The following is a 123,988-nucleotide window of genomic DNA, read 5'->3' as shown; positions in this document are numbered from 1 at the left end:
TTTCTTATCCCAGGAATAGACTACCTTAGCCGTATTTGGCACAACTTTTTTGGAATTTTGGGTGCTCAATGCTCTTCAACTTTTAACTTGTTTGGCTTTATAACATTTTTGATCTGAGCGTCACTGATGAGTCTTATGTAGACGAAACGCGCGTCTGGCGTATTAAATTATAATCCTGGTACCTTTGATAACTATTTACGTTCATTGAAATTATTTGAAATCTACCATATCAATTTTCACGGTTTAATTTTAGAAATTGGTAAATTTATTTTGCTGTACAAATTTGAGTCCTTACATCAACATGGCATGAATTTAACTTAAAATAGTTTTAAATCAATAAATGTGACATGCACATTCAGTTAACCCCTATAAGATGTGGAAAACGCCCGTGTATTACTGATGACTTGTGTATTGATTAAGTTTACAACCATTCCACATATCAAGTCAAACAAAGTGACTTTCTACCTTCGTTTATAACAAGAAGGAAATGAAGTTCGATAACCAATGTGACAACTAAACATTAAGACGAAAAAAGTGAACAATTACAGGTCACCGTACGGCCTTCATCGGAGAAAAAACTCATACTGTATAGTAAGCTATAAAAGGCACACAGTATGACAAAATGAGAAACAATTCAAACGAGAAAACGAACGACCTGATTTATACAATAGTAATGAACGAAAAACAGATATAGCAGCCAACAACAATCACTGTATTTCATGTTCCCTCGATTTTAGTTTGTAACCCGGATTTGTTTTCTCTCAATCGATTTATGACTTTTGAACACCGGTATACTACTGGACAGGCAGCTTTTTTTGGAGTAAGCATTCATTGTTGTCTTAACGCTTACAGTCAGTTGTTTCATACGTCAAAGATCCTTGCGAACATGGGATTACTTATAATATAAAAAGAACTAAAAGACTTGCAAGGAATCTTCGAAAAAAAAAAATTGCAGGCCGATGGTTTTCTCTTTTAATTATTATTTATTCTATAATGACGGAGCACTTTTTATAGATTACAATGCAGTAAGGGTTATGATCATTGATATTGTTTGTACAGTGCCATATATAGATGTTTACATCCTCGTCCTTTGGTCTCTGGTGCATAGTTATATTATTGGCAATCGTATCACAATTAAAAACCTTACTTGAAAGCAATAGTTGTAGCATATGTTAAAATGTAGGTACATCTCTTATTTAGCATGCCATGTTTTTATTACGATTGAAATTTAAACTAGCTTCAGAATTCTCAATGCTAGTTGCATCCTCACGTAACAAGAGTATCAATATTTGATACTCATTTTAGTGCGCATGCTACGTGATACTTGAATAACTGTGAAGACTTAAAGTGTGGGCAGTTAGATAGTTAAAACATTAAATAAAGTCGTATTCTTAAGGCTATCAACAAGACAGTCATTATTGTATTAGGTCATCAGACTCTCGTGATGAAGTTGCGACCTTTTTAGTGTTGGTATTGTTGTACAAACTACATAGGAAGCACCCGTTTTGATTTTATAGAAGCGGACAAGAAATAACATATGTAAGAAACCGTCTACTCCGCTTAATTCAATTGAAACTAGAAGAAAATTGCTGTACAGATATGTTCCTATTGTAGCGAGTGAGCTAGGTCTTTTCGCAAAATATAAACTAAGCAAGACTTTCAATAATTTGAGGTGTAATTATAATCTTTGCTAAGTCTCGGGATGTTCGAATTACTAAGGATTTTCTACCCCAGGTATAAATTACCTTAGATGTATTTAGCTAAGCATTTCGGAATTTTAGGTCCTCAATGTTTTTCAACTTCGTTTTTTAATTGGCCTTTTCCGTTTTTGATTTGAGCGTCACTAATGAGTATTTTGTAAACGAAACGTGCGTCTGATGTAAAAAAAATAACAAGTTTGGTAAATTTTATGAGTTTTTTTGTAAGCAAAGAGTGATAATAAATTTTAAAGAAACACACAAATTAAGTATATCTACTATACAAGCGAATATCACCAGCCCATTATTCAGCCTTCGTGTGCTGACGTTGAATATCATTAATGGTGTCATTTCCTGTAAATTTTATGTTCATAAGATGTTGAAATCATTCGGAATACTTTAAGATTTGTAAACCCTCTGGCATAGATATTCTTGGCAAGATTTGGCATAACTTTGTGAAATTTTGATTTCCAATGATCTTACATTTCGTAATAGATTAGATTTTCTAACTGTTTTGATTGACTACCACTGGTGAACCGTATTTAAACGGAAAGTGCGTCTGGCGTACTGATTATAAGCCTTGTATCCTTGATGATATAATATTTTACTTTTTGAAGTTCTTTCAATTTACTTTTTTCAATTGAATATTTTAATCGGGTTTTTTCTGCTTTTCCGGCGACCTCGATGATGACGACGTCGTCAACAATTGTTAAGTTTTTTCTGTTACGTTTGTTTCATAAGAACTACTTGTGATAGACCAAGGATAGTTTGTATGAAAAAAATTGAAAACAACACGTTTAATAATTTCATGCGTCCGAAGCGCTTTTCTGGATTTACCTTCATCAGGAACGCTCAATGCCAAACATTTGAAATCCGAGGGATGTATAAGTACCGAAACAGTTGAAGAGCTATATGACAAAAATACCTAAAACAAATAGCCAAATCCATCTAAAGTCAACTTTGCCTGAGGGAGTTTCTTTATAATTTCAAAATTTATGAAGTTTATGAAGTTGCATTACTGTCACTATATATCAGTTTGACGACTATTTTGAGGCCCTACCTCCTAGGCCATGGTCCAGTGACTTTGAATAAATTAGCAATTTTGAATGTAAACTTTTCTGCTTAAGTTAGTTTGATAGGAACTACTTGTGACAGATCAATGATATTTTGTATGAAGTTGCATTGCTATCAGTACATATCAGTTTGACGACTATTTTAAGGCCCTGACCCCTAGGCCATGGTTCAGCGACTTTCAATTGTTATGCAATTTTCAATTGTAAGTTTTCTTCTTAAGTTTGTTTGATAGGAACTACTTGTAATAGATCAATGATATTTTGTATAAAGTTGCATTACTATCAGTACATATCAGTTTGATTTTCCAATTGTTTTGAGTTGACTTAAACTGGTGAACCTTATATAAACTAAAAGTGCGTCTAGCGGTCTGATCATAAGCCTGGTATCCTTGATGATGTTTTTTTTTTAAAATTTTTCAATCAACTTTGAAAAATCCTAATCGGAGTTTTTGTTATTAATAAAACGCATGTTGGATATATCAGATTCATGAAAGAAATTAGCCAGTTCGTTTCAGATAGCTGACCTGTTGCGTAAAGACAAATAACTCAAATGAGATAATTTGCATCATTTTTATTTAAACTAAAAGTTCGAAGAAACCATAACAATGAGATCTTTATTGTTGCGTGCATATATACAGCTGTTAATTGTTTTTTTTTCTGATAGCTTTGTTTTCATAGGTAAATTTACAAGACTTAATTAACTAGTGTGGCCACAAGGGGGGATTATTTCATATAAATGTTATAACCATTATAATGTTTGCATTTGAAACAATGTATTGTGACAACTAATGTGCATATTGACAAATCAAGTAGATTTGTTGTCATTCAAAAGTGAGACACATTTGAGTAAGTGTGATAAAGTAGACATCGAGAATGGTACACTGTATTTTCAGGCTTTTTTTACTATTTGTTCATCATTATGGCAAAGTATAAAAGAATACAAAAGGCTTGTTTAAAGACCAATTTTTTCTATTTTTCTTAATAATCATCCGTTGACAATGGGTAGACTAACTGAAGTAGTTAGGGAATTAGGTAATAGGCGTCATAATTTTTTTCAAAAATTGTAAGGATCTGCTAACGTTTCTAAAGTAAATGAACTAACATAGAAATTTCCTGTACTACTTTTTCTAGTTTTTGTAATGGACACGGAAAATATTTCCCTGAGAAAAGGTTTCACATAAACATGCAAAACATAGATTTGTTTTATGTATTAATCAATGAATTAAGCTATGTGAATACATTCTGTAGTCATTATTCAAAACAAACTAATAACATTGATATTCTTTTTTCAAGGTCCTTGTGAATAGCTATTGATTACAAACAATCTACTGATATGAGTAAAACTTTGAAACTCTTAGTAAAAAAACCATGAAACAATAACAATCAAGGATTGGTTAACTCCTATATACCCTTTTCTCAATTAACAATTCATCCTATAACACCTTGGATTTTCTTCCACATGAAATCAACAATCTCATAGTCGTTTGTTTGATTGGCTACATCTTCCTTTACAGTTGCAAAAGCATCAGCAATTATCGTTAAGAAAATACTCATTAATCCCACATAAACTATAAAAATAAATAAAAAGAAAAATATAGGACCCAAAATCTTTTGTGATGCTTCCATTGCGGCGAAATCAAAACTTCCTAACGTGAATGCAAACATTGATTCTGCTGCGCTGATAAAACCAGCAAAGGCATATAATGTAGAACCAAAGAGAAGGAAGCCAAATATTGTGAACGCTAAGAAGTACATGATGAATGCAAAAGAAAATACTTTTAGATCTTTTGATGCCAAATTGACTGTATCTCCCAACATATTCATTTTCTTGTTAAACTGTAGAAGTTTAAGGAACTGTATGGTTGCAAGGAACACCACTATTCCCACCATATAACTGTAAAGTTCATCATACGCGGCGAGAGACTGGAAATTCACGTTGTCAGCTGTATAAAAAATAAGCAATATTAGGTACATTGTTTTTTATTTACAATGAGAAAATGTACCTTTTCTACAAGAGAAACCTTCACAAGTAACCAGATGTTATGATTTATTTTTTAACAAAAAACAATCGTCGACAACTGACGAGACCACAAGAAAAGTTTTGAAACGAGTTTTCGATAAAGTGCGCATGGGTTATTGTATCATTATATGATATTTATAATTTGACAACTAGGACTGTCTGCGTGTGTAAATTTCTTTTAAGAAAATATATTATGTTAGTATGCAAAATAAGTTCATCTTTCACATGGTTAAACGTGAGCACTTAAGTCGAGCGATTTTAACATTGAACAAATTATCAAGTTATAATATTGAACTTTAAGCAAGACTGTTAAGCACCTATTTTTAACAGAGAATGAAATAACAAATAAAAGTCCGATTTACTTCGTTCACAGAAAAAACAGTTCCAACAGTTATCAGAAAGAACGACTGAAAATTATACTAAATACGTTTTACAGTCACCATCATGCATTGGTTGACCGATACGATGCGTTTAAAATAGTTTGATATGTTAAAAGTTGAATGTTTATTGTTTACCGTTATACATACCTCGCTCTCTGTCTTTCAAAGCGTTCATTGCAACAGACGTCAAAATGTGCTTTAAAGCATACATCGCTATCACAGTAACACAAAACAGCATTAAAGCAAACTCTAATTTGTTCCAGAACGAATTGAAATATTTCTTTCTCTCCTTCTTTAGTTTCTTAACGAAGTGAACGAAGAAGTACAGAGTAAAACAGGCATATAAAACCTCAAATAGAATAACCACAACTCCCATTCCTCCGATGTAGCTAAGAAGTCTGAAAATCTATCAAAAAACAAAATTTTTTGTTCATTTTCATTGAGATGATATGATCATAATTAGAAATTAACTGTTTACAAAACTTTGAATTGTTCGACATACTAAGGATTTTCTGGTAAATTATCATTGCTGTATTTTGCAAAACCTTTCGGAATTTTGGGTCATCAACGCACTTCCAATTTGTACCGTAATTGAATTTTTCACTTTTTTATTCGAGCGTAACAAATGAGTGTTTTGTATACGAAACGCACGTTTGGGGTACAAAATTATAGGTCTAGTATCTTTGATTATCACTGGTAACATGAGATGCCATCTGATCATGTAAAAAATAGGTAAACTCAAAAAGAAATTGTAACATTTACCTGCATAAATATTCCGTGAAAATATCTTCTATGAATAAACAAAAAGAGAAGTACATGTGGATTTCAATTAATAGTCCGTAACATAGTTTTTCTTACTCTTAAAACGTAACTGTCTCCGGACATTTATTGTGGTAGAACTATAAATTTTCCTGATAAATTTTACCTTAAATTCCATTCTGGTTACTGCACCACCTGACTGCATAAATTCTACTAACATTATCATCGAACCAAATAAATTAAGATTAGGATTATACACTGTAAATTCTAGGAAAACTCCTCTTGTATACACGTCTAACCAAACATGTTTCCGTAAATGTGCAATAAGTTCGTTATTTCTTTCAACATTTCTTTCAAACATTGCAACATATCCACCACCTTTATACGTTGAAATTTCTCCAACATACGGCGCATTTGCTAACTCAAAAGAACTTCTGTAAACCCATGGTGTTTTCGACTCCTCTACTGCTGAGAGGTTACTTATATCAGGTTTCACCCAACCAGGAAGATAATCTTTGGCGTCATCATCAGTCCATCCGTACTCGTTTCTACAGTGGTGAATAAGACTATCTAAACGACGATTTACCGAACAAGTATCTGCAATAATACATTGAGTTAACAATGGAAATACACTTATTCCTGTAAACGTTTACAAATAAATACAACTATACGATATTTACCTCCAATTTCGAACAAGATGACATCCAGGTAAAAAAATAGAAAGTTCATGAATTCTATATTGAGCAAGACAAAGCGGACCAACAAGGGTAGTTTTAAATTCTTAAGCAAGACAATCACATCTTTTTTATTAAATGTGCTGCACTGACAAACATATTATCTTCCAATACCTACAAATTTCCATAATGCTTTATTGTAAATATTCCCGTACGTTTTACGAATTGATTGATTTGTAACAGCGTCTGAGTTTATATATGAGTCATATATTCCACATGTCTAGTATTGACAATCAATTGGACAATATTTTTGGTTTAATGAAAAAGCACTCCGGGGAAAATAATTTATATTTACAATCATACTTTTAACCATCATCTTCCATTGTTCCAATGACTTTTTAACATACTAAGTCAACTGTTTGTTTCATATATGTGCATATGAATGTAATCAGTATCGTCCATAGATTTGATTTCCAATAGTTAAAAAAAATTAAAATGTTGAAATGTAATTATGTTTTGTGTATCCGCAGCAACATTCTGCTTTAAATTTGCTCTAACATATTGGAGATGGGGGCACACAATGTCACATTTACCTATCAAAATATCAAAAAGAAATAAGTGCCTCCGCCTATTTTTTTTGTACAATTGCATCACAATATTCGTGCGAATAAAAAGTGGAAATACACATTGCAATAATTTCAAGACGAATGTCTGATATAGATTTGAAAATATGGAGAGTCAAACAAAAATAGTACAGAAAACATATAAAACAATCTTGATGTTCATATAAATCAATTTTGAAGGCTTTACTATTCTTCATTTATCTGAAAATTAATTTTATTGACCAAAAGTTTTCATCAAGTTTACCGGGTACAAAATGTGAAAAATCATGCCTATTTGTTAGATGATACCTTCACATCTTTCTATGGCATCATGTCCCACCAGGGACAAAGTGGATAGTATGTAGGAATGTAGGTCGGTATAGGTGGGTAGGTTCACTCGTTCCTTACTTTTGACTTTTTACTGAATACGACTACGGAAAAGACGTGACGGAAGAGTTATTCACCACAAGAGTTGATTACAATATTTGGCATTTGGTTACAGTATATAGATGCGAGGCAAGCACGAATACTAAATCAGTGGCAGACCTTAGATTTCAAAAAGAGAGAGAGAACATGACCCTTAGTAAAAATGCATATCATCCCTAATTTGCCTATCAAATAAAACTTCTATCTTGAATTCCATAATTTTTGAAATCTTAGTAAATAAAGTGAAGGGCTACTGAAATTATACAATAATTGCATCCAGTACTATATGTCCGACGTGAATTACTGCATTCAATTAAACAATTAATGTGGGAAGAAAAAATGTGATTTTCATTAAATCATAATACCGTTAAAGTACTTGACCAATATTTACCTGGCTTTATCCGAAGCTGTCTAAGTCGTGGGATACCAACTCTACGAGAAACCATATCTGCTGTACACCTCTTATCCCACCATCTTATTATTTCAGTACCATTGGCGTAATGCGAGGCATACATTGCTGGAATGAGCTTGGAATCCATCCATTTCCAATATCCTTCGGTTGTAGATATCTGTGATGAGTAATAATAAAAAGCAAAATATCAAGATTTTCCTATCGTATCAAACAGAAATTAAAATCAATTAATGCAAAACAACTTGTAAAAATTACAACAAACCTATCATCTGCCGGAAATACTAAGGACCAAAAAGCGAAACAATCATGCAACAAGTGATTCCATACCGGACTTCAAGGTAGATTAGTCTTGACGATAAAATGTAGGATAAGAACGTGAAAAAAAATCAACGTGTCTTCTATGGATTTATGTCGAATCTTTATCAGGTCCTTATAAGTATCGTACAAGAACATAACATTTAATGCCAATTAATGTTGCAATATCTAGCAAAATGGTAACAAATTGATGTAAAAAGTCTATATTGACTTATTGTAGTGTAGACTACCTAGAATTGGAGTGTAGTGTCAGGTGATAACTAACAGATGGCAGTGTGAAAGATAAATACACAAAGCCTCCCTGAAGGGATCAAGCTTAAAAAATAAAATGCTGTATTCAGATACATGTTTTTTTATGAAAATGATTAAAATTTCATGCTTAATTGTCTAAATATAGTTGACCTATTGCTTATAGTACTTGAAAAACAGACTAAAACACAAAAACTGAACAGAAAGAAATCGGCAAGATGTTATTATCTAAGTCGGGTGCAATATAAAATAACTGAATAATTACCGATGTAAATCCGTTATCGAAATAATTTCTAAGATTTGCAGCCATCTGGTAGGAAAATGAATCTCTCTGTTGGTAAGACAGGAAAAACAGAACGAGGACAAATAATAAATAGATGGCAATCTCTCTTAACAGTGTTTCCATCTTGATCTCCATCATTCGATTCTCTCTAGCTTTGTTTAACGATTCCATGTCTATTGGCTTACAGTCTTCATTCGCTAGTTTCCGTTTTGCCACAATTGCTGTAAAATAATTAACACTTTTCATTTAAATAATAAAATCAAGAGTTCAAAGTATTTTTAGAACTGAAAACAAGGTATGGCATTGATAAATTTGATATTGTTCAGTATAGATAGAGTTTGGTTAAAAACTATTTCGGTCAGTAAAATGAATAAATTAAATATAGTACCAATCATTAGGGGACATTTCAGGTAGAACAAAATAATGTAAAATATATTGGATTATATTTTCAACTATTTTCAATGTTATTTTTATAAGATGGAGACAAAAAAGGAAAATATCAATACCATCTAGTTCTTCGTGGTCTTTATGTAACATTTCTTCATCGTGCGCTGCGATAACATTGTTTATATCTTCTGAAGCACCGTCCTCTTCGTCAATGTCTGGTTTCTTCACTATACATGCTATGAAGGCAACTAAAACCATAACCTGCAATATAATAGTTATATAAAAGGTCACACGAAAACAATGTATTGAACGTGTGAGAATTTGTGTAGTCACATTGGTATGTTCAACTCTATTTCAGTATTGTCATAATCATCATCCTATTTCTTATCTTCTTTTTGTCTAAAAGAATGATACCATTGACATATCAAGTTGCAATTAAATTTGGTAGATGGATCATAATTTTGGCAAATTCATTTCTTAAAACAACAAACCAATAGTTTAACAAACACTTTTAAGTAGGACTCTTTTGCTAAATTGATCACCAATCTGATCTCAACTTGAAGTTTCATAACGTGCAACATTCCATATATCTAGTACAGTACCTTGATTGGTTGGACTACGATAACTGACTGAAAAAATGACATTACGAATGTAGTAAGCCATTCATTTGCCTTTTCTGGTCCCCATTCCATACTGTACAATATAGTGAAAAATCCTGGTACTATCATGCTCAACACAGTTACTGTAATCAAACCAAAACAATAGAATGATAGTTTATTCTGATTAATACATTCGATAAAAAAGTATTGACTATTCATGTAATCTAAAGTATGTTTGTGCTTCATGACATGTAAGATTTTTTTTCACAATTATAAATTAATATTTAAAAACAAGCTTTAGATTAAAGGTATAATACCTGGGAAAACATTTTTATGTGCTTTATTTGCTATTTACAAAGACAAACATAAGTACTTACTGAAAACAAACCCTTAGGCAACAAAGGAAAGCTATACTAGATTATTAAGTCGTATCAAATTTAATTTGCTCAAGGCATAATACCTTTAATGATTGGAGCACAATATCTGATTGAAAACATTACAGGTTGTTGTCAGCTTTTTCTGGTCTATATTCCATTTTGTTCCGGTGCACTTTCATTCATCCGGATTAAGGTGCTGTGTGTATTGCTCAAACTTCATATTTCATTGCAGTTTATGGCTGACTATGTTCGTTTTTTTTCGTTTTTATCATATTGTTTTTTAATGTGTTAAAATTGTGTTCTTGGTATCTTCTTATTTTTAAAGGATAAAACACCAGCACCGAACAAAAATCAACTTTGCTCTCAATTTTCATTTTGATAATATAAACTGTATTGCAATGTTTGAAATAAATAGGTACTTACATACATAAGCAATATAGATACACCAATGAGGAAATGTTCCTGGTTTCTTTTTCTTTTTGGCTTGTTTTTCCTCGGGCATTCCTACTATTTTTGGCATTGGTTTGTCTTCTTCTTCAGGGTCGATGTCCTGAGCACCGTATTTCGATCTTTGGTGAAAATTTGTTATATTTTCTATTGAATCTTTGAACTTTTGCCATTTACTCCTTTTTGGAGCATTACCCCAAATCTGCGAAGAATTAGTTACATTCTTCCACTTCCCGCGTTTTGGCATCTGTTGATTAATTTGCATTATGGCATTTTTCTTTGGTCGACAACGGCGGAAGAACGTGATTATAATTAAGTTAACAGGAAGAACTAACATGGTACTTGCAAAACTTACAAAAACCTGAAACATGATAAAATATAAACATGATAAATGTGAACAAATAACAACCCGTTCTACTTGAATTGTTATAAAAAAAAAATACACAGAATAAAAATCTTATAAAAATTTAAATGAAATTAACCTAACCCAGTAAATACTGTTTTGGAATGAGTAAGTGGGGTGTTTAGCTTTTACAGATAGTTATCATCATTTTTTCATTTATGTCATGGTCAGTTAAAGTTAATATATATTATTGAATATGTTGTGTTGACCTACTATAAAAAAACAAATAAACTCTTGTGTTTTAACTAAGGAGCATCCAAATGGGTGCTGGCACATTTTTCATTAAATATACAATAATTAACATAACATTTTTACGACAGTGCTTTCAAGATATTCCAATCTTATTATGAAAGGGGTTCATAAAGAAAATAATCATTTTAAATCTTGCCTGCTGTAGAGTAAAGGAAATTGGTCCAATTTGCATTGCATTTGTTTGAGTTGTGTTGTCTTCTGATTTGAACCACATGGCATTTGTTATCATGGTCATAAATAACAGAGACATACAGCAGGAAATACGATGAACGCGTGTGAAACTACTTCTTGTTGGTCGAGAAAAAATTGAAAACCATAGATGGTCACTAGTCAGTTTCTTTCTGATAGATGAGGAAAAGAGATGTTTGAATGCAGCTAAGTCCTCACGTCCAGCAACAGGTATTATCCTATCTACCATACCATCGTCTTCTTCTACAGCTAACCAACGACCACACAAAAAAAAGTATCTGCAAACACAATTGCTGACTTGGTCAATTGACTTTCATGGCGAAACAATGGTGAATAGCGGAATGCTTTTCCATTTCAAACATTTGCTGACATATCTTGTCTACTGTGGGTATAAATATATGTTAAAGGTTCTGAATGAAAGCATACGGTTATTTCTCGGAGTTGGTCTAAATGCGACAAAAATTGATTTTGCGTACATGACAATTGTTAAACTAACTCCTAAAGTTAATCGTAAAACAAATAGACCGGAAACCGGAAACAGTTAAAAATTGAAGAAAATAAAGAAAAATAATTCTCCTGTTAAAAGAGTTTTTAACACGCTAAATAAGTGTTTTGTATCCGAAGAAAATATGATTAAATGGATATGCTTGTATGTTAAGATAGAGTGAAATATCTCCGAGTTGAAGGAATGTGAGGTGTCTATGTTGGGATAATTTCCCGTGATTGTGTTAGTAACAAATTCAAAATTTTCCTACCGTTCCCCTGTTTGTATGTCTGAAACCTGAATTTGGTCCAGTTTCCAAGATCTCATCTTTCCTTTTCCACTATTGTCATGCCATATACGGAAATATGATAATGGACCTAAACAGCGTTCAACACTTAGAATGTAATTCAGTATACTCCCAGTTGGTAAAATCTGTGAATATGTGTCAAAGTTAATTGTTTGTTATGTTAAGTTTTATTTACATGTATCTACATACTTTTTAAACCATAATGTCGTATAATGAAAAAAGTTGTTATGATTCGTTATTTCTGAAAGGTTAACTTCGATCAAAAATATAAGAATGCTCAAATTATGTGAACGTCATTGTCAGATTTAAAAAAAGTGCTGTCTAAATTTAATCACATGAAGTTTATGAACATTCAATAGTACCTTTCTATGTCCATCATAAAGTCTTCTAGCTCCAGAGTCGTGAGTTTCTCCAGACATGACAAAACTAATCTTAGATGATGTACCAGCGTTCTTTTTCATTCCTGTTTGAACTGTTACCTGATAGTGATAACAGTCAGTTGGAAGGTTGTCCTCCAAAGGTGTCGCTCCCCACTGTAAAAATATCATTCATTCTTTACTGGTAACAGGATAAGATATATTGGCGTCTTATCTGTGGTAAACTGTAAAAACAGTTTCTTAAATTTGACTGATGTTTTCAGAATAAAAAAAATGACCAGAAACCATTACAAGACCATGAATGGAAATAAACATCAATTACTAACAAAAGAGTGTGGTGGAAATCATTGCTCCAGTTTGACTGGACCCTAAATTATAGGCTTAAAATTTGACCATTTTATGCAATTTTTAAATAATAATTGATCTTTTAAAAATACCGCGGTCCTCAGTTAATCCAAACTTGTAGAACTTAAAAAGAGTATATATATATATATATATATATATATATATATATAAAACTATGAACACTTTATTCACTATAAGATGTTTAATTTTGATATATTTAAAGAATAGGGGAATATGAACTTACTTTTAAAAGATCCTTTTTATCCATATGGTGTGCCCAAATAACACCAATAATATACAGACCAATTAGTGCAATAACTGTTGAGAATACGGCAGCGTTGCTGGTCAAATCAAATTTAGCCCAAACATTGCTGAAGTCAATTGTATTAGGTGGTACAGCAAAATCACCACCAAAAGATGTGAGATGAGTTGATAAACACTTCGTCTTCCAGATTGTTGTTTCATTAGAAACCTATAATAATTGAATATTTTCAAAAGTAAACTATTCCATTTTTGCAGTGTTCATTTATCAAAACGACTGATGGTAAATATAACCTGCTCAATACAAACTTACCTATAGGCAGAGTGTATTGCTAATGTTACGCATGTGCTACTAATTTGAGGTCTGAGAATTAGCTTTTCTTTAAATGGACACATTGTTACTCTTGTATGTTTTTTTTTTAATTTTAGTTCATTTATATGTTTCGGAGTTTGGTGTGACGTCCATTTTCTCTGAACTAGTACACATTTTTGTTTAGGGCCATCTGAAATCCGCCTCAGGGTGCATGATTTTCTCGCTGTGTTGAAGACCCATTGGTGGACTTGGGTTGTTTTCTGCTTTTTGGTCGGGTTGTTGTCTCTTTGACACATTCCCCGCTTCCATTCTAATTTTATTTATCAAACAAATGAAGGTTTAAAATCAAAGTTAAATGGAACTTTAAAAGAATTATGATTCAAACAGGTGAATATAATTTTTTTGTAGAAATACAGCATGTACAGTGCCATGGCATTCCGGATGACTAGACAAGATAACCATGAAATTGCTTTTCGTACATAGAATTAAGTTTTAATTATAAAAATTTAGTCATGCTCTACACATTTACCAATATGTTAGTATTGGGTATGGGAACCTTGCTTTTTAAAAGCACTGAAAATAGTATTGCTTTCCGTATAAAAATAAAGCTATAAAAAAAATCTTCAGAAAACACAGATTCAAAACTGTTTAAATTCTGGACGTTTTAGTTATTCTCTAAACACAGTTATATTGTTATATTCATATCAAAAATGGAGAGCAGAATTACAAATTTCTGAAAAAAAATAATTAAAATTTTTGAAAAGAAATAATAAACCTTACCAAAAGACCATCTCCTTTGTATGTTTGTTCTTCTTCACTCCAGAATTTACATCCGGATATCATCAACTGTGTAGAGTAGTTCAGACAAACTTTTGTCTCCTCAAAATTAACTGTTGTCTTTTCTAATTCAAATATAAGTAAAAGACGTTTTAATACTTTCGAAATAAAAATCACAATAGCAATGATATATACATAATGTTACAGTATAAATGTTTTATCTCAAAGTCAAGAATTAAATACAATCACAGATACTACGTACATTTAATTACTAGTACTTCGAACCCAATTTCCAGATATTACATTTAGTTATTTGAAACAGAATTTCACACACTACATGTATGTACGTGGAAATGATTTTTTCAGATTTTATTTCTTGACCGAATTTCTTTTCGGAATAATAAAAAAACAAATGCAAATAAAAAGTTTGGTCAGCCAAAAAGTGTTAAAACAGGTGCAGGCCCAAACCAACCTCGTAACCATCAAAAGTTACCTTTATTGAAAAAGATTGCACCTTTTATAGCAAAAAGTCAAATAACCAAAATATCGAACTCAAAGGAAAATTCATAACGGAAAGTCCCTTAACAAATGGCAAAATCAAAAGCTCAAACAAATCAAACGAATGGCAAACAACTATCGTATTCCTGACTTGGTATAGGCATTTCCTTATGCAGAAAAATGGTGGATTGGTTTCAACAAAATATAAACAAACAAGGCGGTAAGAAAGCTGCAGAAACAACATTATGATTCATGTAGCAGCTTTTTGATAGGAGAGAAGATCAACAAAAAACAAAGCATTTTGACTGCGCCTTTTAGATGTTATTGCAGATTATGTTCAATGCGTACTGAAATTTTTATCAAAAGTTTATATCACATTGGTGGAATGTTAAACCCTGAAAGTATCCCTTGCCCTAAAGCTTGTGCTTTGGTACTCGCAATTGAAATAAAAATTTGGTTTTATAATTTTTCAGTCTGCAACTAATGTAACTGCCTGAGTTGGCTTTTGAATTATTTCTTTTTTGTCATCCTCTATTTCTATGCTCTCAAATATCAACCTAACCAAACTTTTGGTCTCCACAATACATGACGAAGGTTATTCCAGAAAAGTGTCACACGCATTCAAATTTGTATTTTACATGGATATTCCGATAAATATATAATATAGAGGTCTTAAAATTCCAATATATATGAAATAACATTTATAGATCAACTTGAATAACACTTTGATTTAATATTGTTTTTGAAATAACATTAACGGTACCATTTATTCTACTCCAGATGCCCATTTTGACAATGAATGTCTCTTTAGTGATGCTCGAAGCAACAATATTTAAAAATTGAAAACTTATTGAAAAAATTAAGAGCTTATAAACCAAAAATGACAAAAGGTATAGACAAAGCTGGTCAAGGAATCAGAGCTTTGCACGAGGGAGATATATTCCTTTATCTCAAATAATTTCCAAAATTTTAAAACAGCAAATTTTCATACCACATTAATTATTCTATATTAATATAATGTATTGACATGTATCCATTAAAACACTATTAATCTGAATCAATGAGATTATTTTCAAATACACCTTTATCTAAATGATCTTGATAACAGCATAGTTGATGCAGAGGAGGAAATCAGCCGTTATCTCATATAATATGATTACAACAATAGGACAATGGATTTTTTCTGATTATAGGGCTTACTCCAGACAATTGTTTTAAAGCAATATGACATTAAATGTATATTTTCAGCCATAATACTAATATGGGCATTATTTTTTCTTGGTATCAATAAAAGTAACATACAAGACAGCAACCATGACAATCTTTTAGAGTTTAAAGAAAATCAAGCCTTACCATGTAACTTGATAGCAACTCTATATGTTCCATTCAGCTTAGTTAAATGTTGAGGTGGGAAGTAGGTATGCTGTAGGTATCTTCTCTTCTCAGGATACTTATCCGGGTCAATATGTTTAAAAGCATCCTTGTCATGGGGTATTATGGTAGTGTGGTCGTAGAAGGTTGCATTTGGATAGTCTTCATATTTCAAAAACACTTTAAACCGATCTCCTTCTCTATCAGGCCATATAGTAAAATGTATTGTTGAATCGTTGGTATCCACTTGAACTGGGTGATAGTTATATTCTGTTGGGTCTTCACCAGTTGTTTTCCGGGACAAACATAATATAAATTCCATTGGACAATCTATTTTATCTGGATTACCTGCAATTTGAAAAGGGATTAAGTATCATGTGAATGAAGAAAATGGTAATACTCGTAGCCAAAGTATACGCTAGTAAATTTTACAAATGTAAATGTATGTTGCAAAAGTAATGTTATGATTGTTTATTAATTTGGGGTTGTATATAATTAACAGTAACGCTTAGTAATACAGATAATTCATCACAATCTTAAAAGGTGGTAAATTTATTATTTGCAAAAAGGAACTATATTCAAGTCAACACTAACATATTATTAAATTTTAAACATGCTAATGATGTATCGACTTAAATAGAAATTCAAAAATGGAAACAGCATGTGATGATTTTAAAACTTATTTTCAAATATATAATTACCATCCATTTCTACTTCTATAGGTTTAGACGTGTTTTGTACCACAGCTTTCTGTCCAGTGCAGGGATTACTCAAATCTATAGAAACTACTCTGGTCTTCACATTGGAATCTGAGGTATTTCCAAATGTAAAAGGATTGTCTTTGTTTACAACAACCTTAAAAAATTATCATTTTCTGTTAACCTCTCTGAATAAAGTTAAATTATTAACCAAACCGCATTCGTATGGTCGCTCGTAATATTTTTGATTACGACTGTCTAATGAATGTTCATATATTTTTAAACGTCACACAATTACTGGTGAAGACAGGAATCTAAACACGTTGCAGTGTCAAGGTCAGATTTAATTTTTTCAGTATGGTATAATTATCAATGCTGGAAGGCATAACAGTGTTATTTCTACGTTTCCGCTTACTGAATCATTATTACGCCGGTTTTGTGACAGTGAAGGTGATTTCCAAGTTATAGGTATAGGTTTATTAGTATAATAGTTAGAATTATTAAGAATGATAATACTATTTTCAGTTCGACTTATCCATATCAAAATTATTTATTAACTGGTAAAATGCACATAAATCAAAAATATTTATCCTAAACTACATGTACAAATACAATTGTGTTTTACAAAGCGTACAATATCTGTAGGAATTACTTACAGTGGCACCCACAGCACAACCTCCTTCAGCTCCCATTTCACCGAACAAACTAGGGTCCATAGAAGCACCTCCAGAGTCAGTTCCCATTGCCTGCGCACCTGTCATAGAATAAGCACAATTAGAAGCAACTGAAATACGTCTACAACATTTGATAATTTTTTTCAATCTAAACCATCAACAATGAATGACTTATAGTCGTACATAAAATTTCTACTTCTAAATTTTAAATAAGTTTTTTTTGTGTAAACAATATTTTATTGTGAAAATAATAACATAGATATTGCAATAAGACAGTTTAACTGGGTTTTGGAAAACAAGTGAATTTTCATTTTTACAAATTCCTATCCTATGTAACTAAGTTTGTACATGTATGTCTAGTTGTCGTGAAGAAAATGTTTCTTTTAAACATACCTTCAGCATTAGGGTCTATATTCTGCATCTGTACAGCAACATTATCGGCCTCGATGGTCATACTCTGATCAACGTCCTCAACATCATCGTCGTCATCGTCGCCGCCAGGGTCGGTTCCGTTTGCAATAGCCTCTCTCCTTCTTCTCCTGCGTCGTGATGCTTCCATCTTTCCAAGCATTAAGTTAGAAACGTCCCCGATAGCATTCATACTAGCTGATGCCACGTCTTTATCCTGAATTAAAGAATAGCATTTTATTTTAATGAGACACACTACAGGTAGGAGTTTTGTTGTTTTTATTAGTATTTGTATCACATTATACATTTCTTCTTTTTTACTTTATTTTTATGAAGAACAACTTTCTTATGCAGTATTTGGTTACTTTTTTCAAAGTTTTGTTGAAGAGAAGCAAATCGGAAAATTGTGAGACAAACTGAATTTGATTAGAAATAGCAACAATGTAATTAAAAGTACTACCATTTCCGTTTACGATTAACGTTCAACGTAAGTTAACATTCACACAATTGAGCAGGTTAAAATAAATAACAATTGTGTAGAGAATGCGCAATTGTTATAACATTAAGTTATGGTATCAAACATTTGACAAAATTGAATTGTTAAAGTGAATACAAACTTATGATTTTAACCGATATCCGTGCGCTCAGTGGCCATGAACATTTAGGAATATCTTGTATTGAATGGAAAATTTTAAACAATTCATTTTTTCTACATTGGCTTTAATATTTAACCATTTTCTACACAAGAAAATGCCTGTATCTAGTCAGGAATGTGACAGTTGTTTTCCATTCCTTTGAGGTTTTTTTTTATTTTGCCATTTGATAAGTGACTTTCCGTTTGGAAATTTTCCAGTTCAGAATTTTTGTTATTTTACTTTTTATATGCAGGTTGTCCTATTCTAACATCGGACTCGGACTTCTTTTGAACTGAGTTTGACTGTGTGTTTGTTTATTCCTCATTGGCTAAAGGTGTAGGGGAGGATTGAGATCTCACAAACCAGGTTTTACCCACTACATTCTTGCGCATGTCCCAATTCAGGAACCTCGAGTCTTTGTTAGTACTGGTGGCTTTTTTTATCATGGTTCATTTGTATGTTTCGGAGTTTAGTGTGCGTCCATTTCGCTGAACTAGTATACATTTTTGTTTATGGGCCAGCTGGAGCCCGCCTCCGGGTGCGGATTTTCTCGATGCGTTCAAGACCCATTGGTGGCCTTTGGCTGTTTTCTGCTCTTTGGTCGGGTTTTTGTCTCTTTGACACATTCCCCATTTTCATTCTCTATTTTATTTGTAGTATATGACATGTGTATCTTTACCATACTTGTAACACTATGTTCAGTTGCGTATACATATCGCAATGCAAATTCCGTTTGTCACAGTGCAATTTAAGTTAAAAGTTTGAATTTGATATATTATGAACATACAAAGCTTTTAAAATGTAGATTTTTAAGCATATTTTTATCGATGCTTTATCGTTATATCTAATTTAAGAAGATATAATATATTAAATGGTACAGACATTAAATGGTGCAAACTCTTGCTACTTTTCATACAGTATATAACATTTTTAACATAAATTTACTGAATAACTTTTAAAAATGCTAGTACATTTAATCAATTAACTTTAGCATTTATGTAACTATAGGTATTATCAATCGTATGAGAGGCGTTTGTAACCTCTAAACACGAAGAGAAAAAAAGATGCAAGTCGGAAAAAATACCTAATTATTTGTAAGACCAAGTAGATTTACTTATATCAATATAAAAATAAGAAGATGTGGTATCCACCAAAGTTCAAATGAAGTGGATGTAAGCAATTATCTATATATCACTTCATTAATCATTCCTAAGAGACGTTATAAATAATTAAGTATTCTGTATTTCCATGACAACTTAAGAAGATAACTTGAACATGAAGAACTGAAGTAAGTGTACCGATGTTCAGCAGTAGTATCGCATAAGTCCAGGTATAGGTAATTTCCATGTTATATGTCGTAATCGCATGAATGTCAGTCGAGATGAGACGAGGTGCGTCGACAAGATATGTAATTTCTGCTTAGCAATGCAAGGAACAACAAAAAAACGCAAATGTGATTCATGAAGGAGATTGATGCGGACATGTGATTTAACACTAACATGGAGTTAAATTATGTAGTACTGTTAGTGTTACCAGGAAAATAATAGGATAAAAGGTTGATCAAAAACAAATACACAAATGTAAGGAAGATAATCGGACGTACAATGTCAAATAAAAATACAGTAAACCAATACATCCTAATTAAAAAATTCTCTAAAATCGAAAGATTTGTATTATAAAAAAACTTACAGCTTCGAGTTTCTCTCGAGCTAACCTCTGTATTTCCTTCATACAGTATTCATTAATGTATTCATCCACATCAAAAGGTTCCCATTCTATTGAATATTTAGCAAAAATCTTCTCATTATCCACTTCCAGAATAGACAATGGAAACCACATAATCTCTCCATACTTCCGAACAGCACCTCGGAATGCCTTAGGGAAATCATACAGACAGTCGTAAAAATATAGGAGTTCTTTTGAGGTTTTTAAGTCGTATCTTTTAAGGAAAGCATTATAACTATCAACTTCTTCTTCCTCTGGTTCTGTCGTTTCTTCGGTTGGAACTGATGTTTCGACTGTACAATGGTCAATCTATTATAAAAGTAAACAAAATATAAATTGTATTTACATGATAATGCATAGACACCATTATCTCACAAGCAAAGCACACTTGGCATTAGTTTTCTAAACAAACTAACCCTAATTCGAAGCCTTTAGGGATATAAGACATTTGTCTTTTTACTTTTGGATAAAGTATATATTTTTACTGATTTAATGGATATGGGAAATTTAATCATATTTACTGTATTAAATTTTAAAATTATGTGACTACAACCTACAAATAACTACAAAATTCATACTTATTCTAAGGCTATGGTTAATATTGATGTTTTCACTACTGCAACAATTAGGTGTGCAAAGAAGAACGTTAAAACGTGTTTTATGTAATTAAGAAAAATTTCAAATACCTTTTAGAATAAAACAAAACACATCAACTTTACCTTCACTGATAAGTCATTTTCAAGTTTAAGTTGTCTCTTTTTACGCTTTTCTGTCTTTTCTTTGTCTTCGGTTGATTCTTTAGGCAAAACGTTGCTTATACCTTTTAATCCCACTTATAAAACATCAGAACAGATGTCAGATTATTCATTTTTTTTTAAATACAATAAAGTTAAATGTATATAAACATATCATGTAATATGCTGTATAACTTGGTAACTAGGTTCTATTATATTTACTTTCATTCCAAGATTCCTCTATTTTCCAAGTATGTATAGACATTAATACTGTAATTTTGTACTATGTACAAGTGAACATTTCCTTATTGAATTTTGTAAAGGAACAAATTTAGCTTTCTCTTATTTTTTACGAATGTGTTCATTTGTAATATATCTCTATCTGAACACACAAGACGCTTTAAAATCGAATTTTCTGTTAGAGTTTTTTCTCCGTCACTATGCCGATAAAAATATACTAAAAAGGACAATTTGCTTCAAAATATAATAAAAAAAAAGCTCTTACCGCTTGCAACATCTGTAAGTGTTCCCATGGACTCATCAGCAAACTTAGATGACATACTGGAAGCAGTTTTGGCTATGGCATTACTTCCTTTTGACTAACGAAACAAGAAGTCTATCTTACTAAGTATTACAAAATTTAAATCAAATGATGTGCACTTTATATGATACTATCTATCCTTCATCTGACCAAAATTACATTATTGTACCATTTTTTATCAGTTCTAATATTTTAAACCAGTACTATAAAATATACTATAAAACATATCTTCTTTTCCTGCAATTTCTTGCCATAATCCGAAAAAGTTTCATGATTATTGTTAAATTGTTCCTTGTCTCTTTTTCCCTGATTTTTTTAAAGTATATACCATGTTCAATCATTAAACTGTATAACTGAGAAATTAATGCAAAGTTTAAATTATGAACGAATATAAAGGTAAACATACCCTCGTTTTCATACTGATATCACCGTCCGTTAGCCCGTTAACTGCCGAGGCTGCCATTTTAGCCTGACCCAGATTCTGAACTTTGTCTGATACTGCCTCAACATAATTTACTAAAGCTTCTTTCATCTTATAAAGAAAAACATACAATTGTTAAGTGAAAGTGAAATATGCCAATTGTAATTTGTTCTTCTAAAATTATCTTTCAAGTCCAATCAGACAATCTTGAGTCGGGATAACATTAACGGTAGTAATTATTACTGCACCAGATGCGCATTTGGACAGTAAACGTTTCTTTGGTGATTCTCGAGGAGGCCAGTGTATAGTTTAAAATCCAAAACCTATTACAATTGTTGAAGAGCTGATAATACCAAAATGGACCTGAAGTTAAGTCAAATCCGGACATTTTTTTTTCTAAATTGTTATTTGTAATCACAATCCCGTCCTCTTTTCCTCGAATGTGACCTGATGAATTAGACATATAACCGGATTTGTACTTACATGAGCAACACGACGGGAGCCACATATGGATATTGATCTGCTTACCCTTCGTGAGCACCTGAGATCACCCCTGTTTTTTGTGAGGTTCGCGTTGTTCAGTCATTAGCTTTCTATGTTGTGTTTTGTGTATTATTGTTTGTCTTTTCGTCGTGTCTCGTTTTTTGCCATGATATTGTCAATTTGTTTTCGACTTATGAGTTTGAATATCTCTTCGGTATTTTCTGTCTTTCTTTTATTTGTGAGTGACTTTTTACAAAGGCTTATATTGCTTTAAAATACGGTAAATCCAAATATAATTGCAAATCTTATTTAATGAACTCAATAACTGTATACAATTTGGAAATTACTGCGCGCATTTTTACTATGGCGGTTTATGATTAACCCACATTTTACTGCACTCGATGCGATCTGAATTGCATGTAAAACATCCCCATAGTAGTAGTGATTGTACTTTAATGTTTAATTCATTAAAATCTAAATGTCACTAACCTCAGTCATTTCTTCCTGGGCAGCCGTACTATTGTTCTGAAAGAGAAAACTTTGGTAAGTGACTTTATTTGCTTAATAAAAAAACTACTTCGTAAAAGAAGGAGTATTGAGAAAAATTAAAATCTTAGATTTTTGTATATTGTCTTTCAGATAAATTCAGTTTTGTTGAAGATGTCCTTCGACAGAGCGTTTTACAACTACAACAAAATGTAAAAATTGACAATATTGTTTCAAATGTGTCTTCACTAGCAATATGTGCAGTTGCAGAATAAAATTTTGATTTTATAGAAATATTTAAATTGTTGAAAAATGTTAGCCTTATATTATATAGACTATAATAATTCTAGAAGGTTTAATAGCTTGCTGATTTTTAACCGGTCAGTGAAACAAATACAGGTAGATTAGACTTAGTTGTAGTATTTTCATTGCCATCTCTCCACATAACGACTGAGTATCAAACAATATCGAAAAATATACTTACATCTCCCTCGATACCAGAAGACAAAATGTTCACCGCAGCAAGTACTCCAGCGACATCTTTCTTTGCCAGTAGCGCATCAAGTTCACTAAAAGCGTCTGTAGAATTTGAAACACGCAGTTCGATTGTCTTCATAGTTTTACTGGTTCTACCACTTTTAGTTACAAATAACACAAATGTTTTATATGGTGTGTCGGAGTTAAACATACGTGATGGCATATTAAACATTCCACCAGAAAGGGATATATCTAAAGTGGCGTTTATTGTGTTTGCTGGATCTAGGCACTCCGCATAATCATAAAACCTTGCTGGGTTCCTTGTTTTGCCTCCAAACAATGTATCTTCAATGACAAATAGCGATTTTTGTCTCATCATCTCCAGTTCATCATTATCTATAGTGGAATAAACACTCTCTGGCATACAGAACAGATCATACTCAAGACCTTTCCTGTAATTGGTCAGTAAATCTGGGTCACGTGATAGCCTAAAATCTATAGTCGTACTACCAAACGTTAGAAACCACATATCGTCATCGCCTGCAATGTAAGCAACTGGGTGTGACGGAATGACGACAAGATTTACAGTTTTGACTGTTGCTGCTCGAGGAAACCCTACTGTAGATACCGTAATGGTGATACGGTAGTGTCCAAACTCGAGAGACACTGCTGGAATTTGCCGTGTATTGTTTTTGGTTTGTGTGTCACAAATCTTATCAAAGGTCTTGTAATAACCATTAAGTAGCCTTGTCACCTTCCAAGAATAAGTGAACTCGTTGCTACATGAAGACATGGCATTGACACGAATGTCTATTTGTTCAGATCGCACGCGTTCGTATGGTTGACTTATATCAATGTTATCAAACGATACTGTTGGCGTGTCACAATTATCGATATCAGTATCATCTACAATTATTGTTGGACATAACGTTTTAACATCGTGTGCGAATTCATTTTGAATAGTTACTGTTACTTTATAACTTCCGGTTCGACGATACATGTGTTTCACGGTTATGCTTTCAAATGATAACCTATCCGCATACGACATTGGTAGCACTCCGTCTGATCGAGGGTCTATACTGGGCTCAACTGTCACCATTAGAATGTCATCAGTAGTAGTTATGCTATTATCCGGAACCGTCGTGTCGTTGTTCCCAAGATTTATGAAGATTTTGCTGTATACTCGACCTCCTTCTAATTCAATATCAGTGAAGGTAAAAGGAAAGCCGTCACCAAAGTCAACAATATATGTTCTATCGGAACCTGATGTACTTGTTAATGTTACTTCGGCGTACTCTGATGTACTAGCACGTGCATCTGTGTCTGTTTGTATGTCATTATACGTCATATTTTGTCCTACTTGTACTTTGGTACAGCCAGTTACATTGCTGATTTCATTAATAGCCGTGACACAAATTCTGTATATACCCCATTCAGCATACACATAGTTGTTTTGGTATGTTGAAAACATCTTTGTGAAGCTGAAATAACTATAAAATCTGACATTACCGTCACCATGGTCAATTCTAAATCTAGCCTTTTGTGGACCATTCATGTCCATGTTCAAACTGATGTTCAAAACGACAGGTTCTGTTCTGTCAATTATATTTTCTGTGTCTATTTGCATAGATACAATAGGAACCTCAACAGAAATAAGTTTAGAAATGGAGGTCTCGCTTATGTCGTTGGAGGTGCTAACAACAACATCGTAATATCCTATATTTGTGTAGCTGATGATGAACTCGACTGCCACCGTAAAATTAGATTCATAGACATAGAACATATCATCCAATGACAAACCAAAAGTACAGTTGACGAATGTATGATACCCGGACGGTATAAGAACGGTGATGTTTGTTGTCAGAGTCCAAGCATCGGCCTTTGTGTTTATTTCTATTTCTGCTTCAGTGAGCTTAGTCTGTATATTAAATATTCTTTTCTGAATTGACTCTGTCCCAACATCAAATGATACTAGATTTTCAAACGGGCGGTGAAGTGGAATAGTCAAATCTCCATCATCATTATAAAACGACAATGATTCTATTTCGTTTTGTAGGATTTCTAGATTGTTATTGTAATTCAATCCCGGGGAGTACTGTGTAGTAAAGTTGTGCCCAATTTCAAAGTAATTGAACAAAAGATCAAATCTCTTTGCTAGAAATATATCATTGGTTGATATTGCACCGTATACATTGACACAAGTAGTGGTAACATTGTAAAGTCCAAGCTGTGGAAACGTATATTCAATATTCTGGTGGGAAAGGAAGGTATTTGATGAACTAACTCTTTGTAGAGGTGAATTATCACCCAAATTAACCAAACAATCGGTAGAATAGTTACTAGCAAAAGAAACTTCAAATTTCGCTTTTCGATTGTCGGTATGGTGATAGCTTGTAATGTGTACCATCTGTGGAGGTGTACCTTCAACAATATCTTCTACTATAAAATAGGTAGACCCAGAGACAGAAATAGACCCTAAGCTGGCAGTTACAGTTATGGTATAATTGCCTTCTTTATACCAATAGTGATAAACAGTCCGTTCATATGTGGTGATTTTAACTCCGTCACCCATGTCTATAGTGAAAGCAACAAATTCTTGTAGATTAGATGTCATTTTAATCATGACGGTTTCTAACGGTTTGACGTATGTTCTGTCAGTCAAACGATTAACTGTCACGTTGATAGAATACGGATTATAGTTGGTCATTCCTGATGCAAAGTACACTTGCCATTGTTGACCATCACAAGCGTTGTTACCAAGTACACTATATGAGATATCAATCTCGGCACAAGAACATAAACTACCTTTTACCAGACATAATCCTGGTTTATCGAGTCTGGTACACATTCGTCGACATTGCTTGATAATACCGGTGGTATCGGTATCGTTCAATTCAGTTCGTTGTATATCATTGTGATTACGATAACAACCTAAAGGTCTGAGGTTCTGGTCTGGAAAACACAAAAGGTACACAAGCTACGAAAAAGGGGTAGTGACATTTTTTCATTATTACAATTCAATTTAAAAGTAAAGTTTCTTCTTGGTTGATACAAAGATGACATTCTACTCTAACACATGGCTCAGCGGGTAAAGAGCAATCAAATTAACATAATCATCAATTATTATAATTTAAAAGGCAGTAATTTGAACGAAATGTATTTCAATTTGAAATCAATAATTAAAACACAATTATAATAGACAAATTCAGTAAAAAATATCAAATAACACATAGCTGAGACGATGATGGATAAGATTGTTTCTCCTACAAACTGTTCGGATGACAATGATTTTTCTCGGTGTAACAATCTGATCCTTTCAGCTATGTGTTATATATATATACATACATATTTACAATTTTACGGTAAGCAACCGTTAAAGTATTATCGTTCGTTAATAAGTTATGTCATAAAATGTTTAAGTAAAGTTTACTATACAACGAAAGTAACTTTTATGAAGTCTCAGTTTATTTATTAAACTATTTCTTTCTAGAAAAGTATCACTTGCATAGTTATAAAAGATTTTAATAATCAATCAGAATTTTAAAATATGCTTGCTACTAGTCTCGGTCAGAGTTTGCAATTTTCCTTTAAATTACCCATCATTTGACAAGAGCCTCTGTGACACCTGGGAGTGAGCTTCTCTGCTCATTACGTTACTTTTTGATCAAGTAACGGGTTATGGGTATCGATTTGTGATCAGATTAAGGACATAAAAATTCAAAAAAAGTCTACGTTAGGAAACTCGAAAATCGGTTGGCTGTTTGTCGGTATTATGTTGTTTTTAATCACTAGAGGGTTATATATATATAGGTGTTAGAACATCAGTTCATTGACTCTAATTTAGGAGTAAAAGTAGCCCTACTGTGACAAAAAATAGTGCTTTTGATGACGACATCATTGTTTACTTTACTTGCAAAATTGGAACTTTTGGTGAAAGACAAATGTATTCAGACCATTTTGAGTCAAAATTTACTTGTCCATGATTTTTTTTTATTAAGAATTGAGGAACAATGCGCTCTATAGTATACTTATTTAAGATTTCCAGAAAAATCAGGTGTTATTTTTAGTAGTAATTGACTTCCGAACGGTCGTGTTTTACTACAAGACTTTAAACATTGGTTGAAAATTAAGCATATAGAAAGATGATACACTACCTATTCAGGATATGCCTGGTTTCTATGCAGTTAAACTTGAGGCGAAATATTTAGAAAGCTGTGAAAATTGAAAAATTTTGTTGATTATATAGGGGTTTTGAATTGGTGGTCTGACACCTACATAACGGTAGTTAATTTCACTTACCGACATTGTTTTGAATTACTTTATCGTGGAATTCTATTGACTTAATCACAAACAAATCGTCCTTCACTGGTTCTGAATGTCCATCCAGACCAACTGTGAATGTACTGAATGTGTCATAACTGTCACCATCTGTGTCTTCTTCTTCAAAATACTCATCTGTGTATTCTTGTTCGTCAATAAATACTTTCAGTCCAGACAATTCATTCCACGTGATCATAACATGAATAAAATAATTTGGTATAAGTCTAAAATTTACCCGCCATTTCTTGTTGTCCTTAGTAACACCAACCTCGTATTGGTCTCCAAGTATTTGATAAAGATAGAAACCTTCTGAAAAGAACGATTTCCCGCCATTTGATAGGATAACCAGTTCAGATGTGTCAACATTTCTTGGATTCATCTTCAGCCAAGCGTCCAAAGAAAATCCATTGTCGCATTTCTGTACGTTTCCAAGACACCAATGAGGAAAGTCTCCAACATGTGCATGCGAGCCTGACACCTCTATAATTTCAGGAATATTTAGATCATCGTGTTCTTCGTATTTAAATCTGAAAGCCAGTATATTTAACGACAGTCCTAAAATGACGAAGAAAAAGGTTATTTTTATTATTTTTGTATGAAATGTGTAAATTGTTTTTATATTTTTTAATAACGATGTGATTGCTAATTCAAAATTCGGAATCAGCAAACCTTAAAGTGTATACCCTGAAATTTGTCGTGGATAATTTTGAAATTGACAAAATAAGATACAGTCAAGTACTAGAAAAAATATCACATGAAGATTAAACAATTCATCGATTACTGTCAAGGCAAAGAACAGTAATAAAGGCACTGTTCTTTGGATATATATACTGGTTATTTCATAGTAATTCATGATATCTTTTGTCTAATATTTATCACCCGCATCCTTCAATTACTAATCATGACCGGACCTGATATTCGAGGTATATTCTCCTTTTTAAATATTTTCTTATCTTTAGATAATTTTAGCTAATAACTTTGTTAGATTGTTAGATGGCACCCAATAACTACCACTAGACTGCATATTCCCGGCTTGTGGCATGAACAAAAAGAATGTTGCGGGGTTAAGATCAATTCTATCAAATCTAGGACAGTCATGTTACAGCACAACTTTAGATGAAAACTATAAAAATCGGTTGAAAAGGGTTTGACTCGTAAAGTCGGTATTAAGCACCAAAAAAAAACAAAAAAAAAACAAGAACACACAGAATAACAGACTAAAATATTCAGCAGTACACACCAAACGGGTTTAGTGTAAAGGCATCATTAACATTCTGAGAAAAGCATAACATTGTGCAATGTTAGATATAAGCAACGACAGGATGTATGACACTAGATGCATAGCAGTATCTGTTACAAATAAGCTCATTGATTGGACCGATAAAGATAATATTTAAAAATCTTACTACGATATTGTGTTTTTAAAATTTGCTGTTACAAAATTTTGAAAATTAGTTTAGATTAAGAAATATATCTCCCTATGTAAAGCTCTGATTTCTTGCTCGGCATTGGATACATTTTTGTCTCGTTTAGTTTGTATCCTCTTCATTATACAAATAACTTTTGGATTTTATATATTATTACCTCGAGTATCATTGAAGAGACATTTATTGTCGAAATATACACCGTGTGCAGAAAAATTGCAATTGGTACCGTTAATGTAATTACTACCACTGGGTCGATACCTCTGCTGGTGAACTTTAAGTCCCCGAGGGTATCACCAACCCAGTAGCCGGTACTTCGGTACTGGCATGAAAATACGGATATTGTTTTATTAAAATTTGCTGTTACAAAATTATGAAAATTATTTAAGATTGAGGAATATATTACCCTCATGAAAGTTCTGATTTCTTGCCCGGCTTTGGTTATACTTTTTGTCCTTTTTGGTTTATACGCTCTGCATTTTAATAGTAAAGTTTGGATTTCCACAATCGTTTGAACACTAACATCACTGAAGAGACATATATTGTCGAAATGCGCATCTCGTGCAGAGAACTTGGTACCGTTGATGTTATTTCTAAAATTTTAAATTTATAGCCTTTGAGAAAAGGTTTATTAAAAGAGCTAATAAGTTAACATGTTTTGTATTTTGTGTTTTAATTAACGAGCTATATAAACAACATCCTCGTAAAAATAAGAATGTGATTTCTCGTTTGTAAGCATATTTCAATGGATGTTTTCATATCCAAGTAATACTCATTTAATTGATTAGTGTTCCGTATAACTAGGTGTTCAATCCTTCCAGTCTTATCCAGAAAATAGAAAGCCAATCACAGGAATTTGACGGTAAGAATATGTTTGTATTATACAGCACTTCCTTCAGACTAATAAAGTTTCAATTGCAATCGCATACGATTTTCACCAGTTTATCAGTTTGAAAAGATAAATTCAAAATAAAACACGGAAAAACGCTTTGACCAAATAGTATTGTGAAAGGACTAAACCTTTCAAGTAAATATCGAAATAATTTACTAATACGTTTATTACGTTAATTGAAATAAAAGAGTTCAATACGGACACGGGCATAGCGAACAAGTGGACAAATATACACAACGTAAGAAGGGAGGCCAAAGGAACATCACCGTCCAAAAAAAGTCATAGGCAACAAAAACCTTTGAGGTAAGTTTTGGTACACAATTTTCCATCTGAAACAGAAAAACAAAGAAAAGTCGATAATTCTGTTCATGTTAGATTTAATCATCTCATCCCTGTGGGAAATTTCTGTTGTACAATTAAAGAATTCTTGATTTTTCTAAAGCGAATATATTTTTCCTATTTCAACCTTAGTTGTCTATAGTGTTGTTACAAAGATATTAATAGTTCAAAGTTCAATTATTTGTGTGGATTTAATGAACTTACTTCAATTAAGTCTTTTGTCGGATTAATTGATAACTCCCGACATATGTTGTGTATGTTTTATTTATGAATATCAAAGGGTGTCGCTTAAGTCAACACCAAGCGCGTCGTGGCCTTATTTTTAGAGCTTTTAAGTTCGTCGTTAAGGTCGAAGGGTTAATGCAACCTGTGTATATACGTTTTTGGAATATTAAAGTAGGGTTATCAGACTTCTCCCTGTATTGTTATGAATCACAGTTTATGACCAAACTCAGTAAAATTTCGTCTAAATTACATTTAATTTATAAATTTAAAAAGATTTACCGTTTAACTTACCTTGGTGATATTTTAGCTTTAGACATGTTAAATAATAAATAATTTTCTAATTTAACTACGGAAACTTACCCAAGGAAACTTACTTTAAATAAATCTAATCAGACAACAGTAATTGTCCTTTTCTAGATTTTGATATTCCAGTTTCACATGGGAAACTATATACAAGAATTTACGACAAAAGAGACAATTTTTAGTTCCCTATTGCTAATTTTTCCTTTTTGGACGATGATGGTCCTTTCAAGGCCCCTTCTTACGGTGTGAATATTTCACAAATTGTTCCGCTGTGCCCGTGTCTCTAATCGTGTTTTAGATTTCAATGAACATAATTTATACATTACTGGTAAATTAATAAGATTTTGTTATAACAAATTAATTAAGACTTTTACTAAATTCTTCCATAGATACGAAGATTTGGTTAGGAATTTTGGCTATACCTGTAAAATTCGTATTAAAAACGGGGTACGTAGCACATCCTAAATGTTACGGTGCTTCTGTTCATAAAGCCCGCAAATTTAGATACGATCCGTTTTAACTTATTGATCCTTTGAATACACTTATTCTTAAAGGTTATCAATTCAACACCGAAATGAAATCTTTAAATGTTGTTTTATTATCACTAACATTGATTTTGTTTTTGATAGATAAAAACATTACTAAATATATATTGCGATATATGTACAGCGATGAGTACTCATGATCCTGTCGATACTATTTACTTATAATTTAGCATTGCACAAGGTCATGCGTTTCTTATACTGTTTATGTAATACACTAAATCCGTTTAGTCATGAGCCAGCAATTCGTTGATTAGTGTTGGTTCATATCTGTCATATTTGCTTCTCGTAAAATTGTACTGTATAAACTAGGCCGTTAGTTTTCTCGTTTGAATTGTTTCACATTTTTAATGTTGGGGCCTTTATAGCTAACTATACATACAATATGGGTTTCATCGTTTTTTTAAGGTCGTACGGTGACCTTTAATAGCTTTTGTCTACGTCATTTGAACTCTGGTGGATAGTTGTCTCATTGGCATACCACATCTCCTTATTTTTATATTGGGAATATTAAATTAGCAAGAGAGACGCTGTTTGCATATATTTTAGATTTTGTTGTGTCGATTGCTCTATCTAAATTGTACTGATACTTTTATATGTATTCCAAAACTCAAAAGTTTACCTAGCCGAAAACACCAGCAAAACAACATTGTTCAAAAGACCAGGTAGAAGGTTGTAAAGTTAACTTTACATATAAAGACATGTTTTCATAGAAATCATATTTAACTCCTCATTTCATTCTTATATGTCATTTTCAGTGTTAAAAATTGGTACTTTATAGAATAAGACAGCTTACATAAAATAAATACACATTATGTACAACATAAAAATATAAATTAAACTAAGAGTTACGTTAATCATATTGCAAAAACAAATCACATTTAAACTTTAGGTTCCAAAACCAAGGATCTGTGAGAGTACATTTCGCTCAACATTTTTTTTTACTTTAACTGTCCATATTTTTACTAATATAGGGATCAACCTGATAAAAATAATCACCAATCAGTATTTGCATTTTATCGTAGAACGATAACTCTTTGAAGTAGAGGCCCGGGAAAGTAGAACTTAGATATTCATTTATATCAGTAAAGTATTTATTTCTTATAGAAGAAAATCCATAACACTCAAGCAGGAAGTGGTCAACAGACTCGTCATATTGACATAAACACATTTAGCAAGTGGGACTCTCGCTAAGATTCATCCTATATAAGACTTGATTCACAGGTAAACAGTTTGTTCGTGTTAACAATTTTAGTCTTGCAGACTTAAAATCCAGCAAGTTCGACAGATAGGGCTGCCTTCCTTTTGCAAAATTAAATTTAGGGAAAACATCTAGACTGCTTTTATTATTCATTACTTGATTTTCCCTTCTACGAACAAAGTGAAACCTTCCAAGAAACTGTTTGAATATATTCGAGTTAACATTCGAGTTGTAAAAGTGATCTAGACCAACCATATTAAACAAATTGATCATATATTGTGGATAATCCAACCCATTTGAAGCTCTTCAAATACAATTCGACATAATTTACTTGTGTCTAGGCCTTGAATCCTAGCAAAATAAGACACCATTTGTCTATCAAGAAAATCGTTTATTGGCTCCCATCCCAAGTCAATAAAGGGTAGCTTTTGGGATATTCATCTCAGTATTAACAAGAATGTGTCCATAGTACATGGATGCCCTACTCGCAATATTATTTTCTATGTTCAGTGGACCGTGAAATTGGGGTCAAAACTCTAATTTGGCATTAAAATTAGAAAGATCATATCATAGGGAACATGTGTACTAAGTTTGAAGTTGATTGGACTTCAACTTCATCAAAAACTACCTTGACCAAAAACTTTAACCTGAAGCGGTGCAGACGGACGGACGGACGGACGGACGGACGGGCGGACGGACGGACGGACGCACAGACCGAAAAACATAAAGCCCCTCTACTATCGTAGGTGGGGCATATAAATCAGTTTAGCCGTTTTATATTATATACTGAATGCGACAAAATAGCAAATTTCTACAGCAATAGCTATTTTATGGCGCCGGCAATACAGTGAATTTGTTATTTTGCCGATTCTTTGTAAAGAGTTTAATATATACTTTTGAAAAGTACTACGTAAATGTGCATTGTCAACATTAAAGAATAAAATTATTACTAATATGGTTAAATAAGAAAACAGTAACAATATTTGAGATACTTGTAATCGTTTAAAAACATTTATTAGTCAGAGTGAAAATTAGCATTTGTGAACAATACAAATACAAATAATATTGAGCATCCATTTGTCGCAATGAAATCATCATCAAAATATGTAGTTGACAATACTTCTTAAATCAGTCACAGTCTAATGCTACACGAATGCATAAGAATAAAACCTCAGATTTTAAAACTGTATTTTATAAAAAAAAAATCAAAAATCTCATTGCACATAAATTTGATTGAATTGCATTTCTGTTAAAAAAAGCGCTTTTTACTAGCAAAATTGGCATTCTTTTACATAGAGCCGGCAAAATAACATATTTTCAATTTTGCCGGCGCCGGCAAAATAGCCACTGTCCAAAAATATTCACTTAAATCAATAAAAAAAATATAATAACCTACCAAGTAAATTGATGATCGTAAAACATTGTTTCATCTTCTTATTCCTTATATCAAATATCACAAAATAAAATTCATGCTGACCCTCAATAACCCAAAACAAAAAATGTATGTATTTCTCGATATCTTTTGTTAACCATTAATTAATTATTAAGCATATTGAGGTGAACTAAAAACAAAATTTAATTAAGGCCTCGTACACCTGTTGATCCCAAGGGTCTTCTAAAATTCACCTTTATAGGTATGAGTGTTTGATTTGACCTTCCTTACGTAGGACTAATAATTAATTATTCATGCATAATTGACTGATAACAAGTGTATATTGCATCTTAGGGGGTCAAATTCTTCATTAATTTATACCTTGATTAGTATCTATAGAAACGTAAATTGGAAATTATTGATTCTTTATTTACGTTAAAAAACAGTTTTAATAAGATGATTATTAGCATCTAGTTTCACCCCGATTTTAGTTCGTGATGTTGCGTAGTTTTCTGCGAAACGTTTTGTGAAGTATTGTATTTCTTTTATCATGTGTTGTCTGTCATCCAAAATCGACTCTCAGATTCTTGCATAAGGACAGGAATGGGACAACAGCCAAATGCCATAAAACCAAAAGACATCTAAAGTTCGTGTGTTTATTCGCTCTATATAGAATTAAATAAAAATGGAGTTAGAAAAAAGGTTTGCCAATTTTTTAAACGTTCAAACTTGGTTTACAATCATCTTCATTTGATCCAACTTCCTCAAGCAATGTTGACTTAAGCTTAATTTGGCTATTCTTTTTATGCTCCTTTTGTCATATAGCTCAATACCCTTATACACATATATGCATCATTTTAGCTAGATATACAACCAGGTTTAATCTAGTATTTTCTACATAAGGAAATGCCTGTACCAAGTCAGGAATATGACAGTTGTTTTCCATTCGTTTGATGTGTTGAGCTTTTGATTTTGCCATTTGATAAGGGACTTTCCGTTTTGAATTTTCCGTGAAGTTAGGTATTTTTGTTATTTTATTTTTCACTGGCTTTCAAATGTCAAGTTGTTTTTGAGCGTTCCTGGTAAAGGTTAATCCAGGAAAGAGTGCTGCGGACGAATCAAATTTTTAAAAGGTAGTTTTTTTTAAAGACAAAACATTTAGATCATATCTTGCAAAGTTATGCATTGTTTATTGATTCTTGTCTACCGTTACATGGCAAGCTGTATTTTGATATAAAGATGGACGTGTTCAAGTGCGCTAGAAAACTGGGTTCTATGCAGGCTTTCTTCATCAATCAATGTATCGTCCGTGCGTCAGTATAGCAGTCTCAGGCTCGAAGCGCTTTTCTGGATTTACTTTCATTAGGAACTATCAAACCCCAAAAATTTAAAACCGTGGATGATAACTTCTTAAACAAGAATAAGAATATGTATTGTTCCAATTGAGGGTCCTTGATGGGCAGCATGACATTTATACACACAAAACAATACACTATGATTTTGTAAGAAAAAAAAATTATATTGAAATGAAATATTAAATGTTCATCTAGACTAAGTTATGAAGCTACATATATTTCTTCGTCTTATATAAATCATGTATATTTTATTCCAGGCAGGACCAGAACCATAAAATCGTTTACCAGGCAGGACAAGAACCATCAAATCGTAAACACGTAAGGATCTTTATTATTAAAATGAGAGACAGAAAAAGAACAGCCAAATGAATGAAATGTCAACTTTTCCCGGCCACGTGAAGAAGTTGGCACCATTGTTTCTAACCAATTTATAAATTAAGCACTGATTACTCTCTTATAACACGATGATAAAAGACTCAGATTTTACAGAAAAAGCAAATGCTCAAAATTCAAGTCAGTGAAAAATGAAACTATGGTACGTTGCAAGTTTCACGTCACATCTGTGCAGTTTATCTTCTAGCTCACTGTGGTCATGAAGTTGATATTTGCCGCTGCCTCTCCGACAAGCACGCGACATTAAGGAGTAAAGAATGTTAAATGCATGTTAAAAATCCGTCTCAACGTGACCGGCAAAGCAAGGATTTTTAGAGTAGGATCCATGTTAATACATTGTACATTATATTCATGTTACATCAACACATTACCGCTCTGAATATGCATTGTCATATTTAATATAGCATCTGGAACATAATATTAGATACACTGATTAATATATCCCAAACTGTCTATCTAAGAACTGTCTATTAAATTGTATTGCATATTTTGACTTTTGAACCTGTCACTTATGTTGAAAATCGTAGGTTTACCTTAAATCTCTTATGATTTGTTGTTGGATTGCTGTCTCTTGACGTTTATCCCACATCTCCTTTTATTTACCAATGGAGTATTTAATATCAGAGACATATTGTATTATATGTCTCTGTTAGTATTCACCAATCGCGATTAAACCTAACCGGTGGACAACTTCATCTACTGGCTTAAATTCAAATGGAAGTACATGAGAAAATCCTGCAACAGCAGCACAGCTGAGGAACTGCATGGAGTTAAAAGAACGAATGAACTAAGACGCAAAAACTTTATGCCAGTGAAGTGTGAAATATAGATTAATGTGACTTTATTTGGTGATAAGTGGTTATTGCCCCTGTAGAATCATTCTTACATCATGTCCTGGTTGTAGACCTATCAGTTTCTACGGAAACAACTTGAAAGTAAATATTTACCTCATGTCAACCAAGCATAAAATGTAGACTTCCAGTAAATGGCTATTATGCACCAGAAAAAGTGTCTTTATTTTTACACCAAGATCTTTAAAGCCAAACCATTATCCACGACAAACAAGAGTGCACACTGAAATGGCTTGCTTGGCACACTGATCATGATTGAATTCCCAAAAAAGTATATTGAAAGTCTTTAAAATAAATGTTTTATACAGGTATCACATAAAGTAAACATTATCAATGATCCATGTACAACAGGTCAAGGTCAGATGAACCATGCAATGCAGTTGGACATGTACACCTCACAATCATCCCACATAGTAGTCTCAGCTTATAGTATCTGGGAAAAAGACCTAAAAAAAAAATTGACCAATGAACCATGAAAATTAGATCAGGTCAGATATAAACCAATAGGCAGACAAGTACACCTTACAATCATTCCATACACCAAATATAGTTGTCCTATTGATTTATAGTATCTGAGAAACAGGACTTACTACAAAAATGTGATGTTAATCAATAACCCTGAAAAATAGGTAAAGTACAGCTTACCCCTGTGGGACAGTCATGTACATCTTACAATCATTAAACACACCAAATATTGATGACCTACAACTTATAGTATCTGATCAAAGGACCTAATCAGGAAAACTTAAAATTGAACTGTGAGAATGAGGTCAAGGTCAGATAAACCCTGTGAGACGGACATGTCTCTGATGCATGATTTTTTATTATTGTTTTTGGCTTTTAATTAGCTGTCAGTAACCGCGAGTACTCTCAAATCGTACTTTCTTGTTTATTCGACCTGTTGATACTAATTGTAATGCCTTTTATTATTTAATGTTTACTTATTCAGGGTTATACCTGGTCTATATACCAGCTTTGATAAGTGTTTGGTATTACTATAAATTTTCACTTCTTCGTACTATGAACATCAAAATTATTTATTTTGTAAAAATATTTCCTTCTCTATTTTAACTGTACACGTAGTCTCTGATGCATGATTTTTTATTATTAATTGTTTTTGGCTTTTAACTAGCTGTCAGTAACTGTGAGTACTCTCAAATCGTGCTTTCTTGTTTATTTGACCTGTTGATACTAGTTGTAATGCTTTTTTGTTATTTAATGTTATTCAGGGTTATATCTGGTCTATATACCAGCTTTGATAAGTGTTTGGTATTACTATAAATTTTCACTTCGTACTATGAACATCAAAATTATTTATTTTGTAAAAATATTTCCTTTCTCTATTTGAACTGTACACATATACCTAACAACAAAATTATTTTCATTTACCTGTGTTTAAAGTAATTGCAAATGGCTGATATTTTTGTTAGAGCAAATTGTTTTTCTTAAATTGTTTAACATTTCATAGCGGTATTACATGTTACTTTTATTATTCTTCCCTTAGTTTATTTATTTTGTATTTACATTGTATCATAGGTCAAATTTATTTGTTCACTGGAGTCAATATGTCCTTTGATTGAGTTAAGCCATTTCAGTTGATATTTAATAGTGTGTCTTTCTATGTTGTGATATAACAATATTGTTTCAGAAAAAGGGTGAAGGTTTGGTACCATTAAAACGTTTAAACCCGCTGCAATTGTTTGCACCTGTCCTAAGTCAGGAATCTGATGTTCAATAGTTGTCGTTTGTTGATGTGGTTCATAAGTGTTTCTCGTTTTTTATATAGATTAGACCGTTGGTTTTCCCGTTTGAATGGTTTTACACTAGTAATTTTTTGGGGCCCTTTATAGCTTGCTGTTCGGTGTGAGCCAAGGCTCTGTGTTGAAGACCATACTTTGACCTATAATGGTTTACTTTTATAAATTTTGACTTGGATGGAGAATTGTCTCATTGGCACTCATACCACATCTAATATCTACTAACAACAAAATTATTTTCATTTACCTGTGTTTAATGTAATTGCAAATGGCTGATATTTTTGTTAAAGCATATTGTTTTTCTTAAATTGTTTAACATTTCACAGTGGTATAACATGTTACTTTAATTATTCTTCCCTTAGTTTATTTATTTTGTATTTACATTGTATCATAGATCAAATTTTTTTGTTCAGTGTATGTTCACTGGTGTTGATATGTCTTTTGATTGAGTTAAGCCATTCCAATTGATATTTTATAGTGTGTCTTTCTATGTTGTGATGTTACACTATTGTTTCAGATAAGGGCGAAGGTTTGGTACCATTAAAACGTTTAAACCCGCTGCAATTGTTTGCACCTGTCCTAAGTCGGGAATCTGATGTTCAGTAGTTGTCGTTTGTTGATGTGGTTCATAAGTGTTTCTCGTTTCTCGTTTATTATAAAGATTAGACCATTGGTTTTCCCGATTGAATGGTTTTACACTAGTAATTTTTGGGGCCCTTTATAGCTTGCCTTTCTGTGTGAGCCAAGACTCCGTGTTGAAGACCGTACTTTGACCTATAATGGTTTACTTTTATAAATTTTGTCTTGGATGGAGAGTTGTCTCATTGGCACTCATACCACATCTTCTTATATCTATGTACATCTTTCAATCATTCCATATACCAAATAGCTATTACATGTAGTATCTTAGAAACAAATATAATCAAGAAACTTAAACATTGATCATTAAACCATGAAAATGAGGTCAAGGTCAGATAAGCAATGTGAGACGGACATGTACATCTTTCAATCATTCTATACACCAAATATAGCTAACTTATTGTTTATAGATTCTGTGAAATGGACCTAATCATAAAACTTTAACCTGAATAACTGATCAATGCAATGAGGCCAAAGTCAGGTGAAACCTGATGGACATAAAAAAAACATTATAAATTCCATCTACAAAATATAGTTATCCTGTTACTCATTATATTAAGCAAGAAATTCATATAACAAAAAACAATTTTTTTTAAGCAGTTGCTGAACCATGAAAATGAGTTAAGGACACTGGGCAAATGCCAGACAGAAAATTATTAACATAAGATATCTGTTCACAAGATATGAAGCATCTAGGTCTTTTACTTTCTGAAATCTACAACTTTATACAATATATTATGCTTCTACTGCCTCGTAATTAGCATCCCTATGTCTCCCAATCTACAACTTTTGTGGCACCTGTGACAAAAATAAACTAGAAGATAACAACAGCCCCTCATGACAACTTACCTGGCATTTACTACAACAAATATTTACAATAAAAAGACAATTAACCTTTCAGGGGACAGAAGGATTTTCTAGTCCATGTGGCCATACAGTAACAATATTGGATGTTTTTTTTTAAAATTTAATTGATATGATAGTACATCTATAACAAACTAATATCACAGCAAATATAACACAGTACATATAAAATAACTATGTTATACAACACTTTGTCAAATATCTAACAAGTATTTAAATGTTATTTGTCATGCTGAATTGACTTGAGAATGCCAGGGCTTTTGAGAGGAATCGATAGTTTTTGACATTAATGTCAATTTAAAAGAATGTTAAACATTATTATTAGTTTTGGCATCATTTATATATAGACCATGTACATGAAATGATAGGGGCTAATTATGGGATACAATATTTAGAACAAAAAATATCTGTATTCTTTCTGGACCTCCGAAAATCCAACCCCTTTCTTTAAACCTAGCAAAATATAATCATCATACAGCAGAAAACATATATGAAGACTAACAATGTGTCACTGTATTTAAAAGCATGAACACAACTTGACTTAGACAAACAGTTGTTTCCCATATATAATTTATCCCAAAAATAAGTAAAATTTTCATCCAGCTGTATCTATGTTCACAAAATGGTTTACAAAATGGCCAACAACATAAAAATGTTGATGTAAAGTTTGTTTTAGCCAACTACATGTGTAATGTAGTTCCTAATTGAGTGCTTGGATATACCTGTATATAACCATATAGCTGTTTACGTTTTTCAGTACTTATACATCCTTGGCTTTCAAATATTTGGTTTGAGTGTTAATATGAAGGTAAATCCTGAAAAGCACTTCATACACATAAAATTGATCAAGTGTTATTTTCTATTTTTTTCACATACCTGAAATGGCCTACCGTACAAAAGAAAGATGAACCAACATGTAACTGTGGCATAGATTATAAGAACTTCATTGGGTATCAAAGTCAATACATGTAACCCAACTTTCAATTGTTCAATAAATAGAAAATATATAATATGGGGAGCCAAGTGGGGGTACAATGACAGTCTACATTTTCATAGTGACTTGATGAAATTCTTTCAATTATAATGCTAAGATATAAAATCTATTATTGTGAATCTAATTTCGAGTTAAAATTGTTAAATTTATACGAATATTATTGTTTTTGATTCCTAAAAATTAAATTAAAGCATTAACACTAAATTTTGGTACTTAGTATCTGAGAACAAGATTATAAACTTTACATGGCCTAATTATCCTAACTTTCTTATTCTTTAAAACAACAATATACTGAAACATAATTATCAGTGATACCACAACAACTAAAATTAAGAATAATAAATTAATGATACAGATACTGCTTTGTAGATATATCATAATTTAAAAATATTGTTTGAATGTAATAAATATCTGATTGTACTTAAACTGGTACCCCAGCTACTTAGTAGGTGAGGTTTATAAATAAATATGTATGATAAATTGTGTCTATAGGGCGCTTTTCTCTCTCTTACAACACAGATAGTCTCTGGAGCTAAATTTAGTTTTAATTTTTAGTAGTTTTTGTTGCTTTCTTCTTTCTGACAGCACTGATAATTTCTGTAGCTATGTTTGTATAACCTATACTGACACTGACAGCAGCAACATTCAGGATGCCCTACAATACAGAAAGGACACTTTATTGTTAAGACTAATAAAGAAATCTGTTCAATACAACCACAACAAAATCAGATATATAAATCTGGTTGCTGGTATTAAATTCTTTTTGAGAAGAAAATGAAACCTTTTCAAGAATCAGTTGGTGTTCACCTTGCCATTTAAATTTTTGCAAAATGAATTTGCCAAATAAACAATGAATGATTGGTTTTTCAAGGAGAAATTTAAAGTTCCCATTGAATGAACTCCACAGAGAACAATTACTATTGTATTTTTTCAATGGGAGATTTCATTTTGCCAAAAGTTAAATGGCCAGGTAAATACCAACTGATTCTGGGGAAAGGTTTTATTTCCTTCGCATAAAACTCTTCGTAAAGCAGTAGTGCATGGTGATCATTGTATCTGTTTACTAGTTTGTTTGATTGCTCTTTTTGGTTTGTTTTGTATTTTTTGGGGGGTTTACTTGTTTTTTGTTTGTTTGTGCATTCCTCCAGCCACACTTTTAATCTAAAACTACTCTCAAGTCAGAGTTCTGATTTTCTTGAAATCTCCAATATTTTGTGCAGATCTTGTTTTAATTTTGGATCGAATTGATTTTCGAGGTTTATAATTGCTAAGCATTTGAAGAAATCTAATTCTTTTTCTGTTTCAGTGAAAGATTCAGTTCATCTGTCTGAATGTCTATTTTCATTGATTTGTTTACCTACATATGTTCTAAATGATAGCCACCTTAAATTGCAAATTTGTAAATTCAACATAAATGACATGGTCTGGGCATGTATCTTTTTGTTTAACATTGGCTAACTGACCTGTTTAACAACTTTCTTGATATCTTCCATGTCCTGTAAAGCCACCAAGTATTCAATAACAGCATCCCACTCCTACAAATAATAACCAAATCAATGTCATAGAAATATCAGGTCATAATCATTAACAAATGCAAAACAGCAACCCAACAACACAGGTAAATCACTATTATAATCCTGAAAATTTACAGCTGTTTAACAAAATTTGGTTTAATTTCATTTCAAAATGCTAAACTGAATTTTTATGACAATATCCCTCTTATAAAAAGAGTAATTTATACAATCAAAAGTTAGTAAAATATGCTATTTTATATGAACTTTACCATTGTCTACTTACAACTTATAAACATCTTTAATATCTCTTGTGGCATATAAACATTACAATATTTGACAGATAGTAAAATATTATTTAACATATTTTTATTATTAAAGTACTATGCTCTTATTGGAGAAACAATACATGATAAATATCATAAGTAAGTCTTCAACTCGCAAGAAATAATTCTACAAGATCCTAAAGCATTTCCCTATACATGAAATTGCTCAGTTTTGACTTGTAAAAAGAGTTATTTGAGAGTCCTGTGAAAGTCCTGAGGGAGTCCTGAGGGAATCCTGAGAGAAACCTGTGAGAGTCCTGTGAGCACCCTGACAAGTGGGACATACATACAAGTATTAAGTTTTCAACTTTTAAAAGAACTTCAGTGAGAACCCAGAACATTTCAAATCAAATACTTTCATATCAGAAGAGTTCTTACAGTATCCTAACTAGTGGAGGAAACCATAGCAATTATTCCATTCTGAAAAGTGTTCAGTGAGAGCCCTGGCTAGTGGAAGATACATACCATAGCTAAGATTTCCACTTGTAAGAAGAGTTCTGTAAGAGCCCTAACTATTGGAGGATACATACCATAGCTAAGTTTTCCACTTGTAAGAAGAGTTCTGTCAGAGCTCTGGCTAGTGGAGGAACCAATGTCTTTGTATCAGTGCCATCTTTAGTTATACCATTATACAAATTCCACAGTGGTTTTAACAAACTCAGATCTATAGATAAACTCTCAGCTGATGATCTAAAGAACAAAATAGAATACAAATGATCAATATAAAACTTTGTTTAAAGGTAGCAATTCATTACATTTTTAATATCAAAAGCCTCTTGCATTAAAATATCAACTAGTCTTACTATAGTTTCAATAGCTTTATGAAAAGTATTATTAGTGATAATGATCAATTACCTAACTGCAAAATGGTAGTCCAAAAAATAAGTTCATGAAGTAGAAGAATAAGTAAAAGGGTCAATGGGCCAGAAAAGGAAGAATGTTTCATATACATTTACATGTTCTGTGGATTCTTATTATTCGTGGGATGTCAATTTTTATGGGTATAGGGTAAACCATGAATTTAAATGATAAACAAAGTACAAATTCATTATAGGTTTCTATGCAAATTTTGGAAAAAACACAAAACCAAATATTCACGAAAATGCATATTTTCCTCAATCCACGACATTAAATGAATCCACAGTGTGTATACAGGGAATTACCACTTAACTGTGATGTGAAATTTGTCAAAAGTTTAGGATGAACAAAAATGTGAGGCTGTTCAAGCAACTAGAACCAAACAAATATATTTATTTGGCCTGATATCAAAACATCTACAAAATACATTATAAACAAAGAGAATAAAACTAACCTATGTTGAGTGTGTACTATTTTCAGCATTAGTTGTATAGATTTAAGTCTGTTTTCTCCAGTCTGTTTGATGGCAACATATACCAAAGTATGCCACAATCTGCATAAAGGCAAGGCTCTAGAAATGACAAGGTAAACATTTATAAGCTTAGATTGATGTTGCAAAAACTTTTGATATACTTCATGCAACTATTCAATCATTTCATTGGATAAACTGCACTTGTAAAATTACCACAACTTTCTACCAGCGCCATCTATCCCATGCAATACGTGATAATTTTCAAGTTAACTCTGTTCTCCATAGCAACATTTGTTATCATAAAAAAACTAAGACAGGCTACAATCCAAAGTTTTCCAAAAAATAATCTACTTTTGTTTTTCCAACACATATTGCAACTTTCATTGATGTTATTTCTTTGCACTAGGTAATAAATCAGACCATCATTAGTTTCTTCTCTTCCTAAGTACATAGAAATGTGACCAACAAGAAAAATATATACTGATTATGAAGGAAATTTCAATGAAATACGATATCTTCAATTGTACTTCTTTTCATTAATGATAAGAATATATCGTGAGGGTACCCAAATTGCACTTATTTTGACAGTTTTTTCACACATGTTTCTTATAGATCTATAGAAAAGTTGCCATTCTGTGTTTATTTTGTAGATGTATCCTTATTTACTATATAGTTCCACAAATTTATTTTTTGAATCCATACTGAATCAGAGAAAAAAGGGTTTGAAATGACCTCCAAACGACCCAAGATTCTGTAATGAGGGGTACTAAAATTGCACCCATGCTTAAATTCACATCAGATTAGTAACTATTGAATAACTGAGGTTTTGTTTTATTTCTCCAGTTTTTTAGAATAATTTGTGACAATAGTTCATGCTTACTATTCATTTTGTAAGAAATAGATGCCTCAGCCATATTTTTAATTGTTCATTTTTAAAAGATGACTTTTTGTGGACGTTGCATGAGATGTTTCTGTAGATTTTACTTTTTTCGCTGGATACTTTATCTGTTGATATATAATGTGACTGTTTTGTTTATATTTAAATATATTTAGCTATGTTGAAAGATGTGCATAATGGCAATTATAAAATAACAAATTGATTAGTCTCTAAGAAAACTTATAAGATTTCTGCTGCTTATTTTTCAAAATAGGTGCAATTTGGGTACTGTGACGTTAGTAGCAAAAGACAGTACTTGGATTGAATTGCACAAAAGCTATGCAATAACATTAAAGGTACTAATTTAACTGCACCAGATATCCCTTTCGACAATTAATGTCTCTTCAGGGATGCTCCAGGCCAAAGTATTTGAAAAAGGTTTAAAAGGTATAGCAATTTTAACATATTTGCGCTTGCAAATTAAAACCCCAACAGTTTATGCAAATAAAATGATTAGGAAAGATAGTATATTCACAGAAAATTTTTAAATATATGTTACCGAAAGCTATCTTACATAAGATATTATTAAGTATTATATATCGTGTTTTAATTACTCACAAAGCCAACTTAGTTGATAGAACATTATTAAGAATAGCATATCCTGTTTCAAAACTGTCCCTGGTCAGTATAGAGCCAGCAGTCACAGAAAACTTGTATCCCCAGTTTGATGTCTCCGATGGTACTTTCTTTATAGAAAATTTGTACCATAACTTATCACCTTCAAAAGTAAAAGAAATTATCACATTTATGTTGTATCATGCAGTTATCAGTCTCCTACATAAGTCTATTACTTTAGTTTACAAGTTCTTTGCACAAATTATTGTGCTATTAAATCATACGGCAACTCATAATTCAAAATTTCTGAAACTAATCATGGTAAGCAGCTGACCAAATATGAAGTCATTCTGTTAAGAAGTATTGGAGAATTATGTCACGAAAATATTAAGTTCCTTCAATACATTGAAAATTTGAAGTATTGTGCAACAGGAAATAGGTGACTGACAGATCTGAAAAGTTATAAACATTGATAAGATACTATAATCCAATAAATGTAATGTAATTAAGGATTATTTTAGCATGTAACATGTTTATTTGTTCATTTGTATATGTTCATCTGGTAACATGTTTATTTCTCCGAATGTTGGAATCATTTGTATTTAGTTTTTGATAAATTTTAAAAAATCATGAGGCAACAATGGGGATTTTTTTTTTTTAAATTGAGGGCAAAATAACTTCTTGATGCTCCTTTAAGCGAAATAAAGAATCCTAGGTTATAAAATGGTGAAATAAAGAATCCTAAGGCTATAAAATGGTCTCGTCACCAGGGAGGGTGAATCATGTCACTGATAAGTCTTGTGTAGAGAAAGTGTGTGTTATAAGCCTGGTAACATTGATGAGTTGGATTTCTTTAAAATATAACAACTCTATATTTTCAATATATGTAATTTTCTTGTTTGCTTTGCAAGAACATTCGGTTAATTTAAGGAGAGAATAAATATAAATGACATAATCAAGTTCTAGAAAAAAACTCTTGCTAAAAGTATTCTCCACAATTTACCCTGAATCTTCAATGTTTTTCACATTATTCTGTACATACCTTGCAATTCAAAGTTAATAAAATTTGACACATCTCCTGTAAATGTCTTGGCATTTTGCTGCATGTCATCTGATGTTGAAAATGTCAATGTATCTTCATTCTGTCTTAAACAACATCTACAAAAAACACAATTAATCAAATCATTATTAAAGAAATTGAGCCAATCACCTTGACATTTTAGTTTGATACATCAGTTTTGATTAGATCAGGAGCACAACCTATTATACAACCAAACTTGACGTTTGTTAACTAATTTAATTGTAAAGGGTCAGTTCAACCATAGTTTCATCCTGACCGATTCAAACAGTTGATATTTTGTAAAACAACTCTTGATAAAGCGGAATGGACCAGTTGCAAGAAAAAATTATTTACAAATGTACATGGCACAAAATATTGGAAATTTTTTAATTTCATTTCAACCAAAGATTTATCATATATCCTCTGAAAAATAGTATTCCTTGCTTAAATATTGACCCTTATGTTCAGCTTAACCAGTATCATTCATGCATTGAATATAGGTTCTCAGTGCTTGAATGGTCCTACTTTTCTAACTAAAATGTGTGCAGCAACAAAATATGGGTAACTAACCTGTATTAAAAGAGGACAGATTTACATAAGATAAAATTAACCAGATTTCAAAGAATCAGTACTTGTATAGTTGTTACCATTAAAAGTTGCTTGACCTTTGAATTTCAGAACAAATCAAAGCTCACAGCAGCACTTTTCTAAAATTATCACAAAGAACAGAATAGGAGAAATTTCACTTACTTGCTATCAAAAGATATCTGTAATTTGGATGCTCCAGGGATTTGAACAGCTTCCTTCAAATCCTTCACACAATCTTTATTCTGTTTATAGTCATCAGTGTTTAAATGTTTTGTTAAGGATGACATTGTGATCTCCTCCATGAACTGAGCTGCTGTACAGGCTATAGGGATCAGGCTCTCTTTGTCACTGTACTTAATCACTTTCTGTACAACCTGTTAATCATAAACAGAACTGATGTACAATGGAAAACATAACTGTTACAGTACATTATGTAACATTAACAGTACCAACAGGTTAAACAAGTGAAACTGTGATCTACTGTTCACTGATGATACCACCGCTGCAACTGGGTAATTTTTATAGTGTAAAAACATGCAAGTGTTCGGCAAACAGGAAGTTGTTGAGTGATGAATCTGAAAACGCATCACACGGTATAGCTGACTTGTATAAACCCTGAAACCAAATTTCAGAAATCCTTATGATGTAGTTCCTGAGAAAGCTGCGACGAAAAATATTCATGGGACAGATGGACTGACTGATGAATGGACTGACAGATGGACGGATGGACGAATAGATGGATGGACTGATGGACGGATGGATGGATGGATGGAAGGACAGACAGACAGAGGTAAAACAGTATACCCCCACTTTTTTAAAGCGGGGTATAATAAATAGTATGACTGTTTGTAATATAGGTAACAAGACTCTCTTTATCAATTCATTTTTCACATTTCTGTGCAACCTGTACAAACAGGCAACCCAATGTACTGTACATTGTTTTTGTACCTATAAAAACAATCTGCATGTGTTATCAGATAATAAAATTTCAATGATACTTCAAATCAGTACTGTGGATTCATTTATTTCTGTAGATTGAGGAAGACTTTCATTTTAGTGGCTATTTGAATTTGTGGTTATGCTGAAGTCTGCATACAAGATAATAGAAAAAATTTATTTTTGGAAATTTTAATTTGAGATTCATCTATACCAATGAAATTGGCACCCCACGATAACGATGAATCCACAGTATTAGAATTACAACTTACAGTCTGGAATACATCTTTAGTCTCTGACCGATTGAGTAAATCCAGGATACATGGGATATCATGAACTTGTTTACATCCTAATAATTCAGCTGTAATGGCGGGAGCAGATTCTGGCCAGTGTGCTAAGAGTTTTCTCAGAACTTGTCTAGCATATAACACAGCCATAGCCATATTTACTTTATACAGGTACTCTCTAGAGCTAGATTTTCCTTGTTTTTCCAATTCCTTTTTAAGAAGTTCAGCACTCCTGCTACGTTTTTGTTTCTGTATGTCATCTTCCACATCATTATCTGGTGTGTTCATTAGCTTTGTGTCTTCAGAACTTGCTTCCTCTTTTGCCTTCTCTGGGATTCTACAACAAGTAAAATTAAAATACTGCTAATAAGTTGGTATATCATTTTTGATAATACAGGTATTTACCAAGAAGTCAGAATAGAATGGAATTCAGAAAAATTTTGGAAAAAATATAGGTGGCTCTCACAAACATCTGGATAGTTGACACCTATCTAATTATCTTCATCTGAAAAACAAGTGAAACTGCAAGCTACTGCTCACTGACGATACCCCCGCCCAAATATGGATAATTTTAATAGTGTAAAAATATGTAAGTGTTCGGTAAACAGGAAGTTGTTGAGTGATGAATCTGAAAACGCATCACACGGTATAGCTGACTTATATAAAGCCTGAAACCAAATTTCAGAAATCCTCATGATGTATTTCCTGAGAAAGATGCGCAAAAATTTTCATAGGACGGATGGACGGACTGATGGATCAGACAGACAGAGGTAAAACAGTATACCCCCACTTTTTAAAGTGAGGGTAAAAGCGGGGTATAAAAACAGTATACCCACCTTTTTTTAAAGCGGGGGTATAATTACGCTAATTGTGATATCTTATTTTTCACAATAAAGTAAGATTGTGCTGAAACTTAAAATAGCATTACATGCTGAAATCTTCTTCAATATTACATAAAATACACCAAAGTCTTGAAAAAATATAGATATGTCCGTGTATATAAATAAAAAGACATGAGGAGTATTCATGAGACAGGTACCCTTGACAAAAACAACCAAAAGACATTTACAGGGCAATATCAGTCTTCAACAATAGACATGTTTTGATGCATTATGTCAAGCTCTTAATTGTACCAAAATCTATACAAGTTGTGAATAAATATTCAAGAAACAATTAAAGGTTTGCCATTAACACCCAATTCTCCAAATAAGAAAAAACATTAAGATATGACATACATCACTATGTGCTTGTTTCTGAGCTGCAAGGAATTGACTTTTTGGCAGGAAAGGAATGCATCCTGATTTTTCATTGTAAATGTGCAGAAATAAAGAAAAGAATAAATGAATGAAATTCAAGAATTTGAAAATATTTTCTTACTAGTGTTTTAGAAATGTATGGTTTTAAAAAATATTGACAAATATAAGGGTAACTAGACAATTGTTTTGCTAATATGTCACTTAGGAAAAAAACAGAAGATACAAAGTATCTTCAGGGAAAAATTGTAAAAGTGAGCAGCACTTCAGAACTACATAAGTAGTAATTATATTTTAAAACTTAGAATAGATTGAATGGAATTGACCAGAACATTGGTTATAACACCTATACAGACATAATCAAAATTAAAAGTTTCTACTAAGCTAGTCAATACCTATACAACTAATTCTCTACTGTGTGGCATTTAATGTAAGAAATTTTGGGACTTATCTAATAGAAATTTTACTAGTGTTGAAACACATTTTTGACAGAACTATAATTTAAATTAAAAAACATAGGTATGCAGTACTTTAAATAACCTTTGTAAACTATTAAGTTTAAAATGTGTCACAAATTAAGGACATTAAATTCACTGACCATTTCCTTTATTTAAACATATACTTATTTATTCTAAAGCTATGGTTCAGTAATTCATAATTCATAATTCTATCAATACACGGAGGTTTAACTCTTATAATTATCAATACTTCATGTGAACAAAAAGTGAGGGGAACTAAATCATATCAGAATTTGACATTTTTCAAAGTTCCAAAATGGCTGTTGCAGAGTCCACACAAACAGCCCAGATTCCTGTAGGATGCCAGCTGTGTGAGGGAGGAGACAAAATCCAGTGGAAATGTTTGGACTGTTCATTGTTGTTGTGTAGTAAATGTAAAGACAAGGTCCATCTAAAGTTTAAAAATGCCAGCCACCATAAAATTGTTGACATTAAGGAAGTAGGTCAATCTGAAACAGAGACTTTAAGATTTGGCTTTCGAGATAATAAATGTGAGGAACACATAGGACAAGCTTGCTGCTTGTATTGTAAGACTTGTGACCAATTTATCTGTCTTAAATGCCTAACACAAGTTCATATAGGTCATGATGTGATTGAAGAGGAAGAATACAAAGCAGAAAAGAAAAGTGAGTTAGAAATACAGAAGGAGAGCGAAAACCAACTGAGAACATTATCCCTTTCAAAAGCTATTCCAAGAAAATTACTGGAAATTCCGTATGATGCTGGATCAGAAAACTCTGGCAAGATAGAACAACAGGAAAAAACTATCAAACCCTACATGCAATGTACTACAGATATAGAACATAAAGTGTCTACTGCAGCAGGTCCCAATAATTTGATGTGGATTAAAGACGGTTATGAAACTGTGAAACATGTGACAACTTCAGGAGAGGTCACTTCAGAATTTACTGTCCATACACGTAATATTACAGTTACTTCATCCAAAAGATAGACTTTTAGCTTCAGCTTAAAATCCAAAATTAACTGACCTACAACAAGAGGCTCTCAAGAGCCTGAATCCCTCACCTGTATTTCAGCGGAGAAGATTTTTAAATGTTAGCAAACTTGATGAACAAATTGTGTAAAATTGTCTTTAAAGGGCAATAACTCCTTAAGGGCTCAATTGACAATTATGGTCATATTTACTTTTTTGTAGATCTTACTTTGCTGAACATTATTGCTGCTTACAGTTTATACATATCTATAATAATATTCAAAATAATAACAAAAAACTGCAAAATTTTGTTAAAACTACCAATTCGGTGGCAGCAACCCAACAATTGGTTGTTCAATTCGTCTGAAAATTTCAGGGCCGATAGATCTTGACCAATTAAACAATTTTAAACCACGTCACATTTGCTCTAAAAGATTTAGTTTTTGAGATATAAGCCAATAAACAGCTGCGCCATGAGCGCATGATACGCCCATCGTCTTGTGTGTGAATTTTTATGCAATAAGCATAAATAGTTTCTGACATACGGCGTGACATGTGAAAACCCCTTTTTTTTTTACAAAAAACTCAATATCTCTAAAATAAAATTTTTAATCAAAACCAAAAAGTATACAGATCTTTAGATTAATATAACTAAGAAGTGTGTAAAATTTTAAGCAATAATCATAAATCGTTTTTGAGATACGGCGCGACATGTGAAAACCCCCCCTTTTAAAAAAAAAAAAATCAATATCTCAAAAATAAAATTTTGAATCAAAACCAAAAAGTATACAGATCTTTAGATTAATATAACTAAGAAGTGTGTAAAATTTAAAGCAATAATCATAAATCGTTTTTGAGATACAGCGCGACATGTGTAAAACCCCTCCCCCTTTTTTTACAAAATACTCAATAACTCAAAAATAAAAATTTGAATCATCACCAAAAAGTATACAGATCTTAAGGTTAATATAACTAAGAAGTGTGTAAAGTTTAAAGCAATAATCATAAACTGTTTTTGAGATACGGCGCGACATGTGAAAAACCCCTCCCCCTTTTTTAACAAAATACTCAATATCTCTAAAATAAAATTTTAAATCATCACCAAAAAGTATACAGATCTTAAGATCAATATAACTAAGAAGTGTGTAAAGTTTTAAGCAATAATCATAAATTGTTTTTGAGATACAGCGCGACATGTGAAAAAAAACACACACCTGTCTTAGTTACTAAGTCTCGTAACTCAAAAAGTTTTGATCTTATTTTCACCAAAAAGTATACAGATCGTTTGACCATCATAAATAACAACTATGTTAAGTTTCATGAAAGTTGGATAAGTCATTCTCAAGTTACGGTGCGACATGTTATGCCGGACAGACAGACAGACAGACAGACAGACGGACAGACGCCAGACATTTGTATACCATAATACGTCCCGTCAAAAATTTGACGGGCGTACAAAAACTGCATTTGACCCTGTTCTATTTTTAGCCATGGCAGCCATGTTTGTCGATGGATACAAACTTCGGATACAATTTATAAACAAGATACCCTAAGTAACATTCATTTAAAGTTTGAAGGTAATTGGCCCAGTAGTTTCAGAGGAGAAGATTTTTAAATGTTAGCAAACTTGATGAACAAATTGTGTAAAATTGTCTTTAAAGGGCAATAACTCCTTAAGGGCTCAATTGACAATTATGGTCATATTTACTTTTTTATAGATCTTACTTTGCTGAACATTATTGCTGCTTACAGTTTATATATATCTATAATAATATTCAAAATAATAACAAAAAACTGCAAAATTTTCTTAAAACTACCAATTCGGTGGCAACAACCCAACAATGGGTTGTTCGATTCGTCTGAAAATTTCAGAGCTGATAGATCTTGACCAATTGAACAATTTTACCCCATGTCAGATTTGCTCTAAAAGCTTTATTTTTTGAGATATAAGCCAAAAACTGCATTTGAACCCTATGTTCTATTTTTAGCCATGGCGGCCATGTTTGTCGATGGATCAAAACTTTGGATACAATTTATAAACTACATACCCTAAGGAACATTTAGTAAAAGTTTGAAGGTATTTGGCACAGTAGTTTCAGAGGAGAAGATTTTTGAAATAGTTTACGACAACAGACGACGGACGACGACTGACGCCAAGTGATGGCATAAGCTCACATGGGGCCCTTCGGGCCCCGGTGAGCTAAAAAATCAGGACAACTAATGGATTGTAAATACGATGAAGCACCTTTTTTACCATGTTGTATACACATCATCTGAGATCAGAAACTCCTAGTCGGAGCAAAGTTACCAGGACCTTCATTCTCTACCATTGAAAGGTGTGTAGTGAAAGTGATAAATATGAACAGAAATATTCTAAATGGATATGAACAAAAAATCAAGGCAGAGCATTGATTACATTTTCATTGGAATTAAAAGTCTCAGCCAGGCAGCTATCGCACTTGGCCACAGGTCCACCAACCAAGGCTTGTTAAATTTCTATCAGGCCTGTAAGAATCACTACTACAGACCAATAGAACCTATACAAAGATTTAAAAAAAGATTCGCATTGGGCCTGCTGCTGCAAAAGTTAATTGAGGAGACCAGTATCAGTAATGGTAAAATGTGTGTGGTAAACACATTGCATAATTCAGGAACAATCTGAAACATTTATTCTGATATATTAATATACCTTTTGTAATAAGGACTGTGCCTAAAAGTTCTATTTTGGATAATTTTTTATTTACTTGTCTTACATGGACATTCAGACTATACATCATGGATTGTCAGCTTATTGTTTAAATGATGTGATTTAGGGAAATGAACATATATTGTTCATAAACCATTATTTAGGAAGCTGATGTCTTTTTCAGTGACAGATCTGTTTTAAACAAGAAAGTAGCCTTGATTTGTAATTAATATTCAAAGTCAGAATAAAATTTGACATTATGAAAATATATTATAGGAGTGCAATACTTGGTGTTAAATAAAATTATTTTTTAAATCACCTATTTTTTTTCCAGTTGATTATCTATAAATTCTAGAGCTGTACATGGACATACATTTTTATTTTCACACATGAGTATGAACAAGGATTCTGTGGGTACTGCATATGTTATACAATGTACCCTACTGGCAGTAACATTGGATGAGTTTACACTTGTATGGGACAAGTATTCAATTGAGAAGGAGATCTGATGATTTTTTAATTCTTATTGGGAAGTGTCATTACTAATGTGGTTGAGAATTTCAATTTTATCAATAATTTATTCAGAATATTTAAGTTACAAGATATTGTAAACAAATGCCAGCCTAACCCAACAATTCTAAGGAATAGATTGTGTTTAAATAACTGATATTTTCAAGCAATTTTTTTATATCCTACATGTCCTAGCTGTAGGTTCTCAACTTCCAAAAATTAAAATTATCATCAAGATAAATATTTTCTCAATCTTCACCCAAAATAGTATGCACATAACTTGTGACACTGGAAATCAGTTTGGAATAGCATATTATACCTAAATCCAATTTTTGTTGAAATCCTAACACAAAACTAGTGTTTTCTTAAAAAAAAGGTTTTGCCGCAATTGGGCAGGAAACATGTGCTGCAGGAAAATAAATTTTATGAATTTTACAACATTTATTATTTTTAGTTGTCAAAAGGCTCTATTGGTTTGATGGGTCATTCAAAAACTCTAAAATAGAACTATAAATAGGAGACAACTGTAGTTCATACTGATTTTCAAAACTCATAAATCTGTTTGGAAAACATAAACCAAGGGAACAAATGAAACTGCGAGCTACTGCTCACTGATGATAACCTCAGCCCAAATATTTGACAGTAAACAAGGAAGTTATTGAGTGATTAATCTGAAAACGCATCACACGGTATAACTGACTTATATAAACACTGAAACCAAATTTCAGAAATCCTTGTAATGTAGTTCCTGAGAAAAATGTGACGAAAATTTTCAACTTGGACGTGTTGTGTAAAATGATGTAAGTGTTCGGTAAACAGGAAGTTGTTGAGTGATCAATCTGAAAACGCATCACACGGTATAGCCGACTTATATAAACCCTGAAACCAAATTTTAAAAATCCTTGTATTGTAGTTCCTGAGAAAAATGTGACGAAAAATTTTCACGGGACGGAAGGAAGGACTGACGGACTGACAGACTGACGGACTGAAGGATGGATGGACAGACATAGGTAAAACAGTATACCCCCAATTTTTTAAAGCGGGGGTATAAAAAGCCAGTGTATGAGCTCTAAACAGAATAAGACTGGTTATGTCAACAGGGTAAGTGTCTCCTGCTATGCATGCAGTAAAAAATTCCATAATAGGGAATAAGTTCACAACTATAAATTTTCAGATCATACAGCCATTTTGGTGTTTAAGGATCTAAGACCATGAAAACATTTCTTGTGAGTCGAGACACAGACACATCAAAGAATTTGTGCTGGAGACAGTTACCTTGCTAAAAGATTTTTGCGTTAGAATCACTCCTCAGTTAATGGAGTCAGTATGATGTAAACATGCACGTGTGTAACATATTAATTGAGATATGTTAACATAATACAAAAGGGCAACTGACAATAGGAAAACTGAAATTGTAACAAATGTCATAGATCCCAGTTTAAATGTGTGCTTCTGTGTCAATTTCAAGAAATAATTCTGATATCAAGCATACTTTTCACAATTGGAAGTCTCTTTAATGTCAAGTTCACAGAGATAAATTATATCCAAGCCCTCACTGAAATGTGAGTTATTGGATCAATTCATCAATACAAGGTCCAAATAATCAAAGAATGTCAAGTTTATCTTAGATACCGGAATCTGTGGGTTGGTCTACAGGTCACTGGAAAAGCTATGAACATTATAAGGACTAATTTTGCTGGGATTGGTTCAAAATGCTTCAGTGGCTTCAAATAGATCTTTTTTTATATGATTTTTAGCCATGGATGCCAAGTGATTGCAAAACAAAAATTGCCATTCCAGATTAAATGCCTAAAATATGTAAAGTGAATAAAAGATAGACTTACTTATTCTGGGACTGTATGACTTGGTGATAGTAGATGCCTGTATCTATCAGTTTCTCTGAGTCAGTAGGTATTACTGGTGGTTCTTGTGTCGATCCAGAGAGACGTCCTCCCCTAAAACATATAAAAAATTTGTATTTTTATTAATGTGTTTGTTGATCAATGTGATTGTTTATCACTGGACAAAAAGCAAAATTAATCAATGAAAATTTAAAGCAATGACTGGCACATATTCATTACTGGAGTTTTTGATCATGTAGACCCTCACCTTTCTGATGTTTTGAAATAAAATTTATAACATTTTGATAGTTTCAAACATTTATAAATCCCAACTTACCATTTGAGTGCCATCTTCATTATCTCATCTTTTGTCTGCAATGCTGAACTTTCCAGACTGAAAAAGAAAGATAACTTGACAATAATGTGACTAGGTAAGGAAAGTTTCAACCTTGAAGTTTTTAATATTCATTATTCAGAAACTGAAAGACAAATAAAAGAATTCTGTAATACTTACTTTTCTATGAGTGCTTTATAACACTCTGAAGTATTTTTATCATTCATATCATATATAGCTCTGAGTACATCTAGTGGAACCTTACAATCACCGTGGAAAAACTGAAATATATAAATAAAAATCGCTAAAAGAATAATTAAAGATATCAAAACTCCATCATTATAAAGCTCTAACTAAAATCTGAGAGATTTAATGATATCCATTTGATTTAAAACACTATTCCAACTATTTAATTGGCCTGCTTTGGCATTCATATTTCCTCAATATTACTAAAAAGGGTTAACTAAACTGTTTACTGATATTAAAGATGATTTATATATTTTCTATTTGTTTTCTTGATGAAAACCTACTAACACATGTACCAATCTGCCATTGTGGTATCGTATCCTATAAAAATTATTACAAATTTTTCAATGTGCTTTGTTTTCATGCTTATTGAAAAATACATCCTTTGGATATGACAACACTTTCCCCCACCTTAAGATGCCCATAGTTTTTATATCCTGCAAAAAAAACTATTAACCTTTAGTTGTCTATTGGTTTTTGTGCTGTTGGGTTCCTGTCTCATTGAAATATACCCCACATATCCTTTTATTCATATTTGTAGAACAAAAATCAGTACACAGCATATTTAATTGAAACTACGATTACTGTTTTTAACCCTAACCTTAAACATTCCCTTTGTATCATCATCTGCATCAGGAAATATACTATTGACATCATCATTTTCTGTGTCGTCTGCTACATTCTCATCATCATCAGACGATGAAGGAGAACACGATATCGAAGATGAAGATGTAGACAGAAGACTTTCTTTGTCATCTCCTGATTTTTTATCCTTGGATTTCAAAGGTTTTAATGAGACAATAGAGGGTGGTTCTGGGAATGAAGGGTGTCGTCCTTTCTTCCCACTTGAGTTCACTCCATCAGTATATAACATCAGGGACAGAACCTGAAAGTGTAAAACATAAATTATATATGTATGAAGGAAATCTTACAAACCTTCTTTAACTAAACTGCTACTCAAATGAAAGCATAATTTGTCAGCAACCAGCTTTGAAGGACTTTGTATCAAGATATATATAAAAACATATCCTCTAACCATGAAAATTGATGTTTGGTCCATTTAAAGAATACTGTGTTAGTGATACATATTTGGTAGTCTCTTTCAAATGAATTCTCAGCTTGTCCAGATTCTGACAGGTTTTTTAGAGCTTGACATATTGTATATACACAAGTCTATTATTAAAGAATGTATGAAGACCTCTAGATTCCTTTAAATGTAAATGAAAAGAAACATTGCAAAATTAATTCATAAAGCTCAATCTACATTTTTGGTCTTTTGACTGAAACAAATTCTCTTCAATTTCTTGTTTTAAAACCACTAAATGACCAATTTGCAGTTTTTGACTGATGCAAAATTTGGATGAGGCTTAATTGATTCCTCAGATTTCCAAATTTTGCATCTTTCTCAAAATGCCACTAGGAATATGATGTATGAATTATTCAATGATATCAAAATATTTTTGAGTAAACGAACACTTATTTGTAAAACTTTGAGGTAAATGTTTGAAGAATGCACAAAAAAATTTCTCTGAAAGTTTAAATGCTGGAATGTTCATTTATTATAATTAATGGTGATACTATAATTTACCTCCAAATCTTTAATGAGCCACTGCTGACTGAAATCTGTTCCTTTACTTGATAGATAAACCAAACACTGAATAAAACTGGCTTCAAATAGTTCTGTTGCATAATAAGTCTCTCCTAACTTCTTTAAGTTGTTGCTAAGAACTTTAAGACTTAGTGATAACACCCACACTGCCTCCACAGAAATATCTTCATCAGTCTTGATCTTGGCTGTTATACTCTTAACAGTTTGTATAAAAACGCTAAAGTGATCTGTATCCCAAACTTCTGTTACCATACTGAGGCAATCAATGAATTTATCATTTATCTGAAAGTAATCAAAAGGTTGAATCCTTTTTCATAAACATATATTCTTAGGATGGTTAAAATCTATTAAAACAATACTAACTTAAAAGTCCTAGTGTGCTGGAAAATCTTCAAAAAAATCATTTTGCAGAAGACAATTTTAATACATAACAATCCTCCATTATGTATTCAGCAGACAAAGTTGCCAGCTGTTTTACATGAGACATTATATAAATAACACATAGCTGAGAGGGTGATAGAGCAGATTGTTACCCCGAGAAAACATTGTCAACTGAGGCGAAGCCAAGGTTGACAATGTCTTTTCGAGGGGTAACAATCTGCTCTATCACCCTCTCAGATATGTGTTATTTAGTTTATTATACTGAATGTTCTGTTGATTAAATTTCAAATTCAAAATAATAAACTATGACGTCTTGTACATAACAACCATCCGTATTTAATCAAGCGCACACTTGATCAAGCGTCTCCGTGAAGGGTAATAGAGTATTTGCCATAGGATAGAGTCGTATTTAATAAAGCACACATTTGATCAAGCGTCTCCGTGAAGGGTAATAGAGTATTTACCATAGAATAGAGTAAATTAACACCCTCGTATAAGCCAATCAAAATATTGCATTTTTACGTGAAGTATAATAAAATTTAATGTCATTTAGGGAATGTGGACTTTGACCTAATAGTATGTTGTCATTACAGTTGATTTTAAAGATATGCTAACACATCAGGTAAACACTTTTTTTTAAGATTGAATGAGAATCTGTGTGCAGACGATGGATGTGCAATGTTTGCAACTTAAAAGATTCTGAAATACTGCCGTGTTTGGTTTTACAAACTCTAAACAAGTAAGGTGGAACAGTTACCTGAATGTTGCAAGGGAGAGAACTTGATTTGACTTACCGTGTGTCTTTTCCTTGTTTTGATGTCTATGACTAGTGTTTGGTATTTATCAGGGAAATGTTTTAGGACTACACCTGTTTGCTCTGTTCCGATGTGACTGAAGTGGACCAATGTCCCTATTGTTAGTACCTGAAAGACAAACAGACCCATATTTTGTCCATGCATTTACATATTACAAAAACACTTTTATGGAGGTTAGCCGTTTTTATTGAAAAAATGTTGGTTCATAGGTCTTTTGAATTTTTGCATTGTGACTCTGCAAATTTGTTTTTTAAATGTGTATTACAGCATAAATGATCCATGCTTTAACCTTTTTGTTTTTGAAATGATTACAAACAAAAGCTTTTTACAAAAATGTTAAAGAATTGAAACCCTTATGGCCAAAACGAAACTTCCGTAAATCTGAGGTATATTCATCTGAATCAAGCATACTGAGAATTTTACTAAATTTTGGCCTTCAAAAGAAAAAATACAAACACACACAAGTATAAGCATAGAAGCTTTATCTTTTTATTCACAGTCAAATAAACATTCATTTCTGGATATTAGCATGATCTTTGGTCCTCACTGTTGAATACATTCACTTGTTTAGACAATATAGTGACTACATCATAGTGACTACATCATAGTCAAATGGGGTAGGGACTTCCCATCACTGGTGACAATAAAATGTCTATTTTTGGTGTTTGTTTTGTAAGTTTGCTGACTCATTAAGTTTTACTCTAAATACCTCCTATTAAAGATATCATCAAGTTCAAAATAAACTCTACTGTACATAAATCATTCACCACTAATTTCCTGTATTTCTAAGCACAATATTATACCTCAGGGAAGCCAGCCATAACAAACAGTGCAAAGATAGACTGTAGATCAGGCTTGTCTGTCATAGATAATACACAGTGTGTAAGATGTTTGTGTATCACCATCTTCCATTCTGTAGATATGTATAAACTCTGTAAAATTCTAGCAACAGAACACGCCCATTCTAATCCCCATCTGTAACAAAAAATAAATATAAAATCCTGGCCACAGAACACACCCATTCTAATTCCCATGGGTAAAAAAATATGATATAAAATCGTAATTATAAAATACGGAGATTTTAGTCTCCATCTGAAACAGATAACAAAATGTAAAATCTTGATGTAAAAAAGGTCTAATAAAGTCCCTGTATAAAAATCAAACATCTCATTAAAAGGGGGGGGGGAAACTTCACAAAGAAAGAAAAAAGACAAGAAAATAATATAAATACAGTGCATGTATATCAAAACACAAAATTATTTTGGTTAATTCACCCTTTTTATAGTTTTCTTTGTTTCATACCGTTTGATATAATTATTAAAATCATTATTCATGGTAGAGTACAAAAATAACTTTATTCTCAATTTTAAACAGTCATAGATATCAGTTATACACAGTTTGGTACATATTGGGCCAGTATATTCAATTGGATGTTTTTTATTTTGTAATTTTTAGTGCCAACATTGATATCTAAAAGAATCAGGGAGCAACTGAAATATCACTAGCATATTATATATTCACATTTTTAACATGTGTGATGACAGTGTGTTACATTTCAGATGGTCTTTGGACTTGATGTAGAGCTGTTGAAAATATATTGACTTATTAAATGCGAAACAATTTATCTGACTTACTTTTCTAAACAGTTTGCCCCAAATGAGAAGAGATATTTGATTGACTTTTGACCTTCCACTTCACTGGTCCAGTCCTTAGTAATCACTGCCTCATCTGCTACCTATTTTAAATAGTCAAATTTATTTTTAAGATCATGTATCATCTGTATCATAACATTAGAATAATAATTCCTAAACAGTATTACCTCCCTTGAATTGTCACAAATCTGTATATTTCAAACTGTTCAAATAACTAATAAATATCTTTAAACAAAAAAGAAATGCATAATTTTTAATGACATTTGTCATTCTTTTAAACTTTTATAATGAACATACATTTTATGCAAAAAATATACAGCAGAAAGTAAAAATTTATAGGTATGCACTTTTTTAATGAGATTTTCCCAGTTACTTTCTTATGCACTACAACAGAAAGTAAAACTTTATGGGTATGCAAATTTCTTAATGAGATTTTCCCAGTCACTTTTTTATGCACAATCAAGATACAAAATTTCCACAAAGCTTGAAATGAAATACCTTGGGTGATGATTTCTTCAACAACGGACCTAACAATCCCATAGCTAGATGTTGTGTGTTGACTTCATGGCCACTTTCTCCCCTGTTATAAATCATAAATATTATAGTATCAACATAAATTTTTAATTTGTTTTATTCATAACAAGTTTTTCAAATGCAGGGTCTTCTATTGATGAAAAATGAAAACATACATTTCTTTAATCATACAAGACAGATTTCTATGCCCATAACCAGTAACTAGTAAATTTCAATAAAATATAGTCAATCTTTAAATAACCTTCTGTTTGAAGATTCTTTCAAATTACAGAAATGTTTACTGTCAGGATAGTGGTTTCCAGGTAGTTTGCTAAAATTCAAATCATAGTTAATCAAAATCATTAATTAAATTTTTAATACTATTAAACTTGCCATTGCTCCTAAACAATTAATATCTTTTTATACTCACTTAGCTATTTTGAAAAGTAACTGTATAAAATCTACTGTTGAGAAATTAAACGTCACTCCTGGAAGTGTACTCTGGAATAGTATAAAGAACAGTGTAGGATTTCAAAAATTATGTTAATATATTCAATTTCACCAATATATTATAACAGAAATAATATGGGATGAAAGATACAAAAGCCTAAGACTAACAAGAGTGCAACTCAGGGAATTCTCATATAATAATAATCTGGGGTAAAACTTCTGTAAGGGGTCTTTGGAAGACTGAATATCAGGAAAGGAATTAAAATCTTTAACTCTTAATGTATCTTCTTTTCTCTCTCTCATTTTTGAACTCTGAGTCAGCATAGAAGTAAACATTGGTAGGGAAGGATTTGGTATCTCTCATCCATAGTAAATAAAATATGTCAACTGCACCTAACAGTATATTGAAAAATTCTCAACTATGTGAAATCACTGAGGTTAGAACTAAATCAATGATAAGCAATTTTCTTACTGGACAATTGGAAACTTTCATATATGGGAAAAGTTTATTCTTCATCTAGAATTTCAATGCATTGGTAAATTTCTCACACATATATTAGCAATATCTTTGAATTAAATACCAGTATATCTTAAAGAATTTTCTCTTTTTTCAAAATTTATCTTGAAACAGATTTATTTTGATTTTGAAATTCACACAACTGTGAATATGCACCTTTGAATCTGCTGGTATCATAGCACCAAGTAATCCCATAACCCTCTCCTGGGAGTGAATAGCAAACGCTTCTTCTTGACGCTGTTCTAGTGACCTCCCTTCCTGTAAGATATCTTTACTTCCATCTAAAACAATAAACATGTAAAGTAAAAATTACTATTACAAAAAAAAATCCTTTCATATTCCTTATTAAACAAACTGTTACATTTTTTTTTGTACATATAACCTCTCCTTGCAAGTATAAACAATGACATTAAATAAATAGGTTAAGATTCTATGAGTTGCTTGAATAAATTTTATACAAAAACTTTATGCTAATATCAAATCCTTCTTTTGTGATGAAATTTAAAAAAAAAACTTGATAGTCCTGCTGGGAACAAAGCTACTGTCAACATATATTTGTTCCTCCTAATAGAAATACCTCTGGAAAATTTGTTATAAACAATGAAGGCCATACTTTGACCTATAATTGTTTACTTTTTACAAATTGTGACTTGGATGGATAGTTGTCTCATTGGCACTCATACCACATCTTCTTATTTATATATAACATATGTTCTGGTTGGAACACATATTTTACACCCTTTATTCCTTTCTTATTCATCGAAAAAACAAAAATAAAATATTTCAGCATACATGATCTCTTAATGCCAAAAACATAAGTGTTGTAGTCATCAAAATGTAAAAAAGTATTTAGTTTTTACCTTCTGCATCATCTGGTACTTGTTGTAAACAGTGAGTCACTGCATCTATACACTGACTCTGTAACTGTGCTGCCAGCTTGATATAATCTGGGTCTGGATACTGATTATTATTATGGATAATATCTCCTGTTGCTAAAGCTTGTACTGTAAACAGCAGCCATACATGTTGGTGTATGTAAGCTTGTATCATAGAGTCTGAACTTTGGGATGTTTTTACTGAAAAAGGTAGAATATTAGTATCCCGCAATGGTGGTAAGTCGTGCACTTAAGGCCATTTTTTATTTTATTTTTCTGTAGACTTAGTTTTGTTTTTTTATTACTGTGTATTGTCAAGCTTGGTTACTCATAATTGTTTCTCAGTCACTGAATGTACGATGTTTTTCCATACGGGAGCAGCTGACCCGGTTTGTTTACATTCAAATTCTAATGGCTTCAAAACCACGTGACACATTGAATCGTTATATCCAATCAAATTGCTCTACTGTCAATTAGGTGATTTTTTAGTACAAGCTAATTATATTATTTGTTTGTATGATATTGCTTTGAAATAGTTTGCAATAAATTGGGGGATTATTCAATAGGAAAACTCATTATTAGCCATGAAATTTGACATCAATGGCATTTTATATGAATATTTACTTATGGTCAGAATATCGATCTCTTTATATTAAACCAAATTTTTTTTTTATATACATGTATGAAAAATATATGTATATTGTTTTTTCTTAACCTACTCTATATTCCTGAACAAAAACATGGCATGATTATCGTTTGTTTCCCAAAGTTTTTCTTTCAATTTGGATGTTTTTTTTCGCTGAGAAAATCGCGGAAGACGTAGGTGCTTGCCATTTTGAAATTCTTAAAAATACGATTTGCTTGGCCTGTTTGGTCTGCCATTAAGATTGATGATGCTCAATGGAATGTGAACAAAGCAATGGAGGCCGGAAGAGGGGTTTTCTTAAGTTCTGAAATGTTTTAGGCATTCGGAAGTCAGGTTTGAAATGGCCATTAGAAAATCTGCATTTTTGTACAATACTTAAGAATAATAATGAAAACATATCTTTAGAAATATCATTTTATTTAGAAGTGTAGAAAAAAATGTATTCTGCACTAATTTTATACGCTGCTATTAGCGTAGTGACGTCAATGCGGAGTTTTCCCGTATGATAAGTACAATAACAAAATCCGAACGAACCAACGTTATGACCGATTATAGACTACGGTAGGATATAAAAACACACTAAAACACTAATTGGACTTTAAAACTTTTAATAGGAAAAGAAAATGATAGGTCTAATTAACATCAAAGTAATTAAAATGAAAGCACCACCCAGGGCATGAATGTGTGTCAATTCCCTAATTTGCAAAATTTCAAAGCTCTTATACATGTACATGTATTGAATTTTCAAAACCTTGTAACAAACAATATATAATTACACAGATATAATAACCACTTTAGTGTGATGCCTTATCACAAGCTATTTTTATTAACTGATTTAAACATGATGGGTGTCACTAGTTGAGTTATCTCCCCTGTTTTTTAGTAGGGATCATGTTGATGGGGTCACTAATGGAGTTATCTCCCCTGTTTATAGTAGGGATCATGTTGATCAATCTTTAGATAGAGGTGTAGTTTTTGTGGACTGTTGTTTAATGTTCTTTTTTCTTTCTTTTGGCCATTGTATTGCCATTATGGCTATTGATTTCCCCTTTTTCTCAAAAAATATAATGTTACTTACATTTAATCATTGGAAACTTTGTTATATCATGATCAGTATTGTGTCTGAAATGAAAAGATAAATTATTTATCACCAAATTCCAAACACTGTCATCTTCTGTTGACGGTATATACTTTTTGAAGATTATCTTCCGGTGCAAATCTGTGTTGGATTTCATAGAGTTGGTTCTAGCCAAACATTAACAAGAAAGAAATTACACTAATACTCTTAATTCGGTTGGCCTATATTCATACTCCTTAAGGACTAAAAAAGCAGAAATAAAATATCTTTAGAAATTGCCTACAACTCAAATTAGCCTAGATTTATTGACTTTCTCATATTTGCATAACATAACAGTATAGTACAATTTCGACACAACACAACAAAGAACTTGTCAATGTACTGTATAGTGGGAAATTTTCACAGTGAAAATAAAACCTTACAAGAACAAAATCTACATTAGAAATCACAATATTTAAGATAAAACCTTGAGAGTATCTTAGAAAAGCATGAAATGAATATCTTTGGTCCACTTTTGTGGTCCATTCTTGGAGTAACAGTTTCAAAACTTTTCATTTTGATTTTTTTTTTTAAAGAATGGCATAATATTAAAATACTTACTCCTTTGGAAAAGATCCTTTGTTATGACAGCCAATACAAAGGTCAAAATCTTCACACTGGTTACAATGTATTCTGGTACCCACTATAAATGCCTGGCACATGTTACACTTATATCTGTAAAAAAAGTTACACTAGTTACAATGTATACTGCTAATCATTATTTTTTAAGTTTATCAGATAAGAAAACAATATCTTATTAAAAAAAATCATATAGTAAATTATACATCTAAAAATCTAAAAAAATATAACACAAAGATTTATTTCAATTTGAATAAGATGATTATGATTATATAAGCTAATAATCAAGAAAAGATCAGGCACTTCTCTTATTTTATCCTTTGATTTTGCCAGACATGACTTATATGCTTAATTTTGGTTAATTTATATGTTTTGGAGTTTAGTGTGACGTCCATTTAAGCTGAACTAGTATACATTATTGTTTATGGGCCAGCTGAAGCCTGCCTCAGGGTGAGGGATTTTCTCGCTGTGTTGAAGACCCATTGGTGGCCTTCGGCTGTTTTCTGCTCTTTAGTGGGGTTGTTGTCTCTTTGACACATTCCCAGTTTCCAATCTCAATTTAATTAATTAGAGGAATTACTAACTGTCCTAAACATATCAAGAAAACCTGTCATCCTTTTTAGAATACCAATTTCATTCCAAATTTGATGGAGGTAACCCAAAGAAGTATAACTAATTTTTTTTATCATTAATAGATATCTCTAAGCAGTACTTACACCAGATGGACAAATTCATGGTCATCAGCATGGTCTCCTTCTGGTTTTACTCCACCAGCGAAACATGTGGCACAAAGATCCATATCACTACACTGTAAACATCTGTATCTTCTGCCAGGTAGTGTCACACCACAACCGTCACAAGATATCTCCACTTCAAGTAGGTCACAAAACCTTGCAACAAACATCTGTACTTGCTGTCAAATATAAAGCAAACTTGTCATTCAGAATTAAAGTTTGTTTCATTCTCTGCATTGATAATAACAATGAAATGTAATTTTGTGGAGAACACTTTTAAATTTTGTGAAAGTAAATAAAGTATTTTGAAGAATGAGGGGGAGGGGCATATCTAGAATAAAAGCATTTAAGCTTTAAAAATGGTAGGATATATCAAATCCAAAACAAACTACATATGCTTTAACTATAAAAGGTAAAATTAGCAAGAAAAATCCTAAATTACCCTTTTTTCCTCTTTAAATTTTGGATCATCCACTTTGTTTTTCTCATACCACTCCTCAAAGCCAGATGAACAATCTTCAAACCACTTCATAAACTTTTCATACTCCTTCAACTGATTGTCCTCGTCCTGATGGTCTACCATACAATCCCTCATCTTTACTGTTTCTATTAAAAATAAAACATTTAATGTTAATTTAATTATGATCTACACTTGGTGGTCCAAACTGTCCACCATACAGACTCTTCACTGTTTCTTTCAAAAAGTAATTGGAGAAAATATAATTAAACATTTGTATCCTACAACTGATTGTATCAAAAGTTTATTTTTACAATCCTTGTCCTATGTGCCTTTAGACATAATAAGGACTGAGCAGGCAGGTCTGTTTATGTAGTTCATATGTGTTTCTCGTTTTTATATAGATTAGACCGCTGGTTTTCCCGTTTGAATGGTTTTACACTAGTAATTTTTGGGGCCCTTTATAGCTTGCTGTTCGGTGTGAGCCAAGGCTCCGTGTTGAAGGCCGTACCTTGACCTATAATGGTTTACTTTTATAAATTGTTACTTGGATGGAGAGTTGTCTCATTGGCACTCATACCACATCTTCCTATATCTAAGACGTCGTTCCAATCTTTCCTTTCTGGTAAATACCTGAACAAAAATATGTTGCAAAGGATTGGAAACAAGTCTAAAGATTACAGATATTTTGTTCAAGTAAAATATGTGTGAGTGTATCACTAACTCCATGTTTTGGGATGGGAAACCAATAAACTACTCAGATAAAAATTAATATAACAGGTTTATATCTTCATGTCCTGTAGAAAAATCTGTGCAAGTTTGGAGGAATTCTGACATGTATACCATTTGTTAAGGAAGTGTGGATTAACAAAATTTGACATGGAAGGCAACACTGACAATGTGATACAACCAATTTGTAGCTAAAGCTTTTCTGCCAGGCAACATAAAACATTGTTACAAATAATAAATTTGTTATGAAGTTATCTGTTTACCATACCTTTAGCCACATCTAAGTACAGAGATGGTAACTTGGTTTCCGTAACAAATGTAAGATCATAGGCCTACAAATAGATCAAGTAATCAATAGTTAACCATATCATATTATCCAAGAACTCCAAAACAAAATGGAATTAGCATGTTTCCAAAACAGAGGACATTATACCATAGCACTTCAGTTAACTGCGATTTTTTGTTTGTTTCATTTTACTATTAATTTGAACAACTAGATGTCAGATTTTAGCATTGTCAAATAAACAAGTGTTCGTAATAATTGTGAGAAAAAAACCTGAAGGATCAAGGAAATGAAATTCATTAGTACGAATGTTTTGTAAATCCTATAATATTATGATGCAACTAAATATTTCAAAAAATAATATTTTGATCAAATACTGAATCACTGCAAGTTATTTGCAAAGGCTTTACAAGAAGTAGAGTATGAATTTATCATTTTATTGGTCTGAATAGTATATGGCCTTAATATGGAGGAACTATAACTTGTATTTGACTGCAAAGACTTACCTGCCATTCTATATCTAGGAGATGCAACAGACAGGCTTGAATAAACTCATAAGCTGGCATTATCTTCCTGTAAATATATGTTTTGAAACATAATAAATCTTATTTGAATATTGTATTTGACTGGATATTGATTGGTTGTAATTCTTGACTTTCTACATCTACTTCTTATTTCAATGTGACCAAAATCACATGTATCACATTCTTAAAATGTATGTCAACTCAGTTCTTTTTTTTCCAGGTTTTATTCATTCCCATCTTAAGTCAAAAACAATAAAATTCATGAGTTATACGTCATAGTTTTTAAGTGAAATGACACAATTTTAATGTCATTCAAACATAAGTATGAAAATAAAATTTGTTTACAGAACAATTTATGTGTGATTAAGGTGATATGATTTTTTAAAAATCTATATGTGAACGTGGTGCAAGACTGCGCTGATAGCATAATAGAAACGTATCCTTAAGAATTTATTCAGTTTGTTAGCATTTGGCTCAGTTTACACATCAATAAGTCTTGGGCTTTCTTTTACTTCAGGGGTCCCTGTACCTTAGGGTAGGGATTAATTTATGGTAATGATCAGGTTAGGGTTTGTTTTAGGTCAGGGTTAGGTACGGGTAAGGGTTGGGTTTAGGACTACGGTAAGTTTACAATAAATCTATACAGGTTGGGACCCCCTAAAGTAAAAGATGTCAAAATTTTGGGTAGAATATTTAATCCTATATTGACAAAAACAGGTTTTATACATTGGATAATAAACCTTAACATTAGCATGTTTTATACATTGGATAATAAATCTTAACATTTGCAAACATCAAATACAAAAATTTAATAAAATCTGTAATCTAGACTCAGTAGCCACAGGTATTTCACAAATATTTTTTTCAAGAATCAGTACATTGTAGTACTAACTTTCAAATCATAAACAATGAAAGCGCTTCTGGAGATTGACATGAATAGTGTGTTATAGGTAATTAAAATAAAAAAATATCCAGACATGAATAGTGTGTTATAGGTTATTAAAATAAAAAAATATCCAGACATGAATAGTGTGTTATAGGTAATTAAAATAAAAAAATATCCAGACATGAATAGTGTGTTATAGGTAATTAAAATAAAAAAATATCCAGACATGAATAGTGTGCTATAGGTAATTAAAATAAAAAAATATCCAGACATGAATAGTGTGTTATAGGTAATTAAAATAAAAAAATATCCAGACATGAATAGTGTGTTATAGGTAATTAAAATAAAAAAATATCCAGACATGAATAGTGTGTTATAGGTAATTAAAATAAAAAAATATCCAGACATGAATAGTGTGTTATAGCTAATTAAAATAAAAAATATCCAGACATGAACAGTGTGTTATAGGTAATTAAAATAAAAAAATATCCAGACATGAATAGTGTGTTATAGGTAATTAAAATAAAAAAAATATCAATGTATCAATAACTCAAAAAAGGAATTTTACTTACTTGTCTAACTCATGCTTGTGTAAATTATGAAATGGTTCCGATAATCTTCTGATCAGCTGGTAATATGCTTGTCTGACTCGAGCCTCCTGCTGTAAACCACATCCATCTAGTCCATCAGCGTAGTGTTTAGCAAAGCCATCCTGATAGGACAATAATTCTTGGAAGAATAGGACAGCTGGTATCTGTAAGTATAGTTTCAGGAGACTGATTAATTGTACAGTACAGTAACCCCTATTTTCATAACACTGTCCTTCTGGCAAATGAAATATTGTCTTATATATAAGGGGTAACAAAACAATGTTTGTTGCCATGTTTTGGAAAACTGTTGTCATGCTCACCATGATGCTATCCAAAAATTTGTGGGAAACACTGTTTAAATGTCAGAAAAAGTTTGCTATAAGAAAAAGCACTCATTGTCATTTCACCCTTCTTCTGATTAAAGTCTAATTAACTATGTCATGTGCTCATATGTGAAATAGAGCAAACTTTTATACGCCATCAACATCTTTAGAAATTCACATCAATAACATATCATAAATGTTACATTACAGACTACCATATTATACCAACACACCTGAAAAATACCATTTGAGACAGATAGACAGTGAATCCTGAGGAATTCTGCTGTAAAGGAATAAACATCTGATACGGCCTTAGCATGGTTAACTCTCTCCTGTATCATTCTATTCACTCTGTAAAAAAAAAAAAAAAAACAAATGGTCATTTTTACTTTATTAACAAATATCTTCTTTAAACTTTATAAGACTCCAAGCAAAATGGGAGCTTGTTTGGCTAAGTAGGATGTAATTGTAAATATATAAAATCACTTCTGTTATTAATCATAACTTTAACCTATGCAAAATTGAGCAAACTAAGTGGGAAATTTAACTTCAAACTGAATGCAAATATTCAAAATCAAGTGTAGATTCTTATTGACTATATTTTGTTTCTCTTTTATAATATTTATATAGAAACATTTTGATATTATACCTTTCAGTGGTCCAGGCTGGGTCCTGTACAAATTCTAACACCAGTCTAAATGATGGGTATTTGTCTGTGACATCCAACTGTAATATTAAATATAAGTTTGTGGTAATGTAAATTCCGTCAGACTTCAAAATATGAATTAAAAAAACGATGAAGGGCATACTGCAATGAGACAGCAACCCTAAAACACAGTAAAAACAACAAATTCTTTAAAGACAAAAACACTAAGATTTGATAAAAGACAACAACTGATGTGGTTCCTGACTTATGTTGCAGGGTAAACTTTTTGAAAACAAAATTTGCTAAATTATACATTAAAATATATCTCACCTTTAAGTATAAAGTTTAAGTGATCCCTATAAATCCTACCTTAAGTTTTTCATTTTTCTTGTTAGAAAGTTTCTTCCACTGCTTAGCTGCCTTAGATCTCATCTGTAAATTCAAAATATCTTTAGTCAGTGTTTCACATTCTAATAAAATTATACTTCAATGTTCATTTCATAAACATCATTTTCCTACAAATATATTTAAAAAAATTATTTGATGTGGCATTAAACATGAATTAACCTGTCATATTTGTATCTTAAATGCTTGAACGTTGCACAAAATAACTAGATATTTTCAAAAACCTGAATCCAGATTATGAAAAGATGATTGAAGTTCTTACTTACCTCATTTTTCAATTGGATCTTTGTTAAACCAGCAAACTTCAGTAGGTACATAGCTTTATCTTTACATACCAATGCTGTAAAATATAAGTTCTTCTATGTACATATTTCATTCAACTGTTCAAGTTAAAAAGGGACAGAGTTGAGTGCTTAAGGTAGATCATAAGTATATACTTTTTGAGATAGAATTTTCTTATACTTTGTCAAAATGAAGATTTTACTATACTTTTTTCAAAAATATAATAAAATGTATGGGTCATCGTGCTATTTTCCAAGCTATGAGTTGTTGAAAATTGCCTAAATTTGGTTAGATTGTTCATGAAAAAACACATTTGTGCGCATAAAAAAAATTCTATGAGATAGAATTTTGAAATAAATTGTGAGAAGATAGGTTTTATAATATGTTTTAAGAAAATAAAAAGAAAAAATGGTGTCACTGAACTTGTTTTCTTACTACAAGTAAAAATTAAAAATTTCCCTATCAGTCCAGTATATATTTTTTACTAAAGGAGTTATCTCCCCTTAAATTGCTTATTTGAAAAAAATGATTCTAAAAACACAAAATTTGATATTTGTTTAAATGTTTTGATTAATACAATAAATCCTCAAGTTTTCTTAATAAACAGTCTAACCATTAAATTGCAAATCTGTCTCCAAATTTGCAGATTTGGGTAAATAATTAGACCGATTTTGTACTGCGATTGTACAATCCAAGATGGCGGTATACCATGAATCTACCTTAAATCACTTATTAAAAAAACCTCATCAACGATACAAGGCTTATTATTCAATATGCCAGATGCATGTTTCGTCTACATAAAACTCATCAGTGACACTCAAATAAGAACATTTGTAAGACCATGTACTATTTGTCAAACAGACAAATAGTCCCTTCATCAGAGCTAAATACCAATTACATTTATCAGTGTTATTGATTTGTCATATATTGTTACTGAAGACTTGACTCTAAAAACTTGACCTAAATTCAACGTGTCTGCTAGAAAGTAAAAATGACTAGTGTAAGATGACAATTATTGACTAAAGAAAAGATATCAGATATTTCATCAACCTTGTAACAGTTTTTTGATTAACTTATATGAAAGTGGAGATATATAATTTTTACTGCCCTCTCTACATCTAGAAAACTAATACCTAAAACTCCCATTCAGTGAATTGTTTGTAGGAAACCAAAACTTATGTTTAGTTATTACCTTCAGACCTAAAAGAAGCTACACAATGTCCTCTAACAAGGAATGTTTCATTTGTTTTACTATTTAAAAAAAATATATGCTATTATTGAGCTAAATAATTACCAGGTTCTTCATCATTTTCTTCTTCTTTCTCTGCTGCAGCTATTTTCTGTCGAAGTTGTAGCTGATTATCAAAAGAAATTATAGCATGTGAAAAATTCATAATCAGTAAAATTACTTTTGTCAATATGATATATAAAATTTCAAATTCTCCTATCAAACAGCATTAACACTCAATACAATGAAAGCTGTAGTTGGAGGAAAAAGTATTTTTCTTGCAAATAAATAATGTATAAATTGAAGTGTGCTCTATCTCGTTATATAGATAAAATGAACAATGATTAATGAAATATCCCACAATATTCTAATATTAACATAAACCAAATTTATAAGGTTATGTGTGTGTTTTAACTCCTAGTAGGCAATACCAATGTCTCAAATGTATGAAACTTTAATTGGGATATATCTGTTTTCTGTATTTAGCGATACAGAACATACCAATTGCATTCTGATGGACTCAGCTGTGGAATAGGCATGTAATATACCATCTGATACACAATGGTCTCCAATGGATACAGCTGAAATAAATAAATCAAATGCACCATCAGATATGCTATACACAATGGAGAACAGATTTATAATTGCAAAGTTAATCAAATATGTTTCTGTAAATCATCTTGTGAAGCCATGACCACTTACTAAAATAAATCTCTTATGATGCCCAGCCATAGATTACGTAAATATTTTCTCAGTTTTTTTGTAACCAGGGTTTCTTAAACCAGTATATTTCTGTAAGTCCTTTCTCTTTTGTTATTTAGCCATTGTAACTTAAAAAAAATTTGGTAATGATCTCTCTGTTGTTGTTTAGGGATCATAGATTTATTCTTACGAGGAAGCTCCGAGCATGCTTGGAGGATGCTCGGAGCTTTTCAGTAGGCTCTTCTCAGCAGTTAATGTGACAATAATTATCATGATCCATTAAGATGTCAATCAAATCTATAGAACTTTTATAATAAGGAAAGTAGAGCATTATAGAGGAAGCTCCATTAACACCTGTGTAAACATCTGGTCTATTCAAACAAATCTTACATTAATTTTACAAAACTATAAAATAGATGAGAGATTCTTCAATATTACTGTACAATGCTTGGTATCAAGTCTTCACAGAAAGAAAATGATTTCAAAACATTTTCTTAATAATTATCATTCTTTTTCAATACACATGATATAAAAAAACACTCAAATTTTATATTTGAAATATAAATATATTTTAAATTTATACTATATAAAATGAAATATAAAAGTCATCAAAGACACAAACTATATATGGTTATTGATTTATAACCATACTACCAAAACATAGTACATTCAGTTTCATACGAAAAAGGGTTGATCTTTTTTATATTCCATTTAATTTGACAGTTGTTTGAAATAAATCCTCCATTTCATTGCAGAAAATTTTTTTGAGACGCAAACATGTTTCTTGGGTGTTTCAAAGCAATAAAAATATATTATATTCTACAGGGAAAAAAGGGGGAGAGAATTTGATTGGTTAACTTCTGGTGATGTTTACTTTCTTATATGCACTGAAAAGTTATGCTATATTTTCACTGTAGTACAGGACATTTATTTATGTCAAGTATTTCTTTATTTAAAACATAGATAAATTCTGCACATTTTTTTTGAAATATAACAATCATGACAATTAAACAAAGACTTATAGGGGGAAAATAATTTTACTCATGCCAAGTATTTCTTTATTTAAAACAAAGCTAAATCTGCACAATTAAAATAAAATGCCAAGTAAAGAGAGACGTACTAGAGGGAAAACAATGGTGGTATTACCCCCTCAAACCAGGCATCCACTAATGAATTAAAACTTTTCTTAAAGTAGCCATAATTTTCTATAAAAGAACTTAGTTTGCTATTTAAAAAAAACATATTACCATTGTTTAGTTAGGGGCATTACTTAAACAAGTAATTTTCAAAATTACCTATACAAGTTATGTTGAAAACAAGGCTGTTTCAAATATTACTTCTATATCATGAATAAGTAACTTCTGTTAATATTATTTTTATAGGTGTTCATTCATACAGGTTTTACTAGCTTTAACAAATTTTCACAGACATCTGGTTATTTTCCCCATGAAATATACTTGTAAAGCTATTTAAATCCTCAACAAGCACTAATTGCTTTTCTGATGCCACACTTCTTGGTCAAAGATTGGCCTCTTGGGGCTATTATAATATCATTTCCCCTTAAAATCTTAGAGATAGACAGTTATAACTAGATATGGAACCTTTAATTAAGACTTGAAGTTATTTATAATTTGAATCTTAATCGAAAGCAATTACATATATTCCTTAAATAATTGTAAGTACTAAGTTTTTTGAAGTTGTATAAAATAATTTATTAAAGTAATATTTTTGTCATTATTTTTTAAAGTAACCTCTCTATACTCATCTAAAATTGGATAAATACTTAATTTTATTTAATGAAATGATATAAAAATTCTTGAAAACTACATTTAGTCCATGCTTTATTTGTCATTTAAAATAACTATTGAGTTATTAAATAATTTTTAAAAACAAAAAATATTTATAAAAGTGACTAAAAAAAATTACTTGTTTAGTATCGCCACCTGACTGTTGTTTGTGTCTTGATAACTTTTATGTAGCATAATATCTATTTTTAAATCATATCATCTAATTATAAAATTTGAGAATTTTTTTACTATAAAAAAAGGAATGATTATTAAATATAATAAGAAAATATTTAAATGACTTTTACTTTTTGTGGAGACTTGAGATTTCTTTCTAAGCATTACACAGCACTGTTGAAGAATTTCTAATCTATTTTATAGTTTTATAAAATTTAATGCAAAATGTATTAGAATAGACCAGATGTTTACACAGGTGTTTATGGAGCATCCTCTATAATGCTCTACTTTCCTTGTTATAGAAGTGGTGTAGATTTGATTGACATCTTAATGGATCATGATAATTATTGTCACATTAACTGCTGAGAAGAGCCTACTTAAAAAGCTCCGAGCATGCTCGGAGCTTCCTCGTAAGAATAAATCTATGATCCCTTATATGCTATGGTAATTTATTAGAATATTTCAGTATATCCTCTCTTGATTGTTGTGTAGCCATCGTAACGTACCAAAAAAAATTTCTGTAAATCTTCTCTCAGTTGTTGATAAACCATCATGATGGTAATTACCAAAATATTTCTGTAAATCTTCACTCAGTTCTTGTGTAGCCATCAAGGTAACTTACAAATATATTTCTGTAGATATTCTCTCATTGTTGTGTAACTATGGTACCTTACCAATATATTTCTGTAAGTCTTCTCTAAGTTGTTGTGTATGCCATATAAGAGCAGTAAACACAGCAATGACAGCATTCTCTATAGTTTCTCCTCCAACTTGTAGTCCTTTGTTATGATCCCGGCACCTATAGATAAATAATTATTTTATTTGTGCCTTTCTTTTGTTATCTGTTAAACAATAATTTAGCTAAACACTTTGTCTGAAGTAATTACATAGAAAACTAAAGATAAGGGTCCATAGACCTGCTCAACAAGTGACACCTGTCATATTAATGCTGTCAAATCCATTAATGAAACATATAAAGTGATAAAGCATCACAAAAAAGTGAATTGTCAAGTGACTACCTGTTTAACCCTAAGATATTACCAATTTTTTAAACCATATATCTAATGACTATTATGGATGGATGGCTGTTTTTAACATCCAGTGGAAAATTAAATGCATAATTTGCTATTCTGACCTTGACATATTTTCAACCAAAAAAATTGAAATAGTCCTCATAGTTATATGTATAGTGCATTTACTTTTCAATCAGCCTGAGTGGTGCCCCTTCTTTCCTGTCAATAACTTCCAACAGAAACTCCAACACACTCCCTGATGATTCTGCTTGCTGAAAAACAGGGTAATAATTCCATTAACTTTTTTTACATTTGTTATGTTTTACACACACTAAAATATTAGCTGCCAAAATAATTTTATTATTGGTAATAATTTTCATATAGAATGCACCATAAATAAGGGAGATAATTCATACAAGACCAAAGAATATGTCAGATTTTACTGTAATGAAACTCTTATCAAAGCATCCTTAGGATGAAAAGAATGAGAGTCATTTCCTGAAAGAGATGAAGGGCCACGAGGGTTTTAGTTACTCTCCTTTTAGTTTCTAAACCCACCTCAAGTCATTAAAACAAATAAAATTATAGCTTATTAAAAGACACTGGCCTTTAGTTTTGATGATCTTTTATATCATTGTGCTCCTTCATGGTTGAATAATTTTAATGACTTTAAAGAAAGGCATAATGTGGTACTATGGAAACAATATTTTGTTATGGCAGTGCCTTTTATAGCTGATTAACAGCATGGGTTTTGCTCATTGTTGAAGGCTATATGGTGATCTATATGTGATTACACACACGTCCTTTGGTCTCTGGTGGATAGTTGTTTCATTGGCAATTGTAATACATCTCATTATTTTCATAAAACTATTCCCAAACAAAAATATACTTCTCAATTTCTCATTGTTATTAATATATTTTCTCGGTAAATGACTTACGAATTTTCCTGACAATGAGTGTTGAAGTTTTCCTATCATATATCCACCTCTAAACAGAGTTGTCCAGAGTTCACTACGTAATACATCTTGTTCGGCAGTGTCCTCTGGGCCTATAGCCAAGGTCTTTACAGCCTCTGTAAAGAAAGATTTATTTATATGTAAAAAATTTTTTAAAAACTTGTTTATCAATGAAGTGGGTCACTGAATTCGTTATGACTGCAGAAATCATTCAATAGCATTTGTCAGTTGTTGTTTCTGAAAGAGTTGTCAGTTTTTGGGTTTTTAACAGTTGAATATAAAATTTATATTTCGTTTCAATTAAATTTTGTGGTCTTTATTTAAAATGAAATAAGAGCTGCATCATTAGCTCATGATACACACCTTTCGTCTTTTAGCTCGTTTTTATGCTGTCAATGAATATATATGATCAACTAGAAATACTGTGAGAACTGCTAAAATAGAACCCTCCCTCCCCCCCCCCCCCCCCTCCAATAAAAAAAAGACATACACACACAGTAGTACCCATTGACACAAAATATGAACAATTTGGCACTATAAAGGCTATCTCAAGTTTAACTATTTTGTGGCCTCCATTTTCGAATGAATAAAATTCTCTTACCACCCAAAGCGTGATAAATGGACAGTTTTCGACAATTTTTCAACAAATAAAGCTCCATAACTCTGCAATGCCATATCAGAAATTTATAAGAAACTAAAGGGAACTTTTATCAATACATATAATCAATTCCCCTAAGTTTAATGAAAATTGTTCAAAGCATTAATAATAATGTAGTAATAAATAAATTTTCGACCTACTTAACACATGTAGGAAAATTAGTAAATGATCAAACAAAATCAAAAACAATAATTGAAATAACTTCTTACGGGAGTTTGAAGCTAAAGTTGCTCCACACAGACGGCCCATCAATTTTGTTAGACTAAGCTGTAAGTCAAAAGGCCAAGATAAAGGTACATCAGGACTTCCACGAGCTGTCACCTGCAACATAAAAACTATGTCTATGAGATAAAGTCTGGAAAATATAGCTACCAAGTACATGACAACTGTATAGCATTTCATGCAATCTTTACAACATAAATTTAACACGAGAGTTCTCAAATTAATTAAATAAAAACATTTTACCTTTTAAAGAGTTATCTAAAATTTTGTCTCGTAATTTTGAAATAATTTTTGAAGCAGGTCTGAGAAGAAAAGAGAAAGAAGCAAAAACACGATCAATAAATAAAATTATAACAAAGTAGTTCTATGCACCAACAGATAAACAAATGTCTTACTTTAAATTTATATCCCCATTCTGTATTACTGTTGTCAGAATGAAACAGGAAGTGAACATGTGGACCTGTAAACTGGACTTGTCTAGGCCATTTGTTAGAGCCAACTCTCTGATCAAACTTCATCTGGTAACCAGTAGCATCAGTAAACATCAGGTAGTCATACCTACAGAATAAAGGCTGGTCAGTATTTCTTAACATTCTATACAAATATCATTACTTAGGGTAGGGTATAAGTTTCATGATTTTTTCTGGTTAGACCCATGACTGATCAATATCACATCTGTATCAACCCAAGACACCTATATAATTCCAAGAGCTCTGCTTAAGGAATTATATTGGTTGAGAGTATTACAAATACAATTTACTTGTATTTGGTACTGAGTGTGTTATAAATTGCAAAGCATTCCTTGTAAGTTCATTCACATGAAAATCTTGCTGTAAATTTTATTAGTGAATATTACTATAAATTTGTTCTTGAAAAATTGCATTTATTTTGTAAAAGTCATTACTGGTCATGCTCCCAAGTCAAATCAAAAGGGTCTAAAGTCTGATTTTTTTAAAGTTGATACTTGCATAAACATAATTTGAACAATACTTAGAGAGTAAAATTATTTTACCTTCTTTCTGTTTCACATCTGGGATCAAAATCTATGATGAATCTATTAGCACCTGGACAACTGAATACCTGTAAACAAGAACAGTTATAAGTATAAGAACATTTTTCTCACCACATGCATAATCAATTCTCTGTTTTGAGGGTAATAGATCTTTCTTCTCAAAAGTTAAAGACAAGCTAGAGCAACCCTTTTCCTAAAAAAAATCTGTATTTTCAAGAAAAAATAGCTTTACTGAAATTTTGTCATAAGATTTTTCAGCATATGAAATGTCAGAGCTACAATTTTACATTTATCATAAAATTATAGCCTACAATCATCTTTGCCTAGTTTATATGACATACTATAACAGACTTGGTTCATGTCTGCCATTTTTGTTTTTTGTAAATTGTTTTGTTATAAATTAGACCGTTAGTTTTCTCAATTGAATAGTTTCATATTTTTCATGTCAGGGCCTTTTATAGTCCACTATACAGTATTGGTTTTTCTCATTGTTGAAGGCTGTATGGATGCCTATAATTATTTACATCCACTTCATCTGAACTTTGATGGATAGTTGTCTCATTGACAATCTTACCACATCTCCTTATTTTTATATTGGAGGACTTATTATCAAATATCATGAGTATGTGCACATTTTTTCAGTTTTTACTCCAAGGGTTGACTTCAGTATAGACATATGGTTATCCATTGGTCTTCTCCTGACCAGCAATAAAAGTTTAAACCATTGCAAAGTGGGGAGTCTGATTGGCTGTGCAGGCTGTACAAGTTGGCCAGAATGTTGATGTTAAATTGGATGCCTCCACATTCTCTCTGCAAGTTAAGAACCCTTGGAATAACTCTTTAAGGGATCAGTAGGTGGTCTGTTGCAAGACTAAATTCATACTGGTCTCTAATTCCCATCCTCATAATTATCAAATATACTAGAAACATACCTGTGTTTCATGTTCGTTGTTATGGTAACTATGTGATGACTCCACTTCCCATGTCCTTAGTACAATATCATCTGTCTGGACAGTTGACCAATGGTCACTTGTTATCTACAAAACAGATCATATACAATTGATGTAAAATTCTTAGGTAAAAAAAAATAGTGTTTCCTATATCATGAAGCTGATTAATGAGGTAGATGGGTAAGAAAAAATGAAGTTATTATAAAATAGGAGTGTAAGTTTTATGCTTCATAGAACAGAATTTTCAAAGTTTATATTTAATCCTTATAACCTTTAGCAAACAGATCTGTCCATTGACTGATATTAAAAGCTATTCATTATCTTTACCCTTTATTGTAGTTCTATAGTGTAGTCTGTAGACCACAATAGTTTACTTGTTGGGTCATCAGGTAAGGTCAGAGAAAATTAGACAAAACTCTCTCATTACTGACTTCAGATATTGTGGAATCATCTATTTTTGTGGATACTAATTTTTGAGGATATCTGACTTCAATGTTTTGCCAAAGTCTTCATACAAGCCTATAGAAAATTTGTACTTTCCTGAACATTTGAATTCATGGTTCACCTATATCTGTGAAATCCTGGAAAATTGGTATCACATAAGTAATAATAAATCCATAAAAACATTTGTTTAAAGCTTGACAATATGCAAATTAAGAACAATTAATGATGACAGCAAAAAAAACTTACACATATTTCAGAAATAAATTTGACAACTTACATTTGGAAATATTTCAGGAAGCATTTTAGCAAGGTCATTCAGGTCAAGGACAAGATGTTGGAAACTGTGTATTAGCACCACCCTAGCTGTTGATCCACAATAATCACAGATATAGGTCAGCATCATTATCTGTAATCACAAAGTCAACAATAACAAAAACACAAATATGAATCAGCGTTTTTACATATTTGGGTCAGGGTTCATTACAATAATTTCATGTACAATTTGTGGCATTGCAATCTTGGATTTACTCCCCTCTAAAAAAAAAAAAAAAAACTAAAATGAAACAAAATACAATTATCTCCTAATTTACCACAAGAAAAACTGAACGGCTTTTGTAGATTTATTTTAATTTATCTCCAGTTTCATTTCCTTACAAATATCAGCAGTTTTCAAGTCTTTTAAAACATACATTAATTTAAATCAATAATGTCTTACCAACTGCCTGATAATGTTTCCAAGGAAGGAAGAGTTAGGAATCTTGAAAAACTCCATCTGAAATGTAAAATTGCACTGTGGATTATACATCAATATCTCTGCAGGTAAAAATATCTGTTTCAGATACTAATACTTAAAAAAATCCCCCTTCCAAATAAAAGCATATAAAAAGCTTGAATAGCAAACACATGTTTCTGAATAGCATGCTGACAGAAGCACACTACTTCAATAAGTAACAATTTTTAAATAGCTCTAGATAAGGTTCAACAACCAGTTACACTAAGTCTGGTTACCAAATGTATTGTTATGATGGTCAGTGATATCCAACCTACTGCCTTAGAAGTAGGTATATATGCCCACTGCCTTACTGCCTTAGACATAGGTATATATACCCACTGTCTTATTTAGACATAGTTATAATGAATACATTTATATTACTGTATTTTCTAACTTGGTTCCTTATAATTATCTACCTACCAGTTTCTCTTTTGACTGTTTTAACAACAGTTTACAAGCATTTGTTCCTTTCTTAGCTACAGACATGGCATCTATAAAAAAAAAAACAATTGAAAATACTTATATCAGCAACTTTTATTTCAGATTAGACCTATTTTGTTTTTGAAAATAAAACAATGGTTTCCAACAAATAATTGATATCTTTTGCAACTTTTCAATCTAAAATCTCAAAAATTAAAATACAGAATAATGATTTTTTAGGAAAAGTTATCTTTTCCAAATTCTTATATCTTGTAATATCAAATTCATAACATTTAGCAGCAAAATAATAAATTCCTCTGAAAATTAATAGTTTTATCCTTGACATCATGAAAATGTCCATCTTCAAAAAATTACAAAATTATGCTGTTTCACAACAGTAAAAAATTAAGAGGATACTTATACAAGTGATAAATCAAAAACCATTAACCACAGAAAGACAGAAGAAAAAAAAAAGAAACAAAAAAAAAACCTGGTCAACGAAACACTCTACAGAAAACTAAAGATTTAGCAACAAAAACCACATCAAAAAAAGGGAATGAACTTAGGCACTCCAGAAGGGACAGCATTGATTTAACTACTTAATAATCTTTAAAATAGCTCTTGACACAATTAAATATGAACTGACAAGTTGAATGAAAATAAATTAATGCCACCAAACAAGCAGCCATAAAAAAAAATCACTTCAAAACATGCAACTATACAGCAAGTAATGAATTTTCTACATTTAAACACATGGTACGCATACAAAAAATAGTAAGTTATTTCTCTGTAAATAAGACTTACACTGGTAGGATATTTCTATGACTTTATCTTTCTGTAGGTCTGTACGATTTTCTTCCTCTAACATGTGTGACCAGCACCATGACAATAGACTAGTCTGTAATGAGCAGACCAGCTCCAGTAGGTGTATCACTTGTTCATGACATTCCCCTGTGTCTAAGGTATCTGTAAACTCATGATATGTCACAGAAAGCATGGTCTCCATTATATCTAACACAGCTTGGGAGTTGTAGTCCTGAAAAATATATCGGTAAATATGTCACATATAGCATAATTGATGTTTATGAGACTGTAGTAAGTCAGCCACCTTGCTGTGGTCGTCTTAATGCAAAGTGGTTTATTTTTGTGGAAATTAAGTTTCACAATCTCTATTGCAAACCCTGCTTAATATCTATTGGTTTTTTTTTTGTTAAGTTGCTGTCTCATTAGTATACACCTGACATCTCCCTTTATTCATACTGATGCAGTCTTATATACATAAAAGAGAAGGTATACAAGAGATCATATTGCTCCTAAAATTTAACTCAGTTTCAACACAGCATATTTTATAAGAATATGCATCTAATCTATATACATCTTTCCATTTTAAATTTGTTTTTGGACAAATGTCTTGCTATCATTTTACAGACAGAATAAAGACATTTGAAATGTGTCTAAACATAAAATATGGTGGAAAACCTCGAAAAATTACCTACTTCTGTAAATCTATAAATACTATTTAAAGCAAAGCCACAGAAATGTTTTGTTTAACAGAATTTAAATTTGCATATTTCAAAGATATTTTTAATTTTTTATATAATTTTATGCAATACGAAAAAGTTCAACTTAAAAAAAATGCTGCATTTAGGCCAAAATTCTGGCCTTACTTCCTATCTTACCCCTAAATTCTCTTTAAATGATTATCATTCTACTTTTCTGATATTTACATCATGTAATAGTTTCTTCCTAATTCGTTGCCTCTTTGAATAAAACTAAATTTCAAAAGTTCAAAAAATGTCTGTGTCCAAAGCAAAGTACTTTCTGCAAAGTATTTTACCTCTTTGACTTGGTTTGGTAGTTCTAACAATCCACTGGGATCTACAGAACTGAAGAATCTACACAATGACTGGAAAACTAACATCACAGATGGAGACTTGGACAAATTCTGTAAATACAAAATATAACATCACTGCTTTAAGATATAAAATGATTGCATTATGGGTAAGTCATTCTTTGGGATGTTCTGATTGGTCCACAATTTATTTATGACATAACTAATGAGATATAAGTTGAATTGTGAATTATTGGTTCATAAAGTTTTTAGCTAACAAGTGTTTTCTACTAGCAATAACTGTTTAAATAACAGACTTCAATCAATGTGTGAATTTACAACTACTGCTTAAGCTGCTACCCTCTCCTTGTATGAGAAGAAACCAGATCAGTCTTACTTTGCATCAAAACAATTACAACAAGTTTTGATAAGTTTTCCAAAGTTATTTAAAGTTATGTGAGAGGAAAATGACTGATTACTACCTTATCCTAATCTTTCAAAAAGAACAGAAAAAACACAAGTTAAAAATTACCTCAACGTGGTGCATCATAGAGAATAGCTGTTTTCTTCTGGCATCTTTATCTGGGAAAAACATGGCTGCACCTAAATTAGATATACATCATTAAAGTTGTAAATAAAATTTTTGCTCTGGTGGCAATCAGATTTCCCATTTTCAAATCCATTTTAAAGTTGGTCATGTAAGAAAAAGAACAGATAATAACCAAAAAAACATACTAGAAAAAATGGAAAGATTGTTAACATTCTCAAACATCAAAGGATAAGATTTTCAGAGTGTGTCAAAGTTTGTGTGAGTTGCAGTAACTACAAATCTTACCTTAGGGTGTCAAATGATTCCCAGTCTAAAATTATATTTAGTGATTTATTTTGAATGCTGACACTATTATTATTTCTTTATCAAGCAACTTACCCTCTACAATCAACTGTTTACATAGTCTGTATTTCTTACTAGTCTTAACTACTGAAGAGTCGTCTATTACTTTACAGAAATGTTGAAACATCTCCTCTGCACATTTCTGTAAAAAAAGTTATAGAAAAAGTGTTTTTTAATAACAGTTGTTAATATGGAAGTTAATATAAATGCTTTTTATGTATTTTCATTGAAAACTAATCTATGTAAAAAATTCCTGATATTGAATACTCAAAAAACTTGAATTTTTGGATGAACAAAAACAAATTCCAAATATGCAACATTTATAGTTCACTCTAAAAATATTTAAAATCAATATTGGTCAGTTCTACATTATATTCAAATTTTAAATAAATTGTGAAAAATCAGTCAAAATTGCAACAGTGTATTTATAAATGATAAAATTGAAAAAAATAATGTTATTAATAATTTTCTTAAAATTAATGCTTATTTGTTTTCTGCTATAGCAATATTTCAGCAAGATAGATAGAAGGATATCCTTAAAATCCAGCAAGAAATCTTTAGAACCATACTCAAGAATAACAAATATTGATGTGATGTAAATATGAATCCTACTTTGAACTAGATGGACACTCTTAGATTTGTAAGTGCTAACTCACGGAGCAGCAATCTCCATCACAACATGGTAACAAAAAAAGACATATTATTCAGACTCTGTGATGACAAGTCTTTACTCTTAAATGCCATCTGCTTAGCATAGAATCAACAGAATACCATTTTACAACCTTTGGTTAAGATCTTCCAGATTTAGCAGGAGCATGATGCAAAGAGACAACAGAGGAGCAATAATAACTTACTAAGTTCAATTTGATTATCGCAGGAACAGAATAGAAATTGTCTAGACTAATCTATAAAATTTTCAGCCATTATATCAGTATCATACCTTTTTCTCTCCCTCTGGAGCAGACGACACTGGTAGAAGACAATACATCAACTGCAACATTAAAATGGCACAACTCTGCCATTTCTCTTGGTCACTGTAAAATATGGAAGAAATGTGAAGTGCTGCTATACAAAAAAAAAGAATCACTTATTTTTGTTAAGTCTTGTGTGCATAACTTATTTTTCTGTAATTTTTTTTTCTCAATTTAATATCAAATTCAGAAATATTCCAAATGTCACTGAGATCAAACAGGATAGAATTACAATCTGATAAATAAAACCGGGTGTAGACATTTTTAAATTGCACTATCATTGAGGTAAAATTAGATTGAAACTAGGGGTACTGGGAGGAAACTTTTCTCCCAAAATGATATCCGCAACCCCCACATACAATGGAAAGTCTATGAACAAAAAACAAAATGGAGGTGGACAATGGCATCATTGGGTTAAAATTTATAGAAAGTTTCCACAAGCAGTAATAAGGGGTTTATGAGGAGTTGCATATACAAAATGGATATTCCCTAGATAAAGCATTTGTTGTAAAGGTCCATGATTTGTTATAGAAACAAACAAAATAAACAGATAAATAACAGTAGGTGCACAATGGTATTTAATGATGAAGATTCTGAGAAAGTTCCTTATAATTCTGATTAGAGGTTTAGGAGAAGCAGATACTTATATGTACTTCACAGTGTGGAAATGACCAATTCCATGTCATACCATAGTAAACCCCCAAAAAATCATTCAGATGAAGAAATGAAATAGAAGGTTTGAAAATAAATCATGTAAGACTCTGTGAAAGTTTCACAAAATTCTGGAAGATGGTCTTTGTATGTTAGTGAAAAAATCAAAGGCATATTTTTCCTAGAATCATATTTGATATTTAAAGACTAATTCAAAGAGTGTATCTTGTTCTTGGGGTAACTTACTTATCTCTGAAGGCAGTATATAATTCCCACAGTGTATCTATAGGCGTATCTCCAAACTCTAAGTAATCTGATTTCCCTGATGAAATACCTTTCTTCACCTAAAAATAACAGCAAGAGCTTGTAATTCAGTGGTTGTCATTTGTAGCTGTTTATCATATTTGTTTTTCGCTTATTTTTCTGAACATAAATCAGGCTGTTAGTTTTCTCTTTTGAATTGTTTTACATTTCTAATTTCGGGGCCTTTTATAGCTTGCTATGCTATATCAGTTTTGCTCATTGTTGAAGGCCGTGCAGTGACCTATAGTTACTAACTTCTACATCCTTTGGTTTCTGGTAGAGAGTTGCCTCATTGGCAATCATACCACATCTTCTTATTTTTATATAGAAATGGAAAAGCCTTTCTATCCTTGTTTAGTCCAGACTCTACAATTTTTCTATTATATGTTCCCTATATGCCATTTTCTCTAATTTTACATTTTAAAAATCTTTGAAATTTTAATTGTGTATCAATAACTTGACAAGCTTTATCCACAAACTTTTGGATCAGTCCTCATTTATAATTGCACTTAAGCGTACCTTCTGAAAATTTGCATTGAAAACATACAAAACCAGTACAAGTTTATCCCTTACAAGACTAACATTGCGGTTTGTCCCTGTCAACACACATAAGCATTTTGCAAATGATAGTCAAATAATATTAAAACATGTTGCTAATCTCTAACCAACAAACAAACCTGATCTTGAGCTAAATCAACTATAAACTCTAATACATGTTGTATAATTTCTAAGCTGTTACAGTTTGGTTTTTTGTCAGGGTTTGGTGGATGCTTCACCTGCAAAAAAGTCAAATTTCTATAAAGAAAGATTACTTTAAATATAAAATTTAATGATGAAATTAATGAGGGGTCAATAAATTTCATCCATCTTCAAAAGCAATATTTTGGTTTCCATCAGACATAAGAGAAAAGAAACATTTGTGGTCACTTTTCCCGTGGATTAAAATTGGATCACATATTATTCTGTATATGTCATTTACCAGGTACATCACTTCTTCAATTTCAGAAACATTTTCTTTTCTATATTAAAATGATAATGCAAATTATGCAAGATTAAGGCTATCAGCCTTTTATAGGCAATTTGTCTAAACAATATGTTTCTGTGGGACAAATATGAGATTACATGAAGTAGTTAAAAAAACCTCCTTTTTACTAGTACACATGTATGTGAATGATATCGTGTGCATTGCATTCATAAATTGACACACATGGACATGGAAAACTTGACATTCCTGCATTATGTGACATTATTGCCTATTATTTTGGAGTATCCTGTCTTTTCTGTGATATAAAGAAATATCATGCGGTATGATCAAAGGGCTTGCTTCAGGTATATTCCAATTCATATGAGTTTGTTAATTTTCCCATCAGCCATCAGATTTTTAAATATATCTTGTAACAATGATTCTGAAAAAGTTGACTATCTGCATTAAAAATTAACTTGCACTTGACTGCTATAAAAACTTACAGAAACTTCATCATCTATCAATACTTGTTTTCTAGGAAAGCCATAAAACCTGACCCCTGCTACTGACAGCTTTGTTTCCTTTTCTTGTCTTGGTTCTAACAGCTTTATCAGGATATACTAAAATATTTATAAAAAAATAAATACATTGTGACATTCTACAGTAATGCTTTCGAAAAATAAGGCTCAAGGAAATTAAATTAAAGATTTGTATTTTGCATACCTGGGCTAAATCATTTCTAATTTTTAACAAGCATTCTGAGGGATAATTTTAACAAATGCCAACCCAAAAAACTCCCTGAGGATTCAAGGTTAATGGTAATTTAGTTTCTTCTCTAAAAACTTATATTTTCAAGTAAATTTCTTTTTTCTAGGGCTATAAATTCATCACAAATTGCTCAATCTAAAAGAAGAAGAAACTTGATCTGCAACTTTTAAAGATATATATGACAACATTCCAATTTTATCAATTGATTCAAGCATTTAAAAAAAAGTGTGGAAGGCAGATATTTTCAAGAAGTTTTTTATATCCAAGGTCCACAACTTGAACAAAAATTGTCAATTGAATTAAACTCAAACTCAATCTATATTTTCTTATGATATGACTATATAATAAATATCTAATCGATTGATTGATGCATTGCTGAAAAAACTGTGGAAAACTTACAGATGGACAGACTAACAGAAGGATTGAATGGAAACCTATAGCCCCTAGGTTTCTGTGATAGGGGACTAAAACATAATTTCTGATGTGTATTTGCATGGTAAGAATAGCTTGACATGATCTGTACCAATTACCTTAATCATTGTCAACTGAATTCTTTCAATAAAACACTGATATAACCCTACATGTCATCTCTTTTCTCAATACCAGTTGTACTGGAGTTTTAATGAAATCATATTCTATATACTGACATGCATGTTCAGTGGAAACATTATTATATTGTATAATGTATATTATATTATATTGTTCTATGTATATTATATTATATTATATTGTACAATGTATATTATATCATATTGTACAATGTATATTACATTATATTGTACAATGTATATCATATTATATAGTACAATGTATATTATATTATACAATGTATATTATAATATATTGTACAATGTATATTATATTATATTGTTCCTTCTATAATTATAATTACAGTCTTACCTGACCAACAGGATGCCAGGTAACAGGGATGTCTATTTCATTGCTGCAAATGAATAAATAAGAAACCTTATCAACTAAGTCGATATATTCAATTTGAAAAAAATATCTGATGGTTATACCATAACATGCAATAAAAATGGTTTTTAAATATCAGTTTATGCATTTCTATTCAATAATTCCTGGGTCTGTATTGATGAACTTTTGCATTTTCAATACTGTTTTTGTACCTTATCATTTTTAACTGCCTCTTGATCAAATGTATACAGAACTGACCAATATCATGAAACCATCTTTACACATTCTACTTTGTGCCTTTAAAAAGAAATGCAGTACTGTTCTTTTTAATATATACTTCATACAAAATGTTTAATCTTGACATCACTTTTTATTTAATCCTTTATTCCTTTATTTGTCTTTCCACTATTATGTTACTTTTGGTTGTATGACACTTGATGTGATTCTGTTTTTATACATCCTTCTATCAGGTTTTTGGCTTTGGGCTTGACACATTGTATAGACATCTGTCTATTGTTGAAGACTGTCAGTTGCACTCCAGGTACCTTGTTTTTGTCATTGGATTGCTGTCTCATTGAAGTATACCCACGTCTCTTTTTATTCAAATATACATCATTTTCCTGGTGACTTTTGAGAGGATCAATCTTGGGGAAGCTTTCTTGGTTGCAGCCACCCCATAGGTCCATTTTAAATTGAGCTATTGAACCTTTTAAATCAAATCTTACCAATCATCTTCAAATGTAAAATATGCAATGGGATTGTCTGGTTTTCCTGCAATACCTGCTCCTCTGTAAAATACAAATATATGAAAGTTCAAAATAAAAAACAAATCTTGTAGATTGAAAAATATCAACCAGCTTTGTCCAATTAGAAAGTAACCTAATTGAGATAATTAATATAATCTGTCTTTGATCTGGTAAGTTACAGTAAGTCATTGAGTTTGGGTAGTCTGATCTCAAAAATATCACTCTTAGCGTAAAACTGAAGAAGGATGGGTTATACTAGATACTATATAATAAAGTCAAACTCAATTTTTTCAGAGACCAAAACATTAGAAATTTAATGATATTAAAAAAAAAGAATCATTAATGTACATGATCAGGTTATTTTTTGGTTGCTGTTGTTATGAAGATATATATATAAATGTGGACCAACCTGACTTGTACACTAAAATCATACTCCATTTTCCCCCAGTCATCATAACTTTCAAATCTTTTGGTATGTTCTTCCATGTTGAATTTCTCATTGCTGAAAAAAAAGTGTTTGTTCAGAAAATTATTTATAGAAATTTATGGAAAAATATTTGTAAAACAGTTATTTAAATTTACTTTCAAGGCAATCTTCAATATATTTAGGCAAAACAATGACAACTTCCACACAAACTAATATGAGCTGTTTTGTTTTCTCAGCTCTTTGATATTTTATTTTGTTGAATGGAATACTGTATTTATTTACTAGATAACTTGACAATGCCTTGTGGGATGAATAATCTCAATACCTTCAGAAAAGGGATTTCTGGCTTTTTTAATAGTATTTATCTAATGGCATTCAGATAAATTTGAATGTTGAATGAGTGCACTGATTCAACCAAAGTACTGTTAACGTAAAAAATAACATTCATTCATAAAACACAACTTATTGTACACTTCATGTTTAATCCTATTTAAACTATACAATTTTTACAATATTTGGTTTTTTACCTGTCCCTATAAACAAATAAAAGTCCTCGTCTAACTCCCTTACTCCCTTGTGCATTCTGAAAATAAACCAAAGATTTATAAAATTGGCTTTTTTCTTTTATGCAATTTTACTAAAACATCTGTAATATGAATATACAGGCGATATTTTTGTTTAAAATCAGTTGTAAGTCTGGACTTATGGAAGTCCAAATTGGTCCATTTAAACCTTTTTTCCTGATAAAATATATGGGACAATATTTCAAAAAACAAGTCTTTTCTTATCATAAACATTATAGATGTTAAATCTAATATTAAACTTTGTATCATTTCCATTGGTCTGTAGTAGAAATTCTCACATACTTGAAAGTTATTTTGCAAGCCTTTGTTAAAAGGTTTTTGGCTAAGTGTGAAGAATGAGTATGAAAATACAAGAGAATAATGAACATGTCCAAATGATTCTACAACTTTCACAGTTTATCTTTGAGCTGTTTTTATTTTACTACATAAAGCCTTAATTAACAATAAACATTCATACTTTTCATTATAAATTTTATATTCTCTATAATACCTTCAGTCTGATCCTTGTTATCTGTATAAACTCTGTACTTTTAAATATAATGTTACCTTCAGTCTGATCCTTGTTATCTGTATAAACTCTGTACTTTTAAATATAATGTTACCTTCAGTCTGATCCTTGTTATCTGTATAAACTCTGTACTTTTAAATATAATGTTACCTTCAGTCTGATCCTAGTTATCTGTATAAACTCTGTATTTTTAAATATAATGTTACCTTCAGTCTGATCCTTGTTATCTGTATAAACTCTGTACTTTTAAATATAATGTTACCTTCAGTCTGATCCTTGTTATCTGTATTAACTCTGTACTTTTAAATATAATGTTACCTTCAGTCTGATCCTAGTTATCTGTATAAACTCTGTACTTTTAAATATAATGTTACCTTCAGTCTGATCCTAGTTATCTGTATAAACTCTGTACTTTTAAATATAATGTTACCTTCAGTCTGATCCTTGTTATCTGTATAAACTCTGTACTTTTAAATATAATGATACCTTCAGTCTGATCCTTGTTATCTGTATAAACTCTGTACTTTTAAATATAATGTTACCTTCAGTCTGATCCTTGTTATCTGTATAAACTCTGTACTTTTAAATATAATGTTACCTTCAGTCTGATCCTTGTTATCTGTATAAACTCTGTACTTTTAAATATGATGTTACACTTTGTTTTTCCTTCCTCTGTTGTATAAAATGCTAAAACATTAGAAAAAGTATCATTAAGGAAGTTTACAGTTCACATTTTCAACCTGAGAGTAATATTTTAAAACTCCTCACGAATTTTCTTAAGTAATGCATTAAAAAATTGTGACAAGCAACACCATTTTTTTCATCTTTTTAAAAGATACATCATAAATTCTCCTTTGGAAAAATATTTTGTAATTCTGGTTATTTCATTTTAACATTTCGTACAGTTTTATACATAACAAGAAATGATTGTAACAGGATGCTGTTACGAAGTCTCCCAATCAAAGCTCCCATAATTCGTAATTCCCAGGGTCGCCTGACATTGGACAAAGTCCAGTGAAAATTGGTTTGGTCCAGTAAAGTTATACGCATTAGTGATGCCTGGAGACTAACCCTGTATATCATTCAAATCATCTTGGCATGACAAACCAGAATATATATTGTTTAGGGGTGGGGATCTCGATCATTTACAAGATACTAGAACAATTGGGGGTGGGGGGAACCCCTGGGGACTGACCCTATACGTCATTCAAATGTTCGAGACACAACGAACAGGAATATATATGGTTTAGGGGTGGGGATCTCTACCATTTACAAGATATTAGAACTTTCTCAAATGGCAGGGGGTCGGGATGACCCCTGGGGACTAACCCTGTATATCATTCAAACAATCTTGGTATGGCAAACCAGAATATATATGGTTTAGGGGTGGGGATCTTGACCACTTACAAGATATTAGAACTTTCTTAAATAGCAGGGGGTGGGGGTGACCCCTGGGGACTAACCCTGTATATCATTCAAACCATCTTCGCATGACAAACCAGAATATATATGGTTTAGTGGTGGGGATCTCGACCATTTACAAGATATTAGAACTTTCGTAAATGGCAGGGGGTAGGGGTGACCCCTGGGGACTAACCCTGTATTTTATTTAATATGCTTTATCATGACAAACCAGAAGATATATGGTTTAGGGGTGGGGATATCGACCATTTACAAGATATTAGAACTTTCTCAAATGGCAGGGGGTCGGGATGACCCCTGGGGACTAACACTGTATATCATTCAAACCATCATAGCATGACAAACCAGAATATATATGGTTTAGGGGTGGGGATCTTGACCACTTACAAGATATTAGAACTTTCTTAAATGGCAGGGGGTGGGGTGACCCCTGGGGACAAACCCTGTATTTCATTTGATGTGCTTTATCATGACAAACCAGAATATATATGGTTTAGGGGTGGGGATCTCGACCGTTTACAAGATATTAGAACTTTCTCAAATGGCAGGGGGTCTGGATGGCCCAGGGGGACTAACCCTGTATATCATTCATACCATCATAGCATGACAAACCAGAATATATATGGTTTAGGGGTGGGGATCTTGACCACTTACAAGATATTAGAACTTTCTTAAATGGCAGGGGGTGGGGGTGACCCCTGGGGACTTACCCTGTATTTCATTTGATGTGCTTTATCATGACAAACCAGAATATATATGGATTAGTGGTGGGGATCTCGACCATTTACAAGATATTAGAAATTTCTCAAATGGCAGGGGGTCGGGATGACCCCTGGGGACTAACACTGTATATCATTCAAACCATCTTAGCATGACAAACCAGAATATATATGGTTTATGGGTGGGGATCTCGACCATTTACAAGATATTAGAAATTTCTCAAATGGCAGGGGGTTGGGATGACCCCTGGGGACTAACCCTGTATATCATTCAAACCATCTTAGCATGACAAACCAGAATATGTATGGTTTAGGGGTGGGGATCTCGACCATTTACAAGATATTAGAACTTTCTTAAAGGGCAGGGGGTGGGGGTGACCCCTGGGGACTAACCCTTGTTTTCATTTAATGTGCTTTATCATTTAGAACATTTTCAATTAAAAAGATTGTGTCTATCACAAACGGTTTTCAATTTATAATCATTTGAAAATTTTAAAAAATAAAATCCCATAGGGTTCTATAGTAAAACCCTCCTTTCTTTTTGCCCCTCAAAGTACCCCTTTACAAACCCCATTGCACAAACAAAACCCTGATTGCACCACTAGACATGTTAGTCTAGCATATTGTGAAACCCTAAGTTAATCTGACAAGCGGTTTTGGAGAACGGGTGCGGACAAGTTCAAATTTAAAAGCGGTGGAAGAAGAAGAAGAAGAAGAAGAAGAAGAAGAAGAAGAAGAAGAAGAAGAAGAAGAAGAAGAAGAAGAAGAAGAAGAACTGAGCAAAACCAATAAGTCTTCCCAAACTTCGTTTGGGAGACTTAATTAATTCTATTTATTCCCACTGAAACATATCGACATTATTTTCCCACTTGAAGTTTTGTTTACATGCTTACATCTGAACAACCACATGGACCAATCTTTACTTTTACATTTATCTGATGTATTGTTTGTTGTCTCATGAAAAAAATTTTAATTAAGAAAACAGTGTTGAATATCCACAGCTTACTTCCTTTGTAGTTCTAATGTAATATTCAGTATATTCATGACCATTAAAAACTGTTCTTTACATAATCTCGGAATATTAAATTGTACTTTTGTTTGCTAGGATTTAATTAACCTTAATACTCCAACTGTGTTATTTGATCAGTCAAAATGCATTAACCGTATACAAATTTGCTTTACACAGTCACTAACTGTATATAGCCTTGTTTTGAGACTTGATAATTTGTATCCACCAAGTTTTGTCAATGGCACCATGAAGAAAACAGGTCAAAAACCCCTACCGACAAAAATTTAGACAAAAAAAAAAACAGTCTATATATGGAAACAGCAAGAAATATGTTAAGCTCAAATACTTTTCCATTTTATTTTTGGTAAATTTGTATACTGGGCATGTTTTGGTTTGAAGACATCAGTTGCTTTGCCAGATTTAATTTTATTAAAACTTTTTTTACCCCTTTAAAGCAAAAAAATCAACAACTACGATCCTGGCAATTTACTTTGTCCAAACTGTTAGTCAATTAACTTAATGCTATGTTACACAATAAATGGATTTACCAGACTAACGAAATTACCAGACAAAGGATTACATGATTTTTTTTTTACTGTAGATTTCTAAAAATGCACTTATTTGTTGTTATTAAAAAATAAAATTTTGCAATTTTATTTCATTTGATCATTCTACGATCACTAAATGCACAATGCCACCATCAGTAATCATCAATGTTAATATTACCTTCCACAGGCAATGAAGTCCATGTGTGATTGAGTAAATTTTCTGGTCCTGAATTGTCATCAGATTTCCCTCCATCAGTACCTAAAATTGTCACTGGTAACTGGTGCCCTGTGTAAAATATAAATTCACATTTCAGAATATTTATCTTTACAAATTTTCAGTTTCAATTCAGAGGTTTGGTTTTTTACAACCAAACTTTTACAGATGTTCATCAATTTTCTAGCATTTGCTTAGTTCCATGGAATTTTACCTAGAGGTATGAATAATGAGCTTCAAGTACAAAAACATGTGACCTAAAACTTTAAAACTGTAAACTTTGAAATTACTGACCTACACAGATCTTTATTTACCACCATTGTCAAGTTTAAATAGACATCAAAATTATCAAAATCACTGAAAATAATGTCTTGTTCAGACTTAAAAATAAAAAAGGTCTGGTTAATCCAATTTTATACCAAGCATAAGACATGTACAAAAAGCAAACCTGATTTTTCCCAGCATGAATCTCTGGCGTGTAACATCTTTCTCAATAATTCTGAACATGGCAATGTTGTTTCTGGGAATTCTAAAAATAAATTCAACATTATAAGAAGAAAATTGACTTATATAAAATATAAAGCTATATTGTTCTTTTTTTCCCAAAAAGACATTTTGACTGAATGAGAAATTCTTGATGGGTGATGCATGCATGGCAGGGGATGCATAATCTCTTGATACACTCAGTATTACTCTGTATGGAGTTCATGGCATTCCCTCAGTGTTTGTTATTTACTGTAATATGTATCTGCTTAAAGGATTAAAGAGATCTGAACATCAGTAAATTACTGTTGCCTCAAATGTAGGCATTAGTCATAATTTTCTTACTGCCTTTATCTAGAGTTCTGTTGAATGTGTATATTCAAGAAGAATACAGACATTTATTATACTTTCATACACCTTCATCCTGACAAAATCAATTTGAACTAATCTTTTTAGGAACTCAATCTGGATTTATGAATTTGAAGCCATATGAAAGCAAGTGATGGAGCACATGGAAATACTTCTTGCTTTTAAATAAGTGTCAATATGCTACTTGCTTTCTTATTGCTTCCAGCAAAGTATATGTAATGGGGCTGAATTTTTGATGAATTTAGAACGTGTTGAATCTCAGTATTTAGAGTTTTCAAAGAAAGTACAATACTTTATGCACTTCTTAGTATATTGAAATATAATACATAAAAGAACAAATGTTCTATCTAAATTTAAAATGACAATAACTTTAGTCACCTTGCAGAAGCTTTAATGTCCTCAGTATTCCACCAACATTTCCTCTGGCTAGATTGAAAGATAGAAGCATATGTAATCCTTCCTGAACAACTTCTCCATCATTGCTACAAGGACAAATTATTGTAAATCAGAAAAAAAATATGGGTGAACAATTATGCACTATAGTCTTAATTTAAAGCATTGCAAAGAAAAGATCTTAGTGTTAAACTGAAATAAAAGGTCAAGAAGTTTCATAGTATACAGTAATTGTACATCCACTTGCAACCTTGGTAGGAATTAAATGAGATGTGGGATATATCTCAATGAGACAGTATTTATTCATTAAATGAAATGAAATTAGTGAGTTGTATATTCAGTCCTTGATAAATTGTTCCGTTCAATTCTGATCTGGTTTATATCATATCCTTGATTTCGTTGTAATATTTCTTACTTCTCATCACAACTTTCATCATCACATATAATTTCTGCTCTGTATTGAAAATTAAACCAACTTACAGAGCTATATCTGTGACAAACTTCTCTACCTCCTGAAGAACATATTTAGATAGAAACTTTGGTCTCTCTGTACTGGCAGGACACAGTGATAATGGTGGTATGTTATCTAAAGCTCTCCTGAAATTAGAAAAGGTGTTTTTATAATAGTGTTAACAAAATATGTGTTTCAAATGCTTGCAGTAAAATCATATAAACATAAAATGTGTTTGATTGCCTACAAAGCTGACTTTGAAAATGTTTATGTTTACAAGAAGTCAGAAAATTTTAAATATTCAAACTATGAAACAACTTCAAAGACAAAGACAGACTTTCTGGTGCTTACATTCTATAAAAATTAAAAGGCCTTATTTTGAGGTGGATTATGGGTTAACATTGTAACTACCATTTCAACCACAGTTTCTATGTATACACTGCATGTTATGTTCTGATGTTATTGATCTAAATTGTAGTATGAGTGATTGTGTGATAATTACTGTTGTTGCAGGCATCAGGTGGATTTCTTACTGAGTAATTACCAATATTATTGGTCTTTTGCTGGTTTTCAATGGTTACTTTTAGCTGGGGTCTGTATATATGTTACCTTGTAACTTTCAGTGTTATTGGTGGAGGTTAGGTAATTGTGTTTGCTAGAATCTGTCTGTAATATAACTTGTATTTTCCAATTAATTTACTGAAGTATTTTAAGTGGTGATTTCATAGAATTTGTAGTTGCTAGAATCTGTATGTTAAAGGTTAATTCAGTATATAGTTTATATAATTTACCTTGTATGTTCTAGTACCATTGGTCTGAGTTGTGGGTTCAATGGTAATGTCATGGTTACTGTAGAGGCTAAGATCTGTATATACCATACTGCTGCTGCATCCCCAACATTTATACCTAGTTCCTTCATTACTCTGAAAAAGCATCAGTCAGTAATGAAAATTTGTGAGAACCAGTTATTGTTCTGTCGACAAAGTCATTAAATTGTTATTCTATTTTAATATATATATTCATGCTTTTTTAATTCTAATTACACAAATCTCTGTACAAAGACCTATTAGATCATCTTTTATTTATCAAATGGGGTTTTTTTTGGTTGTAAATCTTTGTGATTATGTCCTTTATCTTTGTTCATGATTATTTTTGTACTGCCATGACCACCTTGTGGTAGCAAACTCATCTTCAGTGATGAAGATTACGATTTCGATCCCAGAGCATGTCAAACCAAATTCTTAAAACAGGTATTTGCTGCTTTTCTTCCAAGCACATGGTGTTAAGGAGTAAGTGCAAAAGTCTTATTGTAAAAGATATGTCCTTAAAAAGTGTACTATCCCATTGAAAATGCCTCAGTGTGTTTTTTTCAGTAAAAAAATTGATGTGAAATTTATCATCCTCAATATGAGATGCCTCCAATTGCCCATTAAGCTACCACATATCCATTTTTGTATTTGTAAGAATCAGGCAATTTCTTTTGTATATGATGTATTTTTAGCACATTGTTTTACAATCTGCAACATGATTAAGATCTACATCAATTAATTTCTTATTAAACTTACTTGTAACCCACAGTTTTTATTCCATGAATCCTGGTGTCACAGCCATCATTTCTACATCTCTTTATGTTTATCTGTATAACTGTATAAAAATTCACATGTGAAAAAGTGAGAACACACAAAAACGTATTAGATTTGTTTCCTCTGATTTCTGGTCCATTTATGTCTTTGACAATCAGTGTTATTTTTCATAACCATACAAAATTATAGAAGTAATACATTGCTACCTTCAAGCACCATAAATGGTTCTTTAATATTTTCACATTTACTTACTTAACAATTACAGGATTTATACATTTGTTTTGTGCACATATATGTAATGTGAGATTTCTGATATATTATTGTATTTTTAGTTATTGCTCATATACTATACAACTTTTGCTAACTATTTGGATAATATTTATGAAATGATCTTTGTACTTACTTGGGTAATAAATCTTACAGTTCTTCAACAAGACAACATCACCTGTCACATGACTGAAATATAATTATATATTTACATTTCAAACTGTCAAACATTATGAATAGATTGTCCATATTTATTTATACTGCAATTGTGCTATTTGAGCAGTCAAATTGCATTGACCATATATTTATTAGCAATATATATATATATATATGCAGTCACTGAATTATATCACCTTATTATTGACAATGCATTTCCATAGAGTTTTATTTATGAAACAAATAAAGAATACAGGTTTGCAGAATTATACGTCATCCGCTTCAAATTCAAGATTGATGGGTTTTAGCCAAAATATTTCATTTGAAACTATTGTAAGAGTTGCAGTATAAGCTGTTGCAAGACATGCAGTATAAAAAAAAACTATACATTTTCTCGAAATACAACTTTTTGTTTGTTGTCAACTCGAAATAGGATAGAAAGGATAGAAGCCTAGCACTCTACCTGTTTCTAAGCCTTTTGCAAATAAGTTTTATATTTTGAGACGATGTATGAATATTCTAAATATATTTCATTTTTTCTAATATCATGAAGATCATCTCAAAGTGAGTCTGTCTGAAACATTTGAAAATTACTCTTGTTATTAGGTCCATTTCAAGAGATGGCTTTTCTCTGATGAAGTTAGTTTATATCTATGTTTTTGAGCATTGATTTCTTTAGAATTCCTTTCCAAACCATATGCCACATTTCCTCTTCTAATAAGAGGATTTATTAAATATTTTCACTAAAACTTCTCCATTTTTGATATTAGTTTACCTGGGAATCCTAATTTCTTTAAGTTGTCTAAGGCTCCTAAAATTTTTCCCAGCAACAATATGTATAAGTTCTGGCATATAACTAGAGTCAGAGGAAGCCACTGCTACTGATAATGTCTTTATTACAACATTTGTTTTCGTATGTAATCTGAAAATACAGGAAAATTTCATAAAAGAAAGTTGTTATGGAATAAAAAATATTTAACTAATTGTCTTTTTACTGTGACTTGACTGTAAGTGTTTCAAACTTTCTATTGCAGTCCAAATATCAAATCTGATTCAGTTGCAGTTTCATCAAATCAAAGAGAACAATGTAACATCAATGTCGTCAATGTAACAAGTGCAGATGAAACAAGATAAGCTAATCATACCCTGCTAAATGTCTTTGAATAAATGTTATGAAAATTTCAGATAAATGTGCATGATATTTTAAAGACAAAAGTTTTTAACCAACAGGAAGTTGAATATCAAAGGAACTGAAAACATGTCACAATGAAGGGCATAATCAGATAAAGCTTGCAACCAAAATGTGTTTTGGAAAGATTGATGGACAGACAAAGGTTAATTAGTATATATACCCCTCTTATGCAGCAGGGGAATAAAAAGAAAGCATACCGGTATTTTATAATCCAATAAAGTTTGAATTCAACTTCTTCTTTATGATAATGGCATAGCTAAATTTGTATTTAACTACCAAATTGTAAGCTCAGTAATACAAAAGGTAACATGTTTGAAATTATATAATAAACAGCTGCACCATGAGCGCATGATACGCCCGTCACGTTTTCAAAGAATAAAGTTCAATAACTTCTCAATATTAAAATTAGAAATGTATGAAAAACTAAAGGGAGGTTATCTTAATAGATATAAACCAGTCACCAAAGTTTCATAAAAACTGCTCAAAGCACTTTAAATATATTGTCCGAAAACTGGAAAATCCCCCCTTTTTTATAAATAAAATCCCATAACTTGGAACGTAAAATCTAAAATTTATAAAAATCGAAAGGGAGCTTTCATCAATAGATATAAACAATTCACCAAAGTTTCATGAAAACTGCTGAAAGCATTTTTGAGTTAATTATTGTCCGAAAAACTGGAAAATCCCCCTTTTTTTAATGAATAAAATCCCATAACTCTGAAACGTAAAATCTAAAATTTATAAAAATCTAAAGGGAGCTTACGTCAATAGATATAAACAATTCACCAAAGTTTCATGAAAACTGCTGAAAGTGTTATTGAGTTATTGTCCGAAAAACGGGAAAATCCCCCTTTTTTTAATGAATAAAACCCCATACCTCGAAAACATAAAATCTAAAATTTATAAAAATTGAAAGGGAGCTCATGTCATTAGATATAAACAATTCACCAAAGTTTCTTGCAAATTAGTGAAAGTGTTATTAAGTTATTGTCCGAAAACTGGAAAATCCTCCTTTTTTAATGAATAAAACCCCATAACTCTGAAACGTAAAATCTAAAATTTATAAAAATCTAAAGGGAGCTTACGTCAATAGATATAAACAATTCACCAAAGTTTCATGAAAACTGCTGAAAGTGTTATTGAGTTATTGTCCGAAAAACTGGAAAATCCCCCTTTTTTTAATGAATAAAACCCCATAACTCAGAAACATCAAGTCTAAAATTTATAAAAATTGAGAAGGAGCTCATGTCAATAGATATAAACAATTTACCAAAGTTTCTTGCAAATTGGTGAAAGTGTTATTGAGTTATTGTCCGAAAACTGGAAAATCACCCTTTTTTTAATGAATAAAACCCCATAACTCTGAAACGTAAAATCTAAAATTTATAAAAAACGAAAGGGAGCTCATGTCAGTAGATATAAACAATTCACCAAAGTTTAATGTGATTTGGTTACAGCGTTTTTGAGTTATTTTCCGACATGTTGACGGCGGATGGACAGACAACGGTATACCATAATACGTCCCATAATTATACGAGCGTATAAAAACTGTTAAATTAAGCTTTCTCTTTTAGTACAATAGATTAGATAACTGCGCTTACGGTAACTTTTCTATTAAATTACATTGGAGTGGTTTGAAAACAGGTAATGTCATATTTAATTAAGTGATATCAAAATTGAAATGAACAAAATATCCATATGTGCCAATATAATCTCTGAATCTGTTGAAGATTTGAAATACTTCCTAAAAGGCCACAAAGATTTCCCTAATATCAAAATAAAATTTATAGCTGTTATGACATGAATATGCCAAAACATCAAAATAGTTTGTGAACCTTTTCAAATGATTTTCCTCAACAGATTACAAAAAATTACTTTCTTGTTATATAAATTATATAGGGTTTTCTCTAAGGAAATCTAATAAGAAATGCAGGAAGTCCTGCTTTTTTAATTAATATTGTAATGCAAATTCATTGCAATAATCAATAGTTGATTTAACAAGACTTATCTTACCATTTTTTTTATCATATCATAAAGTAAGAATTTTTAAGAAGTTAAACATTTGTTTTATAATATACATGATGTTTAATACAGTCATTACACAAAGAAGCTGTGGGGTTTACATATGATCCAGATAAATACAATTTCAAAAACGCTACATGCAGGCAAATCATTAGCATGTTTTCATAATTGGCATCTAGAACAAAATGTGCTTCAAAAAATACTATACCTAATCCAGTGTGATCTAGCTGTACCATCTGACTGCCAGTAAGTGTTAGGGTCACCATTGGTTAACCTGTAATCATATATAGTAATTAATTAATGGTTGGTTGCTTAACATCAAGGGGTAAATATTTCATGCATAATTTGAATGAAATTTATTTGATATAATATGAAACGTATTTCTATTAGGAAAAAGAATGGATATCTAAAGCTGCCACTGGAAAACATAGCTTTGTGTAAGGTCAGAAAAGCCCTACATCTGGTCTTCTGCAGGTTCCTCTGAACAGTTATTACACAACACACTTGAGTTTGACTAACTCATACACAGGAATAAATACAAAATTGTTTAAAACAAAAAGCTGAAGATGCAAAGGATCTATTCAAAATTCACGTCGCAAAGCAACTCTTAACACAATTGCAAAAAATAAAAGATGGGGGAAAGACAAACAAGTCCATGAAACACTACAGAGAACACTTAAGACTGAGCAACACCACCAAAAGCTTAAGACATTCTAAGGTGTTGAAAAGGTTAAAAATATCACATAGTTCTTAAAATATAACCATCTTTAATATGTAAAATCTAAAAGAATGAAGGAAATAATTGTGATAATGAGAAATTTACCTGTAAGATTCTGATGAGTTAGAAGATACTTCAATATTACTATGACAAGGACTGATTGTTCTTAATTCTTCTCCAGATCCTAATACACCTTCTTGACTGAATGAAGGACCTACAAATATACAACAAAATATGAAACAGCAATCTAAAACTTCAAATCATTGTTTAAATTTTGAAAAAATCTAATTTTAAAACATAAGTGTTGATCTTGCAAAGAGACTAGTCAAAATGTTAATAAAGAAAATATATTGAAACTGTATCTCTTTCTCAAAAAGGACAAACATAATCATCATTCTTGGGAAAGCCTACATCTTTCTAATGTAAAAGAAGATGGGTGAAATATAATCTACTATTATCAATATCGTTATATTGTATGATGTTACAGATTCACATCTAATAAATACAAACATTAATTTTAAATTTAAAGTAAATGAAAAACAAGAATGTGTCCATAGTACACCGATGCCCCACTCGCACTATCATTTTCTATGTTCAGTGGACCATGAAATTGGAGTCAAAACTCTAATTTGGCATTAAAATTAGAAAGATCATATCATAGGGAACATGTGTACTAAGTTTCAAGTTGATTGGACTTCAACTTCATCAAAATCTACCTTTAACCTGAAGCGGGACAGACAGAGGGACAAACGAACGGATGCACAGACCAAAACATAATGCCCCTCTACTATTGTAGGTGGGGCATAAAAACAAATAGCACTTACCACTTTCCTTAATATTTTTAAAGACATGTTTGAGAACAGATCCTCTCATGTTGGCTGTGTTATTGAACCCATTCAGCAGAGGGAATGGTAGAAAAGAACTTGGACATCTGTTACGTAATAAATACTGAAATCAAAGCAAAATAAACCGATTTAGTCATAAACATAATTAAAACTAACAACAATTCTATACAAAAATTAAACTGACCACAACTTAACTGTGAAAAACAAAAAATCCCATACAAGTAAAAAAATTTACAAAACATGTGCTTGAAAATCAAGGCACTATTTCAAGGCAATGCTTAGTAAAGATATGACAGTGCTCAAATCATTATCTGTTTGAAGTAAGTTCATCATCTTTGCATATAGAATTTGTGTAAAATATAGATTGTTTCTCTATTATTTGTTATAGAGTTAATTAACAAACCTTGAGTATTTTTTCTGCATGTTGTTTAACAGCGTTTTTATCTCCAGCATACACATCCACAAAACCTGAAATAGCCAGTATTATTATTACAACGTTCAGTATTTAACTGGACATGGGTAAGCAAAAAATATCACCACAGATGGTTATAGAAGTATCAACCACTGTGCTAAGTTCTTAACATACATTTTATGAAAAAGCCTGTGGCAATAATATAAAATTAAAATACTAAAAATACTTTATTCTCTTTTTTCTTGAATATCACTTTCATTCCAAACTTATCAAATAAAGCTGCATTATAATTATATGTCATGTACCAGTTTTCTCAACAAATGAAAATTCTTAAGATATTTACCTGGTGTAAGTGAACAAGCCTGCATCATACGAATACTCCGTCCTAATTCTCCCTGTAAATTAGGACCACTCATAGACTTAACCGTTTCTATCATTGTAGAAGTCTCCACAACACCACTGCCATCTGTGTCAAACTGCTGGAAAGTCTACAATGAATCAAAAACATAATACAGTGGTTCTTCCATGATGAGGCTGTAATTGTTGCAAAGGTAGTGCATTGAAAATCATTTTTTTTCATCTCTTTCTTCTTGTTTTTCCCCCGAGTACTTTTTAAAATTGTGTAGCATACATTATTGATATCTGAATATCAGATAGATTATTTTTCAATTCGGAAAACTTACAAAATGTGAATTTTCTTGTGAGGCCTTTTATCAATTTGTTCAAATAATTTAGACACATACTACTCAAACTCACAGAAGAGAAGAGAACGTATAAGCTATTTCCATAACAAATGTCTCCAAATCATTAAGTTTTTATCTTCGTTAGTTCTAAAATAATACAGGTTCAACGAAATAAGGTGGATAGATATGGCCCTGACATTAAAAGATTTATCCTTTTTCTAAAAACTATAATATTGTATGATTAACTTTTAATTAAATGAATAAAATAATCACATAAATAAAGTAATATCAAATTAGATTTAATAATTGCAATCAATTTTCGAACTTCATTCTTGATTAGATATGGTCCAATAAATACCTGTCACAGTGTCATACCCTAAGGTGAAAAGCTTTAATTTTGTTTGAGGTTTGCATTTGTTGTACTGAGGTTTTATGGGATATTTCATGGTTTCTAGGGGGAGATAGGGGCAAAATTATGCACCTGGTTATTTAATCTGAATTCTGTCAAATGAAAAATAATCTGCTTTGTTTGACAATGTGGTCAACTTGCAAATTTGAAGAACCTAATACAGGGGCAACTATATTTGTTATAATCTAACCTTGATTGCATCATCCCTGGACACACTTTTTGTCATCAACCAATCACAGAACTGAGCAATAGATATTGTTTCCTAAAACAGAAAACAAATAATAATTTGGACAAAGTCTTAGAAATATCTTTACTTCAATATTCAATATTCAATCTTAAAATTAAAGATTGCTTTCCTCTCAAGTTTTTTTCTTATGTTGTTTAACATGTAAACACATTATCAGAATATGAGTTTAAGCAAGAATCTTTATAAAAGTAAAAATCAGTGCAAATTAACATTTTTCCATTTTTTTTATAAATAATATAGCCAAGCGATTTCCACCAGAAACAGTCTTCTCTGACTTGATAAAACTGTTAACTATCTTTATCTTCCACCAAGTGTAAAATCTGTTCTGTATAAGTGTAATCAATTTTCTACTACTTCTACTGCATGTGCCAGTGTTTGTGTTTGTTTGCAAGTGTATGTATATATATATATTTGTGTGTGTGTGTGTTTGTAAACAAACCTCCTGTTTACTATCTTTATCATCCAACCAGCGTAGAATCTGTGTTCTATACTGCTGTAATACATTCTCTGTTATTTCTTCCCTGAAACAATATACAATGTTAATGGAAAAGAAAGGTTTTTAACAGTTACAAGCTTAAGATATCTGGGTCAATATCCCTAATGTGCCTCAAATTGAGGAATTTAAAAATAGTATTTAAACAAAAAATCTCTGTGCAGTGATATTGGGCATGTTTCAATTTTAAACCAGTTACTGAGCTTAACCATATGTATTGATTTCAATAGCAGAGGATCATAGAATAAAGGTGTTGAAACTTGAAACTATGGAGTTATTAAATGTATGCAAAGAACAACTTTCAAAAAACTTATTGAGTGAAAAAAGGGGTATTTATTACATCAAAAAGCCGCATCACAAAAGGGTTTTCGGGGTGTGCTTAATTATGGAAAAATGAATTTCACTTCATACCCCGAGAATTTAACCACATATGTGAAAAAAAAATGTTTCAGCTTCAAAACGAGCCATCATATATATCCAAATTTACGATATTGGTAGAGCGACTAGAGGAATTCAGGAAAAGGCTACCAATACCACCTACCTGAAATTAATTGCATATCTTGACCCATCTGTAAAATTCACAAACAAACCTACATCTCTACACCAATGCTTTAAACAAGACTTATGAATTTCTCAAGGGTTTTAAAATCAAATATTAAAATGATCCTGCATCTTTCTTCCATTAAAAGAAATTTGAACACCAGTTAACCCAATTGTTCTGACCTCTTTTCCCCATCAACTTACTTGAATTTTGAGACAAGATTCCTCAATGCTGAGTGATCAAACAACTCATTTAAATCTCTGACAGCTGGAGTTTCCTTATCACCTGAAATTATAAAAATACTATAGTTAATTTTCACTTGTGTTTGTATGTTGAGTACTTGGATCTACAGAAGAAAACTAAACATCAATAAACATGTGATTTTGTTACTTCTTTAAAAAGGACCCCTATCCATTTTTCTTGGAATAATAAACATGTAAGGTCATTTAAGAAAGAATGAGACATTCTATAATTTAATACATGTATAATGCAGAAGAACTCAGTAAAATACTCTGGAAAATATAATATATCTTATACTTACATACCTGCCAACCTCTGAAACCTTCAAAGAGGGAGATCTCCCTCTCAGCTATGACAGCTGAGGGGGAGATTTTGTGCAAACGACATTTTCAAGTGAAATATATGACGTGTTTATTAATTTATCTACGAAACACATATAAGAGTTTATAGATATACTTTGTTTCTTTAAATATGGTTATATCCTACAGAAGGTGTGTTGTTTGTTTCTTTCCTATTTCATCAACTTTGACATTTGAATCACTTCCAGACAACTTTCACCCCAGACACCTCTGTTATAAGAGAGCAATCATATTGTCACAGGTGCATTTTGTGTGTGCACTTATCTATTTGACTAAAATTGGTTCAATACATATCTTATTAATTTCATTTAAATATTGAATAGAAGTATACTGTATAGATCTTTTAAGTGATTTTTAAAATATAATTATTTTTTTTGTCTTAAGGCATACAAAATCTTTTAATTGCCCTTCTTTTATAATTCTTTGATTAATTTGTATTTAGTTTATATTGTTTTATCAATTCACATTATTTTAAGAAGGGTAACTTAAAACAGGATTAAACAGGGGAATTAGCCCGAAATTTCTTTGAAGTGTTTTGCTTCAAAGGTCGTTAATTAGTACTATGTTTGACACCCAAGCTGTCAAGTGAAGCCATTTAATTTCACATGGTCTGTGATTTACAGGTAATTACAACCCTAATCAGTGAGACAAAAACGTAATTACTGTTGACATTCAAGGTTAAAATATCCCAAAGGGGGAGATTCTATACTCCCGCGCGGGAGGGTACCGGCAAGCAGGAGATTTTCCGTTTTTCGCCATTTGAGCGGGAGTCTCCCGCTCAAAACGGGAGGGTTGGCAGGTATGTACTTAATTGGAGGGATAACATTGATAAGACCCTATCTCTACAATTTCTAACCAACAAGTTATTAAGATTAATTTTTTGTTTTAAATTTAAATAAAAAAAAAATTAAATATAGCACAAATGATGTTACTTGTTCAAGGGAATTTTAGGTAAATTTGGGAAGATATAACTGCCACTAGGGTGAGGTGGGGAGGGGAATAGTAAAATAAAGTTATTATACTGTTAACCCTGAGATATGTCTCATATTTTTGTTATTTTGATGGTAAAATGCAAATTTTTAAATTAAATAGCAATACTTTAACATGTAAGTAATGCAAAATATTCAGTCAATAAACCATGACTGAAGGTACAGGGTCAGACAATCTCCATGGAAATGAGATGTGTCAATGCTAATACAAATTCCATATCATCTTCTATGAAAATCAGGCAAAACTAATTACAGGCTCATGTCAAATGTTTGCAATACATACTACTACTTATTATGAAACAATGTTGATCATGAAATTATAGACTTCTGAAAATTTCTCTTTAAAAAAGAATTTCTAGCCTCCTTTTCAGGAGAGTGGTCTTCAAATATAACCACTTTTTTTAAGTATTGAGAACCTTCCACTTATGTTTCAGGGGATTTGACCTCACACTTTTGACCAATACTTATATTGATACAAACCTGTATCTTCAGAATCTGAATTATCATCCATCTGGAATAGAAAAGCAAAGAGAAACATTGTAAATACATTAACATACTCAATCTTTATGCTTTATGCTATACTTTTTTTTCTTACAGAGTTAACAATATAAGTTGTAAATAGTGTTAAATACAGAGGAAACAACCTGTACACTGTTACACTGTTACTGTAACTATTTATGACAACCTGATTACATATATATATAGCTTTCATGTTACACATTACATTGTACATGCAAGTGTATATTTGCAAATGTTTAAAATTAATGAAATTGTATTTTAACCATACTTTCCTTTGCTATTAAGCTTCCATGCACAAAAGGTATAGGCATTCAGAACATTATCTGGATTGGTCAGTTGATCAAGTCAAAATTTGATGTGAAAGCATGATTGATATAAAGATAAATGATCAAATATCTGTTATACTGTCCAATATATCATGTGTATATAAGGTGATTCCTGTTATTCTTTTTATACTTTAATTAATTTCTCTGTTAAATTTTGTGAAGTATGGATAAAAATCTTTTTCTGTGCTTGTGGTCAATAAGTGCATTATCATTTTATAAACAGGCAAAAAGAAGGAGGTGTGATACGAGCCATTTTTTGGTCCCTGAAATTGCAAAAATAGTCAACCTTTTCAAACGTTTAAAAATCATGTGCATTTTATTGATAAATGAACAGATTAATATAATCTAACACTTCAGTTCAAAAGGGTCACTTGTGATGTCATAATGATGTAAACAAGTGGAAATTTACATAGTTGGTATAAGATGGCTTAAGATGGTAATTTCAAGCCTAGATTTTACCAAAAAAGATATTTTACACACATTAACATTTTTTGTAAAATACGTTTTGTATCAAAATATCTTATTGGGTAAAGCTGATGCTCATATCTAAAAATTAATGACAAGATCTGAAAATGAGGCTGTTTTGGTATTTTTTACTGTTTTGCACAACATGCTCAAACTGTAAGAAGTTTGAAGCTCAAATACCAATTTGAGAGACAATATTAAACAAGAATGTGTCCATAGTACAGGAATGCCCCACTCACACTATCATTTTCTATGTTCAGTGGACCGTAAAATTGGGGTCAAAACTCTATTAAGTTTCAAGTTGATTGGACTGCAACTTTATCAAAAACTACCTTGACCAAAAATTTAACCTGAAGCAGGACAGACGGAGGAACGAACATATGCACAGACTGAAAAACATAATGCTCCTAAGTAGGGCATAAAATGTAAATATGAGCCTAAGGAACATCTGAAAGCTGTTATGTGGTAGATTTATAATACTTTTGGTTTTCAAAATCATGGTACCAAAAATGTGGCCTTATTATACCTCCTCCTTTTATACATGTTATACTTAGGACCTGTGGACTCCTTTATACTAAGGACCTCTAGACTCCTTTATACTAAGGACCTCTGGACTTGTTTATACTAAGGACCTCTTGACTCCTTAATACTAAGGACCTCTTGACTACTTTATACTAAGGACCTCTAGACTCCTTTATACTTAGGACCTCTAGACTCCTTTATACTAAGGACCTTTGGACTCCTTTATACTAAGGACCTCTAGACTCCTTTGTACTAAGGACCTCTAGACTCCTTTATACTAAGGACCTCAAGACTCCTTTATACTAAGGACCTCTAGTCTCCTTTATACTAAGTACCTCTGGACTCCTTTATACTAAGGACCTCTAGACTCCTTTAAATACTAAGGACCTATAGACTCGTTTATACTAAGGACCTCAAGACTCCTTTATACTAAGCACCTCTAGACTGCTTTATACTAAGGACCTCTAGACTCCTTTATACTAAGGACCTCTGGACTAGACTTGAGAATTTCAACGGTTGTAAAACAATTACTTGTATAAGCGAGGATTTGTACTGTAGGAAGGATTGGAATCTCAAGTTATCACATTGGTCATCTTTTGTTTATGTAATTTGGCCCTGTCCATTCTACAACCTTTTTATGCAATTAAACACTTTTATGGTAGCTAGAAATGACCAAATTATCCAATTTTTGTTAAGTACATCCTTAAACTGTATTTTGATAAGAAAAGTATGTTTCATTGTTGAAATCAACTAGATGTGAAACTTAATTTAACATTAAACTGCTCCCATACGTTTACAATGGAGCACTACAATGTTGGAAGATTGATCAGAAACAATCAGTAAACTAACAACAACAAAAGCATCCTTCTTAACATAATTTCTTAGGTGATCAAATCAAACATTTAGATATAAGAAGATGTGGTATGTGTGCCAATGAGACAACTCTCCATCCAAGTCAAAATTTATAAAAGTTAACCATTATAGGTCAAAGTACAGTCTTCAACACGGAGCCTTGGCTCACACCGAACAGCAAGCTATAAAGGGCCCCAAAAATTACTAATGTAAAACCATTAAAACAGGAAAACCAACGGTCTAATCTATATAAAAAACGAGAAAAAAGAAACACTTATGAACCACATCAACAAACGACAACTACTGAACATCAGATTTCTGACTTAGGACAGGTGCAAACAATTGCAGCGGGTTTATATGTTCATTTAATTCATAAAATATGAGTTTCATTACAAAAATATTTATTTGAAGAAGGAGATTGAAATCAATGTTGAAGTGTAGACTGCCTATATGGGCAGGATAATAATGGTCAGGTAGGAGAAAATGTTGAAGTGTAGACTGCCTATATGGGCAGGATGATAATGGTCAGGTAGGAGTAAATGTTGAAGTGTAGACTGCCTATATGGGCAGGGTAATAATGGTCAGGTAGGAGTAAATGTTGAAGTGTAGACTGCCTATATGGGCAGGATGATAATGGTCAGGTAGGAGAAAATGTTGGTGTAGACTGCCAATATGGGCAGGATAATAATGGTCAGGTAGGAGTAAATGTTGAAGTGTAAACTGCCTATATGGGCAGGATGATAATGGTCAGGTAGGAGAAAATGTTGAAGTGTAGACTGCCTATATGGGCAGGATGATAATGGTCAGGTAGGAGAAAATGTTGAAGTGTAGACTGCCTATATGGGCAGGATAATAATGGTCAGGTGGGAGAAAATGTTGAAGTGTAGACTGCCTATATGGGCTGGATAATAATGGTCAGGTAGGAGAAAATGTTGAAGTGTAGACTGCCTATATGGGCAGGATAATAATGGTCTGTTGAAGTGTAGACTGCCTGTATGGGCAGGATGATAATGGTCAGGTAGGAGAAAATGTTGTAGTGTAGACTGCCTATATGGGCAGGATAATAATGGTCAGGTAGGAGAAAATGTTGAAGTGTAGACTGCCTATATGGGCAGGATAATAATGGTCAGGTAGGAGAAAATGTTGAAGTGTAGACTGCCTATATGGGCAGGATAATAATGGTCAGGTAGGAGAAAATGTTGAAGTGTAGACTGCCTATATGGGCAGGATAATAATGGTCTGGTAGGAGAAAATGTTGAAGTGTAGACTGCCTATATGGGCAGGATACTAATGGTCTGGTAGGAGAAAATGTTGAAGTGTAGACTGCCTATATTGGCTGGATAATAATGGTCAGGTAGGAGAAAATGTTGAAGTGTAGACTGCCTATATGGGCAGGATAATAATGGTCTGTTGAAGTGTAGACTGCCTATATGGCCAGGATAATAATGGTCTGGTAGGAGAAAATGTTGAAGTGTAGACTGCCTATATTGGCTGGATAATAATGGTCAGGTAGGAGAAAATGTTGAAGTGTAGACTGCCTATATGGGCAGGATAATAATGGTCTGTTGAAGTGTAGACTGCCTATATGGGCAGGATAATAATGGTCAGGTAGGAGAAAATGAGTCATTAAAGGTACCAATAATGGGTATTATTACAAACTGTCTTAAACTTTATATTTTTAACATTAAATCAAACCTCATATAATTATGTTTAATCATACATATACTTAGGAGATAACTCTATTGTATTTTAAGCTCCAATGGCATCAATTGTTGATTTGATGGTTGCAAATTAAGTTCACTGGCGACGCGTTAGCGGAGCCAGTAAACAGGTATTTGCGACCATCAAATCACCAATTAATGCCGTTGGAGCTTAAAATACATAAAAAATGCGTTACAAGTGATGTTGCATTAGAATTAGTAATCGCTGACTCCAATTTGGAAGTGAGACCACTTGCCATGCAACCTATTTCCAAACAGTGTACATGCACTGTCCACCAGATTCCAATCTTTCAATTATTTATACCTTGAAAAAAATTTCATTCCATCAAATTTATTTCTACAAGTAAATATTACTTACATCATCAAGTCTATAAAAGACACTTGTACATGTATAAGTATTACAATTTACACCCAACTGAAACTGTAAATTTATATTTTTCTGGACTACCATATTGGGAAAAATCATGATGGAAGTGCATAGAAATGTTAACAGGCTATAAAAAGCTATCCCATCTGTAGTGTTTTAATTGTGAAATGATTGGCTGTCAACATGGTCAAATGTATTTATAAATGGTTGTAATAAAAAAAAAACATTTTACAAGCAAATTCTTATTTTATTATCTAGCCTGCTTAAATCTCATTTATATTTATCGTTCAGCAAATTCAATGGTAAACATTCTATTTCTGTTATTGGAAATAAAAAGAAATGATTGACAAAAATATCCAGTGAAAGCATGGATCCAACAAGTGGCCAATTTTAAGGGATGGAAGGATATGATACTCAAATTCAAATTGCACTTCCTAGTGTGAAATGACTTTTGGTTAAAACAATTTATCTGTTTATTATACAAATAATCAGTATGACTTTAATCAAATGAATATAAAATGGACAATGGACCTAAGGGATAAAGTATTTAGGCGATGTCTATGACTAATAATCATGATAACCCTGCTCAACAAGACAACATCAATCAAAAATGGTCAATTAAAATAGAACAATGCATTGCGCTTCATCTGCTATCTGTCAAGGACTACTACTGAATATTTACTTTTGTAGTTTCTGGTCCGTCTTCAGATTCACAGATACTTGATGAATTGCCCATAGTTTAAAAGATTCATTATTCTTTGCTCTTTCGATTTGAAGGGTTTAAGTGGACCGGGGAGAGCAACCAAAACAACTATTTACCGAAAAGAACGGAAGTCGTTTTTCAAAAAGAAAAAGCAATACGTGAAGATTTTAAATTTATTCGTATATATAAATTTTAAATTAATTTCCCCTATTTATACTGTTTAAAAGTGTCCTTTTAGATTTTAAATTTATTAGTGTAAATAAATTTTAAAATTGTGTGACACATTTCAATACACATACATAGCTGTATGTGGTGTTCCATGAATGGAAGGATATCCATGCAATAGAAGAAGAAGAACGTATAAATAGAATTTAAAATTGTGTGACCGTGGCGTTTCAAGACTCTTTCAATACACATCATACACAGCTGTATGTGGTGCTGCTCAGGGGCAAGGACATGAAAACTTGTAGATTTGATTGAAGAAAGGATAACCAAGGCCTTAAAAAGGCACGGTAAAATAGTAATATATCTGTGGGCCGGTACATGTGACATTACCCACACATCTGGTAAATACATCAGACTGCGAAGTAGTAACTATAACGCAGTGGACGAAATTCTGTATGAATACGATAGAGCAATAAAAGTAGTAGAGAAATTTTATACCCAGGCAAAACTGAAAATAGTAGATTGTCCGATTTCATCAATACAAGAACAATGGAATAAAAATAGGCTGCCATAAAAATAAAGGGCATACTAATCCATCCAGTTTTAAAAGTGAAGATAGTGATCTAACTAAACAAGTAACTTTTCTGAACAAGAAACCTGGTGTTTAATAAAAATTTGGGCACAAACTCTGTGAGGACAAGCCAATTTTATTTTAGGAGTAGAAAAGAAAGATCGCATCACTCAAGAAAGTCAATTAAAATCTCATTGAATCAGAAAGACGGTGTCCATCCCGGAAAACTATTAAGCTTGGCAATAACGAAAACACTTTTTTATTAGACTCATATAAAGAGTGTTACATTACCATACCTGATAACACAATCCTTCAAATTTTAGTTGAAGAAGAAGAGCTCAAGTCCATCACCCAATAGGCTAAATCTGGTACACTGAAAACAAGGCAAGTCATACAAGGTACAGAATCTGGATGCAGAGTGGCGAGTGTATGCTTATTTAATACTTACCTATACAATGTCTTATAAACATTGATAAACAAACAATCGGTGCCCACACTTTTGGAAATAGAAAACTCAAATAAGTATAGGAAAAAAAACAAAAAAAAAAAAACCACTGGTATCCTGATGCCTCCCAAAAGCAAAAGCACAAGGTCAAAATAAATTATTAGTCCTTGTCAATGAGACAACAGAAGAAGACCCATTTGAAGATAAAATAAGTAACAATAGTAAAAGTGAAAGTAAAGAGACTGTATATATAACTGACAAGTGTTACGGCTGTAATCAGGAGGATCCTCCTAAAGAGATATCTAGAAACAAAAAGGTAGTCTGGCTGTCTTGTGATACAATACAATACAATACAATACAATACAATACAATACAATACAATACAATATTTTTATTTTTTTAAATTAAAGGGCCCATTAAGAGCATAACATTAATAACAACATGACATAGACATTACAGAGTAATTAAAGAAACATAAAATAATAGTTCCATACCCAACTATTTCAGTCCTATTCAGGACCGATAACTCTGTCGATAAATATTGTCGGGTATACAATGTTGTTTAAAAATAGAGCAGTTGTATTATATGTCTCTGTTGAAATGTATACAATAACAAATTTTTTTACACAAGTTTAACTTTATATCGATTTATTGAATGCCTGGATTTTGCTTAAAATATTGAATTAAAAAAATAAATAATAAAATCATATTAAATGAAATCTCGTTTATTTTTTTACGAAATAATACAAAATCCATTTAAATTAAAATTTGAATCAAAATATTTCTTTAAAATAATTATAGAAACATAAATATTAGTTTGATTATCTTTTAAAGCAAAAATTATTTTTTTAAAGACTTTTTTTTATAATATTCATATTTTCTTTAAGTTTATTATGATACATACTTCTTCTTGTTTGACACGGGGAAGAGAAGATATTTATTTGTACAGTTATGAAAACTTTTGTATATCACAAAATTTAAGCTCTGGTAATACATGTATACACAGGATGTTTAATGTCACCTGGTTGCTTTTGGTTTGCACGTCTACCTGACAATATATTGTTATGTAACATTACATCCAAAGTCAGAGTTCACCTGTTCGTCAAGTGATGGGATTTTGAAGGTATGGAATATTTATCTATAATAATTGTTGGGATTTTTTTCTCTCTTGGGACGTAAATATTTTTTTGTTTTAAAAGGAATGTATAAATATATTTCTAAAGAAAGATAAATTATACAGAAAACAGGAAAAAAACCTTTTAAAAAAAGAAGAGAAAAAATTTTATTATAAATTTTATTGTTAACTATTTTCTGGTAACAGTATATCCTGGATATCTGTCAAAATAAAATGTTCCCGTGTCACACTTAAAATAATATTTTGTTAATCAATAAATTTTGAAACAATCATATCGAAATATCACCAAAGAAAATAACAGAAACATCAGAGATTCTACATGAAAATTAAATTAAATCAAGGAAAGTCTTACTATACAAATCCTCGATTTGATGCAACATTTCCATATACATCATCCGCCATTTTGAAAAATCCCGAAATATTCACTTTTTTAAATCGATTTTTGACCGAAATTGCCCAGAAATTAAACTGTTTTAAATAGTATTTTTCGCCAGATATATGTTTGAATATACTTAATCGATTTGCAAAGTTTTATTTTTATTAACGGAATTTCTTTATTTGTTATACAAGTAGACATGGGTATCGGTACATTTAGCATTGAGTCAACGGAGAAATAACGAGAAAAAGTACATGTTTTTACGATTCTCCAGTGACATAATTTAATCAAAAATTAAACTGTTGGGACCAACATTGTTAGATAGAAATATGTTTGAATATCAAGGATTGATTTGCAAAAGTTAGAAAACTGGTCAGGTTCATGAGGAAACTAAACTTTATTGAAGCACCTATGCATTTTATATGGGGCAATACAATACAAAATGGCGGCTAGTATACGTCACAAAAGTCACGTGATGTCTGACTTAGTTGGATATGAAATGCATGAGGAAAGGGTCAGTGGTCAAGGGGAGATAATTTTACTAACTATTATATCTATTAGCGTATTTAACTAATTTTCTGATTTTCTAAGTTGCAGGGCTTTATCAAGGTATGCACATAAAATAGATAAAAAACTGCTATCTTCATTACTCATGATCCATGTAAAAAGATCATTTCTGTTTAAATTAACTAAACTGGGGTATTTTTTGATATAATCAGTCATATCTCTTCTGAGGTTATTGTAAAGAAGGCATTCCAGAAGAAAGTGCATTTCATTTTCAATAGAATTTGAATTACAATATAAACATATCCTCTCATGTCGAGGTAATATTTCGTATTAACCACATACATTGATATATGTAACAAGTGGTGGCATAGTGCATGTGCAAGTTATACCAATAAAGAAGCACAAAGGATTGTGGATGACAAGATTAAATTTGCATGCGCATTCTGCGTTATATCCAAGGCACCAATAAACCAACAGGCAAAAGAAATACTTAGCTCAAAAACTGAGGTATACAGGAACAAAGGTGACAATAGCATAGAACACAGCATAAATGATAAGATCGACAAATTAGTTGTTATAACCAAAACTATATAACAGAGCTCCAGATAAGCTGCGTATTTGCGTGATCACGCAATACAAATGATTAAAAACCCAATGCAATTGCCCATTGCAGGGTTCAATAACCCAATTAATTCAAAGGAAAACCCAATTATATGCCAAAACCATGAGTTCTTAACGCTTTTATTCGCTATCGTTTGCGTTATTTACCCTTATCTAATTACAATCGTCGCGTAAATCTATTTTTATAATATTTATAATTGGAAATTTCCTTTCGTCATAAAAATAGAGCCCTGCATCAAGTAGCTGAAATGGGTCCCTGTTGGAATTTTCCGTTGCTCAAAAGGTACACGTGTTTATGAAAACATTTCGATCTTCTCGGCGTTTATCCAATTAGCGTTTGTCATGTTTTCATATTTTTTTCGAATTGCTAGGGACTTATCGTAACATACAATGAATTAAAACGAAAGTAAATGTCCGGTAAAAATATTGAATAGAAGCATGTTTTCAGCTTCTTTTTGATAGCTGAGGACAAGTTATGATGATAACAAGAATCATCTAGTGTTTTATGAAGCGTCAGTCGAACGCACGGGCGTGTTTGCGTACCTTAACGAGAACATTGCTAGAACGGTAAACACGGGGTTTCTTCAAGAACGAAATCAGTTGGAAAAAGTGAAAGGCCAAATTAATTATGACATGATATGTAGTTGGAAAGCATCGGAAACCAAAAGTTCTAATAAGGGATAACTTAACCCAGATTTATGTTAATTAAATTAAACAAAAACATTCAGGTATAATTTTAGTTAATATATTATTTTTTCATTTTTAGTTGATGAGTGAATACACATATCCGTTTTTTTACGTCAATGCAGCTTGACACTTTCTTTATTTTGGTCTAATTGTTCTGTATGCTTAAGATAGTTGTCTTATTGGCAAGTGTTATTTATTTATTTAATATTGCAGAATTATTTGTGTATTGAAGTTGAATGTGGTGTCCGTAATTAAACCACCCTTTAAACCTGGTCAAGGTTTTGGGGTATATCTTAAATCTTGGGAACTACTTATTATTTTTATTAAAAAGTAAATCTGGCAAATAGGTGAAAGGACTGGCAAAACTTTCTTACAGCACCTAAATTTCACATAAATTACATAAAAATCTTAACACTAAGCCACACCTACCCCAAATAAACTGTAGGATATCATATGGGATCTAGAAAGGTAATTAGTTACTGTCCAACTATTGATACCAGCTGCAGTTTATATAAGTTGCGAGAAAATACAAAACTGGCAGAACGTTTAAAACGGGACACAAATCAAACGTACAATTGCTCGTCAGTGAATAAACCAAACAAAACAGCTAGCACATATATATACAAAGAAAGAAACATATTAAAGATGGAAAAACATCTTGGGTTGATATAATGTGATTATAACATGCCTAAATATTCAATATTGTGTTGATGAAAAAACCCAATACATTAAGGAGCTTGGTGGTGAAAAACCCAATTTGATATTTGCTTGAGGGGTGAACGGAATTGATAATGCAATTAAAAAACTCTATCACCCAATTACATAAAAAAATGATGGGTAAAAACCCCAATTTGTGAATTCTTATCTGGAGCTCTGGACTATATTATTGAACGAAAATACACCAGATATAACGAATAAAATACTTGTAAAACCAACAGCAAGTACGAAAACAGATTCACAATCAATACTTATTATTGACAACATTCTAGTGGAAGATAAAACTGCATTGAGAGACAGCAGGAACATGAGAAAAGAGCTAAACAAAATACCTGTACTAGTCAACAAGGTTGAATCAGCATATAGCTTACCACACGGAGGAATAGCAATACATCTAAAGGACAAAAAAGATAGCCAGAATATAGTGGATAACTGGGCAACTGAAAACCTAGGTGGTAATTCGGTAATTCATACAACACGATTACATAAAATTAGGAGCACAGTAACTTACCTGCATAATATACAAACAAAGCTTGAGGAAAACTACATACATAAAGAACTAAGCACAAATTACAACGTGAGCAGGATACATAGACTAAAATACAGAGACACAGGCAAATACCTACCAGTAGTCAAAGTAACGTTTGAAGATTGTGACTCAGCAGAAAAAGCACTAACCTCAGAGGGTTTCTTTGTCCCAGAGACAGACAGAAGAGAAAAATTCGAACCAGATAGAAAATCTAAAGTTACAAGGTGCTTTAAATGTAATAGACTAGGCCATATTGCAAGAATTTGCACCCAAAAGCATACCTGTAGTAACTGCGCAAAGGAGGAGTGTAATCTCAGACAGTGCTCGTCAGCTCCTTTAAAGTGTGTTAACTGTAGTGGAGACCATCCGTCAACCTCAACAAAGTGCCCAATAGTTATCAAAGGTACCAGGATTATAATTTAATACGCCAGACGCGCGTTTCGTCTACATAAGACTCATCAGTGACGCTCAGATCAAACTAGTTATAAAGCCAAACAATTCAAAGCTGAAGAGCATTGAGGACCCAAAATTCCAAAAAATTGTGCCAAATACGGCTAAGGTAATCTATTCCTGGGATAAGAAAATCCTTAGTTTTCCAAAAAATTCAAAGTTTTGTAACAGGAAATTTATAAAAAATGACCATATAATTGATATTCATGTCAACACCGAAGTGCTGACTACTGGGCTGGAGATACCCTCGGGAACGAAACGTCCACCAGCAAATATTAAAGAGACTAGAAATACAACGGATACTAACATCTGAAGTCCGTCAGGATGAAAATCCTTCTTATTAATGCCCAAGCTATTAATACGGCATACAAGGACATTGTAAATATTGTACATTTGAAGTTGATGTTGTTTGTATAAATGAAACCTTTCAGGATGTAAATAAGAAACTTAAATTTTTAAACTGGAAAGTCTTTGATAAACACAGAATAGGAAAAAAAGGTGGTGGAGTAGCTATTTGTGTAAGAGAAAACAACGCAAAATTTGTTGCTATTGAAACAGACATTTATAACAGCCAAGAATATGAATCAGTAGCAATCAATATTACAACAGACAAAGGGATTAAGTTTTCATTGCTATGCCCATACATACCACCAGAAAGATCCGACCAGATAGAAAAACTATGTATGAAAATAGAAGATGTTAAAAGCAGTATACCCATAACAATTGCAGGAGATTTAAATGTCAAAAGCCAAGAATGGAGAAACATCAAGACTAATAAAGCTGGAGAACTAATAGAAAATATGCTAACTAAACAAGATATGATATGCATAAATGATGGACAACCAACAAGAAGGAATTCAGACTCTGTTATAGACCTTATGCTCATGAGTTCAAGTTTTCAACACAATATGATAAGCTGTGACACTTTATCACATGAGACCATCAGATCTGACCATATCAGCGTCCTTACAAATCTACGTGTCTGTTCAGAAGACAATTGGGGAACTCCAAAGAAAGTATGGCAATTAAACAAGGCAAAATGGGAAGAGTGGAAACGTATCACAGAGGCGAGGTTTGGTGAATGGTTAGAAAACAAACCAGAAAACAGTCACTCTGTTGACCATATTTACAAGTCATTTTCTGACATTATAAATACAACACAAGAAGAAATCATTCCATACAAAAAATCTAACCAAGGAAACATCAAAAACCATGCTGGTGGAATAGCACTGTTACATCTGCCAAGAAACATCTAAATCACTGCCAGAAACAATACAGATTGAGGAATATACCACAAAACAAAGGCTGATCACTGCAGAAGATAACTTTGACAAAGCAAAGAACAAGCACAAGATGAATGGAGTAACAACCTTGTCAATCAGTTAAACCAGGCTAAAAACTCTGAAGACTTTTGGAACACCTACAAAAAGATGTCAAGGAAAACAGAAGATAACTCAGTCCTGCCATTAATTGTTGAAAATAAAGATCCAATATTCGACAATGAAGGTAAAGTTTAACTTCTACAAAAAATCTTCTTTGGAGGGAGCCACCTAAAACCTGACACATTTGATAAAGAATTCTATGATAAGATCAACAAAGAGTATATAGAATTAAAAAACAACTATAAAGAAAATAATGGAACTGACCAACACCGAGAAGGCTTCGATCGAATAATCAGCAAAGATGAGGTAGAAGCTGCTATATGGCGCCTACGTACAGGGACTGCCCCAGGCCCGGATCAGCAGTTTGCTGAATTTTTCAAACATGCAGGTGAAAAGTTTACAGAAGCCATAGTAACCATGATGAACATCATATGGCAAAAAGGTGAAATACCAACAGAATGGAAAATGGCAGACGTAAAGTTCCTTAGAAAACCTGGGAAAACCAGTTATTACTCTTCCTCCTCATACAGACCAATCAGCCTAACATGCGTTATATGCAAACTAATGGAGAGAGTCATCCTAGAACGCATCGTGGGTCACAGACTAATTGATTTAACCCAAGAAGGTTTTAGAAAAAAACACTCAACAACAAATGCGTTACTCCGTTTAGTTCAAACTATAGCTGATGGTTTCAATGAGGATGAATCAATTCTAGCATGGCTAGTGGACCTAGAAAAAGCATACGACTCAATATGGCGTGAGGGGTTAATGATTAAGCTACATAAGCTTGGTATAAAGGGGAAAACCTGGTTGTGGATCAACAGTTTCCTCACGATGTATGATGGCAAATAACATCTGCAGACAATATGAAAAAACTAGAAGCAGTACAAAGAAAAGGCCTGTCATTATGCCTTGGACTACCAGGAACATCAGGTAGAGAAGCAATGGAAGTCGAGGCCAATATGCAAGCTATCGACCTAAGAATCGAGGAAATATCAGTGCGTGAATTGGCAAAAATTCAATCTAAGAACATAGTAGAACCAATTAAACAACAACTGGAACAGTATCTTACCAACAACGATACTTATGAATAACAAGAGTCACCTTTTGGTAAAGCTGTAAACAAATCTGTAGACATGTTCAAAGCCACAAAGGTAGATATTAAACTCATTGAACCAGAATTTACATACAAAGCTAGCGCAGATTTTATGCTGATGAGAGCACCAAGCTACTGGAGTCGACTTGGTAGTTCAAAGAACAGAACTGCAGAACAAACTGTTGAAAGTAAACAGGTTGTAAAGGACCTACTAGGAGACAGTACCGACTCAACTATAGTGGCATTCACTGACGGCTCTTGTCAGGGTAATCCAGGACCGTGTGGAGCGGGGGCGGTAGTATATTCCAGAAATAGCCATGGCGTAAGCTTAAAGAGGCCAGTAGCTAACAGAGGATCAATACTACTTGCCGAACTTGTAGCTATCCTTATGGTTCTGGAGCACTGTATTACGTCAATTAAGGACCAGTTTTCTGAGGTCAAAATACTATCAGATAGCCAGACTGCTGTAGGCATCTTGACTTTGCACTGGAAATCTTTAAACTACATAGACACCATAACAGACATTAAAGAAAGTGTTGGGACACTCTTGAGACACGGCATACTAACAACCCTATCTTGGAACCCAGGCCATGCTAATATAGCCGGGAACGAGATAGCGGACCAGTTGGCGAAAGATGCCGCAAAGGAGGCCTCATCACTAAATGAACAATATAATGTCATAACTATGTCGGATGTCAGAAGTAGAGTCAAGATGTCTACAAAACTGAAATGGACAATTGGTGAAACAGGAAGACACCTATATGATCTGGTACCTATTGATGTAAAAATAGTTCAACTAGACCTCCCTAACACTCAAATTGGAAGAAAACTATCGGAATTAAGAACAGGCTACAGCAGACTAAACAAATACAGAAACCAATAAGGTCAATCCCTCACGCCATATTGTGAATGCGGAGAAGAAGAAACAATAGAACACTATTTGATATACTGTCCGAGATACCACCAAGAAAGAGAGGACTTAAAAAGACAACTGGAAATAGTTAACATTCCACTGGACATTCAGTCACTACTTTCACCATCAAAAAGAGAAACATATGAAAAAACTGCACAAATTATAGGGGAATATATATCTAAATCAGGGCGTTTTCAAGAATTAGCAAGTCCTGATACCCGATCCTGCGCCTAAACTAACTTTTCAAAGTACTACATGAGAAATTACCAGGAGAAATGGTGCACCGTATGAGGAATATTCTGTACAAGAGAGACAAGTCGTGTCAATTTTTGACCTTAGGATCAGGATCAGGATTCCAAAAT

At 31.9% G+C, this 123,988-nt stretch overlaps 2 protein-coding genes across 10 annotated transcripts; both read right to left on the bottom strand.

The window, feature by feature from the left end:
- Nucleotides 1-3,326: 3,326 nt before the first annotated feature.
- LOC127708965 (polycystic kidney disease protein 1-like 2) lies at nt 3,327-16,606 on the bottom strand. The gene is made up of 14 exons (XM_052214190.1): nt 16,260-16,606; nt 14,412-14,533; nt 13,302-13,529; nt 12,698-12,868; nt 12,300-12,460; nt 11,492-11,822; nt 10,677-11,061; nt 9,880-10,019; nt 9,397-9,538; nt 8,873-9,111; nt 8,023-8,200; nt 6,096-6,526; nt 5,318-5,576; nt 3,327-4,713 (listed from the first exon to the last, which is right to left on the bottom strand). Exons 1-14 carry the CDS (start codon nt 16,597-16,599, stop codon nt 4,199-4,201), a joined length of 3,642 nt encoding a protein of 1,213 aa, XP_052070150.1. The 5' UTR covers nt 16,600-16,606; the 3' UTR covers nt 3,327-4,198.
- Nucleotides 16,607-40,125: 23,519 nt separating this feature from the next.
- Nucleotides 40,126-114,120, bottom strand: LOC127710074 (zinc finger ZZ-type and EF-hand domain-containing protein 1-like). 9 transcript variants are annotated; one of them, XM_052215809.1, is made up of 75 exons: nt 114,012-114,120; nt 109,038-109,068; nt 107,173-107,254; nt 106,375-106,456; nt 105,879-105,950; nt 104,940-105,084; nt 104,588-104,652; nt 104,164-104,287; nt 103,445-103,553; nt 102,830-102,895; nt 100,183-100,329; nt 99,388-99,440; nt 98,967-99,045; nt 98,193-98,324; nt 97,431-97,547; nt 96,936-97,039; nt 96,154-96,234; nt 95,670-95,777; nt 92,448-92,480; nt 92,336-92,391; nt 91,229-91,284; nt 90,684-90,776; nt 90,254-90,316; nt 89,514-89,556; nt 88,349-88,465; nt 87,559-87,657; nt 86,825-86,922; nt 85,897-85,990; nt 84,993-85,098; nt 84,597-84,667; nt 84,071-84,178; nt 83,038-83,269; nt 82,234-82,304; nt 81,757-81,813; nt 81,319-81,447; nt 80,580-80,684; nt 79,648-79,715; nt 79,031-79,193; nt 78,623-78,734; nt 77,738-77,871; nt 76,986-77,071; nt 76,461-76,585; nt 73,625-73,704; nt 73,190-73,250; nt 71,880-71,953; nt 71,578-71,640; nt 71,212-71,288; nt 70,796-70,913; nt 70,222-70,403; nt 68,746-68,812; nt 68,225-68,288; nt 67,213-67,376; nt 66,753-66,949; nt 66,019-66,132; nt 65,419-65,462; nt 63,680-63,895; nt 62,976-63,100; nt 62,283-62,353; nt 61,838-61,919; nt 61,322-61,422; nt 60,491-60,662; nt 59,667-59,795; nt 58,471-58,773; nt 57,484-57,768; nt 56,817-56,917; nt 56,640-56,696; nt 56,306-56,416; nt 48,546-48,897; nt 47,500-47,711; nt 46,732-46,847; nt 45,693-45,852; nt 44,180-44,296; nt 43,398-43,557; nt 42,494-42,565; nt 40,126-41,685 (listed from the first exon to the last, which is right to left on the bottom strand). In XM_052215809.1, exons 1-75 carry the CDS (start codon nt 114,063-114,065, stop codon nt 41,575-41,577), a joined length of 8,328 nt encoding a protein of 2,775 aa, XP_052071769.1. In that variant the 5' UTR covers nt 114,066-114,120; the 3' UTR covers nt 40,126-41,574. The 9 variants fall into 9 exon arrangements, with proteins under 9 accessions (XP_052071769.1, XP_052071768.1, XP_052071773.1 ...); XM_052215808.1 differs by lacking the exon at nt 92,336-92,391 and adding an exon at nt 92,280-92,335; XM_052215813.1 differs by lacking the exon at nt 92,336-92,391 and adding an exon at nt 92,168-92,223.
- Between the last annotated feature and the right edge of the window lie 9,868 nt (nt 114,121-123,988).

Source organism: Mytilus californianus, unplaced genomic scaffold, assembly GCF_021869535.1.
Source record: "Mytilus californianus isolate M0D057914Y unplaced genomic scaffold, xbMytCali1.0.p SCAF_7, whole genome shotgun sequence".
Classification (NCBI taxonomy): domain Eukaryota; kingdom Metazoa; phylum Mollusca; class Bivalvia; order Mytilida; family Mytilidae; genus Mytilus; species Mytilus californianus.
Note: the sequence above shows the minus strand (reverse complement) of the source record. Positions and strands in the feature narration are given on the sequence as shown.

What these genes read in the sequence shown, in the direction of transcription:
- LOC127710074 (XM_052215807.1), bottom strand. Translation starts at nt 114,065, where the DNA reads ATGGGCAATTCATCAAGTATCTGTGAATCTGAAGACGGACCAGAAACT. An exon ending in TACCAAACCAAGTCAAAGAG is followed by an intron (nt 83,270 to 84,070) that starts GTAAAATACTTT and finishes TATATTTTTCAG; the next exon opens with GACTACAACTCCCAAGCTGT. An exon ending in AGACTTACAGAAATATATTG is followed by an intron (nt 73,705 to 76,460) that starts GTAAGGTACCAT and finishes TATTTATTTCAG; the next exon opens with CTGTATCCATTGGAGACCAT.
- LOC127708965 (XM_052214190.1), bottom strand. Translation starts at nt 16,599, where the DNA reads ATGGAATTTATATTATGTTTGTCCCGGAAAACAACTGGTGAAGACCCA. An exon ending in TTTCCTTTACTCTACAGCAG is followed by an intron (nt 11,062 to 11,491) that starts GCAAGATTTAAA and finishes ATCATGTTTCAG; the next exon opens with GTTTTTGTAAGTTTTGCAAG. An exon ending in ACAGCTTCGGATAAAGCCAG is followed by an intron (nt 6,527 to 8,022) that starts GTAAATATTGGT and finishes GTATTATTGCAG; the next exon opens with ATACTTGTTCGGTAAATCGT.